The sequence below is a fragment of the Loxodonta africana genome, chromosome 22 (genome assembly GCF_030014295.1).
Source record: "Loxodonta africana isolate mLoxAfr1 chromosome 22, mLoxAfr1.hap2, whole genome shotgun sequence".
NCBI lineage: Eukaryota > Metazoa > Chordata > Mammalia > Proboscidea > Elephantidae > Loxodonta > Loxodonta africana.
The window spans coordinates 57,207,472-57,351,650 of record NC_087363.1 but is presented as its reverse complement, the minus strand read 5'-3'; the positions used below and the strand labels follow the sequence as shown (position 1 = coordinate 57,351,650).

The window sequence follows — 144,179 nt, the reverse complement described above, 5'->3', positions numbered from 1 at the left end:
AGCTCCTCCAGGACCTGCCCACCAACTTGTCAGCCAGTCCCAACTTCTCAGAGTCTCAGTTTGTGCTCCAGCGGGACCACCCCCTCTATAAGGGGATTGTAGCGGGGGGAGCTGGAGAAAGCTGCCACTAGGAGGAAGGTACGCCCAAGACCAGACAAGAGTTCTATGGCAGCAAGGTGGACCCTTCAGAAAGCAGAGGAAGGTGGAGGGCCACAGGGAGACTGCTTTCAGAATACCGTTTTGCCTTTGAAGGACATCCAGAGTCAGGGAGTCTGCACAGCCCAAATGGAGTCTGCTGGTGCCCATCTACTCCCTGGGCACTGACTGCTCCTTGACACCAAAGGCTTCTTAGGCAAGCCCCTGCAACCCCTGGCCACAGAGGCATGCTTGGCCACACAGAGAACACGGAGTTAATGCCCCCAGGAGCAGCCTCACCCAGTGACAGATCGGAGCTGGTAGTTAAATACCCAGCTGCTTTCAGCCTCGATTCTAAGGCATGTTCCACACTGTCTCCCAGGGTGCCCCAGTGGGACTGAGCCTCAGTTACCCACAGCAGTACCCTGCTCAATAATGTGTCCTGTATTGGCTGCCTTCCCTCCCCTGTCTCCTTGCTCCAGACCCCCGTCAGTGTTTCCTGGAGTCACTTCCCATGTAAACTACTAGTGTTCAAATCTTTGACTCAGTCCGTGTTATGAATTGAATTGTGTCCCCCCAAAACGTGTATCAACTTGGCTAGGCCATGTCCCAGTATTGCATGGTTGTCTACCATTTTGTGATCTGATGTGATTATCCTACATCTTGTAAACCCTACCTCTATGATGTTAATGAGGCTGGATTAGAGGCAGTTATGTTAATGAGACAGGACTCAACCTACAGGATTAAGTTATATCTTGAGTCAATCTCTTTTGAGATATAAAAGAGAATCAAGCAGAGAGGAGCGGTCCCTCATTACCACCAAGCAAGAAGAGCCAGGAGCAGGGTGCATACTTTGGACTGGGGTCCATGCAATGAGAAGCTCCTGGACCAGGGGAGTATTGATGACAAGCACCTTCCCCCAGAGGTGACAGAGAGAAAGCTGTTCCCTGGAGCCAGTGCCCTGAATTTGGACTTCTAGCCTCCTAGACATAAAACAATAAATTTTTTGTTTGTTAAAACCACCTACAAGTGGCATTTCTGTTATAGCAGCACTAGATAACTAAGACAGTGTGCCTCTGAAGGAACCCAGACTAACTCAGAGAGCATTCACTCATTCTTTCGTGCTACAGGTCCTCCTTGCATTTCTGTCATTGTATGAGCATTAAGGTTAGTTCCCTTGGGCCTCAGGTTCCATCTGGGAATCACCATTCAGGCAACCAACATTTACAGAGCACCTCCATGGGTCAAGCCTCTGATGCTGGCTCCATCTCGGGCATCTAGGAGACGATGGATAGGAATAAAAATAGACACTCTTTACGGAGTATGTAGCATGTGCCAGACCCTGTGCAAAGCCATCCACAGGCATTCTCTTGTTTCGTATCCACAGTGACCCAGTAAAGTTGCTATTATTAGCCTCCTTTTACAGACAGGGAACGAACCCTCAGGGAGGTTAAGTGTTTTTCAAGGTGACACAGCAAGGAAGCAGCAAAGCCAGAATCCTAAGCCAGGTATCTGGAAGTCTTGAGTCCTCTGAACCTTGAGCTAGCCACCAGGCTACATGACTGGTCATTCTCCTGTCTGCTCACCAGCTGGTGCAGAGCCCAGAGGGACCCAGGCTCCTCTCACCAGCCAAACAATCGTTGTCAGTGTTTTATTCAACAGCTATTCACAGACTCAGCTGTAAGTGGAACAGCTCACAGGCAAAGGGCTAGGGTTCCTTCCTTTACTTGCTCTGTGACCTCAAGCAAGTCAACACCCCTCTCTAAGCCTTAGCCTTCTCATCTGTAAAATGGGGTGGTGGTGAAAGTCAGCTCTTTGTACTCTGATTATGAGCTGATGCCCTGTCAGTGCCAGAATCAGGACTCAGACCCAGTTTGTCAGAATCTGAACCCTGTTTCTAAAGATACCCCACCACCATACACACATATTTATCCACCCAGCTGAAGCTGTTGGTAGAGTTAGATTCCACCTGTGTTTCCAGAAATTTCCAGATGTATCTAAAAAGAAGTGGGATTAACCCAGGATGACTTTCCCATGAAAACAATGCTCCCAGGCCATGAGAGCCTATTTAAGCCACCATGTGCCTAAAGACTGGTTCAGAGGACCATGCTGCCTCACCCTACCACCAGCTAGCCCACTCCCCCCCTTGCATGAGAAGAGACTGGCATAAAAGACAGACTCCACAAGGCATAGAACATGGTAAGCCCAAGGTTAGGGGCAACCCAACCAGAGATGGGGAACAGGCCAGGATGGGAGCTTCTGGACAGCAGTGACCAGTGATGCCCATCTGAGTAACAGGAGGCTTTGGAGGCAAACAGATTCTGACTCTGTCACTCTCCAGCTGGGTGACCTTGGGCAAGTCACCTCTCTGAACCTCAATTTCCTCATCTGTGAAATGAGTTGTTGACATTCCTCCTGTCTACAGGTGAAGTCTATGTTGCCTCCCCTGGATCTGAGCAGGCTTAGGACTAGGATGGAAGCGACATACGCAACTTCCAAGGCTGGGTCATAAAAGGCAACACAACTTCCACCTGGTTCTCTTGGGCACTTGCTCTTGGAACCCAGCCTCCATAACATGAGGAAACCCAAGTGTCCCCGTGGAGAGACTCACTGGAGAAGAACCAAGGTCCCGGCCCACAGCCCTGGCTGAACTCCCAGCTGGCAGCCAGCACCTGCTTGCGAACCATGTGACAGAACCATCTTGAAAGTGCATCCCTCAGCCCCAGGAAAGCACCTCAGCTTTTGTCAGGTGGAGCTGAGAAGAGTTGTCCCCACCGAGTCCTGCCCAAATCGCAGATTTATGAGCAAAATATGTGATTGTTGTTATTTTAGGCCACTAAGCTTGAGGGTGGCGCAATGGCTAAGAGCTATGTTGCTAACCAAAAGTCGGCAGTTCAAATCCACCAGCTGCTCACTGGAAACCCTATGGGGCAGTTCTATTCCATCCTGTAGGGTTGCTATGAGTCGGAATTGACAGTTTTAAGCTTGAGGGACTGTTTATTTGCAGCAATAGATAACTGACATAGACAGGTTAGGGACTTGTCCAAGGTCACACAGCTGGTCAATGGAATGAAGCCTTGGATCAAAGTTCTCAGTATCCTGGACCAATCCTCATTTAACAGATTAGGAGGAGAGAGCTCAGAGAAGTTCAGTAAATCATGAAGCTTGAGTCTGACTTAAGTCTTCTAACAATTATGCCCTCCTGCCTCTACTCTGAGGCATTCTCGGAAGGCTTCCTGGAATAAGTGACATCTAAGTCTTGAAGGATGCAAAGGAGTTAGCTAAAAGATGATGGAGAAGGAGGGACACTTGTTTCCTGTAGAGAGGGCAGGTTGGGGTGGTAGGAGACCTGCTCCCAGGACTGCAGAAGTTTGGAGTGCCAGGAGTGGCGTGTGGCAAGGGCACAGACTAGAGCAGTGCCCCAGCCAGGACGTGGATGGCCTTTGTTAATCCAGCAGGCCAGCATTTGGATGTCATCCTGAGGGCATTGGGGAGCCATCTGCCTTTTTCTTAGGAGCCTTGTCACCTCAGCAGGATTCCTCTAAGAGCATTTCACACTGTAGCCTGGCCCTCCTCCTTGGAGCCTGGAAGCCAGGGAAATGGTGGGTTTGTGCTCAGCAGGAGAGGAAATGTCTTTGCAAAGCCCCCTCCTCCAGTCTGGGAATTAAGGGCTTCTGCTGATGACTTTCACTCTGCAGCCCCTCAGAAAGCCTCATCACTGCCAAGTGTGATTCCAAATAAAGAAAGGCCTTCTCAGAGCTGCTGGGGGCTGGGGGTGCCGAGAGGCCCTCAGAGGGTCCGTTACAGGAATCTCTCCATCTCAAGAGGCACGGAGTCACTGGCCAATGAAGAAGATTTGTAGGTGAAGGTGCGCCCCTCCCTCGCTTCCTGTGGAGCCGGTGTAAGTAAGGAGTTGTTGTAAAGACTCTTGTCAGAAGCAAGGCCCCATACGATACGGAGATTTGGATGCCTTTTCCCTACCACCCTCCCCACCCCCCAACAAGATAGCATCTATGTGGCTCCTAAAGCCTTTGCCTATATTCCTTTCAGATCCAGATTCTTCAGGCAAACCAGTTTCTGAAGTGTCCCGGGGGGTCTCCCCAGACTGAGGCACCACCCCTCACACCAGCCTAGGGCACTGCCCCCTGCCTCCACTGACACCCCCTCAACTACTCATCAATCCCAAATCACTAACTTTGTCAACAAACATCGTGTCAGGTACTGGCTATTAGACAGAGCAGAGACGGGTGCCAGGGGTTACTGGGATGAGGAAAAACACCACACCCGCCTCCTTCCTAAAAGCCCTAGCAGTCTTTTCTGGAAACCTAAGTTCTCTTTAAGCACTAAGATATGCCAAGTGCAGACACTCCAAGTTGTGGGAAGAGCTGGGGGCAGGAAGCCTCCAAGATAGGGTGGTTGTCCTGACAGGAACCAGCCAGGGTGCCTCCACTGAGTGGGCGCTCCCTGGTGGGCCTGCTGTGGCCTGCTCCCTGACCCCCCATGACAGGAGCGTGGCTTAGAAGAGACCAAGGACATGAAGAAGGAGGGCTCGGGGCACAGAGAAGGGAGGTGGAGGGAGAATGTGTAACTGTGTGTTTGTGTTCTCCTTGCTGCCAGGGCAAGAATCAGAAAGGAGAGGAGCTATTTGTGGCTTGTTCAGAATGGGCTTCAGGGGGTAGCCAGGCCCTGTGGGGTTACCACAGGGCTTGGAGCCGCCTCTCTTCTGGCTTCAGTGAAATCTAAAAGATTAGGCTGCGTTCCCAGAAGGAAGAGCGGGGGATGGAGTAGGAAGATGTTCACAGCACCCCGAGGGACGTGGCCAGGGCTAGGGTGGGGGAGATGGCCATGTGGTACCTCTAAGGAGGCTGGACCCCTGGGCTCTGATACTGACAGTCAACCCCTCTGTGGCTTAGAAGGAGGAATTTGGGTGAATCCAAAGGATGGGCCCCCAGCAGTTTGGAGGCAGCCAGGGCAGGGAAATTTCTCTTCTGCCTAAGATCCTTGTGGGAACATGGCAGGAAGGCTCCCTGGGAACTGAGGTGGAATGTCCCACCAGCACGGTAGGCTGGAGCTAGGGGTCAGATTTAGGTGATCTTTAAGAAAATGCAGAAATGTGGCAGCTCTTGCAAACCTGAGTTTGTGGCTGCAGATTCACCAGAGAAGGAAGAAAGGGAATAGGAGCAGGGAGAGGGAGCAAGGAAGATAAGGAGACACTGGCGAAGACAGACACACTGACGTGAAGGAGGGGGAGAGAAGGGAAGCATGAGGGAGAGAGACAGGGAAGGAGATGAAGGACAGACAGGTAGACCTACAGAGAGAGAGACTCAGGAAAGGAGAGGAGGAAATGGGAGGAGGTAGGGGAGGGGAGAGGAGGGCAGGAGAGAGGAAGAGGCTCCGAATTAAGGAGAGAAAGAAGGGAAGAGGGGAGCAGCAAGAAGGGAGAGAGAAACTGGGAGAAAGAGGAGAAAGAAAAAGAGTTGAGGGGAGGAAAAGAGGGAAGAAGGAGAAGGGGAGGGAAGTTCACTAAGGACAGTCACCAACCCCAAGACAGCTCTGGGATCCCCAGGCCACATAGCTCATGAGAAAAATTCTCCACCCAACCCACCAGGTGCACTGCCCACCACCTGTGGATGGGGGCACAGACTGAGGGCAAAGCCATGGGAACTGGCAGCCCTGAGCACTGAGTCCTGAATTCTCCCCAGCCCCAGAACAGGTTTCAGTGCAGGTAGATGGAGGCTAAAACCCCCGTCCGAACTCCACTGGGGATCTGTGTGCCCTGGCCCTGGGCTGCATCACCTGGAGGAAAGACTCCATTTTCTAATTGACATAGATATACCATCCACTTGCCAAGCCCTGGACCATGGAGCTACATCTACTCAGAAGGGGCAGCTTTTTCTAATTCACAGAAAGAGGGCCTTAAAGGCGAGAGGTTGCCCTCTTCTTATCTCTCACTGGCCAAAGTCCACAGCAACAAGGAAGGCTGGGCATATCATCTTTTTTCCAGGGGGCCATGTACATACCTAACATTTGTAAGTCCAGTTTCTAAAGAAGGAAGGACACTATTGAGGACCATCAAGCAGACAGCAGAATTCCAGAGAGCCAGAGCAAGAAGCAACAACGGTCACAGAGAGACAGGTAAAAGGCAAGCTAAAGGCACAAGGCCTCTCCTGAGAGCAAAGTCCGGAAGGAATTGCTGGGGTGCAGGGCCTGAGGGTGCAGGGACAGGATGCACACTTGGCCTTCAGCACAGAGGTGGGCACTATATGTCACTCCGTGGACATTAGGAGTCAGCCATTTCTGCCTCTGGCAGTCAATACGTGTGGCTTCAGGCAAATTACAATTGCTGGAACCTCAGTTTCCTCATTTGTGAAATGGGAATGCAAGAGCACTGACTTCAGGGGTTACTGTGAGGATGAAGGGTAATGGCGTTGACAGCACACCTAGCAGGCTGCTTGGCAAATAGGAAGCCCTCAATGGCTAGAAGCTACCATAGGGTAGGAGTTGTGTGGAACCAGACTGAGCAAGGGGGCATGGAAAGAGGCCCCCAGGGGCCTCTTTTGCCTGGGCCACCAATTTACCTGGTTGGAAAAAATTAGCTTCAAGTCTGCAGTCATGGGAGCTAACCAGACGCTGCCCTAAGGATTTGTGTGTGTTCTTTATTTCCTCCTCACTCAGACCTGTCATCGTCTCCACTTTAAAGAGAAGGCGGAGGCTCCAAAACCTAGTGAACCTGCCCGGTGTTGTGACAGGGCTAGTAAGTAGTTGACTGAGCCCAGGTGCTAGAAGGGGGTCCGGAGAGTTCCCTCACCAAGAGTATGCCCCATTCCAGCAGAAAGCAGCCCCAGTCTCTCAGAGATGGACAGTTCTCCCTTCAGGCTTAGAAATCCTGGCTGACTCTCTGAGCTGGACCTGAGCCAGCATTTGCAGGTAATGAGAACGCAGTGGGGAGCCCTGCCTGGCTCCAGGGAAAGCCCTGGGCCCCAGGCACAGGAATTAAGTGAGCAAACACCTCCCTTCCCTCAGCTTTCCCTTGTCTTCCCTCTCCACCTTAGGAGCTTAGAGGAGGAAGAGTGATGGCAGGAAAAACATACAACCTGGGTGCCAGCCGGACAAGCGAGGGGCAGACAAGGGGCCTGGGGCCACTGGGGAGAGGGTGGCTGAGTGTTTTCTCTCAGGCTGCATGGAACAGGATGTTCTGAAATGAGGAGGCAAGCCAAGAAACAAGGTTTATGTGTGGGTGGGTGTGCATGTATGCATGTGTGTATGTGTGCGTGTGTGTGTGTGTGTGTGTGGAGAGTTGAATGGCAGCATTATGAGATGTCAGGGTCAGGATCTGAGTAAATGGGGAGGGTAAGCCATTTATCTAGGCAGAGCAGGTGGGAGGTAGTGACAAAGGGGAGAATGGAGGAACTAAAGGAAGAGGAGGAAGTAGAAGGCAGGAAGGGAGGGAAAAGGAAGGAGATGCAAGAGGGTGCCTTTGCCAGGGGCTTCAGGGGCATTTCATACTCTCACTGTCCCCTACCTCTTTGGCTGGGAAGGGCACTGGGAAGGGTTCCTGCTTCAAGAAAGCACTCCATGGAGCATCCAGGAGTGGGGCCAGAAAGCTGGCCCAAGGGTCATGGCCATCAGCCTATGGCCTCTCTGACTGACAAGTGGGTCCCATTGAACTCATATGTCAGCCTTCTTGTCCTTCCCCCGTCCTTCCTGATAAATCAGGAGCAGGAGGCTGGTTCAGACCACTGACTTGGGACATTGCTGAAAGGGCTTAAAGTAGGTGTTCGGTTTGGCTTGGGGCTTCCTTCAGTGATTTGCTGATGATCTCATTTGGTACTATAAGATGGTGGGCTGCACCCTTGGTGTTGTCAAGGTTAGATAAGCGAGTAACAGACTGACTGATGGTGGCTGAATGGGTGCTTCTCTGTGGCAGGCTGACTGGGACTGGGACTGACGAGGCCACAAACTGTGGAGGCCTATGACTAACTATGACTGACCAGGCCAACTGCAGTGGGGCTGATAGACTGAGACCAAGTGGCTAGGTGACTGGTTGAACAGGTGACTGACTCACTGGCTACTTGACTGACTGGCGGTTTGGTTAAAGACAATGGGTTTGGTGGGTGGTTGACTGGTTGATTGCCTGACTGAATCAGACTGGGTAACAAGGCAACCGACTGTGACTAGCTAGCCGTTCTGCCTGCTTGTCTACCTGGCTGCCTGAATGACTAATTCAGTATGACTGGCTGGCTGACTGATTCAGACTGAATGGATGACCACGTTGACCAAATGTGACTTACTATTTTGACTGCCTGCCTGCCTCACTAATTTGGTGTGGCTATCTGGCTGACTGATTCAGATTGCAAGGATGATTGGGTGACTATGACCTTCTAACTGATAGCTTTGAGTGATGACTCTGACCGACTGACTTGAACTGGCTGGGTCATTGGCTTACTGTTTCAGACTGACAGGATGATTGACTGGGACCTGAGATCCTTGATGGTATGCTTGACTCTTTGAGATTGATTGGCTGGCTGGCTAGCTAGTGTTGTCCTGTGTCTGTGACTGACCAGGCCACTGACTGCCCTGTGACTAACTGTGACCAGGCCTGTGACGAACTGTGACTTACTGTTCAACTGACAGAAACTGACTGTGCCCCACTGACTAGACTGGCTGGTGGACTGATTGAGATGGACTGACTGGCCATGTGACTGACTGATAACTGACAGATTGACTGGCTGACAGAGATCAGCTAGGCAGCTAGGTGACTCATAGTGTGAATAGCTGTGTCTGACTGGCCGTGAGAGTGTAACTGAGTCTGACTGTTAGGCAAGGTTTTACTGACTGATTGAAATGTGCCGATTGGCTGACTAATTTTGTTTGGCTGTCTGGGTGACTGATGACCACTAGGTGACTGGCTGGCTGACAGACTAAGGTTGATGTGAGACCTGCTGGCCATGACTGTAACTCACCATGTGAGTGGCCATGTCTGACTGTATAATAGAGTCTGACTGTGAGACAATGACTAATGAACTTACTGGCTGACTGAGATTGGCTGGGCATCTGAGTGACCAGCTGATGCCAACTATGATTCCCAGTGTGAACGGCTGTGACTGGGTGGCCCTGACTGTATGGCTAAGACTGACTGTGAGACAACGGCTAACTGCCTGACTAGCTGGATGTGTTAACTAGCTGACTGATGAGATTGGCTAGGTAGTGTTAGGCCTGCTGACAGTGACTGTGGCTCATGCCTCACTGTGTGGCCCTGGCTTTGTAGCAGAGTCTGGCGGTGAGATAATGAAGACTGACTTTCTTGGCTGACTGCCTCCAGGTCAGCCTATAAACGAAGACTCTACCCTTCCCAGAACCATTAGAGTGCCCTAGCCGGAAGCTATCCCTACTCCCCACCCCAAGGGAACAGCAGTTTCTATGCAGCAGTTGGGACAGGAAGGGGGAGGCAGGAGCTGCCAGAAGGAGAACAGGAGTAGGCCCTGCTCCACCTCACCCTCATAGGGGCTGGGTCACTAGCACGCATTTTCTGAGTTGTGTTTTTGGCTCGAGTCTTATAGCTCCTTTGTTTGGGAGGAAAGGCGGGGAGGGAAGCCCGGGAAACCTATAAAAATATTGAGTCAATAACTCAACGACAGGACTCCAATTATAGGTGTTTGGGTGGGGGATGGGAGAAAGGGAGGCTGGATGGGGATGGAGCGGGGCCTGCTGACTGACTTTTATGGCACCTGAATTGGAGCCAGACGCTGCCCTAGAAAATCTAGCCCTTGATAAGGCAGGGCTGGGGAAGCCTTAGGAAGGAGCAATGTGTTTCTTAGTCACAGCTCTGTTACCTTCACTGTTTTATAGCTGAAGAAACAGAGACCCACGGCCCTCACGGGCCCAGGGCACTTTCCAAGCCCAGTCTTCCTGGGGCTGCCCCACCAGAGCCCAAGAAAATGGTGAACTCCAGTTCTCTCTCTCTCCTGAAAGCCATTGGGTAGCAGGTTGTCAGGGACAGGGTGGATAGCCTTGGACAAGTCACTCCACGTCCCTGAGCTTCAGTTTCCTCATCTGTTAAACAGAAATCTCTAACAGGAGGCTGTTTGGCAGAACTCTGACAGTGTTCACAGCCGCCTCTGCATCTTTCTTACCGTGGGATTTCCAGCAGGGAACTGTAACTTATATGCCTCAACTTCCCCATCTACAAATGGGAATAACGTCAATGACACCACTTACTCTGCCCATCCCTCCATAAGCTTATCAGGAGGAGAGAAAAAAAAAAAAAAAAAACACAATCCAGGTAAAGACTTCAGCCCAGTGCCTGGCACCCCATAAACAACCAAGAAATGTGACCTTTCCTGATTATTAATGCTCGTCTCACAGGAGATGTATTAGGATTAATCGAGATCTTTAATGCAAATATACTCAGGAAGCCATGAAGCTCAGCCCCAAAACGAAGGCAGCTAGAGCTCCCTCGATGAGCCCAGCTGGGCCCTCCCCAGCCACCCTGAACTGCCACCTGCTCCCCCAATGGGACTTACAGACTCTCTAGGGGCACCAGCTGCTCGATACCACAGTCACTGTGGCCTGTGTCGCCCTGGGGACAGAGAGGAGAAAAAAAGGAGAAAATTCTCCGGGTTTCCCCAGGAAGGGACAAGGGCCCAGGTATGACAATTAGGCCTGGTGGGGACAGAGGGCCTCTTCCAGGAAAACCCAGGGTCTCAGGGCCCTCCAGGGCCAGGAGAGAAGCTGGGCTCCCCTCTGAGGCTGAGGGAGCCAGGGCTGGTCTTGCGGTGGAATTTCCCCCCGTGTCCGAGAGCCTCGAGTCTTGTTGGCTGCTGTAGCGTGGATTCTGACTCATAGGAAATGGGTGTCAGTCCAGGAAAATCCCTCCTACTCCAGTGCTGCTTCCCTGTTCACAAAGGGCTGCTGCAGGTGTGAGCTCATTTGACCTTCACAGCCATCCATAGCTAGGAATTACAGCAAACCAGGTACTGAAACATCCCGTGAGTCATCCTTACAGCCCAGGAGCAGCAAGGATGCCTCCCGACTCCTTCCTTTCTCATTCTCTCTTCTGCGCAGCGAGCTTTTATTGAGGGTTATTCTCCTGCACCAGTCAGGTACCTAGTGAAGGAAGCCCGGGCTCTGCCCTCAAAGGGTGTCTGGTTTAGAGGACAGCACAGCAGAGACTTATGGGTTCAGACTCAGGAGCCAGGCAGACCTGGGTTCCAATTCTCCCAGCCCAGCAGTTTACTAGATCTGTAACCTTGGGCCAGTGGCTTTGCCTCTCTGTGCCTCAGCTTTCCCATCTGTAAAATTATAGCACCAATTGCACAGGGTCACGGTGAGGATTTGACAAAATGCTCAATAAATGCTTAAAAAATACAAGTCTCAAGAAACTGAGACTGTGCCCCTGTGCCCCACACTGCTTCCTCGCCTGTAAGACTGGTGGAATACCGAAACCTGCTCCACAGGGTCACTGTGAAAAGGCCCTGGGTGGTACAAACGATTAACAAACTCGGCTGCTAATTGAAAGGTTGGAGGTTCAAGTCCACCCAGAGTTGCCTTAGAAGAAAGGCCTGGTGATCTAAATGAGCCATTGAATGCAGCACCCCCGGACACACTGTTAACCCAGAGCTGAAACCATTCTCAAAGCCCACTCTTCGGACAAAGATCAGACAGGACCATAACACAAAAAATAATACACATGAGGAATGTGCTTCTTAGTTCAATCAGGTATAGAAGGCCAAATGGGCAGCTCCCGTCCAAAAGCAGGATGAGATGGCAGGAAGGAACAGGAACTGGTCGTAAGGACACAGGGAACCTGGGGGTGGGGGGGTAGATTGTGCTGTCACATTGTGGGCATTGCAACTAATGTCACAAAACCATCAGCGTATATACATTTTTATATGAGAAGTTAGCTTAAGCTGTGAACTTTCACCTAAAGAACCATTAAAAAAAAAAGAAGGAAAACCTTAAGGAGCACAGTTCTCTTCTGACACACATGAGGTTGCCATGAGTCGTTATCGACTCGACAGCAACTGGTTAGCACTTAGCATACTGCTAAGGAGCCCTGGTTGCACAGCAGTTAAGCGCTCAGCTGCTACCCAAAAGGTTGGTGGTTTGAACCCACAAGCTGCTCCATGGGATAAAGATACGGCAGTCTGCTTCCATAAAGATTACAGCTTTGGAAACCCTATGGGGGCAGTTCTACTCTGTCCTATAGGGCCGCTGTCAGTCAGAATCAACAGTGACAGGTTTGGTTTTGGTTTATCTATCTACCTATCATCTATCATTTATCTATCTACTCATCTTTCATCTCTTTATCATTGATCTATCTATCTGTCTGTCTGTCTATCATCTCTCTCTCTGCCTGCCTGTCTGTTGTATAGCAGCTCGTACACTCACGGTGGTTACACAGTCCTGGAACATCCCGCAGCAGAGAGAATTCTGGCCGGGTTCCTCCTCCTCTCGAACTGTGCCTCTCGTTGCTCTGGGGGAGCAGGCCTAGGAGGAGGTGAGCTTCGGGGGTCCTCTTTTTCTGCCTTGAGATCCTCAACACATCCCTGTCGCCTCTGACACCCTAGGTTTCCCGACAGGGTCACACCAGCTGTGCCTCTCTACTGTCTCCAAAAAGACCCACCCCGTACCTACTTTCAGAGGTCCGTGCCCAGGAAGGACAGTGATGGCAACAACTTGGTAGAGAAGGAAGGCCCTACGTTAGCCTCCCTGCCTCCCAGCCTAAGCTGCACACTCAGGGTTGGCCAAACTGAAGCCACGTGGGCCCCAAACCCTTGTTCTCTGTACCCACCACCCCCTTTCCCAGCCCCTGTGTGCAAGAAAAAAAGACCCTTGACTTTTCTGCACAGTTTTTTCCTAACAAGCTATCAGAAAGAGAAGTCTTAAAACCTCCCATGTTGGGAGACGGGCTGGCTGGGGGTGGTGGAGGGGCGTGGGGAAGCAACAGGAAAGTGTAAACAAGGATTAATTAAACCCCATATTCAGCCCAGAGGGCCAGCATAGAGGCAGCTGCAAAGACTTCCCCCCAAACTGGAGAAGGGATGACAGGAGGGCCGTTTGGGCTGGCCGCAGCAGGAGGGGACTCATGGCCCACGGAACAAAGGGTGTGAAGAAAGAGAACCTTATGAGAAAGACTTGCTAGGAATGCTGCCCGGACAGAAGGAGGAGGAGAGTCTAATTGCTGACTCTGCAGCATTCATTCAATTCCATACGCAAACATTTTAATCAGCCACTGAAGTACTCCGAAGACCAACAATTAGTTAACCGTACTGACTCCGTGTTTTAAGGCCTTTCTTTACAGATGTGCTAATTCTGGCTCACTGTGGCAATAATTAGAGTAGCCACTATTGCTGCTGCAGCCTCCCTGCGCAGAGTGCTTACCCTGGACGAAGGCTCTGTACTGGTCACTTTGTCTCCATTAACTCTCAGAATTTCCATAACATTTTCGGGAAAGAAGGAGGATTTTTATGCCCATCCTACAGGTGAGAAAACTGAGGCCCAGAGGCGCAGAGAAGTTAAATCACTTGCTCACAGTACTCTTCTCATTGCCACTTTTGTTCTCCTACAACCACCGTCAGTTGCCACTGAGTCAACTCCGTTTCATGGCGACCCCCATGTGTTCGAAGCAGAACTGTGCTCCACAGGGTTTTTAATGACTGCTTTTTCAGAAGCAGGTCACCAGGTCTTTCCTCTGAGGCTGGCTTGTGTGAACTCAAACCTCCAACCTTTCAGTTAGCAGTCAAGCATGTTAACAGTTTACACCACCCAGGGGCTGCCTGCAGGCCAGTCCAGCCACTGGATTAATTTTATTATTTATTTTTACAAAAGAAGTTTTATTGGAACACCAAAACCAAAAACCAAACCCACGGCCATTGAGTCTATTCCAACTCATAGCTACCCTATAGGATAGAGTAGAACTGCCCTCATAGGGTTTCCAAGGAACAGCTGGTAGATTCAAACTGCCGACCTTTGGGTTAGCAGGCAAGCTCTTAACCATTACACCACCAGGGCTCCTTATTGGGACATAGTGACGCCCATTTACTTACACAGTGCCTCTAGATACTTTTCTGCTACCACAACAAAGCTGAGTCATTACAACACTGAGGCTGTATGGCCCACAAAGTCCATAATATTTACTATCTGGGCCTTTACAAGAGAAAGTTTGTGGACTCCTGCCCTATAATCTATTCTCTGCCTGGCCCCCAAAGGAATTCTTTAAAAGTTAACTCAAGTCATGACACCACCTATTTAAAGTCTTCTGAATAAAAGCAGATTCCTTCACACGGCCCTTGTAGGCTGGCTGGATTTGGTACCTGCTGACCTGTCATTCTCACCCCCATTAACTACATTCCAGAACACTGGATGTTTTTCCATTTATCCAATATGATGCACTCTTTCTAACCTCAGGGCCTTTGCACATGCTGTTACCTCCATCTGGCATGCTCTTCCCCCAGCTTTAGGTCTTAGCTCGAATATCACTTCATCCAAGAGGCCATCCCTGTTATTCTCCAACCCCACACCCAGCCTATTTCCTTTTTAGCAAGGATCACGATTTGTGATTGTTTTATGTATAGGCTCATTTGCTTTTAGTCTCTCTTCTGCCCTAAACTACAAATTCCGTGGTGGGTGGGGACCGGCTCTGTCAACCACTGCTGTACACCAGCATCTAGTCCACTGCCTGGCACACAGTAGGTGATCTGTGCATATTTCCTGAGTGACCGTGAGGCTCAGGCGGGCTGGCATCCAGGCCTGTGGGACTCCTCAACACATTCCTCACGCAGGCCCTTCTTGCCCTTCCCATGTGCAATAAACACGACAGTCTGTAGAGGAACTAGCGACTAAGTGACTCCAGGGAGGTGGACAGCCAGGTCCCTGCCTTCAAGGAATTCACCATGGACCAGATCCCCTCCCCACCCCACCTCATTTTTTTCTACTTCACAAATGGGTGATCAGAAAACAGAGGTCAGCTCACGAGGGACCCTGCTGCTCCTCACGCAGGTCCTACCCACCATCCCCCAGGAGGATTTGGAGCATAGCTGGGGTGCCTTGGAGAAGGCAGTGTAGTAGGGCTGGGGTTGTTGCTGAAGAGGAAATAGTTCCCAGGGTTAGTGGGTGGAATGGAGACCCCCTCCCTCAGCAAAAGACAAGCTCACGTCCCCTGAACCGTGAACATGACCTTATTTGGAGAAAGGGTATTTGCAATGTAATTAAGTAAAGGATCTTGAGATGAGGTCACCCTGGGTTATCTGGCTAGGGGGTAAATCCAATGACAAGTGTCCCTAAAACAGTCAGAAGAGAAGACACAGACACGGAGGAGAAGGCCATGTGAAGAGGGAGGCAGAGGCTGGAGTGATGCAGCCACAAGCCAAGGAACACCTGGGGCCTCCAGAAGCTGGAAGAGGCAAGGAAGGACCCTCCCCTTGAGCATCAAGAGGGAGTTCAACCCTACCACTCCTTGATTTCAGATCTTTGGCCTCCAAAACTGTGAAAGAATACATATCTTTTTTTTTTTTTTTAAACTTTACAGTAATTTAGATGAGAGTTTACAGAGAAAATTAGTTTCTCATTAAAAATTAATGCACATATTGTTTTGTGATACTGGTTACCAACCACACGACATGCCATCACTCTCCCCTTCTTGACCTTGGGTTCCCATTTCCAGCTTTCCTGTCTCCTCCTGCCTTCTCATCATCCTTGCCCCTGGGCTGGTGTGCCCATTTAGTCTCGTTTTGTTTTATGGGCCTGTCTAATCTTTGGCTGAAGGGTGAACCTCATGAGTGACTATCGTAGTGAGTTAAAATGGTGTCCAGGCGCCATACTCTTGGGGCTTCTCTGGTCTTTTTTTGTGGATTAGAATTTTGTTCTACGTTTTGCTCCAGCTCTGTCCGAGCCCGTCTATTGTGATCCCTGTCAGAACTGTCAGTGGTGGTAGCCGGGTACGATTGACTTGTGCTGGACTCAGTCTGGTGGAGGCTGTGGTACTTGTGGTCCATTAGTCCTTTGGACTAATCTTTCACTTGTGTGTTTGGTTTTCTTCATTCTCCCTTGCTCCAGACACGGTGGGACCAGTGTTGTACCCTAGATGGCCACTCACAGGCTTTTAAGACCCCAGATGCTACTCACCAAAGTAGGAAATAGAACATTTTCTTTATAAACTATGTTATGCCAATTGAGCTAGATGTCCCCTGAGACCATGGTCCTCAGCCCAGTAACTCTGTCCCTCATGGAGTTTGGATGAGAGAATATATTTCTGTTGTGCAAGCCACCCAGTTAGTGGTGATTTGTTACAACGGCCACAGGAAACAAATACACCAGGAAAAACTCTCGCTCCAGCCCACAGAGAATGTGCTACAGGAGAACTCAGAGAATCATAGCGTTTCCTGCTGGAAGCACTCCAGGGCTGGCTTAGTTGATGTTTCCCAAACTCCAGGCCATCACTGCCGTTCTCACTTCCACACACCACCTTACTGTTATTCCCTTAGTAGTTTTCCTCAAACTGACTTAACTTTTTCTTACTTAAATAAATTTATTTACAGATAACTTTATATCACTATTATTAGGGAGAACCAGCATCGCTTCCCATTCATTGATCCCACGTCTCTGTTCATTTATTCCTTCAAGGGACATTCCAGAAGCACCAACTGCATATAGGGCATCGCTGGAGGCTCTGGAAATGCAGCAGGAACAAAGCAGACAAAAATCCCTGCCCTCCAGGAGCTGACATTCTTATGCAGAAGGGAGAGAGGGATAGCTGCCAAAATTAATATATAGCTGTGAAAACATAAAATGTCCTCTAAAGTTTCTGTAACTCTGCTGGAGGAAGGTGCTGACATGCTCCTACCCCTTCCCTCACAGGGAGGGAGTTGAGGGTGGGGAGCGGAGGAGAGGCAGAGATCAGGGTTTGAATTCTGGGTGTGCCACTTCCTGGTTCTATGCCCCTGAGAGTTTGTCTGCCCTTCACTAAAGCAAGAGTGTCTGGGGTTCGTGGTCTCCTCATCTCTAAGAGTCTCAGGGCGGTGCCTTCCTTTCCCATGGGCAGGGCCAGGGCTGATCTGTGGGGCCAGGACGGCTGCAGTTCCAAGGCGGGGAGATCAGTCAAGAGGGAGGTTCCGGGAGAGAAGGTGCAGGCTGCCAGAGCTCAGGGCCGTGCCACCGCCACAGTCCCGCAGGCGATAGGAAGGGGTGTCGTGACTTGCGGAATCTGTGGACAAACAAACTGTGTGGCTGGTCGAATCCGTGGACAAACAAACTGTGTGGCTGGTCGCACGCCCAGGGAGAACAGGAAGCCTGCTTCTGCCTCCTTTGCTTACAATAAACATCAACCACTTATTGAGTATCTATAATTTACCCAGCCCAGACAGCCTGCTTTGCATGGTTCATCCTCACAGCAATCCTCAAGGGACATGCTAGTACTCTCGTTTTACAGATGAGGAGACTGAGGCTCAACAAGGCCACACAGATCTAAGTGGCAGGGCCAGGATTTGAACCAAGGTCTGATCTTAAGCATCTCACTCTAATGCCTTTAGCTCTGTTTCTGAATTAGTAAGGGGCTTTTTGGTTGCAAGGCACACACTTCCAATCCAAACTGACTTAAGCCCACCCACACTCTCTCAAAAGGAATTTATTACAGAGTTAAGGGCTTTCAGTCAAGGCTGAACCCAGATGCCAAAACACTGTTCTCACACATCTGTCTCATCCTTTGGTTCCATTTTCCTCTGTGTTATTTTCACGTAATGTTAGCAAAGATGGTGACCAGAGGCTCCAGGCTTTTACTCTGCAAAATTCACAGACTCAATGGACATATACACCTCTATTCTAATAGTTCCAGCACAAGTCCTGGGAATCACCTTCACTGGCCCAGCTTGGGTCATGGGACCAGGGTGGAGCCGATCGTTTGGTCAAGGAGATGCCGTTTGTCCATTGGCCAGGAATGATCAGCTGTTCACCCCTGAATCTAGCAGTGGAGTGGCGCCCCGACCATTGATTGGATGGAGAACGCGAGAGGTGATTCACCAAAAGGAAACTGGGGGTCATTTACCAGCAGAATGGATGCTGGGCAAACAGAAATAGTGCATGCCCACTACAGCCTCTGTTTCTCCTTCCGTCTTGAAAGGTCTCCAACCTCACCCTCCTGGAAAGAAGAGGCAAAGACTTTGCCTGCTGTGGTAAGGCAAGCTGGCCTTGGGCGAGTTGCCTTTGTGTGGTAGATCGGATTGCAGAGGAAGTGAACTGTACTCCGCACTGATGTTAGGCTTGCCCATTCGACTTCCTTTGGCCAATGGAATGTAAGCAAATATGATACAGGCAGAGGCTTTGAATGTGCTTGCTTAGTTTGGCTTGGTCTTTTGAGCCTCTGCCATTAGCCTGAAGACATCTTCTGGGCAGCCACTGATTCCGGAATGAAGAAATGCATGGAACACACCTTATTATAGACCCACAATCTAAAGCAGAGCTACCTCAGACACCCTCACAGACCCGTAGGCAAGACAAATAGACGTGTGTTGCTTTAAACCCCCCTGAGGCGGCAAAACTTGGCTGACACACTTTGAAGGTTTAGGAGTTCTTATCTCGAGGGAGACTACTACTCATTGAAGTAAACAGCCTGTCAGGGAGTTAGAATTCTGAGTTGTGGACCCTGTATTCTTTCCAAGATGCCTTGAGGGCCCAGATAGGCACAGCCATTGTATTTTAACACAGCAGCCATATCTCAACTCCCACCAAAGGAAGTCTCCACAGGCCAGAAGGAGTTTCAGCATCTTTGCAGAAGCCCTCAATTTGCCCCATCCTCCATCCAGAGCCCCTTGGGACCTTACCAGCTGTGCAACCTCTCTTGGCCTCCGTTTCCTCATCTGCAAAAGGGAAATAGTATGAGTCTTCAGCTCTCTGGGGAACTAATTAAAAGATGCCTGCAAAGCTCACAGCACAGTGCCCGGTGTGGTGTAAAAGCTCAGTAAACCTTAGCTTTGTATTTATTTTGTAAACTACTGAGGCAGTAAAGATGCATCCATTTGAATGTTTAGCCTGTTCCTTTGAGCCTTGGGAACATTGTGCAATGAGCCCATCTACACCCCAGAGAAAAAAGCCCCCAGATGTCTGAACCTGGAAGAAAGGGGATCTGCTACATTGATGAGGTAGATACGTTTTTTTTTGGGGGGGGGGGGTGGAGAAGGGATTGATTTCTGTTTTAGTTGCTTGAAATCACACAGCCGATTTTGATTGTTCATCACAAAAGCGAAAATAAAACAAAGGCAGGTGAGCAACAGCAGTATTTGTTACAACTTAAACTCAGGAGGAAAGAACCCTGGTTAGAGGAAAAGTGGCCACAATTCCATTAAATGGGAAAACATTGAGCTCTGACACTTCATTTCCATCAGAAATTTACTGTGAGGTGGCATTTTAATGCCAACTGACAAACCAGCGCAGCTCTTTGAGGCATCCCTATCCCCCCCCACTCACCAACTTCCTTGCCGTGTGTGTAGACCATGGAATGACATAATAAACCCAGTGCCGTCGAGTCAACTCCAACTCATAGCGACCCTATAGGTCAGAGTAGAACTGCTCCATAGAGTTTCCAAGGAGCACCTGGTGGATTCAAACTGCCCACCCTTTGGTTAGCAGCTGTAGCATGTAACCACGACGCCACCAGGGTTTGCAGAATGGCCTAATAGTCACTGTTAAATCATAGTACCAGAGCAACAGCTCATGGGGCACTTTCCAGGGCCCAGGCGCCGTGCTAAGCGCGTAATGGGTAAACATCCCATTTAATCCTCACCACATTCCTATGAGACTGCTATGAATGTTGGGCCATTTCACAAATGAGAAAACTGAGACTCGGAGACCTTAAGGAGCACACCCACATCCCACAGCCAGGCAAGGAGAGATTCAGGATTAGAACTCAGCTCCGATTCCAAAGCTTACGCCCCAAGTTCCTATTTTAGGCTACACCACATAGTCCTGGGAACTGCTAGCTCCAGGAGAGGCAGGATCAGTGAAAGTCATGATCAGCGAGAGTCGTCTTATCTTAGGCAGAATCTCAGCTTCAGGGCCTTTCTTCTTTTTCTGCGCCTACTGTCTCAGCGGGTCTCAGCAGGTGAACCTGGCCCTTGCGGAGGTGGCTTTCTTGTGCGGAAAAGGGTAGAGGATAGTTGCTGAAATAAATATAGATTCTGGGAAGAATGATCTCAAAGCTGCAGCTAGTTCAGGCCCCTCCCTGACCACAACCAATAAGGGCATTCTCGGGACTCGAACCTTCTGCCCTCACAGTAACCTCCCCAGCCCAGGCTTTGGGGGCAGGTAAACTGCTCCACTGCAAACAGCACCGGAAGAAGGGGCTGCAGACCTGTGTCCCACCCCTGCCATGACCTCTTCCCAGCTGTGTGGCCTTAGGTAATCACTAACCTCCCTGGGCTCATTTTCCCCATCTATATAGGAGTGGCACAAACTTAGCTTGTTGATCGCCAAACATTTTTGACCAAGGAAACAGTTAGGGAAAGAATCTGTAGAACCTCTAAGAGTAAAGCCTGAGAAAGAGCAGCTGTTTCAGATAAGAGACGCCTGGGTCTTAGCGCCCCTCAGTCTCCATGAGGGGTAGTTGGAACACTGCTAACCTAACTTATCCCCGCCTGCTCTAACATCCTGTGATTCTTGGAAAAGTTTTCCTCTCCAAATGTGTTAATCAAGACTCTTGAGATGCAAGAGACAGAAACCCAATTCAAACTAAGTTGAGGAAATAAGAATGTATGGGCTCTTGTCTGGGGGAAATTCAGGAGCTGGAAATTCAGGCCTATGCCTTCAAGAGGGCAGTGGCGATTCAGTCGTATAGAATTCTCTCCTTCCATGCTGGAGACCTAGGTTCGATTCACCGCATGCATAGCCAACATGTCTGTCAGTGGAGGCTTGCATGTTGCTATGATGCTGAGCAGTTTTGGCAGAACTTCCAGACTAAGACAGACTAGGAAGAAAGACCTGGCAATCTACTTCTGAAAATCACCACTGAAAACCCCATTGATCACAATGATCCCATTTGCCACCAATCATGGGGATGGTGCAGGACCAGGCAGCGTTTCCTTTCAACGTCAATGGGGTTGCCCTGAGTTGGAGTCGACTCGACGGCAGAGAACAACAGCCTATACATTTAGATGCAGACGGAACCAGGAGCTCAGACAAGATCGTAAGAAATTTCTCTGTCTCTCAACTCCGCTTACTTCTTGTTTGATTCCCAAGTAGGCTGTGTCCGCGATGGGCAAAGATGGCCTCTCGCAGCTCCAGATTTTGATGGCCTTTAGAGCTCATAACTTCCAAGAGAGGGAGACACTTCCTCTTCCGGGGTCCTTGCCAGGCCCTTCAATGGTCTCTGGACTTGTCATGTGCCCACTCAGGACCAATCACTGTGTCCAGGGAATGGGGAACTTGATCAGCGTCGGTCACATGTTGACATGAGAAGGCAGAATCTCTTGACATTTCCTTCAGAACCACATGAGGTGGAAGCAGGATGGTTCTCAAAGAATGGGTTGGGTAAAAAGACCAGACTTACTGGCCTGACAGTGACTGGTGGAACCCCCGAGACTATGGCCCCCGGACACCCAGCTAACCGAAGCCACTCCTGAAGTCCACCCTCCAGCCAAAGATTAGCAGGTCTTTAGAGCAAACAGTAACACACGTGAGGAATGTGCTTCTTAGTTCATTCAAGTAGACAAGACCAAATGGGCAAAACCTGCCCAAAAGCAAAGATGAGAAGGCAGGAAGGGACAGGAAAACTGAATGAAAGGACACCAAAAACCCAGGGTGAAAAGGGAAAAGGGGAGAGTGCTGACACACTGTGGGGATTGCAACTAATGTCATAAAACAATTTATGTATAAAACTTTTTAATGAAAACTAATTTATGCTGTAAACTTTCACCTAAAACACAGTAAAATTAAAAAAAAAGGGGGGGAACTAAATTGTCACCCCAACTATTATCTTTATTGAGGGATGATTTTCATACAATTAGAGAAAAAAAAGAATGGGTTGTGGGGACACCAAACTGCCAGTGCCCAGTCCACTGACTAAGCCGTTGTGGGCAATTGTCCCATCACTTACAGCCAGCCAGAAGTAGAAGACTCGTGAGTCAGATTTGGCCTTTTCATACCCTTTCTTCCTTAAAACCAATCTCTGACCCAGCCCAGCCACATCTATGGGAGGTACCTTCTCCTTTATCTCCACTGCCCACTGACAGCCCTGTATCCAGGGCATCCCCCCGACCTGGGGGCCATCAAAGAGCCTCAAAACTGGGCTGATCTGTACGACATGGGAAGTGGCCTGCCGCTCCTCTGCTTAAGACCTGTTTCGTGGTTTCCATAGTCAGTGCTCCTAAATAGTCCACCACCTGTCTGCTAGTTTGTCTTACTGTGGTGGCTTGTATGTTGCTCTGATGCTAGAAGCTATGTCACCAGTATTTCAAATACCAGCAGGGTCACCCAGGTGGACAAGTTTCAGTGGAGCTTTGAGACTAAGACAGGCTAGCAAGTAAGTCCTGGAATAAAATGTGAACACCTTATTTTATTAGCCTATGAGCCTCTGTGTGACCTGGCCCTGGATCTTGCTCCAACCTCATTTTGAAACTTTCCCTCCCTGCCTACTATACACCTGCCACACTGGGGTCCTTTCCTGCCTCTGGGCCTTTGCACGTGCTGTTCCCTCTGCCTGGAATGCTCTTTCCCCAGCTCTTCCTGCAGCTCATTCTTACCATTCAGGTTTCAGCTCAAATGTTACCTCTTCAGCGAGGCCTTTCTTGTCCACTCCAACTGCAGTAGTCTACCCCTGTCATTCCCGATCACTCTCCATCACTTCAGTTGGCCTAGTTTCCTTACCACAGTCTGTATCAGTCTTATTTATGTGCTCACTTGTTTATTGTCTATCTCCCCACTGCAAGTCCAGCCATCCCTGGCACCTTCCACTCCCTCCTGTCCTCAACCAGCCAGTCCCTAAAACCAAAAAACCAGTTGCCGTCGAGTCAGTTCCAACTCATGGCAACCCCATGTGTGTCACAGTAGAACTGTGCTCCACAGGGTTTCCAATAGCTGATCTTTGAGAAGTAGCTCACCAGACATTTCTTTCAAGGAGCCTCTAGGTGGACTCAAACCTCCAACCTTTCATTTTGCGCCACCCAGGGACTCCATCCCCATGTCCTGCCCATTCTAGCCCCTTTGAGAGACTACTGCCCCCACCAAGCCAAGTTTTCATGGCTCTCCTCTGGGCACCTGCCACAGCCTCCTAGGGATCTCCCAGAATCAGTTCTTGCCCCACGCCAACTTGCTTCCCTCAGTACAACTTTGATCATGTCACCCTCTGCTGAAAAGCTTTCAGTAGCATCGTCTGGAACATTCAGAGGACTAGCAGATGCCTTCCTATGGGCCACAGGGCTCTGCATGGCCTGGCCTCCCAGCCCTGTGAAGCCCGTCTTATGCCTTGCTGCCCCTCTCTTTCTGCTCTAGGCTTGTGTGCACCAGGCTCCAACCCGCAGCTTAACAGCTGGTTACACATTCACGCTGTGGATATTTGACCAGGTCTGTCTCCTCTACCTCCCCGTATGCTCTATGAAGACAAAGACCTCGTCTAGCTTTGCTCACCAATGCCAAGCTCTGCTCCTGGCATTAGTGCATGCTTGCTAAATATTTCACCACTCATCTGTCAGTTGGCACTGTGGTGGCTTGTGTGGTGCTCTGATGCTGGAAGCTACGCCAGCAGCATTTCAAATACCAGCAGGGTCACCCATGGTGGACAGTTTTCAGGGAGAGCTTCCAGACTAAGACAGACCAGGGAGAAAAATCTGATCTGCTCCTAAAAATCAGCCAACGAAAACCCTATGGATCACAATGGAACATTGTCCTACTTGCTTGCTTTGGACATGTCATCAGGAGGGATCAGTAGCTGGAAGAGGACACCGTGTTTGGTGAAGCAGAGGGCTAATGAGGGTGAGGGAGGCCCTCGGTGAGATGGATTGGCACAATAACCTCAATGATGGACTCGAACATGTTGGCGATTGTGAGGATGATGCAAGACTGGGCAACGCTTCATTCTGCTGTGCATAGAAGGTCTCCAAGAGTTGGCGTTGACTCAGCGGCAGCTATCTATGCTAAATATTGGTAAATGAATGAAGGAATACATGGTGCTGAATACCTACTATATGCCAGACATTAAGCTAAAAATGTACATAGGTAATATCATTTCATTTTCACAATATTGTCAAGTAGGTACTATTGTGAGAGGCTGATTAAATGAGTGGATGACCGAACTTCTAAACAAGAAGGAGTCACAGTCTAAAATGATACAGAGACCAGGAGGACATGTAAAGATGAGAAGGCGTAAGGCCCCAGAGAATAGAGCCCCAGGGTCAGAAGGCATTCCCATGCAAAAACATCCTTCAACTCCTAGTGGGCCAAATAAGACTTGTCCTAGGCCCAGAGGGCACAGGGGGCACCCCCTGCAGCCCGCGAGTTCCCAGAGCTCGCTCTATCCACCGGAGAATTGTGTCTGTGGGAAGCTGAGGTCAAACAGATCAAACGGGAATTCAATTATGGTTTGGAGATGAGTCCGTGAGGTCACAGATGAAATGAGAGCAGGGACGGGAGCCAGAAACTCGCTGTGGCGCTAGTGCCCCAGGCTCGAGAAGTTGTGCGGCCGCCTCCATACAGAGCCGATCAAAGCCTGGCTGTTTATGCAGTTCAGGAAAAAACTGGAATTAACAAAAATACATGGGTCAGCTCGGTGTATCCACGCGGTGGACTAACACCTCCACTGATGGTAATCAATACTGGTAGAGCACACTGGAACTGCTGTATACCAGTATCAGCTCATTCCCAAAAATGAATCTATTTTTCCCCCTCCATTGAGTTGAGAAATCTCACGTTACACATAAAGGTTAATTACAAACTGACTTCCAAGGAGCCTTTGTTGGAAGCTTCTGTTTCATTTTCTCCAAGATGATTCCTCTAACTCCATATTTGGGAATGCAGACTAAGGCTGGCTTAGCTGAATCGTTTCCTCATTTTAGCAGACCCCAGATACAGCAAGTCTCTCAGATGGCTGGATAGAACTGGGATCAGCTAGAAACCACTTCAAACCATCCCCAACTGTCTAAAATGTGGTTTTGTTCCTTTTTCCATTGAGACCAAAGACCACCATCTTTTCAGCATGTTGCTCTGGTTGCAAAAGTAAGAGGGTCTCAAGTTCTGAGACCACAATGAGAGACACACAATATTCCAGTGGCCACACCAATTAGATCTGTTTGCTCCCGGCTTTGAGGAAGGTAAATGGCCTATTACTTGGTGGGTAATGCATACCACATGGCAGTCCTCAGCTTGAAGGAAGACTGACCCAAAAAAACCCCACCGCCATCAAGTCAATGCCAACTCATAGCTCATAGTGACCCTCTATGACAGAATAGAACTGCCGCACAGGGTTTCCAAGGCTGTCATCTTTACGGAAGCAGTCTGCCACATCTTTCTCCCTTGGAGCTGCTGTTTGGTTCAAATGGCTGGCCTTTCGGTTAGTAGTCAGAAGCTTAACCACTGTGCCACCGGGGCTCCTTTGAAGGAAGCCTGAGAGGTCTTGTATTTCTAGTGATAACTGGGATGGCAGGGTGCAGAGCAGACTCCCGGCACTAAGGGTAAGTACCACCCCCCTACACCTCCATTAGCTCTGTCAAGGAGCTTCCCTGCTTGCCCTGACCCCATGACAGCTTTCCCAGAATTCAGCTCTCCTAAGCAATGCTTGGACACCCTGGTGGCTTAGTGGTTAAGTGCTATGGCTGTTAACCAAAAAGTTGGCAGTTCAAATCCACCAGGCACTCCTTGGAAACTCTATGGGGCAGTTCTCCTCTGTCCTATAGAGTTGCTATGAGTTGAGATCGACTCGACACCAATGGGTTTTAAGCAATGCTTGGAAACTTCTTCGTAGTAGATGGAAGAAGCAATGGTTTTTGTCTGCCTGGCCACTTTCTGCTTTCTCTGGTCTCTTTAATGCCATGTGGGCTCACCAGGCTGTCATTATGGTACCCAGCCACTGGGCATCAGGGTACAAAGCCCAAGGAGGTTAAGTCATTCAGCTAATAAGCAGCAGGTGGGTCAGTGTCCACTCAGGTCTTCCTGACCCAGTGTCCAGGACCTCAACTGCCTCCATCCAAACCCTTGGGGTCAGTGTGCTGATTTGTAATGAACAGCCCAGCTATTTCCAAAATTAGCATAAGGGGGTCAGAGCAGGAACACAGAAGCCAGGACAGTTAAAATTAGTTTGTTTTTTAAATAATAGCTTTAATGGGATATAATTCACATGCCATACAATTCACCCACTTAAAGTCTACAAATCAATGTTTTTTAGGATATTCACAGAGTTGTGTAATCAGCATGACAATCAATTCTAGAACATTTTCATCTTGCCTCATAAAGAAACCCATACATGCCCTTTAGCAGGTACTCCTCCTGTTTTTCTTCACCCTGTTCCCCCAGCCCTGTTGTTAGCTGCCATCCAGACAGCCGCAACTCATGGTGACCCCATGCACAACAGAACAAAGCACTACCTGATCCTGTGCCATCCCCATCCCCACGATTGGTTGTGGATTGGACCACTGTGATCCATAGGGTTTTCAGAGGTTGGTTTTTGGAAATAGATCGCCAGGCCTTTCTTCCTAGTCTGCCTTAGTCTGGAAGCTCTGCTGAACCCTGTTCAGCATCATAGCAACACACGAGCCTCTACTGACAGGTGGCTGGTGGCTGTGCATGAGGTGTACTGTCTAAAAACTGAACCCAGAGCTCCCTGGTGGAGGGTGAGAATTCTACCACTGAACCACACTGCCCCCTCCCCTAGCCCTAGGCAACCACTCATCTACTTTCTGTCTCTATAGATGCTGCATATTTCATATCAGTGGAACTCATACAGTATGTGGCCGTTTGTGTCTTGCTTGTTTCACTTAGCGTATGTTTTCAAGGTTCATCGGTCTTGTAGCATGCATCGGTACTTTGTTTTATTTTAAGGCCAAAGTCCCTGAGTGCCCCACCATCTTTGCCCACAGCTCTCTGTAGAGTCCCTTCACTAAAGTCCCTTTTGTTGAAATCTCTAACTGCAATGCTATACCTCGCCAGGACTCTGACTAAGCCTGTGTGTGTTGGTAGTTGAACTGGTGATAAGTGCATAGAAAACGGAGCAAACGAAGGTAGTTATCAACTCCAGGAAAATAAAACATTTTGCAGTCAAGGAAAAGCCATAGTTTTACCAGAAAACTCCACGGTGAAGCACATTTATATGATCAAAATAATCTAAATGATGAATAGTGATCCCCAACTTAGGAGCATTTCTCAATGTTTTGCTTTAGGGGAGTCTTGGTGACTACAGGGGAGCATTGGTGATTCCCTGGTAGAATTTTGCCCTCCAAGCAGGAGACCGAGGCTCAATTCCTGGCCAAGGCACTCATGCACAGCCACCACCCATCTGTCAGTGTTGCTATGATGCTACACAGGTTTCAGTGGACTTTCCAGACTAAGACAGACTATGAAGAAAGACCTGGCAACCCTCTTCCAAAAACCAGCCAATGGAAGCACTTTGTGTCACCGTGGTCCAATATGCAACTGATCATGGGGATCGCACCGGACTGGGTAGCATTTTGTTCTATCACATGTGGGGTTGGCATGAGTCAGGGCTGGCTCAAAGGCAGCTAACAACAACTACAAGAAGGTGACTCGAAGCACGAAGGTGCCTGGAATTGTGAAGCCAGGTAGATCTTCAGCCTGGCTCTCCTAAAGCACCAAGCACTTGGCTTGCCTTCACCTAGCTTTACTTTTCTTCCAACTGTAACAATTCAACAAGAATTGAAAGCCAGGTTTTTTCTGTATGTGGGTTTGAGGAGGTAAGGAGAGTAGGATGGAGAAAGCTAAAATAAAACAACCAAACCCATTGCCATCAAGTCTATTTCAACACATAGGGACTCTGTAGGACAGAGTAGAAATGCCTCTAGGATTTCCAAGGCTGTAATCTTTATGGAAGCAGACTTCTCCCGTGGAGTGGCCAGTGGTTTCCAACTGCCGACCTTTCAATTAACACCCAGGTGCTTAACCACTGCACCAGCCCAGCTTCTTGGAGGAAGCTAGGTTAGGTTTAATTCTTGCTGGTTCTTGCTCAACTTCTGTTAGTATTCTTTTTTTTTTTTTTTAAATTAATTTTTATTAAGCTTCAAGTGAACATTTACCATTCCAATCAGTCTGTCTCATGTAAGTTTACATACATCTTACTCCCTTCTCCCACTTGCTCTCCCCCTATTGAGTCAGCCCTTTCAGTCTCTCATTTGTTAGTATTATTGTATCCCAATAAAGTTCTGTGATAGACTGATTAATTCTCAAAGATTTGCTGCCCCTCCCTTGGTGCCTGCCCTATGGGATGCTTATACATCCCTATCTTGTGTGGTCAAATGTGGTCATGTGACTTTCTTTGCCTTATAATATGTGAGCAGAAGTGACAAGTATCAGTTCTAAGCAGAAGTCTGAAGAACTGCTGCATGGTTTTCCACCCTTCTGCCTCAAGGCTGCTCTACCAGCCTGGGTCCCAGAGTAAAGATGACAGGGAGCAGAGCTATGATGGACACAGACCATGAGTGAGAAACAAACCTTTGTTGTTGTAAGCTTTGGAGATGTAGGTCATTTGTTACAGCGGCAAACCATAGTCTGAGCTGACTGATTCTAGTAGAAATGTCTTCAGTTTGAAGCTGCCAAACAGCGCCCCATTCAACTTCTGTGCCCGTCATATTGCCTGCATAAGAAAGATTCTTTACTGTTGGGGGAGGAAGCCATAGAGGGGAAGAGAAGTGAGAACCATACCAAGATTACCTGGATATTTCTTAGCCTGTAGCAATGCTTCAATATGTGGTCGTGGAACCATTCCAGAATCTAACAAAAACTATGACCGCTGCTCCCAAAGAAAATGCACATTTGAGCATGCACGCGCACACACACACACACACAGGGATACATTTTTTTTTTTTTTTAATAATCTCAAGGCATTCACGTCACTGACCTTCTGAAGCCCATTCACGAAACCCTGAGTTAAAAATCTAGCTTTGGTCTCGCATTCTTCAAAAGCTTCCAACAGCAGAGACTAAGTCTGCTATATAAAACTTGACATACCAAAAAAAAAAAAAAAAAAACTGCCATCAAGTCAATTCTGACTCATAGAAACCCTATAGGACAGAGTAGAACTGCCCCATAGGGTTTCCAAGGAGCACCTGGTGGATTCAAACTGCCAGCCTTTTAGTTTGCAGCCATAGCTCTTAACCGCTACACCACCAGGGCTTCCAAAACTTAACATACCACTTCAGAAATTTTGCACTAAAGGACAGGGACCTATATGATTCAGCTTTGCATCATTACATTATTTAGCACAACGTAGGCAATCAAGAAATGTGTGTTGGACTAAATGCAGCAGCCCTGTGAGGACAGCACTATTATGACCCCAAGGTCATTCTTCCCACTTGTCTGTCAGTTTGTTGTACTGTGGGGGCTTGTGTGCTGCTGTGATGCTGGAAGCTATGCCACTGGTATTCAAATACCAGCACGGTCACCCATGGCAGACAGGTTTCAGCTGAGCTTCCAAACTAAGACAGTCTATGAAGAAGGACTCGATGGTCTACTTCTGGAAAAAAATTAGCCTGTGAAAACCTTATGAATAGCAACGGAACATTGTCTGACATAGTGCCGGAAGATAAGCACCTCATGTCGGAAGGCACTCAAAATATGTCTGGGGAAGAGCTGCCTTCTCAAAGTAGACTCAACCTTAATGACCTGGATAGAGTCAAGCTTTTGGAGCCTTCGTTTGCTGATGTGGTATGACTCAAAATGAGAAGAAACAGTTGCAAATATCCATTAATAATCGGAACCTGGAATGTATGAAGTATGAATCTAAGAAAATTGGAAATTGTCAGAAATGAAATGGAATGCATAAAGATCGATATCCTAGGCATTGGTGAGCTGAAATGAACGGATGTTGGTCATCTTGAATCAGGCAATCACATGGCCTACTATGCCAGGAATGACAACTTGAAGAGGAAAGACGTTGCATTCATCATCAAAAAGAACATTTCAAGATGCATCCTGAAGTACAACACTGTCAGTGATAGGATAATATCCATATGCCTACAAGGAAGACCAGTTAATATGACCATTATTGAAATTTATGCACCAACCACTAAGGCCAAAGACGAAGAAATTGAAGATTTTTACCAACTTTTGCAGTCTGAAATTGATTAAACATGCAATCAGAATGCACTGATAATTACTGGTGATAGGAATGAGAAACTTGGAAACAAAGAAGAAGGATCAGTAGTTGGAAAATATGGCCTTGGTGATAGAAACTATACCAGAGATCGCATGACATGATTTTGCAAGACCAAGGACTTCTTCATTGCAAATATTTTTTTCACCAACATAAATGGTGACTATGCACACATGGACCCCACCAGATGGAATACACAGGAATCAAATCGACTACATCTGTGGAAAGACACAGTGGAAAAGCTCAATATCATCAGTCAGAACAAGGCCAGGGGGCCAAATGTGGATCAGACCAGTAATCACTCATATGCAAATTCAAGTTGAAACTGAAGAAAATTAGAACAGGTCCACAAGAGCCAAAGTATGACCTTGAGTATATCCCACCCGAATTTTGAGACCATCTCAAGAATACATTTGATGCGTTGAACGCTGATGACCAAAGACCAGACAAGTTGTGGAATGACATCATGGACATCATACTGGAAGAAAGCAAGAGGTCATTAAAAAGACAGAAAAGAAAGAAAAGACCTAAGTGGATGTCAGAGGAGACTCTGAAACTTATTCTTGAATGTTGAGTAGCTAAAGCAAAAGGAACAAATGATGAAGTAAAATAGCTGAACAGAAGATTTCAAAGGGCGATCGAGAAGACAAAATAAAGTATTATGATGACATGCGCAAAGACCTGTAGATAGGAAACCAAAAGGGAAGAACATGCTTAGCATTTCTCAAGCTGAAAGAACTGAAGAAAAAATTCAAGTCTCGAATTGCGATACTGAAGGATTCTATGGGAAAAATATTAAACAACACAGGAAGCATCAAAAGCAGATAGAAGGAATATACAAAGTCACTATACCAAAAAGAACTGGCTGATGTTCAACCATTTCAGGAGGTAACATATGATCAGGAACCGATGGTACGGAAGGAAGAAGTCCAAGCTGCACTGAAGGCACTGGAGAAAAACAAGGCTCCATGAATTGAAGGAATACCAACTGAGATGTTTCAACAAATGGATACAGTGCTGGAAGTGCTCACTTGTCTATGCCAAGAAATTTGGAAGACAGCTACCTGGCCAACTGACTGGAAGAGATCCATATTTATGCCTATTCCCAAGAAAGGTGTTCCAGCTGAATGTGGAAATTACCAAACAGTATCGTTAATACCACATGCAAGCAAAATTTTCTAAAGATCATTCAAAGGCGGCTACAGCAGTACATTGACAGCTGGATTTAGAAGAGGACATGGAACCAGGGATATCATTGCTGCTGTCAGATGGATCTTGGCTGAGAGCAGAGAATACCAGAAAGATGTTTACCTGTGTTTTATTGACTATGCTAAGGCATTCGACTATGTGGATCATAACAAATTATGGATAACATTGCGGACAATGAGAATTTCAGAACACTTAATTGCATCTGTGAAGAATCTGTACGTGGATCAAGAGATAGTCATTCGAACAGAACGAGGGGATACTGCATGGCTTAAAGTCAAGAAAGGTGTGCACCAGGGTTGTATTCTTTCACCATATCTATTCATTCTGTATGCTGAGCAAATAATCCAAGAAACTGGACTATATGAAGTAGAATGGGGCATCAGGATTGGGGGAAGACTCATTAAGAACCTTCGATATGCAGATGACACAACCTTCCTTGCTGAAAGTGAAGAAGACTTGAAGCACTTACTGAAGAAGATCAAAGACCACAGCCTTCAGTATGGATTACACCTAAACATAAAGAAAACAAAAATCCTCACAGCTGGACCAATAAAAAGTATCATGATAAACCAAAAAAAGACTGAGGTTGTCAAGGATTTTATTTTACTTGGATCCACAATCAACACCCATGGAAGCAGCAGTCAAGAAATCAAACGATGCACTGCATTGGGCACATCGGCTGCAAAAGTCGTCTTTCAAGTGTTCAAAAGCAAAGATGTCACCTTGAGGACTAAGGTGTGCCTGATCCAAGCCATGGTGTTTTCAATCACCTTATATGCATGTGAAAGCTGGACAATGCATAAGACAGACTGAAGAAGAACTGACACCTTTGAATCGGTGTTGGAGAAGAATATTGAATACACCATGGACTGCCAAGAGAACGAACAAATTTGTCTTGGAAGAAATACAACCAGAATGCTCCTTAGAAGCAAGGATGGTGAGACTATGTCTCACGTACTTTGGACATGTTACCAGTCCCTGGAGAAGGACATCATGCTTGGTAAAGTAGAGGGTCAGCGAAAAAGAGGAAGACCCTCAGCAAGATGGATTGACACCGTGGCTGCAAAAAATGGGCTCAAGCATAGCAACAATTGTGAGGATGGTGCAGGACTGGGCAGTGTCTCGTTCTGTTGTGCACAGGGTTGCTATGAGCTGGAACTGACTTGATGCCACCTAACAACAACAACAACAAGGTCGTCCAGTTATTAAATGGTGGGTGGATCTGGATCCCAAATCTGTGGGCTTTGTACTCTGGCATTGTTCATGGTCCCAACTTACTCAAACCCAGGGCTACAAGAGACTGCAGGAGAAAAACGGCACGTTTTTCAAGGGCATCAGTTTTACCTGGAATTTTTTTTTTTTATCAGTTAAAATTAAGTTCATCTACATGTAACTGCAAAACCCAAAATAAATAGTAGCTTAAATAAAATACAAATTTATTTATGTCTCACCTGTAAGAGGTCAGGGGCTAGACAGGGATGGCAGGTCTATGAGGTCATTGGGGACCCAGGCTTCTATCTTTCTAATCTGCCATCCTTAGCATGTGGCTTCCATCCTTAAGGTGACCTCAGGTCCAAGAGTTCCAGCCATCTTGTTCAAGTTCCTAGCAGGAAGTTTGAGAAAGCAACACACGCACATACAATTCAAGGATATTTCCCAGGCATGACAGATGACATTTCAGCTTGCTTTCTATTGGCTAGTATGTAATCACATGGTCCCATTTAGCTGCAAGGAAGGCTGAGAACAGTCACCTTAATTCCAGAGGCAGTGTGCCGTGCTAACAAGTGGGATTCTACTACTGAAAAAGAAGGGAAGGATGGAGATTGAGAGGCAATTAAGAGTCTCTATCACGTAACTGGGAGATATTGTTATTTTTCTATTCAAATATAGCCCTTCTAATCAGATAAACCAGTCTGGTTGTGCCATACTGTAACACTGGGCAAGGGCTGTCAATATGTGAGGATCTTCTGTGTTGGTTCATGGTTTAGGATGGTCATTTAATGAAGATCAGGTCAGACTCTCATTTCCAGTGTGGTCTCCTTTCAGGCAAAGATTGAAACATGGGCAGAAGGGAAGGTAAACATCCTGACAAAAATGAAGAGAAATCAGCTGAAATGGAGGTTACAGAGTTGAGGGAATAAAATGTTAAGCCTTTCAACACAACAGCGGAAGGCTGACCACCATCTTGGCTCCTCCCCAAGGGCCTGCCGCCTCTTGGGCTGACAAACGTCCAGCAAGATCGGCTGCCTTGGAATGGAAGTGCCTGTTCTCCAGGGGAATTTCAAGGTAAGGCAGGTAAACTTCTTTGCAGGGAGGATGCAGGGGATGGGGGTGAGAGTGTTGCATAGGTTACTGTCTTGGAAAGGCCTTTGAATATCCCACAGCCATAGAGTCAATGCTGGCCTTCATGAAGGGAGAGTTGGCGGCAATGTGGAAGGAGAGACAAGGTAAGAAGAAAAGGAAGGTTAGAGGCCAACACAGTTGATCCTCACTGTTTTTAGAAGGCTGCTGGCTCTGTCTGCCAACTGCCAGAAAGTAGGAAATGCACACAGTAGAGCCTTTGAACTCACGCCTTGTTAAATATATATTTAACTCCTCCTCCATATCCTCCCCAGACTTAGGCCCCAGGCAGGTAGAGGGGCAGGAAAGTGGCAGACATTCTCAAACTTTTCAATGGAAATACCCACTGAGACAGAAGAGAGTACTTAGAATGTGAAATTTCCTTGGGGACTTGCATTTTATGCTTGTGCATACATGTTGAATTTGCATTTCACTATGCTCCATGATCCTGGCAATGATCTTGTGTATTGCTCTCCTACGGGGTGCCAGGTGGCATGCCGCCTCCCCGATCTGTGGAGTGCCAGACTCTCCAGGGAGGCAAAAGGAGAGGCCACTGAGGAGGGAATGACCTCCCGCTCAGGCTGAGCATGTTCTCACCGCCGGGGTGGCTGAGCCCCACTTACCTCCTTCCGGCAGCGAACTCGATTAAGCAAAATCTTCAGATGCCTGGGTTGTGAGGCGGCTGGGGATTTCTGCAGGCACTGAAGTGGATGGTCACGTCAAGAGGTTGCCAGCGTCTCACCTGCTGTCAAGAAGAAAGGCTTCTGGTGTCCAGGGAGTCAAGAGCTACTCACTTAAGCAGGAGCATGACTAAGATGAGAGTATATTCAAGAGTACTGCTGACAGCCCGAGTATGCTGTTAGATATCTCCCAGAAAACGCCGGAGGAGAATCCCACACAGCGAGAGCGAGGCTCCCTGCCACGGCGCCGAGTCACGGCCAGGCTGTTGGCACACAGGCACTCTGTCAGTATTCTCCTCCCAGACCTTTCCTTTCCTGCAAATGGGCTTGTGTTCTATGGCTCTGATTGGCCACATCTGTAACTACTAAGCACCTGAAGGTGAAGTGAGCTGTCATTTTGCAAAGCTATAGTGGTTCCCAATGTGGCCTCCGTGGTGGGAAATGGCAGGCACGTGGGTGTCTGGCTCACTCAGAAAGGACTGAGACGGGGAACTAACATCATATGAGTATCTATCAGGTGCCAGAAATTCATCAGCTCACTACACGCTGACAACCAGCTTACCATTTCACAGAGAAAGAAACTGACATTCAGAGAGACTGAATGACCTGCTGAGTGAGGTTCACTGACATGCAATGTGTACCTGGTGTCTTAATCACAGTGTCCCTGGGTGGTGCAAATTTAAGCTCTTGACTACCAACAGAAAGGTTGGAGGTTTAAGTTCACCCAGAGGGTACCTTGGAAGAAAGACCTGGCGATCTGTTTCCAAAAGGTCACAGCCTTGAAAACCCTATGGAGCAGTTCTACTTTGCGCACGTGGGGTCACCATGAGTTGGAACCAACTCGACAGCACCTGGTTTGGTTTTGTGGCCTTGGGTGATGCAAACAGTTCAATGCACTTGGCGGCCAACCAAAAGAGTGGAGGTTTGAATTCAGCCAGAGGCACTTCGGAAGAAAGGCCTGGCAATCTAATTCTGAAAAATCAGCCATTGAAAACCCTGTGGAGCACAGTTCTACACTGACACACATGGGGTCACCATGAGTTGGAACTGGATGGCAACTGTTTTTTTTTTCAATCCTATTTACAAGGTCCTTCATCTTTTCACTAAAGCTTTCCCCACATTTATATTAGTTGATGGAATGTAGGTCAAATAAGTTAAAAAAAAACCATCAGATTAAAGAAAGTTAAACAGGTTTCTTTCCTACAAGAATTCTCAGAGCCTTTGATATGTTAATGATCACTCTGAAACTCCAAGAAGACATGCATATTAAACAATATTTACCCAACTTATGACTTATTTGGCCACAAGCTAGGCATCTGCCTTGAATCAACTCGGCAGCACCTAGCAACAAAAGGCATCTGGCCCAGGTGATGTTCCACAGTACAGGCTTTGGGGCAAGCTACCTAGTCAGCCTCTTCAGAGGAATCCTGGCTCCTCCACTTATTAGCTGGGGGACCTTGGCAAGTCTCTTAACCTCTCTGTGCCTGAGTTTTCTCATTTGTAAAACAAGATATTATTGAATGAATTATGTCCTCTCAAACTATGTGCTGGCATCCTAACCCCTATACCTGGGGATGTAATACCATTTGGAAACAGGGTTTTCCTAGTTACGTTGATGAGGCCATCAAAGCGTAGGGTTGGTCCTAAACCTAATCATTTCTGAGTTATAAAAAGAGCAGATTAGACACAGATGCAAGCACAAATGGGGGTGGGGGAAGACAGATGCCACATGAAGATAGACAAGGAACCTAAGGAATGACGAGGCTGCAGAAGCTGATGGAGACAAGGCTCTTCCCTCAGGGGCAACAGAGAGAGACAGAGCCTTCCTCTAGAGCGGAGGCTCTGAGTTTGGATTTCTAGCCTTCTAAGCTGTGAGAGGCGCCCTGGTGGCCAAGTGGTTAAGAGGTCAGCTGTTAACCAAAAAGTCAGCAGTTCGAATCTACCAGGCACTCCTTGGAAACCCTAGGGGGCAGTTCTACTGTGTCCTGTAGGAGTCAGAATTGACTCAATGGCAGTGGAATAAACTGTGAGAAAATAAATTTCTGTTCTTTAAAGCCACACATTTTAAAGTGCAGAGTATGTGTTACAGCAGCACCAGGAAACTAACACACAGGGTAATTCCATACCTTCACTCCACAACTACTTATTGAAGGCCAACTTTGTGCCAGTAACTGTTCCAGACACCGGGGGTTGTATCCAGTACCTACCTCACAGAAGGTGACTAAGATGAGACTGTTATTTGGTGGTCAGCATACTTTTTCTGTAACAGGCCAGATAAACCTAATCAGTTCAGGTTGAGTCAGTTCAGACTCATGATGACCCCAGGTGTGTCAGAGCAGAACTGTGCTCTATAGGTTTTTCAGCGGCTGGTTTTTCAGAAGTAGATTACTAGGTCTTTCTTCCAAGGCACCTCTGCATGGATTCCAACCACCAACCAGCCTTTCGGTTAGTAGCAGAGCGCCTAACTGTTCGCACCACCCAGGGACTCCAAAGAGTCAGATAGTAAATGTTTTAGGTTTTGTGGGCCGTGTGGTCTCTGTGGTAACTACTCCACTCCGTCTTATAATGGAAAAGCAGCTATGGACAATACATGAACAAAAGGGCATGGCTGTGCCCCAATAAAACTTTATTTACAGAAACTGAAATTTGAATTTCCTACAATTTTTACATGTTACAAAAATATTTTAATTTTTTTCAATCACTTAAAAATGTAAAAGCCATTCGTAGCTCATGGGCCCTATGGAAACAGGCAGCTGCCTGGATTTGGTTCACAGACTAGTTTGCTTACCCCTAATGTACTCAAGGAGCCCTGGTGGTGAAGTGGTTAAGAGCTTGGCTGCTAATCAAGAGGCTCGAAGTTCAAATACACCAGCTGGTCCTTGGAAACCCTAAGGGGCAGCTCTACTCTGAGTCAGAACTGACTCAACAGCAATGGCTTTGGTTTTGGTAATGGATTCAATGGACTCCCTGGCTGGTGGGCGGTACAAATAGTTAAGTGCTCGCTACTGACCAAAAGTTGGCAGTTTGAATCCAACTAGAGACCTTTTGGAAGAAAGATCTGGAGATCTGCCCCCCAAAAGTCACGGCCATGAAAACCCTATGGAGCACATTCTACGCAGCAACACATGAGGTTGCCATGACTTAGAATCAACTTGATGGCAATTGCTTTGTTCATACAGTCAATAGAGGTAGTGCAAGGATTGAGTTAATACTTTTCTAGGACATAAACCAGTGCCAATGAAATGTGCTGTTTGTATTATTTAAATATATTTTGCCACAACGATGCCCATCCATGTGGAGGAGAACTGGTTCACAGAGTCAGAATGAAACGAGGAACTGCCATATGGCTGGGAACATAAAAAACGTCAACTCACATACGTGTCTCCCTTGCCAGTTCACTCAGTCTCCTTGGGCAGAAGTTCCCACTTGGGTGATAAAGGAGAGTGGTGAGCTTGGCAGGGGCACTGGAGTCCTGTCTCTGCTCAACAGCCCACCAAAGCAGTCCCCACCTCTTGCCGGCTGCACAGGCGAGCTGGCCCATCTATCCACAGCACCATGATTAACAGCGGTGGCGGCTGCTGATTGTTCCCAGATGAATGTGAGACGCTTGCAATTCTCCCTCTTATTACCCTATTTGTTTGCTGCCTTCCTCTGCATCCTCAGGATGGTCCGCAAGCAGGAGTCACTGGGAACTTTACAGTATAATTTATTAGAGAGGCTTGCCCCCTGGGGATGCCTCAAATTCACACATTTTCCAGTCTGGCAGGTTGTTATAACTCCAGCCAATGAGATAACTCAACTGTAGATGTCTTCAAACGGGTACAAATTCCTTTAAACATAAAGAGGCAATGAATACAATTTATATATCCGCCTCACTCCCATGCACGGTGCTCCCCTCATTCTGGGGCTGTTGGGATGGCTGAATTACTCAGGCTGGAAAAACAGTTCTCATCTGGAATTCCCTCTCCAAGAGTGTGTTCACGGCTGATGTAGTGGTTTGTTGCTCGAGCTTCTGTGCTAGAAGCTTGTGAAGTTTATTCATGAATGGAGAACTCCCACTCCCAATTAATAAAAAATACATATATTCTGTATTTAATGTATCAGCATTCCATATACATATATATATATTTACATAGTCCAACAACCAGCACTTATTAAGCTCCTACTGTATGATGCGGTGCCAGGTGCTGATTCTAAACGTTTTTTTTCTTTTTAATAACAAGACAGTGAACATCATTTAAAAACCAATCCTTTAATGATGAAAAGCCAGAAGCATGATAACACTGTTAGTAGACACAGAAACACGAAGCAGCTGTCCAGAACACCACCGGACTTTATTTATACGTGCCCTTCAATCAGCTGTTCTTTCCTTTCCGGCCAGGAAAAAAAGAAAAAAAAAGTAAAACTTAAAAACAAGATTAAATGAACAAATGGACAAACCTTCTCATTCCTGGCATTGCAATCAGTGAAGCAGCAGAAATTCAGAAGAAAATTCTGCTCTGTGTTATTAAAACCACGGTAGAACACACCCGGCCTCTGGGATGTGGTCCTGTGACTCCTAGGAGCACACGACGGGCCAGCAGGGGGTACGCTTCTCGTTTCCGTTTCACAGATGAGAAGAACAAGCCTGAGGAGGCTGATTTGTCCAAGGTCCCCAAGGCAGGTGGAGGTGGGAGTCTCCCCCCGTCCTGACTCCAAAGGTGCATCCTGTTGTTTCCAGGAATCACATCCGTTTGGTATCCTGCCCAGTCATTCGAGAGGCCCTGAGGTAGGCAGAACCGGTAGGACAGCCTGGGTAGGTCCACGTTGGCCTACATGGCAAGACACCCATCATGCTTGGCAGGCCCTGGGGCCTGGGGTTTAAAGCTGCTTTAAAGTCACAGCACTCAACACTGACCTCCCTGAAGATCCTCCTGTCTGGCCCTGTTTGGAATGGAAAGCTGAACTCTTTGAAGAGTTGTGTGTTGGACATTCATTTCTCTCCTTTCTTGACTCCTCCAAGCCTCTAAGCTGGCACCCTCCTTGGGATTGCTGTGGTTCCAGGGAATGCCCCACAATTGAAGAGTTGATTAAAAACTGCCTTGTACGGCTCCCCAATTGCTTTGGGTGGTTTTGTCCAGATCCGGAACGGCAAACAGGTTTTGCCTCACGTGACCATGTGGTAGTGGCACCTGTAAAGCTGTGCTAAGGACCGATTCCAGATTTAGCTGAAAAGAGCACTGTGACTGACTAGTGATGTCTGACATAGCTCAAGGTGGCCGGGAACAGTTGCAGGTGGTGTCACTTACTTGCTGGTCTAGGTTAAAAACACCTGAAGGGCTGGGTTGCTTTTGGTCTGTCCCCTCCCCTCCACACACTCCTCGGTCACTGTTTCTTTAGCACATCACTGGATGTATAATCAGGGACTATATAAACGCTCAGAGCCTGGATGTGCGATAGCGATAGCGAACTCCCACCACCAGGCTGTGGTTAATGCCTGGAGAGAGGGCAGGGTTCCCAGGCAGAACACACACCTGGAAATCTATTTCACTCCAGGGTCGGCTCAGATCTGAGCTCTTCTCCACCTGACCAGACACATCCTTCGATCCTGCCTAGAAAATGCAGAACCTTCTCTGCAACATCCAGTGGTCTATTTCCATTGGGCATATGCCGGTGGGGAAAAGGCTGCGCCTTCCTGACAAGTCTTTTAGAGGACAGCCAGATTAGACTCTGGTGTCCTTAGATGACTGGAGGCCTAAGCGATGTAAATAGCTAATGCCTTTGGCTGCTAACAAAAAGGCACCTTGGAAGAAAGGCCTGGTGATCTATTTCTGAAATATTAGCTTTGAAAACCCTATAGATCAGTTCTTCTTTGACACACATGGGGCCACCATAAGTCATAGTCATCAACTCAACAGCAACTGGTGCCTTTAGCTGTTTAGCAAACAAGACCTTGATCGAGAGCTTTTGATCCTAACATAGGGTGGCTCTGACCTTCACGTGCTGTGATTTTACGGTTTATGATGTTTCTTCGGAAACCCTGGTGGCATAGTGGTTAAGCGCTACAGCTGCTAACCAAAAGGTTGGCAGTTTGAATCCACACCAGACGCTCCTTGGAAACTCTATGGGGCACTTCTACTCTGTCCTTTGGTTTGACGGCTCTTCAGAACTGTTGGGAAGACAGGGCCTCCATGACGTACTCATGCTGTCCTTTTGGTTGTCCACGGCAGGGGCCTGTTGACTGTGTGATCTCTGGTTTCCATGCCATATGATGATGGAAGCGCCAGAAAACATATGGCTGGCACTTTGTGGCTTAAGACATCATGCTACCCTACTTTGATCAAGACTAATTCGGCGAGAGCATCTCACCATGTGGTGTCCCTAGGCATGCTTATTCCTCAGTAAGATGGTCTGATGTCAGCTCTGGGGCTTAGCTGAACACTAGAGGAAAGAAGACTTCAACTCTCTTCCCATTTGGAATACCGGAAATGATCTCTTTTCTAAGATAGCCTCGCACTTCCGTGCAGGGATCACCTGCCGCAAGCCTACTAGTGTGGGAGGCAGCTTCCATCCTTCCAAAAAGGGTGGTACCAGTGCCACCAGCAGTCACAATTGCACCTTGGGTACCAGAGAAAGCAGCAGATGGCCTATTAATATCCATTCATGCCAATGTAGAGAACACCACACCATCTGATCCCAGCTCTTCAACCCTTTTAGACGAGCCTTCCTGACGCTTTTTAAGACTTCTGAGGAGCCAAACGGGAAAATAAGTCCAGAGCAAAATGGAGCTTGCTAAGTTTTCTTTCACCCATTTTCCTATCAGGGTGCTGCACTTATAACAATGAGGGATGGACCTTTAAGTGTTTCAAGCGGTCTCCTTGTTCTTCCGCAGGTTCCGGTGACCGCTGTGGCCCGCCCGGGGGCAAGCAGCACTCCTGAGCAGCGGGCAATAAGCCCGCTTCGCTGGCATGACTTCCGGGTTTGATGCCACATTTTGTTTACACCATCAACTGCAGTTGGCCAGAACCAGGGGTTGTCTTTTGAGGGTTTTCAGTCATATGCTTCCTCAGTCCACTGAGGTTACCATTTCAGGCATTATCACCATTTCCTTTCTTTAAATCAATGAAACCTATCTCAAAGGATACACTGAGACAGCTGATGAAGGTGGAGCAAAAGCGTATTCTTGTTTTTCTGGTGGAAATAAAAAAATTTGCTTCCAGAATTTTAAAATTAAAATGTATTTCTGGTAGATTTCATTAGTTCAGTTTCTTCCAAGATTTGGCCATTCTTTGGCTCAATCATGCCTTCTGCTGCACCTCTAAGACATGGACTGAGACCCCCAAATCCAGCTCGTTAAACTGAAGTCCTGAAAATGAAGTGAGCCTCCTGTTCACACTGGAAATACTCCACAGGTTAAAAAGTGGAGTACAAAAAGTAATTTTTTTTTTTAAAGGCTAAAATCTACACACACAAAAATAAAGATTTCCAATGTAAATTTTACTATTTTATTTGTGAAAAAACTACAAGCAGAATTCATAAATAGACATTTCTATTTAAAGCAAGAAAATGATAAAGTGGCTTCTAATAACATAGTCGTGCACATGCCAGGAACAGGAATATATTAACATCTTTTTATTTGCTAGACAAAGAGCAGTGTCCAATATAAATCTCCCCCAAACATTTAAGACCTGTGAATTTCTGACCAGTTCACAAAACCACCAACTGACACTTTTAGCATGAAGAAAAAAACAAACCTAACAGACTGTCAGCTCTAAAGACGTTACAGAGCAGAAACTTCCAAAAAGCGTTATACAAGCTGTCTTTCTGGGCAAATGAAAAATATAGCTCGTATAATAACATGAACAAAAATTCACAAGATTATGTTTTGACATACTTAACAAGCATTCTCTATTTGTCTCCAACAAACAAAGCTAAGGAAATAATGTAACCATCTTTACACAGTAAATTAAGGTTACAAGTCATACACAAGAACAGAACTGCTTGCGCATTAAAAACTGTTCAGCTCCATTGTCATACTCTAAATGTTGGCTCTTAAACCATTTTCGGTTACATACAAGCAAAGGTTATTATATATTCAGCAATTAATAAATTTTCAATAATTTAAGATACGGTAGCTTAAAAAAGTAGACTGAGAATGGTCTTGATAAGGCAGGTGAAACATCTTAGTGGAACTAAACTCACAGAAGCTTCTGCCGATGTTTTTAAATATCCAAATTGAAACTGAAAGGTTTTGATTAAAGTACTTTGTGGGTGTCAAGACGTCTTTATCTTTTTTTTTTTTTTTTTAAACTGAATGACTCAAGCAGACCAAGTCAGGTAAGCTCTGTGCGCGCACGCACGCACAAGTGTGAAAGGTCTTGCGGCATTAAAACAAATGGAAACTTGCAAGCGTAACACTGTGCTTTGTTTTGTTTTTAACCTGCTGTCTGTGCCACTGAATACCAAGTATTTCTGGTCCTCTCTGAATATAAATCTTTATCATCTACACTAGTGTTTTTACGTGCTGCCTACTATTGTAGGGCAAACTGCAAACGCAGGAAGTTACAGGAATTCCATTTCCAGAATACATGCCTGAGGGATGTCATCAACTTTAGAAGAGTCTAAAGTACCTACCGCCTCACTGCCTCAACAGAATACACAACAGCAGCTAACGGGCTGGCCCAGTAACATCTGATTGCTTAGGTAACTTCTACCGTTAGCTGCAGGTTCTACCAAAATGGCAGTTTCCTTCCATTTGTTCTAGAGCAATCCTTCCTTCCTTCACCCCTCCCCCGCTCTTTACTCTTTTTAATTTTTAATGGAGGCAAAACTGAAAAACCAAGACACGGGCAATGAATTAATTAGCAGCCTATGAGTAGCTGGTTGTCAGCATTTCCCACTAAACTAGGGGTCCAATCACTTTACATGAAACTAATTTTGAAAAAGTACACAGTGTTTCTGAACAAGGTGCATACCAACACTTACTGATTTAAAAAGCAGTGCAACCCACATGAATTTGGTGGCATTTAAAATTTTTTTTTTAGAAAAGTTAATTAAAAAACAGCAATTCCTTATACCTCTGGAAAATAAATATGGCTGACTAATTTACCGTCCCTGAGACCCTTAATAAACGGAATATTAAAACTTTAGAAGGAATGTCTTTGCAATATCCCACTAATATTAAAATGTGGATTTAAAATTCATAGTCAAATCACTATGTATTATATATTCTGATGCTTATAGAAAGCATTTGATTTCCTTTGGTTCATTAATAAATACTTTAAAAATGTATTTAAAAAAGGTAAGCACAGCTTGCATCCCAGACACAAGCACTCTTTTAAAAAGAGGGGAACATTGTCCATGCATGTGAGAACAGGACCACAGCAACAAACGGCACTGCTTTGTCATCTATACCTTTTGAGAAGAGAATTTAAATTATGGTGTATCAGTGACTACAGAATAGTTTTAATGTAAATGTGAAAGGAACCTTTCCTGTTGGCTACTCAAGTCAAGCTGTTAATTTTTTTACTTGTTGCCTCCACAGACAGAAGTTGCTTCTATTTTTACCTGAACCAGGTTTTTAACACCAAAATGTGGTGCTTTATTACAAACCTGCTATGCTCCTGAAGGATGTCAAATTAAAGATTAGTATCAAATCCCGATGCTTGAAATAACTGAAGTACTTTGAACTCTGTGGGTATATGAATGTAAAAGTCAAATGAGACCCCTAAATGCAAAACAAAACAGAAATTAAAAATGGGGAGGAGTGGAATCACAATAGTGGTCTTTGTTTTTTGCAAGACAGTAAAAAAGAATGAAAAGAAACTTCAGAGTTTAGTCATCTTCATGTCAAGGAAGAAAAACATCACACAGTCGCCATCAGCATGTGCTTTCTCCGCAAAGCTGGCTGCTGGCGCTTAAGCCTTCACAACTTGAGTTTCTTCCCACAGCAGGGAACTGAGAAATGTCTCCCAACACTGAAAAGCTCCATGTCGGCACTGGATGTGTGGTAGATAACCTTTCTTCAGTAAAACAAACAACGGTCGATTTCAAGAAAGGAAAGAACTAATTCTCACCACTGAATTGGCAGGGTAAGGGGTGAGACAAGAGGACATGAGGGGAACAAATTTTAATTACCAAAAACCACCTCTGCAATGCCACATAGAAAGTGGAAACAAGGAACTGCTTCCTGTGTGGACCAAAAACACACAGTTGAGACTGCTGTAACCCTAAAACTAAGACAGAGTTTGCAGATTCACCTCAGACATGAGTAGAGGTCTGGAAAATGGATGGAATTCGAGTTACAGAATACCGTATTTTCATGAATGCTTATGTAAGAACAGCAATGTTAACATGGAACCGTAATTTACATGAATACTTGGCATTCTGGAGCTAGTTATTTTTGAATGATCAAAGCCCTCCCTAAACCACTTACGATTTGTCAGTTATTCCATTGCAAATGCAGGCTATCTGGAGCAGTCTTTAAATTTGAGATCACATTGTTTAAAAAATATATTTACTTTTATATCATCCAGTACTCTTCAGACAGATGAGAGAGGTCAAGTTCCCAAGTGGGTTGGAACATACTTCATGTAAGACTGACTTTAATTTAATTTCAGCACTTTCATAGAAGGGACTGTCCCAGATCTGTAACTGTTCAATGTTGTGTTCACTTCACAGTGTATCAAGCACCAGCGTTGCCATGGATTGGTTTCAAATAACCCTTTATATATAATTTTATATTTATATATATATATAGTTATATCAAAACTGATAGTACATAGTATAACTGGAAGAAAGAACTAAACTTAAAAGGATATGCTGAAAAGATGGAGTTTGTGAACACAATAAATAAAAGTTCCCTCCCCCCCCAGCCCACCCCCCAACAAAACAAAAACAAAAAACCAGTTGTAATGTACATGGAAAATTGTGCACAGCAGATTTTTTTTTTTTTTTTTTTATAAAAAGTAGATTCAGGAGCACATCCAATTATAAATGATTGTTAGGAAAATCATATAAAACAATGGAATACATAAAAGTGTCAAGAGTAATCGTCAGGGTGCGAAATTCCTTGGTGGCCAGGTGCCCATGGCGAGCAGCACTTATCCTGGCAGCGTCACTAAGAGGCCGACGTCCACAGAAGAATCTCCAGGGGTGCAAGCAGCATGGGCAGGTGGAGGATTTGAATTTCATACCCTGATTCATAGTTTTCACAATTCCATGTGCAATTTCAGAAAGATTCATCATTTACGGCTGACATGTCGCCCTTGGGTGTTGAGGAGCGGGAGGAGCCCTTGTCTGTGCTCTCCGAGCCCGAGCTGCTCTGGTTCTGCTGTTCTGACCCCGCACTGGAGGTCACTGTGGAGGAGGATGTCGACGAGGAACGAGTCTTTTCCTTAAAGTCTGTGATAATGACGGTGACGTTGCCCACAGTTACTGCCAACTGCTGTGCAGTGCTCCTGTCGACGTTTTTCAGCCTGGGCCTGAAAGGAACACCACAGGGGGACAGGCTATTAGATAGGCTACGGATTGGAAATGACTTCCGGCAGAAGACCATCAGTACACACAAACACCTCGTGATGCTGCCGCAAGGAAGCTAGCGCACACACCAAACTCATTACAAAGCGTCCTGTGTGGCTTCAGCGGTGACAGAAACCAACCATTAGCTGGCAAAGCTTGGGACTGTGAAAAATTACTAGTCACCAGGCTTTCTCTTTTATCCTGTTTTGGCCACGGTTACATGAAAAGTAGCTTTTATTTAAAAAAAAGAAAAAAGGAAAAAGTTAATAGTCCCACACCAAGTTCTTCACCCCACCCTTCTCAGCCTACAAACTCACAACTACAAAGCCACACTGGTCCCTGGTTATGATTATGTAAATCAGGGCAGCAATTATTTTATTCTTATTTCAAAGTACCTTGAGGTGTGATTGGTTTCACTGGTCTTTGTCGTAGCATTTGCAGACTGTATGCTGTTTGCTTCGCTAGGAGGGTCTTTCAGAATATCAGACTTTGGTCTAAAAGAGGAGGATTTAAAAGAGACACTTAAAAGGTATCTTTTATTCACCGGCAAAATAATATACTTAGTTAGCCAGGAACTTACTTTGTTTTCTTGTTGGTGTTCTTCTTGGTAACACTAGGGCTAATTTCTTTATCTTTCTCAGGCTTCTCTTTGTCTTGCTTTTCAACTTTCTCTTTCTTCTCCTTTTTGGGAGGTGGGGGAGTGGCGTACTGCTGTGCCACTTGTTGTGCAACCAGCTGAGAATTTATCCGGGGTTTTCTAAAAGTTCAAGAAAAGATACATCATTATTTGCTTTGTAAATATTGCTTTAAATCCTTTATTCAGGTCTTATACTTTCTTAGACTGGTACCTGGCAGCAAATCAGAGCTCCACTGCATGGTAAGCATTGTTTTTCGATGACTATTTCTATGTAGCCTGGATAAATCCATAGATTGCTGTCTTTTTCACAGCCACCTTCTGTGTATCTCCGTGACACACACGTGGTCACACAGCATGCCTACTCCTCTGCAGAGTGAGTACTTCAGCCAGTACAGCCTGACACTGTCTCTTGAGAGTGCTGAGACTTCCTCTGAGCTGTCAAGATTATACTGACAGCTTTCAAATACTCCTGCTTCACAGGGCTAATCTCATTTTATTAAACGGACACTGGTAATCCCTTGAAAAGAATGAAATTAGAAGTGTGACATTCACTCCTCAATCTAATTATTCCAACATGGTCTGCTCCCCTGCAGTGCTGTGATTGGCAAGGACAACACACACAGAGCAGTAAAAGGTAACTGTGGCTCACACTAACTCCCAAGGGGGGGAAGACTGAAAGTCACTAGAAAAAATCTTCGACAAGTAAGACATTCATTGTGCCATCAACAATTACGTCCGTGCCAATCTCCAACTGACACTGATTCTTCACACTATTGTTTACAATCCTAAGTGGTGCCAAACACTTTTCAACAATGCATGGCCATTCAGAGGTCCAAAAAGGAAAGGGAGAATGGAATGCCTATGGACTTTTCTATACAACATGAATTTTCAACGACATTCGCATCTAGACAGACATTTGCAATATAATAAACTCTCCAAGCACAAGGTAGAAAAACAAACATCCAATCGGGTCATTAACGAGGTGAAGCAACTGGTGTCATCAAAGGGTCACTTTCAGATGCTTTAGTTTTTTCCATTCCCCAGGAAGGGGGCGATGGCCCAACTACATCTGGCCTATCAAGGGGAGCACGTGGCGTGGAAGACTGGAAAAAACAACAAACCTAGGGAAAATAAAACAAAGCTTCCCCCTGAAATATTTCTGCTATTCTTTGCAAGAAATCAAAGACACAAATAAAACAGCCACGTTGCTAGGTGCACATATGGGAGAACCTTTGCCAGTGGATGTGATGTGGCTGACTAGGGATGCAGGAGAGGGAGGGGACGGGTGCTGTTAGGCTAGGGAGGCCTCCAGTTACAAATCTAGACCCTACCACCAGTGACCTAATAAGGCCGTACAGTCTACTCTCATTTCCTAGTCATCAAAGCCAGCAAGTTATGTCTCATTCCGTGCCAAATCCCATACAGTTATGTAAGAGAGAGAAGGCAGGATGGGGTCTAGAATCCAGATAATTTTTCAAGCCAGCACTTACTCCCTGACACCATCAAGGTTAGCATAAGTGCTGAAAGCACTGGGTTTGTTTTGGGCGTTTTCAGTGCTCGTTCAGTGGTAGCGTGGCTTTGCAAGAAAACATACAAGCAAAGGTGCCATCTCTGAGCAAGTTTCCTATTGGTCTCCAGCAACACAGACCACACCCTGAAACTCAGACACCTGCAAGTACATCTCAGCCCAGGTCACATGTGGTGTCACTTGTCACTGAGCAAGGGAGTCAAAGACATGGGGAAGCGCCCGTCAAGGGAGAATGCACTTACTCTAAGCATTCTCCCACCCCCCAAAAACACATGCAACCTCCGTGGAAATATAACTTTCTCTTCTCACAGGTTCTAAGAGAAATTATGGCTGTATTAATACTTAGGAAGGAGATAATCCCCACCACACTCACGAGCACTCACTGGGGACACAGGTATCAGCTATTCACAGGGGTTACCAAGTGCCATACATTAACCAATACAAAGGTATCGCAATGGAATAACTCAGCCCCAAAGCTAATAATGTGACTAAACCATTGAAACTTCATGGAAAACTACACCTTGTAGTAGAATTTCAATGAAGTCAATATATGTACTTTACTCCAGAGAAATCTGACCCAGAAGAGAAGACATCTGGACACCAATTTAAAACCAAAAAACACAAACAAAAAAAAACAACCCCCCTGCCATCAAGTCTATAATGACTCAACAGCCACCCTGTAAGACAAAAGCTAAACTGCCCCATAGGGCTCCCAAGGAGCAGCTGGTGGATTCGAACTGCCAACCTTTAGGTTAGCAGCTGAAAGCTTAACCACTGTGCCATCGAGGCTCCACAGGCGCCAATTTAAGTATACCTTAAACACTGAGGGCAACTCTGCTGACATAGTCAAGAGCTAGAGCTATGGCTGCTAACCAAAAGGTCAGCAGTTCAAATCTACCAGGCACTCCCTGGGAATTCTATGGGGCAGTTCTACTTTGTCCTATAGGGGCGCCTTAAGTCAGAATCAACTCGACGGCAGTGGGTTTGTTTTTTGTAATGGGTTTAAACACTGAGAGAATCAAAGTACGCCAGATGCCCAGCCCCAGAAAATGCACAGCCTCATCACCACAGCCCCACCCAATGCGAGTTAGAGGAGGTGCCTCTCTCATTCTAAGACACCTATGGAATTCTATGATGTCACCTACACTATACTTACCAATTCGCCAGAGGTGTACTCCAATGGCACAGACACATGTCAATCACCTTTGTCACCATGGCATTCAGCACAGTGCCAGGTACTCCATCATTTTATTTACTGGATGAATAAATGAACATTGCAGAGAAAGACAAAGTAGGATGACTGAGAAGAGGACACATGATTTTTAATTAGGAGGTCACTGCTGACTTTTTAGGGGACCAGATCAGATGTCATCAGGGCTGCCAATACCAAGGGATTGAAGAAGGCTGACGGGGTGTTAACACAGAAGTGGTAAACAGAGCTCCCTTTTTGAGAGCTGTGGTGCTGAGGTAAGGGGTGGTCTGTTCGTCACCTGAAGGGGTGAGCAGGGTCTGAAGAGGATTGCTAGAGATAAAGGACTCTGGAATCATGATAAACACTGGAAGAGGAAGAAAGACTATGGGTAGGCGAGAAAAAGGGTTAAACTCATAGAGCAAAGACCCAGAGGAAAGAGAGAAAGAATGCAATCAAAAAGTCATGGTCCAGAAGTGAAGACAAGAAAGAGATGTTAGGTAAAGATAACTCATCATTTTTATGAGGTTCTCTCACAGCTGGCCTCTCCATTCCCAAGGATATAGGAGCCAGGACTGTGAGCTGAGGCAAGTCTGTGGGCACAGTTTAGAAATGAGAAATCAGAGAAGAATGTCAACACTCGTGCAGATTAGAGGCGGTGTCTGGTTAAATGAGTAGCAGGCACTAACAAAAAGAGAGCTAGTGATGACCAGAGAGAAAAGGAAGTTACTTTTGTCTCTCAACGGCATGAGTGTGGTATACCTACAAGCAGCAGGTCTCTGCCACCCAGAGAGCATGACTGTAACAGACTGACTACTTCCTAACAAGGCCACCTTGCCAAGGCTCTCAGGCTACTGCAGACAAAAGATGAGATGCCGTCTGAATGTTTCTGCCAATGGCAAGTATCCTCAACGCTTTGACAAACCGACCCTCAGAATTCTTCTTCAGCGCATGCAACAAAAGCTACACATACAAAAGGTACACCTTAGCCGCAATTCCTCCTAATACGCAGTGTGTGTGCACAGAGGTGTGAATGTCTGTGTGTGTTCCTAAGCAAAAAAATGCTTCACTATAACAGTGAAACAAGTCTTCCTCTCTTCTGTGGACATCAAAGTTTGCAAATGGAAAGGGCTATCTGAGACCTGATTATTACCAAGATAAATGGAGCATCTGCTAAAAATGCCTATATTGTTTCAGAAATGCTGCCGTGTTCTAAATTCCATATAATGCCTATAAGCAACAACTTAACTCTTCAACCATCCCTCACTCTTCCCCCACAAAAAACCTTCAGTAACAGATAAGCATTTATTACTTCAGTTATTAAAACTGCTTTTTCCAACTATTGTTGTTAGGTGCTGTTCAGTTGGTTCTGACTCATACTGATCCTATGTGCAACAGAACAAAACACTGCTCAGTCCTGTGCCATTCTCACAATCATTGCTATATTTGAGCCCACTGTTGCAGCCATGGTGTCCATCTATCTCCTTGGGGGTCTTCTTCTCTTTTGCTGATCCTCTACTTTGTCAAGCATGATATCCTTCTTCAGGGACTGGTCCCTCCTGGCAACATGTCCTATGTACGTAAGATGCAGTCTTGCCACCCCCGTTTCTAAGGAGCATTCTGTCTTCTTCCAAGACAGATTTGTTCGTTCCCCTGGCAGTCCTTGGTATATTCAATATTCTTTGCCAATACCATAATTCAACGGCATCAATTCTTCTCCAGTCTTCCTTATCCCATGAATATGAGATGACTGGAAATATGAGATGACTGGAAATTGCATGGCTTTAGTCAGGTGCACCTTAGTCCTCAAAGTGTATCTTTGTTGCAAACACTTTCAAGAGGTCTTTTGCAGCAGATTTGTGGCAGAGTGGTTAAGCACGTAGCTGTTAACCAAACGGTTGGCAGTTCGAATCTACCAGTTGCTCCTTGGAAATCCTACGGAGCAGTTCCACTCTGTCCTGTAGGGTCGCTATGGGTCAGAATCAACTCGATGGCAATGAGTTGTGGGTTTTTTTTTGCCCAGTGCAATACACTGTCTGATTTCTTGACTGCTGTTTCCGTGGGTGCTGATTGTGGATCCAAGTAAAATGAAATCCTTGACCACTTCAATCTTTTCTTCGTTTATCATGATGTTGCTTACTGGTCCAGTTTGTGAGGACTTGTTTTCCAACTAGCTCCCCAAATATTCCCACGCGGGAGCGGAGGAGGGGTTCACCTGAGAGGGTATGAGGGGAGAAGGTAAAGAAAACTAGAAGGGCCACCAACGGGAAACCTCCCAAATAAAGCTGCCACAATGTCAAAACCATTCTGGCTGCTTTTGCCATCTGTCTCCTCCTTATTTCTAGATGAATACTCTCCTGTCATGTGTAAAAATGTGAATATCCCACCCCAGTGAGAAACAGAAACTTTTGTGAAGCTAGGCCTGGTTCTTCAGGTCAGAAAATACAACTTGTACCTGCAGCAAGACAGGCAGAACAATTTCATAGCCATAAGACAGGAATACCATGAAGCCAGATTTAGCACTGCATTTTTGAGAAGAGGAATTATTGACTTCATTTTACGAATGAGGAAGGCTGAGAAGTAGAAGGATTGAGAAACTTGTCCAAGGTTCACAGTGCCTGGGATTTTAACCTAGCTCCATCTGGACACTTTCCACGGATCCCTATTACAAAAGTTATCTTCAAACCTTTGAAGAGTCCAGATATAATTTTTGGTGTGTGCACGCATGAGAGTGGGGGAAGGAGAGAGGGTGATGTGACTTGAGCACAAGGGACTAGGAATGAAAAGCCCGGGTCAACCCAGGTCGAGTTTAGCTAGATACTTCCCCAAGAATCACAATGCCCTCATTACCCCTGCCACACTCTTCACTCAGACAAGAAGCTGGTTATCCTTAAGTGAAGAGAAAAAGGAAAGGGAAGCTGGCAAGAATATTCCTCTTGGCTTTTCACTGCCTTCGGAAGATTCCCTGTAAGACATTTACCACTACTAATCAGTGAGAAATAATTACTTCCTATAAAACTACACTGCTTACTGAAATCTTCTTAGTGTCATACAACACAATGTCAACAGCTCTTGTTTAATGGACAGACCTCTTTCAATATAGTGCTGGACAGGCTGGTCTCCTGAGAAACCTGAGAGTCTGGGTCTGTAAGATCATTCAGGTTTCCCAATTAACAGAGACCTTAAATAGGAAATTAACAGTCTTCATAGTAAAGTGGAAAACATTAGATCAACGCACATGGTAGGTATAGCTTTTGGCATCTAAGCCTCAAATTAAAAACCAACCAACTAACCAAAATAAGCAAAAAAAAAAAACCCCAAATTACTTGACCAGAGATTCAATATGGTAAACAGAATAGCCAGGTTTCCTCACGAGTAAGAACAGCACAAAAGAGTTTTTGGTATCTTCTTTGAGACTATTATTTTTTATGAAAAAAATCTGGTCTCCTTAAAATATACTGTTTTATAGGTTTATTGTTACTATTACAATAGAGTTCACAAGTAAAAAAATCTGCATAACTTCAATAATAGACATCATCAGGAAAACATGTTTACTTGCATTTAAACAGCTAGTATTTCAGAAAAGAGATCTATTTCATAAAAAGTGAAGCAAATCTTTATCTGAGGATAGCCTTAATTTTTGAAGATGAAAAATTTCAGAGTGCGATCGCATGTGAACAAATGAGCATGATGAAAACACAAAACAAGATACTTCTCTGTGTTGTTCTGATGTGTGTACTTGTGCCACTTTTGGGGCCACAAGCAAAACCATATTTTTAAAGAGGCACTTCCCCCATATGTTTTCCTTTTCCTCTCATTTACTCAGGGGACCCCGACATCTTACGTTCTCGTTTACTTCCCTATCGCCCAGCTACCACAAAACAAAGTCATCTTCTTGTAGTTCAGGCAACAAAGAGCAATAGGAATCTCTAATAACTTATCTCTCTTCCTTGATTACTTCCAGTTTTCATCAACACTCATTTATGCATTTTGCCCCCTGAAGGAATTCCACCTGGTGTTTCAATTAAAACACCCAAAAGACAAAGGCTTTAGAATAAATCAACTCATCCTCTCCCCCACCCCCACTAAGATACTTGAAATTAATATAGTTCTTTATAACTTGGAAAATGTCTTCATCAGAGCAGGTTCTTTGCAGACTGTAAAGAGCAATTCCCCCAACTCCTTCCTTACCCTGATAATCTGTTAGTTGAAGAATTAGCAACTTGAAAAGATTTAACAACTCTGAACAGGTCCTTCTATTGGGTTAGTCTTTTCTCAGGAGCCCATGACTCTTTATGATAGATCACATCATGGTGCTGTAATTAAAAGGAGTCTTCTCCACGTAGCTTGTCATCCTATGTATGTGCATTGAGCCAGCTAGGATGAATTTTACCTTCCCCCCCCCGCCCCCAAGAATGACTGAATTTCTATACTACGGATGCCCTAAAACATATCCTTCCTAGCTGGAAAAAGAGCACAAAACTCTGTACACAGCCATTATTCTGTAACACCTGCCATCTAAAGTTTTAAAAATGAAATGGGAACGATACACATTTCAGCCTTGAGAAATAGGTAGGCCAAACGTATAAAAGCGTTTTATAAACAGCAAAAAATTAAAAAAATTTTTTTTCTTTGCAAAGGTACCTTGTTAAAACCACATTTAGGCTAAATAAGTATGATTTTTAGATTAGTCTGTATAAGATGTACCCAAGTTGTAAACAAGCAACCTGCAAACAAATACATTTTTAGAATATAACCTATTTTTAAATTGAGCAACGCATAGACTTACCTGTAAGGCAATGTAAGTGTTAAGCATCAGAGTCTGTCTATCCCAACAGCATCGTCCACTAAACACTAATGGCCCCTGTTTTGGTAACTAGTACAGAAAAGTGGTCCTAAAGAACAACTAGTTTTCTGTTCATTTTTATCAATCTGCTTCTGACCCACTGTGTTTTTCAAAAGGCCAAAGATAGAAGACAGTCAGGATTCTAGTTCTAACACCACTGACCATGAAGCCTTAAAGATGATATCAGAGAATTAAAAAAAAAAAAAAAAAATCTAGAAACTCATAAAACCAACTTAAAGTAACAACCCAACACCTCACAGGATTTGGTGTTTTAGCTTGAAGGTTCAGGGTTTATGGTTTCATGGGACATCCAATTAACTGGCCTAATAAAGTGTTTCATGCTTCTGTTCTACTTCCAAGTTCACTTAGTAGTGTCTGGGGTCTTAAATGTTTGCAAGTGGCCATCTAAGGTCCGACAACTGGTCTCTACTCACCTGGAATAGAAGAAGGAGAGTCAGGAATAGGAAGATGGAATGGAATGTGAGGCTACTGCCTTCATGAACAAGTGCTTCCTTTGCCATGAGACCAGAAGAAGTGGATGGTGCCCAGTTACCACTACTGAACGTTTTAATCAAAGAGTCTATAGAAGAATCCTGATCAAAAGTGAGGAAACGCAGAATAGGATTTCAAATTCCTATAGAATCTAGCAGTTCTGGAGCCATGAAGCCTGGAAGAACCCCTGAAACTACTGCCCTAAGATAATCTTTAAACCTTAAACCAAAGAATGGTCTGCCTTGAACACTGTGCTCTTTTGGGAACTATCTATATGGGATCAAACTGACAACAGCAACTCGAAAGATCAGATAGGATATTTAGGGGGCAATGAGTTGATGCTATGGGGGAGGAACGATTCAGAAAAGGAGGGTGAGAATGGTTGCACAACTTGAAGAACATAATCAACGTCACTGAATTGTACATGTAGAAATTAATGAACTGGTGTATGGTCTCAATATCAAAAAATAAACTATTTTAAAAACAGATTTATTTAAAGTAAGCAGGCTATCTTTAGGGCTCTTTTTCCTTCCCATACTTATTTTTAAACAACTTCTTATCTCACTTTATCTTCAACAATTCTAAAGGTAAACTGGGCAACCTCTAATAGTACCACTTTAAAAAAAAAGAGAGAGAGGGTTAACAACTGTGGCAAAGTGAATTGGAATCTCCAGACTGGCATTTTTTCAGCTACACCAAGCTGGGCTGCGTGCTTTTTAAGAAGTGATTTTAATCTCTTAAAATGTTCTAGTACCCTTTAAGTTTTGCTATAGTGTGATAGTACAGTGTTACTAAAAACCAGCAATGTGATCATCTAGCCCACGGAAGAAGAACAGATGAGAATATATGGCAGATGATCTGGTTTAGAAGTAAATTCCCAGGTAGTTTCTAGGTAAATGCTTTCTTTGCCACTATTTTTAAAGGGCTGGTTATCTTGACAGACCACTAGACAACCATTCACCTGTTCAGCTGTGGGAAGATGAAGCCACACAACAGCTCCAACTAACTCTACCCTGATGCAGAAACATGAGGCGCTGCTGTACTGTGTTTTTATTCCCAGTGACGAGGTAACCCCGTCAGTATTACCCAGAGCTAGCTGGCTTTGGCATACAAAAATCAGTACTCACAGCCTTCCCGAGCTGCTCTTGTCACAACATCAGGCCAAGCTACACCAGAGTAAAAAGCTACCTGGTATGACCCCGTGGCTTTCAATGAAGCCAATCGTGGGTATGATATGGACAATTAAAACTCATCTGTCACTTAACTTTGCTACGATCATACACTGCTGGGTAGGAGTCAATGTCGACCCTAAGGACCCTATAGGACAGAGCAGAGCAGCCCCATGGGGTTTCCAAAGTCGTAATCTTTACTGAAGCAGACTGCCACATCCTCCTCTGGTAGCAAATGACTTACAAGTGAAAGAAGTGGGGTGTGCTTTGCTCTGGAAAAAAGTTGGAGTGACATAAATCCTTTGCAATGTTGGTATCCTAAAGTTAATTATGATGTGTAGCAGCAACGGCAGCACTGACTGAGGAGCCTCATCAACACAGATGCCAATTTTTCTATGTATTTCAGAGAAAATTTTGGTTTTGCAGATATTGCTTTTAAAAGAGGATGGTATCTTTAGGGGAGAGGCCAAAAAACTTCAGTTGTACCACATACGTGATATTACACAAACTCTCACCAGATACAGCTTGGTGGGGAATAAATGGCTCCAATAGAAAATAGCACCTTAACTTAAAATAAACAGCAGATTCTGAAATGTTCTACTCTAGATTCAAAAATGTCATTTTGAATATTCAAATGTTTTGTATGCCCTGAAAGCACCATTAATAAACACCTGAGCACCAGTAAGTGTCAGCAACTCAGGAACATATACTCAGTAAATAAAACGAATTACAAGTGGCTTAGACTCTTGAAAACACACATCTACTTCACAAACCGACCTAGCAGTAAAAGAAAGATGCGTTAGCCAAACAGCTCTCAAACTGTGATCCAAAGACCCCTAGGAGTCTCCAATACCCTTTTTCAAGAGGGTCTATGAGATCAAAACTCTTTTCAGGATAATTCTAAGTCATTATTTGCCTTTTTCACTTTCATTCTCTGAGTTTACAGTGGAATTTTCCAAAGATTACACAACATGTGAAGGCCGCTAATGAAATGTGTGCCTATGTGTTCTTGTGTTTTAAACATACCTGTTTTATTTTCTGATATGACAACTACAGATATAACACAATCATTTCTTGGAATCCTTAATAACCATGCCAAATATTCAGTGGGAGAATTCTCACCTGCCACTTGACAGGATCCTGGTTTGATTCTTGGCCAATGCACCTCAAAAGCAGCAGCTACCGCTCAATGGAGGCCTGGGTGTTGGCATGATGCCCAACAAGTTTCAGCGGCGCTTCCAGACTAAGACAGACTAGACAGGAAAGGCCTGGCGATCTACTTCTGAAACTCAGCCAATGAAAACCCTATGGAACACAATGTTCCAATCCCATTGTGCCTGGGGTTGCATGAGTTGGGGCCAACATCAACAATAAGATTACTTTAACTGAGATACTTGTTTCAATATTTATTAAAGACAACTAAATAAAGTAGCTGTTCTGTAGGTGTTGGCCAAGTGTGCAGTTTATCCTCGGTTGTAACTTTAGTTTTTTTTTTTTTTAATACAGTCAGCAATAAATATTAGATACATTCTACAAACTATACAGACAGCTTAGTGAATTGGACACGACCTCTTCCTTCCCCCTCAAAAAGGCACACCAAATTCCTTATAATTAATGTCAATGATTAAAATAAATCATTGAAATTAAAAATCTCTAAGCAAACCATATTTTCAGACGCAAATAAACTTGATGAAGCCAAGTATCTCTCTCCAAGACACACTACACTAAAACAATCCAATGTGCTCTACAAATTATAGCTGTCAAAGATGCTATTTAAAATGCATTTAACCAACGTGAAATTACCATTCGTGTCACAAAACTGGACACTTGCAAAGCACAAAACAATTGGTAATTCATTAAAAAAAGGGGGGGGGGAAGAAAAGCTATTAACCCACTGCCACTGAGTCAATTCCCACTCATAGCAAGCCTATAGGACACAGCAGAACTGCCCCATAGGGTTTCCAAGGTTGTAAATCTTTATGGAAGCAGACTACCACATCTTTACCCTGTGGAGTGGTTTGGGGTTTGAATCGCTAACCTTTTGGTTAGCAGGCAAGTGCTTAACCACTGCACCACCAGGGCACTTTGAAAAGCTATTAGGTACTTCAAAAAAAAAAAAAAAAAAGCAAGTTCTAACAAATATTTAATCACTTGCCCTCTTCAGGTCTTGGTTTTCCTCGTCTGTAAATTAAAGGGTTGGACTAAGTAAATAAGGTTTCCTTCAACTCTAACCTTTCAACACAAAACAAAAACTGTCAGGTACTACATGCAAATACAGTAGGATCTGTGAAATCTGGAATGTAAGAGGGAAAACCGTCAGAGAAGGAATACTCCCATACAGTCATGCATTGCACAATGTCCGCCAACGTCCAACTGCATGAATATACCTCCATGGTCTCATACGGGTTCCCCCCATCTTCTTTTTTTAAAAGGAAAAGCAGCCCTCCTTTTATTATTTCCCCTAATGGTTTTAAAGACCCCCCAACTCCCAGAGTGAACAAGCAGTGGGGCTCCAGGGCACATCGTAATTCCCTTAGTGCCGCCTCCTCCTCCTTCCTGTCCTCCAGGTTTCGTTCACCAGCCCAGCAACTGTGCAGCCACTCACTCCCGGGGGCACCTGCATGCTGCACATGATCAGGACGTGGCCACATCAACAGGGTGGTGGCATCCAGGGCCACCACTGCCAGCCATGCTCCCGGCACTTGCATGCCTGCTCCCCACCTAGTCTCCACAGCCATCTCTCCCCCACCCGAAGTGTGTCCCCCACCTGGTGCCCAGGCAAGCATGAGGTCCTGATCCGGCTGCCAGGACAGCCTCTGCCCGGCCTGCAGCCGTGCACCTGCCAAGGCTGGCCTTCTGTATCCAGTGCATATAGCTCTTGGGCTTTGTCTGGAGGGCTCCTATAAGGTTTTATTATAATAGGCTTTACAACAGTTGCTTGGTAACTATGGACTGTATGGGGACTGCCTGTATCTACTACTTGCACAACGTCCAAATAGTGTTAACATCCTATTTCACGGAATGTATTGTGGACATTAAGCGATGTGTGACTGTATTTTCCACTAAAAGTAGTAAGACTGCACCCTATTAAAGGCTGAAAACTTTCAGAGACCCAGAAAAATAAGGCAGTCCCGTTGAGTTCTGGCTCTCAAAGGTTTCACCGTGTGTAGTTCTGATAAACAAGTTAATTCATGGTCAAATTACCAGGTTATAATGAGTTTCCTAAATCACATTCTTGAAGCCCGTTATCAGTTCAGAAGGACCTCAACCTCACTGTCTACTGCAGGGTTTCTCAACTTTGCACTAATGATACTTCGGGCCTGGTTAACACTTTGCTGTGGGGCTGTCGTGTGCACATAGGATGTTTCGCAGCATCCTGGCCAGTTCTCATTAGATGCCAAAAGCACCCATCTCCCAAGCTGTGACAACCAAACATGTCCTCAGGTAGTGCCAGATGTTACCTGGGAGGCAAAAATCATCCTCTGGTAAAAAACCACTAGTTCATACTGTAGAAATATTTACAAATATGGGAAGGCAATCCAGAACAAGTAACACCTCTCTCATTACAAGTTTTATCAAAAGATACCCATCAAAAACATCTGTAAAGAGTTAATCATTCTAGCTGGTGGGGTTGTAAGAGAACCGGGCCAAGGAAGATGATCTCTAAGGCCTTTAAATGATGTTGTCTCTATGAAATTGTGTGATCATTCTTCTCAAATGTTTTGCAGTTTTACAAAATAAAGTTCTGTGCTGTATTATGTAGATATACTCATCCTAAAATATATCATTTATATTGATTAAACATGTCTTCAGGCATTTTATATACACCTAACATCACACATTTGGTCAGGAACGTATTAACTACTCAGATTAAAGTAACATTATTTTAATGTGTAGCACCTTTTCTATGGGAGAAAATCAAAGGTAAACGTAAAGCTCCTTCTGATTAGACCATGAGACCAGTCCAACCAATCACCAGACTGACCCTTTGGGGAAGACTATTTGATGGTCTCTACACAATTACAACTCTGGTAACTAATACTATCTATACTTCAGGCATTTCAGGTTATCATGGTTCCCATTTTCTTTGGTTTTCCAGGAAAGGAAGGAAAATTTTAGGTTATCTTTATCACTTAAAGTAGTTTAAAAAATTAAATAGTACAGTAAGTTACTGAATTAAGTTTTAGTCATATTTATCCACACTGATAAGACATTTTCCAGAAGAAATAACCAGAAAATCGTTAGTTTTGGATAAAATTACTGAAAAGCCAGACCAAAACCGTTGTCACTGAGTTGATTCCAAGTCACGGTGACCCTACAGGATGGAGGAGAACTGCCCCATAGAGTTTCCAAAGAGTGGCTAGCGGATTCTAACTACCAAGCTTTCGGTTAGCAGCAAAGCTCTTCTTAACCACTGCACCACCAGGGCTGGATAAGAATAGAAACTTGAAAAAGACAAGAATATTTTCAGATACAGTCAATAGTCATCCACTGTATCTTAACATGCCCAAGCACACATCTTATCAGCATCTAAGAAATTAATCATGCCTATTTTTTTTATATACAAGTATCAAAATTCACTATAGCTGAAGGAAGTCAGAAAACCTTTAATTCTTTCTAGAATATACCATTTTAATTTCGAAGGAAGTACTGCTGAAGACATCATATTAACAAATATTTCTATACATAAAGTTAATTCTGTGAGCCTCCCACCCCAGGACTACTTTTCTTGCCTAACAGAAAGTCTCAAAAGGAACTTTCCTAGCAGTGAGTGTGATGAAATGATGCGAAATGAACGTATCAGATTAGGTGCTGTCTAATGTTTTCAGCATCAAACATTTATTACTACCATGTCTACAACACTCTGCTGGGGATACTCTGGTATAAATACTCTCACTCACCCTCCGTCCTCATTCTTCACATGCCAAAGGGACCTCAGAACATTGTTATTTACCTCAAGAAGACTCTCAAATCTATCCTGTCCTCTCTTCTACCTCTTCATTGCCTTCCTCAGTCCTAGTTGTGAAGCTAAACACGTTTCTCCACAATATCCTATCTGGGCTTTTTTAGTCTTCTCTCTACCTATCCTATGAGGCTATGAGACCACCGGTCCCAAAAAATCAAGTTTAACTGGCTATTTCTGTCACTTAAGAATTAAATCTTAACTCCCTAGCTTGACATATAGGTTCTTCACAATTCAGCTCGTCTTTGCTCCACACTCACTAATCCCCCCCCCTCCCCGGCCCCCAAGACACTGATACCAGAATCAAGCCACACAGGAGTTTATCTTACCTTTTCAGATGATACGTCTTACCACTTGCTATATTTGTTTATCTGCTAATCCCTTAGCTTCTGAAATGTCTGTCCTCATACTTCATCTGCAAAATTCATCCATACTTTAAGACCTAGCTCAAATGCCCCATCTTTCCCAATTTCTTTCACAGCAAGTTTGTGGCCTGGTCTTCAAGGTTCCCAACTACCTTGGTATGTGCCCCTAATATTCTGTTATAGTTTATCACCCTAGTTTTCTCTCTCTCCCTACTAGATTATGAGCATCTCTGGGGCTGTACTGACATTTTTAATGTGATACTCCCCAAACCTGCTTCAAAATAATTACTTGTTTCCTGACAGCAGCTCAGTAAATGTCCTCTGTATAATGTGTAAAGACAGCAGACGCTATACTACTATGTAGCACAACATGTGTTGTAATGCTGTACTTACATGTCTCTTCTGGGTCTCCTAACTGAGCTCCTCAGGGACGCCGTGTAACTCATCTTTTATACCACCATTTCCTAGCAAAAAGCCTAGTGCCCGGTAGGTTCTCAACGGATGAGTAAAAAAGTCTACCCCAGAAATAGGGCAGAGCTCCTAGTTTAAAAGAAATGAAGAAGAAAAAGGTGCTTTGTATGCTTCCTGTGAGGTGGCACACTGTTGACTGTTCCACACACATCACCCTTCATGATCCTCAGAAACTTTTTGCGGTTACAGGAACCAAACCACAAAGGTCCAACAGTAAATACAAGGCAGAGTGGGCAGAGTTTAACCCAAACTTTAACTCGAAGTGAAACCACACTGCCCATACAATGAATCTTGGGCTTTCTCTATTTATGAGAAGAAAGAGAGATGAACTGAATCCACTTAAAGTGAAGAAAACAAAGATGAAAGGTATACAACTAAAAAAAAAAAAAAAAACCACACACACACAAATAAAAGCAGACTTTAACATTCTGTTCTACACTGCCTGTATTTAAGATCTAGGACTAAGGAACTAGGACAAAATTCTTAGGAGATGGCTTAGTTATCTACTGCTGCTGTAACAGAAATACCACAAGTGGGTGGCTTTAACAAACAGAATCTTATTTTCTCACAGTTCAGGAGGCTCAAAGTCTGAACTCATGGTGCTGGCTCTAGGGGAAGGCTTTCTCTCTCTGGTGGCCCTTGTCTCTTCTGAGCTTCTGCTCCTGGGCAATCTTCATGTAGCTTGGCAGCTCTCTTCCACCATCTCTGCTCTGCTTGTTTAATCTCTTCATATCTCAAAAGAGATTGACTCACAACACACCTTACACTAATCCTGCCTCATTAATGTAACAAAGATAACCCATTCCCAAATAGGATTATAACCACAGGTTAGGATCCTATATTGAGGTTAGTATTCACAACATATCATTTTGGGGGGACCTAATTCAATCCATAACAGAGGGTACGTCTAAATCCTTCAGGAATGCTCTTGGTCTTTTCTGTTTCTCTTTCAAAGTAAAAAAAAAAAGACCTACAGGTATTAACAACCAAATCCCAAAGGCATGGCCCAAGAAAGAGCAGGCTTATTTAACCTTAGAGAAGCCATATGATCACAAGAGTAACTACTGTGTGGCAGCAAAGTGGGATTCCCATACTCCTAGCAAGATCTCAGATTACCCAGATTTATGTAAATCCCAAGTGTATAAAAAGGGATATTTAGATAAAACTGGAATGATTTTATATCGCATGCATACAAGTATTTGCATGGGTCTAAGAATTCTGGTACAAAGCCTTTCAATTTGGTATTCTACTCTGAATATCTGCCTTTTGGCATCAAAATAATCCAATTTTCATGTCATGTAAGTTTCCAAAAACATTAGGACTCTGTAAGTTCCATAAATGACTCTGAAATGCCACTGCCTGAAATGGACTTTTCCCTCTTAAACTAAATTGCTGCAGGTGTACTTTCTTCAAAGATTTGCTGAAAATTTGATTTGTACAAAGACAAAACAGAAGATTCTCAAATGCCTTTTTACAAGTTTGAAAAAATTTTAATGTTTTAAACTATATTTTAAGCTTATGAAAAAGTTGCAAAAAAAAAAAAAAAGTACAAAGTTCCCATATACCCAGTTCCCGTTAACATCTTAAATAAACACAGTACTATTATCAAAACCAGTACAATTATTGAACGGATAAACAAGCTATGGTACATATACACAATGGAGTACTTACACAACGATAAAGAACAATGATGAAGACTGTGAAGGATCTCATAACATGGATGAAACTGGAGGACATTATGCTGAGTGAAATTAGTCAATCACAAAAGGGCAAATATTGTGTGAGACCACTACTATAAAAACTCATGAAAAGGTTAACACACAATCTTTGATCGTTACGACAGAGGGGAGGGGTGGAGATGGAAAAACACTAAATAGACAATAGATAAGTCGTAACTTTGGTGAAGGGTAAGACAGTACACAGTACTGGGGAAGCCAGCACAACTTGTACAAGGCAAGGTTATGGAAACTCCACAGACACATTCAAACTTGCTGACGGACCGGATCAAGGAGCTGAGGGCTGTGAGGGCCACGGTCCTGGGGAATACTTAGCTCAACTGGCATAACATAATTAAAAAAAAAAAAAAAGCTCTACATTCTACTTTGGTGAGTAGCATCTGGGGCCATCTAAGATACTCCACTGGTCTCACCCCTTCGGGAGCAAGGGAGAAAGAAGAAATTACAGACACAAGGGAAAGATTAGTCTAAAGGACTGATGGATTACAACTACCACGGCCTCCACCAGGCTGAGTCCAGCACAACTAGATGGTACCCAGCTACCACCACTGACTGTTCTGACAGGGATCACAATAGAGGGTCCCGGACAGAGCTGGAGAAAAACGTAGAACAAAATTCTAACTCACAAAAAAAGACCAGACTCACTGGCCTGACGGAGACTGGAGAAACCCTGAGATTATGGCCCTGGACACCATTTTAGCTCAGTAACGAAGTTACTCCTAAGGTTCACCTTTTAGCCAAAGATTAGACAGGCCCACAATACAAAACGAAACTAAAGGGGCACATCAGCACAGGGGCAAGGACTAAAAGGCAGGAGGGCACAGGAAAGCTGATAACAGGGAACTGAAGGTCGAGAAGCGGGAGTGTTGACATGTCGCAGGGCTGTTAAACAATGTCATAAAACAATATGTGTGCTGTTTAATGAGAAGATGAAGGTTCTGTAAACCTTTATCTAAAGTACAAACAAACAAAAAAAAACCCCTACAGTTATCCATTATTATTAATACTAATATAATAGTATTAACTCAACTGTAGACCGTTCTCAAATTTCACCAATTCCCCCATTACTGCCCCTTTTCTATTTCAGGACCCTATCCAGGCTCCTGTGTTGCATTGTTATTATTTCTCATTTCCAGTCCCCTCCAATGTAGGACAGTTCCTCAGTCTTTCCCTGTCATGACCTTGACGCTTTTAGCCCTAGTCAGTTATTTTGTGGAATGTTTCAGAGTTTGGGATGCCCGATGTTGTCTTAGGACTAGAGTAAGGTTACCATTTTGACAATACTACAAAAACAATGCTGTGCCCTCCTCAGTGCATCACAGCAAGAGGTTCATGATGTTACGTCTTACACGTTGTTACCTGCTGTCGAGTTGGCCCCCGACTCATGGGAACCCATAAGCAACACGATTAAACCGCTGTGATCCATAGGATTTCTACTGTCTGCTTTTTGGACACTGACTGCCAGGCCTTTCTTCCTAGTCTGTCTCATGTCTTATTATTAGTGTTACTGGTGGTACCAATTGTGATCATTTGGTTAAGGTGGTGTCTGCTGGACTTCTTTTTTAAAGTTACTGTCTTTTTAATAAATGTCTTGAAGGTGATACTTTGAGACAATTCAAATATGCTGTTTCTGCTCAAACTTTTACCCACTAAATCAGCATCCAAGGATTATTGTCTGCAAAAACTATTACTTTTTTTGGGGGGTGGGGGAAAGGTTTATGATGTTTTTCTAGTTCATTCCTCTCTACATTTACTAATTGGAATTCTGTAAGAGCAGTCTCTCCTTCCCCATTTATTTATTCAATTATTATACCAGTACAGACTCATGAATTTTTATCCTATGGGTTAAAATCCAACAGTATCATTACTTTGTTGCTCAAATTGTTTCAGCTTTGGTCATCAGGAACTCCTCCTCTGTGTTGGCTTTTGAAAAGTTATCTTTTGATAAGCTCCCATTCTTTTCTGAGCCCTTAAAAATCTAGAAATCTACACACTATATCAAAAGAAAATCACACAGACCAGCTATAGAGGGAATAAAATATTCCAATCAGTCATATGAAATGATAAATCACTCACATCCTATCCCAATTAGTCTTATATTCCAGACTGCATAATCCATTAACAAAAGCTGGGTGATACCTAGTCAAGTAGAGGCTCTGGATATCATAATGAGTACACATTTTCTCAGAGTTTTAAATAAGATTAATTTACATTACTAATCTAATGCCTCTACTAACAGTAAAATGATGTGTTCTAAAGACATGCTTGATCATCAAACATTCTGTAGCCACAAGTTGAACTTTCAAGAAGAATAATGATACATTCCCATTAATTAGACAATGTGTTCTCTAAAACAGAAAATACACATTTTTGGGATCCTGGACAGGGAAAAGGAAAAGATTTCAAGCTCTGGAAGAAACCAGAGATACTTCGTCCAGGAATAAAAGTACAAGAGCCAAAGATGAGTGAGTACATGTTCCAAAACAGAGCAAGCAGCCAGAGCCTGCAGGGAGGAAAGCAACAAAGAAACCATTCCTTCTGACTTTATCTTAGCAGCTCTAAAAGAACAGAAGACTTGTGGTACACCTTCAAAATTACTCGCGGCTAGCTCACAGATGCATGGTCACCTCCTACCCTGAATACCCCCGCCCCCCCAACAAAAAAAACGAGGGCTAGGAAGAATAACAGGTGATGAACTTTGCTCACTTGGCCAATTTTTGCCAAGAATAAATTTTAACAAGACACAACTTACATACAAGAAAATGCACCTTTTTCAGACGTACGGTTTAAAAACATTCAAGAAAAGTATACGGTAATATAATCCTAGACAATCCTCACTCCAGCTCCAGGTGGCCACTGATCTGTTTTCTGTCACTACGGATTAGATCTGTCTTTCCCTGAGTTTCACATAAATGGAGTTATATGGCATATACTCTTTTTCTTTATAGCTACTGTCTCTTAGCATGTTTCTGAGATTCCGCCGTGTTCTTGGTATTTTGTTTATCCATTCCCCGGTTGATGGATATCCGCATTGTTTCCAGTTTTCGGCTGTCATGAATAAAGCTGCAAGAGTCTGTGTGGACATATGTTTTCATTTCTGCTGGGCAAAGTATCTATGGCAGGTGTATATTTAACTTTATAAGAAACTGCCAAACTGACGGCACACCTTACACTCCCCTGGAATGTATGAGCGTCCCAACTGCTCCATACCCTCAGCCACACTTGGTACTGTCGGTCTCTTTAATTTAAGCCATTCCAATGGGGGTACAGTGTTATCTCCAAATGCTTTTTCATTTGCAATTCTCTGATGATGTAGAGCCAAACTTTCTGCAGCTGATGCACTTTCATACGAGCGCAGTGCACAGCATTAAAAAACAACAAGCCTTTACGGTATTTCTGAGGATAAAAAAATCTGCCAATATGATGATACTTGTTGAAGTTGAGTGATGGGCAGACAGGAATTCATTAGTTTGTTGTCTCTACTGTTCTGTTTAGAATTATATTAATTAAAAAAAAGGGAGAGAGAGAGAAATGACTATCAGAAGCCTGCTGAGTTTCAGGCTCAAAGAATGTCTTAATTGGGGTACAGAAACTCAGAAAGATGGGAATGAAAGTACAAAGGTAACGACCTGTCTAATCTGTTGTTGCTGTTGGGTGCCACTGAGTCGATTCCGACTCACAGCAACCTTCCGTCCGATAGAACTAAAGGCTGTCCAGTCCTGCGCTGTCCTCACAACTGTTGCTGTTTGAGCCCACTGCTGCAACCGCTGTGTCAATCCATCTCACTGAGGGTCTTCCTCTTTTGCACTGACGCTCTACTTCACTAAGCATGATGTCCTGTCCACAGACTGGTCCCTCCTGACAACATGTCCAAAGTACATGAGACAAAATCTCACCATTTTTGCTTCTAAGGAGCATACTGGCTGTGCTTTTTCCAAGACAGATTTATTCCTTCTTCTGGTAGTTCATGGTGTATTCAATATTCTTCACCAATACCATTAATGCAAAGGCGCAGGAGAGTATTTTTTACACTGAGCTAAACATCTTTCCAAGAACCTAACTCTTAAAAATAAACCAACTGATCCAGATGAGTAACAGTACATGTGCTATATGAAGGTTTGTAAAATCAGTGACTTGGATGGCGACACAACAGACAGGTGACAAGACCGGAAAGGGCAGCTAGAGAACAGCAAGCACTTTGGATGATAGAATAAAAATCTGAAAGGGTTCGGCTAACTGGAATAACATATTTGAGATCAGACAGTAAGATTTTCAAAGGATTCCAACATTTATGGAGATGATCTGCTTGCTGTATTTCTTAATCTGAATGTAACTGGCCTAGTAAAGAGTAATAAGTGTCAAGAAAATGGAATTCTAACCCTGGTTCTTGTATCAACTTGCGGAATAACAAGGAGCCTCAGTTTTCCTACCTAGGAACATGCGATAATACATGTTTCTACATTCTTCTCGGTATGGCTGAAGATAAAATATTGGAACCAGTAAAATAAACACTTGGAGGAAAGTACAAAGAAGGGGCATTGTGTGTGTGTGTCTCACACACACACTTCTGTATACGTATTCATATAACAAATTCAAATTTTAAAAACTTTGGTTTTGGTGAAACCAGAATAATGTTTTCTGGTGTTTCAGACAAACATGCCTCACAGAGCTTGTTAGACACAGATTGAATTGTTTCCCCGAAAAGATATGATGAGGTTCTAACGTGTATCTGTAAATATGAACCTGTTTTAAAAAAAAAGGGTGGGTTTCAAATATAATCCCTTCTGAGTGGTATCTTATTAATGATGCAGCCATACATGGGGAAAGAGAGGTCGTGTGAAGACACAGTTACAAACAGCCAAGGAATGTCAAGGAATGCCTGGAGCTACTGACAGGGAAAGTGCCTCCCCTGGATGCCCTGATTTGAACTTCCAGCCTCCAAAACTATGAGACAATGAATTCCTGCTCTTCAAAGCCACCCATGTGTGATGTCTCTTGTTAAGGTACTACTAGGAAACATTAAGACAGCCTTCATGCTATACATGAAATAATCCAAAAGGACATGGCACTGCATTTATCGTGCAGCACCGGTGACCACTGAGTGATTTTCCAGATAAGTAAACCTGCCCAGTGTCAAGTACTAAAAAAAACTCTAGTTTTCAAAAACTGTATTCACTGCTCCCCTATTATTAAACATTACATGGGAAATAACTGAGTCTTCTGATTATGTTACGCCACGCCACTACTGCTGTGAGATGCCGTGAAGTACTCAGAGCTGCCCTGCTCTGTACATATATTTCACAGAATATATCAATTACAGTGTCTTACAGTTAAGCGCCCCCACCCCCGCGCCCCCCCCACCCCGTCAGTCTGTCGCACTGCACTGCAGTGTCTTGTGTGTTGCTATGATCCTGGAAGCTCTACCATCAGTATTTCAAACACCAGCAGGGTCATCCATGGTAGCCAGGTTTCAGGGAGCTTGCAGACTTAACACTAAGAAGAAAAGGCCTGGTGATCTACTCCTGAAAACCCTACGGATCACAGCAGAAAACCGTCCGATAGTACTAGAAAATGAGCCCCGTAATTTGGAAGGCACTATATAACAGCCACAACAGTGGGCTCAAGCATACCAACAATTGTGACGATGGCACAGAACCAGGACCGCACAACATTTCATTCTGTTACATGTAAGGTTGCCATGAGCTGGAGCTGACTCAGCGGCAACTAACAAAAATCGTAATTCCGCCAAGTCTGTTGTTACGCTAGCAGCTGTCCATTGTTCCTGCCGCCTTCTACACCCACACCCCAGCCCCTAACCTGGGAGACTGGAATGCATTTATAACAACATGCTAGAATTAAGAATACAACTTCAACAGCAGACTACAGTGTATTGAATTTCTGACCACTAATTTAACATCTTGAGTGTCTTTTTAGAGACTTGTTCCCTTAAATGAAGAATTACTAAATAAAATCTATCAGTCATTAAAAAAAATTTTTAAAACACCCTTGCATACTTAACTATTGTTAATAAATATGCCACAGCAATGTTATTTTAGTTGTATCTGCACCCAAAATTAAAAATCTAGTTAGAAAAGTTTTAAGAAGATACAAAGAGCCAAATTCATTTGTAAGTATAAAGTACTATATCTCATGGGAACAACAAACAGCAAAATGCTGTAAAAAGCCTCCCTTCAAACGAAAGCTAGGAAATATGTGTTTGGTTGGTAGGGATGTGGCTGAGGACATATCAAGACCAACCATTAAAATCTTAACCATAAAAGATGTATTGCCTACCCAACAAATTAAAGAATTATCAAGTTCAATGCCTAATTTTTCTAAATGCACAAAACTCAAAATAAGCCTTTACAAAGAAAAAAAATCATTATCAATTTGTTGTGTATACTAATAACAGGAAACCCTGGTGACATAGTGGTTAAGTGCTACGGCTGCTAACCAAAGGACTGGCAGTTTAAATCCGCCAGGCGCTCCTTGGAAACTCTATGGGGCAGTTCTACTCTGTCCTATAGAATTGCTATGAGTTGGAATCAACTCGACAGGACTGGGTTTGGTTTTTATACTAATTACAAAGATAGCTCTACTCTACCTTACCAAGGACTAAAGAATATAACGAACCCCCTTACTGACACGTTTTTAGCAACACTGAATAAACTGTCCCACAGAGTTAAGTTTGAGTATGTTCTAAAATAGAGGAAGTGATAAGGAGAGCAAGTGGTTCAAACTGGGAGTGGGGGAGGTGACAGTATACAACACTCTTCCTCTCTGAGGTTCTGAGTTACAAGTAGTAGCCACATTCCAAGGCTCACAAGCTGCTAGAACTCCTTTCAGCATACACGACACATGCACCGTCTCCTGAAAAGCACACCTCTTGATCAACTCACCGTCTCCTGAAAAGCACATCTCTTGATCAACTGGAGCCTGCCTAAAGCCCCCATCTGCCTGTGCACAGCTGTACCCACTGAGCGAGGAAATCAGGAAAAACAGAAGCTTCTTTCTCACTTCTGCTCCTCACCAGGGAGGATGCTGGGCTCAAGTCTATACATATTTAAGGATCTTAAATGCAAAGTGCACCCCGTACTAAATGTTAAAAGGAAACTGAAGGCAAATAAGACAGGGAACCTATTATAAGGTAGAGTAGGATAAGTACCAAGAAAATACAAAGCATAGCAGAATTTTATTCAAAGGAGAAAATATTTCTAGTTGGTGGGAAGAAAAAATCTTGAAGGATGCGGGAGTTTCAAGGGACTGTTATGAACACGCAGGATTTTCAAACTTGATCTACCTCAGACTTTCAGTCCTAGTGTTACTTTACATAAACTAGAGCACTTCCCAAAGAGTGTCTGGGGAGGTGTAAATAGATGTTTCTTGAAGGAAAAAAAAAAGGTTTGAGAAACGTATGTAAAAGCATCCCCTCTGAGGTTCACAACAGATAGTAAAGCAAAGACTCTAAACAAACCTACATGAGATCTGAGCACACGCAATGACCGCCACATTTACTTAATCACAGAACCATCCCTGCACGAGGAACAACTCTCAGAGATGTTGATTTCTACTTTAGTTGTTTTGAGGACAAAAATCTTCATACCAATCGGATGGGCTTCACTAGACCATCAGTAATACTGACTCCAACCACAGCACCGGCACCTACAATGGCTTTGGTTCTGCTTGCTTTCTCCTTTTACAGTCCCCGAAATCCTAACTTTCAAAGGATTTCCTTTGTCCATCAAACTGAAAAAGATATGAGCGTGGGGGTGGGTGGGTGGGTGGGTGCACGGGGGTGCGGGGTGGACACAAACTGAGTTAGTAGCCAATAGGGCAATGAGCGTATACAACCTTACTGTGCTTGCATGATTCTAAATGCCACTCGGGAATGCTGTCACAGAGGTAGGGAAGTACCTGCAGCGGCTACTGGAGCACACCAGATACTTTTACTTTCTGATACTGACTGAGATGTCAACAATCTTAATATACACCCCAACTCCAGAACGGTTAAACAGGCAAAACAGGATATGATTCAATTGACTATGGATCACTTAACACTTGCCAATAAACCATTCCAATAAAAAGATAACGTGCTTAAAAACAAAACTGAATTAATTTTTAAAATATTCAAGCTTTGAAGTCAGACTGGATTTCTTCCCCCACCCCAACCAGCCCCAAATAATTAGCTTTTATTAATCCTTAGCCTAAAGCTCCAGAGAGGTAACTAAAGTTACCTCATGTCTATTGACCGCCTTAAAAAACATGGCAATTATTGTTTACAAAACAAAAATTTTCAAACTGATTCAGGAAACATATGCCAAAACCCACTGCCATTGGTAGATTCTGACCCATAGCGATGCTACAGGACAGAAGAGAACTGCCCCACAGTGTTTCCAAAGCTGTAATGTTTATGGAAGCAGACTGCCACTGGTGGTTTCAAACCACTGACCTTTCACAGTTAGCAGCTGAGCACTAAACCACTGCACCACCAAGGCTCCTCAAAGAACATAATCTATATTCAAATCCTCAATAGTTCATAACTTGGAGGACGGGTCTTTCTTGTGAGCCTCTGTCAATGTGATGAGAACGATTACTCTATTCAGGAAAAAAGCATATGCACACCTACACGCACTTTCAGAAGATTCATGGATCCCGAGTTTCGAAGTCTGGTCTAGCACAAACCAGTTTACATAGAAACAAACAAGCACACAGATGACTAGCTAAGATTCCAACTGGGACCTGAGGACTCTCTTAAGGTGCTGCTGTTCAAGCTGTCTGAGTTTTCTCTTAATTTATCAACTGCGAGAATTGCAAAACAATAGCATTTAGGTTAGATTAAGCCTTCAACATTCTCTAAAATCTTGGCCAAATTATAATGACTGAAAATGGCCACACATAAATGCCTTCCTATGTCTTTTCTGTAGATACGCTCATCTCTATTACTTCCATTAAAGTCAAATTTAGTATCCACACCCAAGAAGCTTTCCCACTTCCCCCTCCCCTGGTCCCATCATTGCTCTTTATTAAAGAGAACGTAATACAGAATTTTTTAATACAGACTTTATATATATTTTTAACTTGCTTACACCTTCTTAAATTGAGCTTTTGATCGTGTACTTAATTTCCCTAACTAAATCTTAACTCCTGTGGATCAGGAAGTATAGTTTCCATGTTTTTCTTTTAAAACCTCTGAGCCTCTGTAAAATAATCTTGCAGAAATATTATCAATGCCTAGAATTACAAGATCCGAAAGATGTATTTTTCTTGTGACACCTTAAATAAGAGCCCTGAATTCAAAATCTGCACTTGAAAGTCTCAGAATTGAGATGTTTTGGGATACTTTTCAAAGAGACAATTTTTCACTGTATATCAATCTATCTCCTTCATAGCTGAATCTATTTGGAACCAATCTGAAAAGGTGAAAATAAGAGTTAGGAGCTATCCTGAGCAGACCCTTGGCTAAGCTGATGGAGGCAGGCTAAAATGGGGTGGCTTAGAAGAGATGAATCCACAGGCTTGTGTAGCAAAATCATCCATATAAAATTCACATATGTATGTGTGTATGTTGTATGGGTGTGTGTGTAATGAAGTAATTTCAGTTCAGGGCAAAGGCAGCCCAAACAGTAGAGATGTGAGGTCTCCCAGGAGCCTCCAAATGAAATCCCAGCCTACCCGATGAGAGTGGGGAGTCTACTCTTTCCCACCAAAAAGTCTCCCAGATGAAACAGCATCCAGTGTTTCCCTCTCCCGACATCACTTCAGACACACTAGCACACTTTCAGGCAGACAGTTGCAGGCACACATACACACCTGCCCATCCTTCTCAAACATCCCCCCAAATCCACCCCACACAAGCACACACAACCTTTAAATACATATGCACATGTAGGTCCCTCAAATGCACATGGCCTTCAAACACACAATATTGCACATGAACAAAATACACCACTCAAATACACCAGTGCCCCAATTTCCCCCTTACACATTCATCCACCCCCCCTTTCCATCACTTACCTAGAAAATACACCAACACCAAATATATGCAATCCAGCCACAGCTTTTAAATATACAAAAGGCACAATCCCATCATACCTCCCAGTGCACATCTCTTCCCCCTCCCACTCTGTGGACACCGCTTAAACAGATTGTAGTGGTTTTAAAATATGTCCGCAAATTCTTTGATACTCCTCCTTTCAAAAGGTGGACTCCAATTCCTTTCTCGTTCAGTGGGTTGGACTTAGTGACTAAAACCCAAACCAAACCCATTGCTGTCCATTCCACTCATAGCGACTCTACAGGACATAGCAGAACTGCCCCATTCAGTTTCCAAGGAGCACCTGGTGGATTCGAACTGCCAACCTTTTGGTTAGCAGCCATAGCTCTTAACCACTATGCCACCAGGGTTTCCACATCTAGCAAATAGATTATGACTATGAAGGTAACTTCCAAGATTAGAATATAAAAGCCACTGCGGCTTCCTCCTTACTCTCTCTGCTCTCTGTCTTGACTCATTCACTCTGGGGAAATCAGCAGTCATGTCATGAGGATACTCATGCAACCTTATGGAGGTTCATGTGGTGACCAACTAAGACCTTGTGCCTGCCAAGAGCCAGCAAGGAACTGTCATCTTCAGCTAAGTCATTGTTACAGATTGAATTGTGTCCCCCGCACCCCCACCAAAATACATCTTGTAAATCCTAACCTTTATGCATGTGGTTATAATCCCATTTGTGTATGGGTTGTCTTTGTTATGCTAATAAGCAAGATTAGTGTAGGGTGAGTTTCAAGTCAATCTCTTTTGAGATATAAGAGATGAAACACAAGCTAGCAAGCAGACACTGGGGAAGAGAGATGCCAAGTTACATGAAGATCTAGGAACAGAAGCTAAAACAGACAAGGACCTTCCTCTAGAGCTAAAGTCTTCCCCTAGAGCCAGCACCCTGAATTCAGCCTTCTAGTACCCAAAACTGTAAGAAAATAAATTTGTTAAAGCCACCCAATTGTGGTATCTCTGTTGTAGCAGTGCTAGATAACTAAGAATTTGATACCAGAAGAGTGGAATGCTGTTGTAACAGATACCTAAAACCTGGGAAAGGTTTTGAAATTGGGTAATGCGTAGACACTGGAAGAGTTTTAAGCGTCACTATGAGTTGCAACAGACTAGCCGGCAACGGTTTTTTTTTTTTTTTTTTTTTTTTAAGGAAACCCTGGTGGTGTAGTGATTAAGGGCTATGGCTGCTAACCAAAGGGTCAGTATTTCAAGTCCACCAGGTGTTCCTTGAAAACTGTATGGGGCAGTTCTACTCTGTCCTATAGGGTTGCTACGAGTCAGATCGACTCGACGGCAATAGGTTTGGTTTTCTGGTTAATCGTAAAAGTCTAGATTGGGTTGCTCTGAAGAGACTGCTGGTAGAATTATGGGCGTCAAAGTGTGCACAAGGAAGTAAGGAGAGCTACAGAGAAAGTATCATCTCAGAGAATACATATGGCACCAGCAACAGAATGTTGCTAGGAAAGTGGACAGTAAATGTGTTTCTGGTGAGGCTTTAAAAGAAAATGATGAACGTATGATTGGACAATGGAGAAAAGGCTATGCTTTTTATGCAGTGGCAAAGAACTTGTCTGAATTACATTCAAATATTTGGTGGAAGATACAACTTGTAAGTGATGAACTTGGGTATTTGGCTGAGGAGATTTCTAAGCAAAATCTAAAAGGAGCAGTGTGCTTTCTCCTTGTCACTTATAATAAAACGCAAACGGAAAGAGACTTAAAAATGAAAACAAAACTTAAAGATTTGGAAAATTCAAAGGAAATGTGTCCTAGAATTTTCACCACGGACAAATGTGGCTACACACACTTTTGTTAAAGAGATTAAGGCTGTAACTAATGGATCTAATCAACTACCCAAAGGAGAAAACCCATCAGCTTAGACTGAAGGGGCAGAGAAAGAAGGAAAGCTGAGAATGCTGTTTGCCCCTTGAAATTCTACAGGCAAGAAACAGGCCAAAGAGCTACACATGTTGTCCTCCCAGAAAAGAACCATCCCTGGAACAGCTTGAAAATCAGCAGAACTGTTGAAAGGAGCATGGGAAGCAGGTACTTCTCGGTTTCAAAGTCTGGGGTCACAGTCTCCCAGATCTCAGAAGGTAGGGTGTCAGCCTCCTAGATTTCAAAGAGTTTGATCTTCGTCAGCTCAGCTCTAAAGCGTGAGACTACCATCAAGGTGTGCCAGAAGGATGGGGCCACCACCCAAAGCTCAGGGGGCAGGGCTGCTATGCCCACGGGGCAGAAGAATGGGGCCTGTGGGGTCACCACTCAAGAGGGACTAGGAATGGGGCCTCCCAAAGCCGAAGAAGCAGTACTGCCATTTCACTGGGCCTGGAAAGCAGAGCTGAAGCCCAGAAATGAGTTACCTATGTCCAGAATCCAGGAAAAAAAAAAAAAAAGAATCCAGAGAGCGTGGCCAAAACCCAAAGTCTAGAGGGCAGGGCCACTGCCCAGATGGTCTCAGAGAAGAGAGGATTATTTTCAACCCTTAAGAGCTAATGTAATTTGTTCTGCTGGGTTTTGGACTTGCTTGGTGCCTGTTATTTCTTCTTACCTGCCAATTTCTCCTGTTTGTGATGGCAATGTCTACCTTATGCCTACTCCACCACTGCACTTTGGAAACAGATAATTTGTCGGCTAAATTTCACAGGTTCACAGCTGAAAGAAGAATTTTGCCCCAGGACTGAATACGCCTGAAGTCCCACCCATACTTGATCCAGATGATTCAGAAGATGAGATTTTGGACTTGGTGTTAAGACTTCTGAGCTGATGTGATGGGGTGAAATGTGTTTAGCATGTGGCAAGGACATGAATTTTGGGGCACCAAAGGGTGGAGTGCTACAGACTGAACTAGGTCCCCCCAAAACACATTTTGTAAATCCTAATCTCTATGCCTATGGTTATTATCCTACTTGGGAGAAGACTGTCTTAATGGGACAGGATTAGTATAGGGGGTACCCTGAGTCAATTTCTTTTGAGATACCAAAAAAAAACCAAACCCAGTGCCATCGAGTCGATTCCGACTCATGGCGGCCCTACAGGACAGAGTAGAACTGCCCCACAGAGTTTCCAAGGAGCACCTGGTGGATTCAAACTGCCAACCCTTTGGTTAGCAGCTGTAGCACTTAACTACTACGCCACCAGGGTTTCCCTCTTTTGAGATATAAAAGATTAAATGCAAATTAGCAAGCAGAGAGGAGGAAGAGAAATGCCAAGCCACATGAAGATCACCCAGGAGCAAAAGCTCAGAGAGGCAAGGATGTTCCCTCAGAGCCGACTGAAAGGAGGCCTTCCTATACAGCCTACACCCTGAAATCGGACTTCTCGTTGCCCCTAAACTGTGAAAAAAATTTTTTGCTTGTTCTTTAAAGCCACCCACTTGTGGTATTTATGTTACAGCAGCACTAGATAACTAAGACAATCTTTTAGGTGAATTATCTTGAAAAGCACATCCTCCAACCCTACTTAAGCTTTCAGATTAACTGCAGCCCTAGCCAACATCTTGCTACATCATTAGGGATGTTGAGCTAAGTGCTCCCTGATTCCTGGCTCTCATAAAAGGTGAGATAATAAATGTCTGTTGTTTTAAGTTGCTAAGTTTGGGGGTAATTTGTTAGCAATAGACAACTAATAAACACACATCTACCACATTCCTCAAATACATACCAATTTTTTAAAAAAAAATAAAGAAAGAAATGCCTGGAAAAAAAAAGGATGCATGCTCTAGGTTATGATGTTTATTTTTGTCTACAAAATCTTAAAGACTTTACATTCTGCTCACATCTACTCCAGAGAGAATAATGGTTAATTTTAAGACACCAGAAGTGAATCTTTTCTAACATAAAAAACCCACCTTTGAGCTCATATCCCACAAAAGCATGTCCAAACGGTGATTTCTTCTCATTATCCACTCTTACTCTGAAGGAGGTGGCCCCTGATAATCCAGCAGACCAACAGACTGTATCATCCACAATTACAAACTACACAAGATGTTTGGGACCAAATGAAAACAGGATATATTAAGAAAACGGCTTATATGTATTTCTTAAAAAACTATACAGCTCTTTAGATATTCTACTGAATAACTGCCAATTACTCAATGTTTACTAAATGCATTATATACACTAAGATGACGACTGTCATGGATTGAATTGGGTCCCCCCAAAATATCTGTCAACTTGGCTAGGTCATGATTCCCTTGTATGACTGTATGACTGTCTACCATTTTATCATCTGATGTGATTTCCCTATATGTTGTAAATGCTGTCACTATGATGTAATGAGGTGGATTAGCGGCAGTTATATTGATGAGATCTACAAGATTAGCCAATCTCTTTTGAGATATAAAAGAGAGAAGCGAGCAGAGAAATATGGGGATCCACGCCACGAAGAAAGCAGTGCCGGGAGCCGAGTGCATCCTTTAGACCTGAGGTTCTTGCACTGAGATGCTCTCAGACCAAGGGAAGACTGATGCATCAGAAGGACTCCTCCAGAGCCGACAGAGAGAGAAAGCCTTCCCGCTGGAGCTGAGACCCTGAATTCGGACTTCTAGCCTACTGGACTGTGGAAGAATACACTTCTCTTTGTTAAAGCCATCCACTTGTGGTATTTCTGTTACAGCAGCACTAGATGGCTAAGACAATGACCTGATATATTAATTCCAAGGCACAAATAATTTTTTCAGACATATTAGTTATATTTGAATGAGTTTTGCCTTGTGTCTTAGGACTTCACTCCAGGTGGTATTAAGAAAGCCACACTATTAAAAACCTCCAAGTCTTAATGAAGAAATGGATAAACAACCTTCTTTTTTTTTTTTTTTTTAAACAGTCTGTTCCTCCAAACTCAACATCTTCTTTAGACCAGAGGTCAGCAAACATTTTCTGCAAAGGGCCAGAGAGTAATACTTTAGGATTTGTAGGCCAAGCGGCAAAATCAAGATTATATAGGCACTTACATAACAACCACTTAAAAATGCAAAAATCACTTTTATATTCATAGTTTCCAGGATTGCACGTGGTGAGCCTACTCCAGAGTGCAGACTACAGAAAGTATGAGGTCTCCCTTACGAAGATAAATCCACCCTGACAGGGAACACAAGGAGCAGGAGAACAGTGGGATGCAGACCTCAAATTCTTGTAAAAAGACCAGACTTAATGATCTGACTGAGACTAAAAGGACCCCGGAGGTCATGGTCCCAGACCTTCTGTTAGCCCACGACAAGGACCATTCCCAAGGCCAGCTCTTCAGACAGGGACTGGACTGGACTATAAGATAGAAAATGATACCGATGAGGAGTGGGTTTCTTAGATCAAATAGACACATGAGATTATGTGGGCAGCTCTTGTTTGGAGGGGAGATGAGAAGGCAGAGGGGGACAGAAGCTGACTGAATGGACACGGAAATAGAGGGTGGAGAGAAGGAACATGCTGTCTCATTAGGGGGAGAGAAACTAGGAGTATATAGCAAGGTGTATATAAATTTTTGTATGAAACTGACTTGATTTGTAAACATTCACTTGAAGCATAATAAAAAATTAAAATAAAACCAAAACGTTCAGTGTTTGCTTTTCAAACTTTCCTACAAGTTGCATATAATGTAAATTTTAATAGAACAGCCACAGAACTAGTAACTAACTAGAAGTTACATTTTTCAAATGAAAGGTTCGCCACTACAAAATTAACACTATCTGGTGTACATTGCAACACCACAGTCAAAACAACAAAAACACACAATCCTGTAAAACTGGAAAAAATGCGAAGTCGTTTTGGTTAGGATATTGGAAGCAAGGGGTGGCGGTGATAATGTCCCCAGCAAACACATCTACTATTAGGCAAGTAAGTGGTCTGAGTCGCAAAGCTGGGAAAGTGGCTACCCAGTGTAGCAGGCTATCACACAACTGACCTTCACCCGTTGCCATTATCACATCCTCTGCCTTTAAAATGCTTCAAATTACAGGCTTCCTATTTTACAAAACAAATGAGTACATAGCTCTGTAAACTGGTTGTATTTGGACCAATGGATGCCTGGAATGAGGTTAATCAGATTAAATTAACCCTAACAATATAACAGTCAGGAGACCTCCAACTTGTAGCTCTCAGGCTGACTAGCTGTGTGTGACCTCTGCCCAATCATTTGTTTTCTCTGGAATTCAAATTTCTCATGACAGAGCTGAAATTTATTACATCTGAAATCATTTGAATGATAAAAATCCATGACTTTAATATGTATTTAAAACAATATGAAAGAGCGTAGAACAATTTAATTCTGTCCACTGAACAAATACTAGATGGCAAGCAGGTATTACACTAAAATGAGGCAAGAAAGAGAAAAGGACATATCAGGGTCTGAAAAATCTCCATTAGGTTCTCCTTTTAAGAAAATCCTCCTTCCAAGAAGCCAATGAACTGTTTTCTAAAGGGAATGCCTGTCTCCTTGTTAAACTTGCTTTAAGACAGTCTCTAAAATTATAGACCCATTAATCTTCTCAGTAGAATTCTTTTTTCCCCAATAAAAGCTTCCTGTTAAATGTCCTCTCTCAAGCGAAAATATCACTGAAAGCACGTGAAATCAGTCTGGTGGGCCAATCAATGACCCTGAATACCCCCGCAGGACAAAAAACAGGATCAAACTACCTATGCCACAAATGGAGATCCGGGCGCTCACTGTGAAATTATATATATACATAAAGCCCTGCATTCTCACTTGGCTGCAGGTCTCCTGACTGGTGGCTGGGAGCATTTAGGAAAGACCTGCTTATTCTATCTTTGGCATCTGCTAACAGACAAGGATCCGGTTTCAAACTAAGTACGCTATGCACTGAGAATTTTTTAAGTCTTTACACAATATTTTAGACATATTTAGCACAAAGTTATGAACGTCCCTAATGTAGTATCCAATACTTATAAAAACGTCTTTAAAAACTGAAACGTTAAGTACCTTAGGAAAACCCAATGTTATAAGAACACTGACATCTCCCAGGTAAGTTTAGTACTGCACCATGGTTAATCACCTCCCCTCCAATAAATATATTCCATATATTACTTTAACAGGGGCTGAGGAGAGAGAGAATGTCTACATGTTTCAAAGTAAGAGTGGAAATAAAATTCAACATTATTTCCCTTCATTTTGTTCCACAAAGTATGACGTACCTTACAAAATCACAAATAATAAATGGGATTAACTATTTCCAAAAATTATTACCAATGAAAAATGAAAGCAGAAAATCAGGACCAGAAAAAAAACCAAATATACAATACTGTTTTGCTAGTTTAGCTGAACTTCACATTTTAGCTCTAAAGCTTCACGGTGGCTCAGATGTAAAAGAAGACAATAAGAGAAGGGGAATGAATGGGGGGAAGGGAGCAACTGTGTTTCTCAGAATAAGATAGGGCCCCAGGGTACATTTGAAAACCACTGGGTAGAACAGTCTCTTGGGCCCTGGTAGCACAGTGGTTAAACATTTGGTTGCTAACCAAAAGGTCAGCAGTTTCAATTCACCAGCCATTCCTAGGAGACCATATGGGGCAGTTCTACTCTGTCCTATAGGGGTCACTATGAGTCAGAATCGACCTGAAAGCAACTGGATTGATTTGGTTTTGGTTTAAACACTCTCTGGTTAGTGCCATTTAAGGAAAGAGAGCCTGGGGCAAATGGACTATATAATCTGTTGTTAGCTGCCCAAAGATTTGGGCTCAAGGCAAGTCTTCCTTAGGTATCACTTTTTTGGGACAATTTTTAAGATGAGCTGATCAGAAAGCAGTTGGAGGAGGCAGTTTCTGATGAGGGCTTAGGCGCTAAGAAATGAAACAGAGGTACATGCTGACATACGACAAAAATTAAGGTACTTAACTAACCTGGCCATCCCACTCCATTTGGGGATGAACAGCAGAGGTGGCTGTAGGCAAAGCCATGTTGTTTTGTTAGAAAGCCCACCTCAGCACATGTACAAGTACTAAACTGACCTCCCAAAGTTCTGTATCACAGGCCACCGGGTAAGGTGATCTTTGCATGCAGATTTTTCAGAGCAGGTACTGCTGCTAGTCACCCACCAGGATCACAGAAAAACCTTCAAGATACTGCCCTATAGTACCATTCTGACAATGCTCTCCAGGGAGCTTACCCACTAAAGTCATTTAGGCTTCCTGCAAGGCTAGTCATTAGTAAAGAACACTGATAACCCCCATGCCTTTTATTTCGTGGATAATAAAAACAGGAACAATTATTGGGAATAAAAAAGCCAACGTTTCCCCCCCCCCTTCCAATCCCGGCAGTTTATGTATTATGTTGTCTTTTAAGCTGTGTGATAAAGAATAGTAGGTAACCATGTTCAGTTGGTTCTTCCTAGTTAGAATACATTTAGTCCAATTTCTTCTATTATACAGATGACAAAAGTAAAATGTAGATACGAAGTGACTTGCCAAAAGTTTTGCAGCTATTTCATGTCCCTTAATCCCTGGGAAAGGAACCCTGGTGGCTCAACGGTTATGCACTCAACTGCTAACTGAAAGGCTGATGGTTTAAACCTATCAGCTGCTCCATGGGAGAAATGACCTGGCAATCTGCTCTCATAAAGATTTTAGCCTAGGAAACCCTATGGGGTAGGTTCTACTCTGTCCTATAGGGTTGCTATGAGTTGGAATTGACTCAACAGCACACAACAATAACAGGAACAATCCCTGAGATAAAATCCATCTTCTCACAACTATCATTTCTACTTTTTTCTTATCCTTCCACTTTAGCCTCTATCTGCTTTGATCCCTTCTCTAAGACTACTACTGATGTCTTTCAAATATCTGTAAAGCCTAAACCCCACAATCTGACATTGATCTAATGCCTGCCCTTTCCAAGCAGGACCCCTACACCCCAGACAAATAGGTCTAGCTACTTACTCCTTTTCCCACTACCCCCACCCCTAAACCTAACAACCATTCTTCTTCCTTCCTCATTCTACCTGTGACTCAAAACCTTCCCTGACTGCTCCTGTCCAGGACAATTTCTCCAGCTACAGAAGCCTTTAAGTTTCTATTAAGTCTCCTATTTATTTTTTGTTCTACAGGCACATACAGCTAACTGGATTTTTGTTCAGTTACTTTGCACTATCATTTATTCATTCATTCAACACACACGGTATAAGTACTGTATTAACGCTGCTACTATGCCATCAAGTCGATTCCGACTCATGGCAACCCCTATGTACAGAATAAAACACTGCTTGGTCCTGGCACCATCCTCACAGTTGTTGCTATATTTGAGCCCAGTGTTGTAGCCACTGTGTCAATCCATCTTGTTGAGGGTCTTCCTCTTTTTTGCTGATCCTCTACTTTACCAAGCATGATGTCATGTATTCAGCTACTATGAATCCCCTATACTGCCTACTATAGTGTTATAGTTGGAACCTTAACATTCACTTGCTGAATGAATGCATTATATGCTTCGAAAGGAATGTGCTCAAAGATTAAATGAAAATACAAGTTGCTAAAGAAAACAGGCAGCCTGGCAGGCAACCTTACTGATTCTCAACCACCCGTGCTCTTAGATCAGTGGTTCTCAAATGTGACTGCATATTAGAATCAACTGGGGAGCCTTTAACCAATATGGAGACTCTGTTCCCCATCAACGGAGATGCCAACTTAGTGAGTGTGACATGGGGTGAACCTAAGCAAAGGTATTTTAAATAGCTCCCTGTTGTTGTCGTTTGAGTCAGCACCTGACTTAAGCCTACCACATGCACAAATGAAATGCTGCCTGATTCTGCACCATCCCCATGACTGGTTGCGGACTGGACATTGTGGTTCATAGGATTTTCACTGTCTGATTTTTGAAAATAGTTATCACTGGGTCTTTCTTCCTACTCCGTCTTATTTAGTCCGGAAACTCTGCTGAAAGCTGTTCAGCATCATAGCAATAAGCAAGGTCTAATGACATTCATTCATTCAACACACACCGTGTAAGTACCGTAAGGCACAGGTAAGTTGTGCCTGAGGTGCACTAGCCGGGAATTGAACCTGGAGGCCAGAATTCTATCACTGAACTACCGATGTATCCTTAAATAGCTCCCCAGGAGAATCAAATGTGATGTCAGGGTAGAGAACCACTTGCCTTTGGGGTAGCTCTCCCAGAAACAGCCCTCTGTTTCTCACAGTCCTTCCCGAACACTATACATTCCCCACTTGGATTCCTCCTTGATTTAACACAACTGCTGGGGTCTCCAGACACTGAGTTCCTAAATCCCAGGAACCATCCACCCTTCCCCCTCTCCCCACACCCTTTCAAACAAGCAAGCTTGTATGAAATGGTGGTGGGTTAGAATAATAAAGCTACCCTGAAGTAAGCAGCTTAGTCATCAATACAGTCAAAACTCTAGTTTGTAGGAAAAAAAAAATCTACATACTGGCAGACAGAAGCAGAAGATGAGTGACTCTGTTTGCCCTGCCTAACCAGAAAGAAAGACAGACAGAAAAAGAAGAAAAGAGCAGGGAAGTGAAAACCTTGTGATGTGTGTTTGCTTATTATGTCCCAGGCAAAAACCTCAGACAGCGGGGACCCAAAAAAACTGGAGGAGGGAAGTATGCATAAAATTGTTCCTGAAACTGCAGGCACATTACAGTTCTAAGAGCTCAAATGCCTCAAAAACAGGTCAATTCTTAATTAAAATGGCCTGAATTTAAGCAGACAGACCTTGGCAAAGCTTGTGTTTTGCTATGTAGTAAAACCGATAGCCAGTATTATCTGTAATACCAGGATTCCACACCTAATACTGGTCATATACACACAATTCAAAAGGTTTACAGGAAGGGCAATGTTTATAATAATTTAAAATTAAATGCATCTTATGAGTGATTTTAGATTTCACTGGCTCCTTTGAATTACCTGGGCATCTGTTCACTATTAAGCTGCTGCATATCCTTGAAAACAAATGTTTAAATTAAAGCATAAGGAGACTTTAGCCATTAAAACAAAACAAAAAAAAAACCCAAACCCACAGCAGTCAAGTCCATTTCGACTCACAGTGACCCTATAGGACAGAGTAGGGCTGTCCCATAAGAGTTTCCAAGGAGCATCTGGTGGATTCGAACTGCTGACCTTTTGGTTAGCAGCCACAATTCTTAAGCACTATGCCATCAGGGTTTCCTTTAACCATTAAAGTGGTAGTCAATTTCCAGTATGAAAAAAAAAAAATCAGGATTTACCACCATTTATCTCAAAAGTAAAAGATGCAATGCAATTTTTATCTGTATTTTAAAACTAAACCTATTCTAAGAACCATTACAAGTGACACAATCAGGAAAATTAGTTCTCTCCAAGTATTTCCCATTCAAAGTGAACCTGGGCCAATTTTAAATCACTCCATCCTGGCACCATTATTTGAAGTCATTTTCCATTAAAGAGTCTACCCATCAGCGCCACCTTCCATGACCCACCCTACCTAATGCCTACAGTCCCTCCTCCCCAGCTCCATCTGCACCGTCTGTGCTGACCAGTTTACAGAGACTGATTTGAGAACGGATTTACTGGGCTTCCTAATGCTTGTGCCCCGCTGGCAAAACCCTGAACACTTGGCATTGTGCCTGAACTATGCAGGTAGCACATGTGGAATTGTCGGCCTAATAGAGGCGTCATATGGGGTGTCTCTGAATGACAAGTCTTTGAATGACAATGCCTTCTCAGCAAATGCCTTTGGCCTCCAAAACTTTTATTTCAAACATAAGTGAAAAAAATTTCTTTAATCCATGAACAAGAACATTCCACGTCACCTTTTGATAACATAACTTAGAACATATTACATTTGTGTTTTTATTTCCTTCCTAAAACATGCAGTTACACTTCAAAAAATGGGTGATTTAAAAATGTCTTCCAACAGAAACTCTTTTCTTACAATGGGTGCATTCTTAGAAATGTGTCCTCCTCTACCACTAAGGCAGTAGTATGTCTTTGTGCCTAATGTATTAACTTATAAATCTTAGGGTTGGCTTAATTAATACAAGATTACTTTATCATACAGCAGGCATTTTTTTCAAATATACTTGTCTCCATGTGGTACTAAAAGTTACTTTTATAAACTCAGCAATTTAAAACTTCCCAAACCATTTCTTCTACTTTTAGTATTTCATCCAGTTGATGTAGCTTAACACACACACACAACACTAATCTACCATTTCTTACTATAACTTTTTAAAAGCAATGAGCCTCTTTACATTGAGCTAAGCTTAATTGTTAAGATGCTACAATCACCTTTTTGGACAAGGTTATGATCCAAGCCTATAAACTCCACAAAATATTCAGAGCCTACAAAATAAAATATGTTACGCAAGCTAAATAGTACATTCAGTGGACTGGTGAATGAACAGGTCAGAGGCTAACTGTATGCTGCAATAAACCATTATGACTTCTCACAGAACAGCTGAAGGCTTCTTAACAGTATAGGAACCTACTGGACTCAAATCTCTAGAGGCAAGGAGGAGAGGACCAACAAGCTGATGTAAAGCGGTTTGGAAATTAACAAAATTAAAAAGGAGGCCCACATGAAGGAAGAGAAAAATGAAGTATTACGTATAAAAGGGCTCTGGTGGTGCAGCGGTTAAGTGCTCAGCTGTGAACCAAAAGGTCAGCGGTTTGATCCTACCAGCAGTTCTGAGGGAAAAAGATGTGGCAGGTTGCTTCCATAAAGATTTACAGCCTTGGAAACCCTATGGGGGCACTTCTGTTCTGCCCTATACTGTCTCTATGAATCAGAATGAACTCAATGGCAACGGGTTTGGTTTGGTTTTTGTTGTTGTTATATAAGGAGCCTTGGTGGCACAGTGGTAAAGGGCTAGGCTGCTAACCAAAAAGTCAACAGTTTGAACCCAACAGCTGCTCTGTGGGAGAAAGATGTAGCAGTCTACTTCCGTAAAGAATTACAGCCTTAGAAACCCTATGGGGCAGTTCTACTCTGTCTCTATGGGGTTGCTATGAGTTGGAATCCACTCAGTGGCAAAGAGTTATAAATCTATGTGATCTACGAAAGGTAAAGAAACATGAAGACAAGAGAGAAAGAAAAAATCTGTTCAAGAAAAAGGTCTTTGAAATGTGAAACAACAGATACAATGTGTGCAGCCAAATACTTAAATAATAAAAATTTTATTTTCATTTCTTCTTTTGGTGGTTAATATGGTTAAGTTATTCTACTGAATAGGGTTCTAAGTTTTTCTTTAAAAAGTATGTATATGTTTTCTTCCACTAATTCTGAGTTTTCACAATACACCACCACCATTCGGTCACCAGCTCTTTTTAAAATAGGTAATATGCCTTTTCAAAGGAAATAATTACCCTTCCTCATGGTAAGACCAGTCTTAAATGTATCAGAACGAATTTACAGGTTTGACTTACTACTTCAATAAATAAATGACCAGAACAAAAACACCTAACTAGTTTCCAAAGGAAGCAAAAAAAAAAAAAAAGGTTTCAGCCTAGTTGTCCACCGTATTTCCAAGTGCAAGGCCTTGATGAGATCCTGTTAGGGTAATTCTTCACAAGGACACAACTAACACCATCACCACCCCACCACCTCTTCTTCTCTCAATGTCACTCCTTCCTTTGCAACTCAAGTTGGCGTATCAGCACATCCTTTGGACCCGGAGTCCCTGCGCAGAGAAGCTCCTAGACCAGGGGAAGCTTGAGGACAAGGATCTTCCTCCAGAGTGGAAAGAGAGAGAAAGCCTTCTCCTAGAGCTGATGCCCTGAATTTGGACTCCTAGCCTACTGGACTGTGAGAAAATAAATTTCTCTTGGTTAAGGCCATCCATTTGTGGTATTTCTGTTATAGCATATATTTTCTGGATGAGTTATGTCTACTCTCATCTTTAAAATGGGCATAACAAGTGCCTTCATAGCTGCTGTACAGATTAAACTCATTTATAAAATGCCTTGTCCAGAAAAGGAAAGTGTACGTGTGTGTATGTATGCATACAAGTGTATAAGGATGCATATGTGTATAAATAGGTAGACATACGTCATGAATTGAATCGTGTCCCCCGAAAATACCAATTTGGCTAGGCCATGATTCCCATTATCGTGTGGTTGTCCACCATTCTGTCATCTGATGTAATTTTCCTATGTGCTGTAAATCCTATCTCTATCATGTTGATGAGATGGGATTAGCGGCAGTTATGTTAATGAGGCAGGACTCAATCTACAAGATCAGATGGTGCCTGGAGCCAATCTCTTTTGAGATATAAAAGAGAGAAGTCAGCAGAGAGACAGGGATACCTCAAACCACCCAGAAAGAAGCACCAGGAGCACAGCACGTCCTTTGGACATAGAGTCCCTGAGTGGCGAAGCTCCTAGACCAGGGGAAGATTGATGACAAGTGCCTTCCCCCAAAACTGACAGAGACAGAAAGCCTTCCCCTGGAGCTGAAGCCCTGAATTTGGACTTCAAGCCTACAAGACTGTGAGAAAATAAATTTCTCTTTGTTAAGGCCATCCATTTGTGTATTTCTGTTATGGCAGCACTAGATGGCTACGACAGGGTATACAGATGCACCGATATGCAAGTGTATATATATGTATGTATGTAAGCTTACGCATTCATATATATTCATCCAAAAAAAGAAACCAAACCCAGGGCCGTTGAGTCGATTCCGACTCATAGCGACCCTATAGGACAGAGTAGAACTGCCCCACGGAGTTTCCAAGGAGCGCCTGGCGGATTTGAACTGCCGGCCCTTTGGTTAGCAGCTGTAGCCCTTAACCACTACACCACCAGGGTATAAAACACATAGGGGGCACAACCATGGATACTTATTAAATATCTCGTGTGACTGCTTTACAGAGTCTGAAGGTTTAGGACCACAGTCTCGTGGGACAACTAGCATAATACAGCAGGTGAAGTTTATATTCTACATCACTCGATGGCACTGGGTTGGGTTAGTTTGATAAGTAGCATCTGGAGTCTTAAACGCTTGCCAATGGCCATCTAAGATCCAACTATTTGTCTCTATGCACCTGAAGTAAAAGAGACTGGAGGAAATCAAAGACTCAGAAGAAACTAGTCCACAGGCCGGCCTATAAGTCTGCATGAACCACAACTTCATCTACCCTGAGACCAAGAAGAACTAGATGGTGCCTAACTACCACTACTGACAGTTCCGTCAGTAACACAATAGGTGATGGATCCTGATAGAATGGGAGCAAAATGTGGAAAAGAACTCAAATTCTTAATAAGTCAAGACTTACTGGACCAGTTGAGATTGGAAGACTCCCCAAGACTACTGACCTGAGACACTCTTTAAACCCTGAACCAAAATTATTCCATGAGGTCATCTTTTGGCTAAGTAACAGACTGGCTCATAAAATAAAAAATATTAAAAAAAAAAAAGCCTTGTCTGGGACCATTATAATGATCACTCAACAAATGGTTATTATCCTACCTTCCTGCTGTAGATCAAAGCACAGCTCACCCGAACTAGTTACCTCAAACCTCCTGTAGTGTCACACTTGTTAATTATATCCTGAAGTCTCACTTCTTTCACTGACTCAACAGTTACTGAACGTTCACTATACACTAGGTCTGACCGACAAGAGAAGTGATAGCTAGAAACCTCTCAACAGTTCAAATTTAGAATTTGTTAGGTTTGCTACACTTCACACCTCTATTTTGTTCCTTTCTCACTTTCAACACACTTGCTCATACATTCTTCTCTAGTAATTCCCTCAAAACAATAATTTTACAAACTGGAAAACTGAGGCCCAGAAATGTCATTGTTCCTAGCTACCGAGTCAGTTCTGACTCATAGTGTCCCTATGTACAGAAGGAAACACTGCCAAGTTCTGCGCCATCCTCACAATCATTGCTATGTTTGAGCCCACAGTTGCGGCCACTGTGTCAGTTTACCTCCTTGAAGCTCTTCCTCTTTTTTGCTAACCCTCTACTTTACCAAGCATGATGTCCTTCTCCAGGGACTGGTTCTTCCTGACAACATGTCCAAAGTACCTGAGACGAAGTCTAGCCATTCTCACTTCTAATGAGCACGCCGGCTGTACTTCTCCCAAGACACATTTTTTCATTCTTCTGGCAGTCCGTGTAATACATTCAATACACTTCAACAACACCATAACTCAAAGGCATCAATTCTTCTTCAGTCTTCCTTACTCACTGTCCAGCTTTCCCATGCATATGAGGTGACTGAAAATAGCATGGCTTGAATCAGGCATACCTTAGACCTCAAAGTGATGTCTTTGCTTTTCAACACTTCAAAGAAATCTTTTGCAGCAGATTTGCCCAATGCAATACATCATTTGATTTCTTGATGGCTGCTTTCACGGGCATTGATCATGGATCCAAATAAAATGAAATCCCTGCCAACTTCAATACTTCTGACCTTTTCAGACCTTTTAGCTAATGACAATGCAGGCAACCTAATTAAGTCTTCTAGGTATATACCACCTCTGAAGCTCTATTTACTTTTAAATACTATGCTGGCTCTTTCTTTGTAACTAACTACATACCTTTATTTGATGTACAATTGTCTTACATGGTTTAGAACACGCTTTAACGTTTTTATGCCCCTGTCAGGCTGCAGTATGGTCACGGGTTCAGCTGGTTTGAGTGTGGTGGTAATGAAACCAAGAGTGTGTATCTATCTCCACGTGGGCCGAAGTGTCCCGCTGCTTGGTGCCCACATGAACTGCTGCTGTTACTACCGGCAAAACCTTACCGCAAATGTCTCTATTACATGCAAGAGAGTGTGAATCAATCATCCAACAGTCGACCAACGTACACTTGTTGTTGACAAATCTAATGCTTTCCGCTATCAGATGGACAGGGTGGGGGAACAATTCTTTAAATTATTTTTTACAAAACATATGAAAGGTAACTCATACAAGGCCAGGCTCAACTCTGCCCTAAAGAGATGAACAAAGAATTCATAAAGGAAACGACCTGGGGGTCTTCAAGTTCAGGGCACCAAGTGAACAAGGGATCGCTGAACAGAGCATTATCTCTGACAGAAAGGAAAAGATAGTTAAAGGGAGAGACAGACAAGTAGGCCGGGAGAGCTTCAGAAGCACGGCATCACACACCACTAGGGAGACTGCGGGTGCGTTCAGGAAGTGTGTGGGTTACTGAAACACCGAGCGCACACGCCAGGCGGTGATGTCAAGTACAGAGAACAACTCTGCTACCAGCTCTATTCTGTACTTCTGCGTTCACATGAGAACTGATTACATTACGGTGCACTCTTACAGGCACACGGTCTTTTCCAACCTGAACTCCCAGTAAGACCCACAAAACACAAAAAATTATCTGAGTGATGATTTTCTCAATTCTCTCAAGGATGGTACATAACTAGCATGATTCTGAAAGCACAGGGACAAGGCAATTCACGACGTACACTGGAAGTCTTAAGGCAGTAGAGCTTAGTTTCTCTAGAACCCCAGTGAGCGAGACTGGTGCACATAAGACCTCTTGTCTTCACAGTCCTCTTAGCAATGAAGATGTACAACTCAACCTGAGGTTTGTCCTCTTATCGGAAAGCTAACCAGCGGTAAAGGATTTGCATTGTTTTATTTTTGTCTCAGAGGTGAGAGGGTGTAAGTATTGAGATCATATCCTATTTTCCCCATTCTGTAAAATATTTGCAAATAATTGCTAAGCATCTCAGGTAACATATTTATTTAAAGCAAAGCTTAAAAAAAAAAATAACAACCTACAAATTAAGAGGATTTAGAGCAGAAAGCACTGCTGAGACCTAATGAGTTTAAGTCTTTCATTTTACAGATTAGAAAACAAAGCCAGGGAAGGCCTGGGTGACTTGCCAAGGTGCTTCCTCTGAGCTCAAGGTTTCTAGGCATTCTTCACTTCAGTTCACTACTCATCCTCTCTTCAACCCATAGTACCCCACTTCAAAAAAGGCGGGGGGCCTTATAATGTGGAAAATGAATGTCTTGAGTAATGATTATCCATACAGCAAAGATGGGGAAGAAAAAGCATTACTTTATAATGTTTCCCAAACTCATCATTTATGACAATGATATTATTGTATTATCTGGTCGTATTTTAATGGCAACTTTTCAAAGGTTTGAAAATATTTTTAAATTTAGGTACTGTATTATTGACATTGTTGTTGTTCTAGTCAGTGAGAAACTGGTTACTACCAGGAAAAATGTTCTCTAATGTGCTAAAAACATCTAATGATATCCGATTTCATAAATTTTTTTTTTAAAAAATTAAAGTTAAAAAGAAAATACAAATTCCATCTTCAATGCTTCCATAAGTATATATTTTATAAATTTTAGTCCCTCTTATGGCTCATTGGCACCATCACTTCGCCAGAGGGAATAAGCGAGACTGGGATTCACTTGGCTCCAACTGGAGGAACAGCAGCAGCAGGAGTCATTTTAGCAGCTACACAGGTATAGCTACGAAATTCCACTTTTTAGTAGTTATTATTTATCTTTTGCAGTGATTTACTTGGGAATTTTTGAAACATATTCCAAACTTCATATACCACTCAGAACACAAACCTAAGTACGTTTTGCACATAGCAAAGAGAATGAGCAATCAGCTTGAGTCCAGGTAACAGTTTCTAGACCCAAAGTAGCAGAGATTACGGACGATTCAGCCAATTTGTAAATCTGTGATGCAGAGTCATCTTAACGTCTACCTCTGGAAACTTAACATAAAGTGGGACACTCCAACGGAACTTTTCATAGGCCAGCAGTAACATCGACAGTGAACCTGGGCACCAAACAACAAAGGTGCACCTTAGCAGCTGTGAAGGCTGAATCTGTAGGGGTGGGAATGTGAGGTTGATTCACTCAGTTCTCCCAAGAGTCAGAGGCGTCCTCATCGATCCTTATACATCTAAACCAAGAGTGGGAATATGAAAAAACAGAAAATCCAAAATTTTTTTCCATCTTGCACCAAATGGGCTTCCATTACTTAATAGCAGATTTGCCTTTTACGCCCATTATGCTTAGGTGGAGTAGAGCAGCCTAGAGATCTGGTAGCTGGACAAGTTTTCTACACTAATTGGAATTCCAAAGCGACTCATGGCCTCCCAAAACACCTTCCCTTTGTCACTCTCAAAGACACTGACTGGCAAACAAGTGTATCAGAGAATACGCTTCAAAAACAGAAAAATAAAAGGCCATCACTAGCTCTAAATGCTGTGAAGAAAACATAATTAAACCATACAATGACAAAAATAAACCTATTGCCACTGAGTTGATTCCAACTCATAGCAACCGTAGAACTGCCCCATAGGGTCTGCCAGGATGTAAATCTTTAAGAAAGCAGACTGCCACCATCTTCCTTCCTCAGAGCAGCTGGTGGGTTTGAACCGCTGACCTTCTGGTTAGCAGCCAAGCACTTTAACCAATGCACCACCAGGGCTCCTCACCATACAGTGAAAACACAGCTGAAAGATATATCCAGTCACCTGCTGGCTAGCTGTTCACATTTTGTCAACAGTCTACAAAACATGCTTCCTTGTTTGTAATAAGCAAAAACATTAAGAACTGCTTGGGGCACATCCAAAACAGCTTGGGGGGCCCATCCACACAGTTTATTAGACTATGTTTGGTAAGAGGGCAGGCTCAGACTACCTATGTAGCTCCATGCTGCTTTGCTAACTGTAGCCTAACCAAAAGCCTGTGGCTATCTCAGCAGGACCTATCACCATAAAAAAAACCCAGTGCCCTCGAGTCGATTCCGACTCATAGTGACCCTATAGGACAGGGCAGAACTGCCCCACAGAGTTTCCAAGAAGCGCCTGGCAGATTCGAACTGTCGACTCGTTGGTTAGGAGCCGTTGCACTTAACCACTACGCCACCAGGGTTTCCAACCCATCACCATAAAAAAAAAAGGCTTTAAACAGGTACTCAAAACCCAACATTTCAGGCAAATTCCAAAATGGGAGAGGTTTAAGACATTATAGCATGCTTATTAAAGCCTTTTTCCATATTAGCACTTACAAGCAACAACTATGTTGGAAAAAACTGCGTTTAAGTTAAATGTCTGCAGAAGCAGGCACTCCATGCCTACAAGATGTACCGCCACGTAATTATGCGTAATTTGAAACAACAAAAGAAGAGAGCTCCCAAAAAGGCACAGCAAATTCCCTAGTGGGAATGATCTTGCACAAGAGCTTAACACATCACGCCACCAACACTCCAAATACCACACACACTTTCTCCCTCATAAAATCTCTTCGTTCAAGAAGGTCCTCAGTGAAAGAACAACGAAATTCCTATTAAACTTTTTTTTTCCTATTTTACCACTAGGTTTAGATAAATCATTTTACCTTTTAGCAAGAGTAATTCGTAGTTCCTTCTACAGGCAGAAATGTGCATATTAATTAAAGAATGTACACTCCTTAGTCCACACTGCTGTGTCCTATCTTAGAGGTGATATCAGGTCCCTGTAGTTTCTGCCCTTCAGTATCACTGTCACTTACATAGCCACAGGCGTGTCTACACAGTGCCCAAAAGCCAGAGAACTTCTGCAAAGGTGAGATGCAGAAACTATGGCTGATGCACAGAAGTGCTAAGGATACGGAAAGCTACTGCGCTCAGGTCGACTCCACTCATAGCAACCCTACCGGACAGAGGAGAACTGCCCCAGAGGGCTTCCAAGAAGCAGCTGGTGGATTCAAACTGCCAAGCTTTTGGTTTGCAGCTGTACCTCTTACCAATGCACCACCAGCGCTCCAAAGCCATAACTAGCTGTGTATTTTTTATTCTCTCCTTTAACAGGTTTTTTGTCTTCTCCATTTTTTTGTTTTTCAAAAATCAAAACCTACCTGGCATTTTGGTAATTTATTACTGGCCAGCTACTGGCAAACTAAGGTCCCTAGGTAGTGCGAACAGTCAACACGCTTGACTACTGTTACAGACTGAAATGTATCCCCCCAAAATATCTGTCAACTTGTCTAGGCCATGACTCTCAGCATTGTGTGACTGCCCACCATTCTATCTTCTGATGTGATTTTCCTGTGTGTTATAAATCCTACCACTATGATGTTAATAAAATGGGATTAGTGGTTGTTGCTGTTGTTGTTAGGTGCTGTCCAGTCAGTTCCGACTCATAGCGACCCTATGCACAACAAAACGAAACACTGCCCGGTCCTGCGCCATCCTTACGATCGTTGTTATGCTTGACCTCATTGTTGCAGCCACTGTGTCAAATCCACCTCGTTGAGGGTCTTCCTCTTCTCGCTGACCCTGTACTCTGCCAAGCATGATGTCCTTCTCCAGGGACTGATCCCTCCCGACAACATGTCCAAAGTATGTAAGACGCAGCCTCGCCATCCTTGCCGCTAAGGAGCATTCTGGCCGCACTTCTTCCAAGACAGATTTGTTCGTTCTTTTGGCAGTCCATGGTATATTCAATATCCTTCGCCAACACAATTCAAAGGCGTCAACTCTTCTTCAGTCTTATTCACTGTTCAGCTTTCACATGCATATGATGCGACTGAAAATACCATGGCTTGGGTCAGGCGCACCTTAGTCTTCAGGGTGACTTTGAAGAGGTCCTTTGCAGCAGATTTACCCAATGCAATGCGTCTTTTGATTTCTTGACTGCTGCTTCCGTAGTTGTTGATTGTGGATCCAAGTAAAAGGAAATCCTTGACAACTTCAATCTTTTCTCTGTTTATCATGATGTTGCTCATTGGTCCAGTTGTGAGAATTTTTGTTTTCTTTATGTTGAGGTGTAATCCATACTGAAGGCTGTGGTCTTTGATCTTCATTAGTGAGTGCTTCAAGTCCTCCTGACTTTCAGCAAGCAAGGTTGTGTCATCTGTGCAACGCAGGTTGTTAATGAGTCTTCCTTCAATCCTGATGCCCCGTTCTTCTTCATATAGTCAAGCTTCTCGGATTATTTGTTCAGCATACAGATTAAACAGGTATGGTAAAAGAATACAATCCTGACGCACACCTTTCCTGACTTTAAACCAATCAGTGTCCCCTTGTTCTGTCGAACAACTGCCTCTTGATCTATGTAAAAGTTCCTCATGAGCACAATTAAGTGTTCTGGAATTCCCATTCTTCGCAGTGTTATCCATAGTTTGTTACGATCCACACAGTCAAATGCCTTTGCATAGTCAATAAAACACAGGTAGACATCCTTCTGGTATCCTCTGCTTTCAGCCAGGGTCCATCTGACATCAGCAATGATATCCCTGGTTCCACATCCTCTTCTGAATCCAGCCTGAATTTCTGGCAGTTCCCTGTCGATATACTGCTGCAGCCATTTTTGAATGATCTTCAGCAGAATTTTGCTTGCATGTGATATTAATGATATTGTTCTGTAATTTCCACGTTCAGCTGGATCACCTTTCTTGGGAATAGGCATAAATATGGATCTCTTCCAGTCAGTTGGCCAGGAAGCTGTCTTCCATGTTTCTTGGCATAAACGAGTGAGCACCTCCAGCGCTGCATCTGTTTGTTGAAACATCTCAACTGATATTCCATCAATTCCTGAAGCCTTGTTTTTCGCCAGTGCCTCCAGAGCAGCTTGGACTTCTCCCTTCAAGTACCATTGGTTCCTGATCATATACCACCTCTTGAAATGGTTGAATTATCGACTAATTCTTTTTGGTATGTATTCCTTCCATTTTCTTTTGATGCTTCCTGCATTGTTTAATATTTTCCCCATGGAATCCTTCGATATTGCAACTTGAGGCTTGAATTTTTTCTTCGGTTCTTTCAGCTTGAGAAACGCTGACCGTGTTCTTCCCTTTTGGTTGTCCATCTCCAGCTCTTTGCACATGTCGTTATAATACTCTGTCTTCTCGAGAGGCCCTTTGAAATCTTCTGTTCAGTTCTTTTCCTTCATCAATTCTTCCTTTTGCTTTAGCTGCTCGATGCTTAAGAGCAACTTTCAGAGTCTCCTCTGACATCCATCTTGGTCTTTTCTTTCTTTCCTGTCTTTTTAGTGACCTCTTGCTTTCTTCATGGATGATGTCCTTGATGTCATTCCATAACTCGTCTGGTCTGCAGTCACTAGTGTTCAATGCGTCAAATCTATTCTTCAGATGGTCTCTAAATTCAGGTGGGATATACTCAAGGTCATATTTTGGCTCTCGTGGACTTGCTCTGATTTCCTTCAGTTTCAGCTTGAACTTGCATATGAGCGTTGATGGTCTGTTCCAGTCAACCCCTGGCCTTGTTCTGACTGATGATATTGAGGTTTCCCATCGTCTCCTTCCACAGATGTAGTCCATTTGATTTCTGTGTGTTCCATCTGGCGAGGTCCATGTGTATAGTCGCCGTTTATGGTGGTGAAAGAAGGTATTTGCAATGAAGAAGTCATTGGTCTTGCAAAATTCTATCATTCGATCTCTGGCATTGTTTCTATGACCAAGGCCATATTTTCCAACTACTGATCCTTCTTCTTTGTTTCCAACTTTTGCATTCCAATCGCCAGTAATTATCAATGCATCTTGACTGCACGTTCGATCAATTTCAGACTGCAGCAGCTGATAAAAATCTTCCATTTCTTTATCTTTGGCCCTAGTGGTTGGTGCATAAATTTGAATAACAGTCGTATTAACTGGTCTTCCTTGTAGGCGTATGGATATTATCCTATCACTGACAGCACTGTCCTTCAGGATAGATCTTGAAATGTTCTTTTTGACAACGAATGCAACACCATTCCTCTTTGAGTTGTCATTCCCAGCACGGTAGACTATATGATTGTCCGATTCAAAATGGCCAATACCCGTCCATTTCAGCTCACTAATGCCTGGGCTATCGATGCTTATGCGTTCCATTTCATTTTTGATGATTTTTAATTTTCCTAGATTCATACTTCATACATTCCAGGTTCCGATTATTAACGGATGTTTGCAGCTGTTTCTTCTCATTTCGAGTTGTGCCACATCAGCAAATGAAAGTCCTGAAAGCTTTACTCCATGCATGTCATTAAGGTCGACTCTACTTTGAGGAGGCAGCTTTTCCCCAGTCAACTTTTGAGTGCCTTCCAACCTGGGGGGCTCATCTTCCAGCACTATATCAATGTTCCCCTGCTATTCATAAGGTTTTCACTGGCCAATGCTTTTCAGACGTAGACTGCGGGGTCCTTCTTCCTAGTCCATCTTAGTCTGGAAGCTCAGCTGAAACCTGTCCTCCATGGGTGCCCCTGCTGGTATCTGAATACCGGCGGCATAGTTTCCAGCATCACAGCAACACGCAAGCCCCCACAGTACGAGAAACTGACAGATCCGTGGCGGGAGGCGGGGGGAGGTAGTGGTAGTTATGTTAATGAGGCAGGACACAATCTATAAGATTAGGTTATGTCTTGATCCAATCTCTTTTGAGATGTGAGAGACTCAAGCAGAGAGACAGGGGGACCTCAAACCACCAAGAAAGCAGCACCCTGAGCAGAGCATGTCCTTTGGACCCACGATCCCTGTACCTGAGAAGCTCCTAGACCAGGGGAAAATTGATGACAAGGACCTTCCCCCAACGCTGACAGAGAAAGCCTTCCCTTGAGCTGATGCCCTGAATTTGGGCTTCAAACCTACTAGACTGTGAGGGAATAAACTTCTCTTTGTTAAAGCCATCCCTTTGTGGCATTTCTGTTACAGCAGTATTAGATTAACTAAAGACAGCTACTAACTGAAAGGTTGGTAGTTTGAAGGGAAGAAAGGCCTGGCCAAAGAAATTAGAAAGGCCTGATGATTTCCTTCCATTAGATCACAGTCACTGAATCCTAGGGAGTGCAGTTCTACTGACACACATGGGGTTGCCATGGAGTCAGAACTGACTAGACAGCAAACGGTTGGTTTGGGATTTTTTCTTTTTTAGTGGCAAAGGCAAACTAAGGCAAAACTGAGATATGTTTAAGTATGAAGGAAGAAAAAAAGAAGACAAATTTCTGGCAACTCTGGCCAGAATTATACTTTTGTACTTGATTCCCAGCTGGCAATTTTAAAAAGCTCAAGTTGCAACAATAAACAAACTATACTCTAAAAAGTTGCAAAAGCAGAAATTAAAAAACCTCTTATTTCTGCTATTAGCTCCTATACAGAATTAAGATTACAACAGACCTCAAAACACAGATACTGGCCCTTGGCCCTAGTAATCCGATAGTATCTGGCACTGGTTGTACTACATATATATCAAGCATCTCAATCAAACATAATTACCAGTTCCTCAAGAAAATGTCCCTTAACACAGCTGGGTGGAGACTACTGACTGCTTTTCCACTATTTAGCAATATGAAGAAAAACAAAATTTCCCACACAACATTTATAATACATCCAGAAGCTTCTAGAGTTAACATAAAGATTCTATAAGCTGTCTTTTCATTTTTTGGTAATAACTAAAAACCAAGAAAAGTAACAAGGCTATAAAGTTCAATATGGCGTTAGACTAAAAAAGACTCAAGAGAAAGAAAACTGATACACTGGACTTCGTCAACGTCAAAATTAGAAACTTTTGCTCTTCAAAAGACATCAGTAAGAAAATGAAAAAAATATATATATATCTGATAAGATAGTACTTATCTCAGAATACAAAAAGAACTGTTACAACTAAATAAAAAGACAACCCAGTTTTTTTAAATGATCAGTACATCTGAATAGATAATTAACCAAAGAAGATACATAAATGGCTAATAAACACACGAAAAAGATCTCAACATTAGTCTTTTGAGGAGTGAAAACTAAAACCACAAATGAGATTCCACAACATGCCCACTAGAACTGCTATTATCAGAAAGATGGACAACACCAAGTGTTTGTGAGGAACCTAGAGAAATTAAAAAAAAATTAGAACCCTCAAATGTTGGTGGGAATGTAAAATGGTACAACCACTCTGGAAAACAGTCAGGGCTGTTACAGCTCAGCAATCCCACTCATAAGTACCTACCCAAGAGAAACAAATACAGGCCTACGCAAAGATTTCTACGTAAGTGTTCAGAGAAACATTATTCATAACAGCAAAAACTTGTAAACAATGTAATGTCCATTAACCGGTAAATAAAAAAAAAGTGGTTTATCCATGCAACACAGTACTATACGCCAACAAAAAAATGTACTACTAATACATGCAACATGGACAAACCCTACAAACATTATGCTAAATAGAAGAGGCCAGACACAAAGGACCACACATTGTATGAGTCCATCTACATGACATTTCTACAGAGATGAAAAGCAGATCACTGGTCACTGAGAGTAGGGATTTACTGCAAACAGGCACAAGAGAACTTTTTCGGGGTGATGTTAAGTACCCTAAAACTGGATTGTGGTGATGGTTACACAAGTGTATAAATTCACTAAAACAAACTGTTCAATTCCAATAGGTGGATTGTGTGGTATGTAAATTACACTGTGAAAAGTAAAAAACTAACAATCCGATCTTCTAAGATTTTTAAGATACAGGCTAATTTTATTTTCAGAATGTTCTCACATTGTACTCTTTATTTGCAAACAGACAATAGTTATGTTTTCAGGCATAAACTATATGTAGGATTAAAGGACTGACAACTGATTTTAAGACTTATTATGAAGTTACAGTAATCAAGACAGTCTGGTATTGGAAAAAAAAAAAAAAAAAACAGAACACAGAATCAATGAAACTAAACAGCGAGTCCAGAAATAGACCCACACAGATCAACTCATTTTCAGCAAAGATACCAATGCAATTCAATGGTAAAAGTCTTTTGAACAAATGATGCTGAAAAAAGCTGAGACATCCATATTTAAAAATTAACATAGGCCCACACCTTTCTCCACATAAAAATTTTAACTCAAAATGGATCACAGACCTAAATGTAAAAAACCTCAACTTATAAAACTTCAAAGAAAAACGTAGGAGAGAATCTTTGTGACGTTGGTTTAGACAAAGACTTACTGGATGAAACATAAAAAACCATAAAAGAAAAAAATTAATACACTGGATTTAATAAAAATTAAAACCGTCCATTCTTTGCAAGATACTATTAAGAAAATGAAAAGCCCCTGACCAGGAGAAACAGCTGCACTTAGAAACTGCTATCGGAAATAAAACTCTAAACACTCAGTAATAAGTAAACAACCCAATTTAAAAATGGGCAAAAAAAACTGAACTCACTTCACCAACCAGACATAGCAACAGCTTACATAAGCACATGAAAAGATGTTCGACACTATTAGTCATTAAGGAAATGTAAATTAAAACCACAATGACATACCACCACACACGTACTCTGATGACTAAAATTTTAAAAAACTGACAATACCAAGTACTGGGGAGGATGCATGTTGTTGTTGTTGCCTGCTGTCAAGTCCGCTTGGACTTAACGCTGACTTCGTGTATAACAGAACGAAACACTGCACAGTCCTGCACCATCTACTCCATGATCACTGGTATGTTAGACTCCATTTTTACATCTAGTATGTGAATCTATCTCATTGAGGGCCTTCCTCATTTTCATTGACTCTCTAACTTCACCAAACATAAAGTCCTTTTGGTCTTTTCCTGATGAGGAGGATGCATATGATTTGAAATTCATACACTGCTGGTGAGAACGGAAAACGGTACTGCCACTTTTGAGAATGGTTTGGCAGTCTTACAAACTTCAAACTTACTACTAAAAAAAACAACAACAACCATTGCCATGGAGTCAATTGTGACTCATAGCAACCCTATGGGACAGAACAGAACTACCCCATAGGGTTTCCAAGGAGGAGCTGGCAGATTTGAACTGCTGACCTTTTGGTTAGCAGGCCAACACTTAACCATTGTGCTATCAGGGCTCCTTACTTACTTTAAGGGTCAGTAAACCCACTCTTAGGTATTTCTCAAGAGAAACAAATATCAACGTCTATACAAAAGTTGTATGTGAATGTTTATAGCACCGTTATTCATAATCACCCAAAACTGGGGAAAATCTGAAAGTCCATCAACTGGTAAATGGGTAAATTGTGGTACACCTGTTGCTGTTGTGTGCTGTCAAGTCGATCCCGACTCAGAGCAACCCTGTATAACAGAGTAGAACTGCCCCACAAGGTTTCCTAAGCCGTAATCTTTATGGGAGCAGACCGAAAGGTCTTTTCTCTCACAGAGCAGCTGGTGGGTTCTAATCGATGACCTTTCAGTCAGCAGCCAAGCCCTTAATCACTGTACTACCGGGGCTCCTTCGTGGTATATCTAAACAACGGAATTCAATTTCCAAAACTATGAGAAAATGGACTGGTGGTTGTTAGGGGCTGGGGGTTAAGGGAGGGGACTACCTAACTACAAAGGGCCATGAGAGAAATTCTCGGGATGATGGGAAATATTCTTTTTCTTGATTATGGTTACAAGACTGAATACATTTATCAAAATTCACAGACATGCACACCTAAAAAGGATGAATTTTACTATCTCAAATACACTCAACTTTTCAAAAAATTCTCAAATTTTAGGTTATTTCCTCTAAAATATTTAAAGATTCCAGTTTTCCACCTGAAAACTCCTATCATCATGTACTTCTAAAAAGCATTCTTAGAGCCTCATACAACCAAGCTTTATTAAACCTGAACTCTGCACGACAAGGTAGGGGGGTGTTCTATATTACTAGACAATCTGTTTCTACTGCATGGAATATACAACCAGTCAGATAAACTTCAAAAAGCATAAAGACAGGTAAAGCATTCTACCTCTGTTAAAGTGCTTTAGGTGCTTCATAATTATCTACAAAGAAAGTCATTAAGAAGAATAACCAATATGGAAGGTTTCTAAAAGCAAAGGAAACCTTACAAACGAAAAGGAAGTTCCACGGATATGATACAGATGGGTAACTTTAAAAACAAAACAAAAACCTCATCAATCCTCACTCCTATATACCAAACCCAAACCTGCTACTGCTGAGACGATTCCGACTTATGGCAGCCCTCCAGGACAGAGTAGAACTGCCCCCATAAAGTTTCCATGGAGTGACTGGTAGATCTGAACTGCTGATCTTTTGGTTAGCAGCTGTAGCTCTTCACCACTGTGCCACCAGGGCTCCACACACTCCCATATAGCACTTCCCAACAGAGGAAATTAGGTGAGCAACAGAACAGAAACCTATGTCAAGGGAAAGCAAGCTTACACCCTGGGGTCCCTTATACCAAATAAAAAGTTCACCTGTCAAGCTAGCTGCTGTTTGAGAACAGCGAGTCAAATGGAACCACAGACATCTAAGATAATATAAGTCTGTAACGGTTATCATTGTTTATGTACTGTTAACAGAGAATATTTCATAAATATGTTTGTATGGGGAAATAGGAGAGCTGGAAATTGAGAAGACACCATTCTCATTTCATTAGGAAATATACATGTGTCTACCATGCTTCTGAAAGGTAGTGAAACCTGAATGCAGGGGGGAATGAAAAACACCCCTTCTTTCTCTACATTAGAGGTAATGGAATCCTAAAATACAAAGCACAGAAGCAGCCATACTACAAAGACTCAGGGCAATAACCCCAGTCATCTTCCCACTGTCTGGTTTGTCAGAGAGGTGGTAAAATTTGATGGGAAAAGTACAAGGCAAGACCAAGAGTCCAGTTCAGGATCTATCACAATAAACCTGCCCTATGATCTTGGGGCAGTCACTTAACCTCACGAAATGTTCTTTTTCTCAGCTATAATAATTGGATAAAATGGTCTCTAAGGCTCATCTCTAAAGAGGTATTTCACCCACAAAACAAGGTGGGTTAGGGCATGGTTAGCATACATGGGTGGCTGACATGTGACCATTACACCTCTATCTGACAAATTAAGATATCTGACTTTAAATATCTTCTATTTTGAATCTGTTCTAACGTTGAAGCAAAAAGGAACAAATCAACTATTTGAGATTATCAGGGCTACAGAAACCAAAGAGCCCTATGACAGACAGTGTGTAACACACTGCCACCACCACCACTTAGGAATTTCTTAAAAAATTGGATTGTAATGTTCCTGTCTATAAAAACTACTAATTTGCTGGAAAATGCAACAATGGACTCTGTAACGAAGTTGTGCTTGGGTGGAAACGGCAGCCACTGGTTTTATAGTGTGTGTATAGAAATGGACGTGCTTATCTACTGAGGATGGAAGGCAAATATGTAGTATCTTTCTGAGGGGCTCCTCTCATGTCTGTAAAATAAGAAGACCTTCACACAAAGATGCAGGTGGACATGCACAGGATCACAGCACTGTTTATAATAATCAAAAATTATTTTTACAAATTACAGCTTAGTAAAATATTTATTTAATACAATATAGATAGGACTAAGCCCATCTATTAAGGGATTAAATTATTCCACATCTGAATCAAACGAATGCTATGTAGCCATGAACACTGATGACATAAACCAGTATGTAAAGTTATCTATTATAGTAAGTGGAAACATCTGTAACAATAAACACAAGGGTCCTATTTATGTAAAACTGTAAGTACATGGAAAATCTGATATGCGTATATGCATACGGAAATCTGGAAAGATGTTCATAAAACATCAAAGTAAACAGTGGGGATTCCTACAGTTTTAAAAACCACTTATATTTCATTGAGGGAAACTATGCTTTCCATACATATTTATTATACACAAATATCGCGGCTACTATAGAAGTGAATGTATACTGACAACCACACATAGGCCAGGGAAAGTTTACTCCCTTTTATATAGGGTAATTCTTGTTGAGATATGGAAGTGTATTTCTGTAAGGTTCTTATGCCATCTGTGCCATGATTAAGAGTAGGATTACACAGCCAATTAACGTAACTGTCGTCTGTAAGTAGTACACCAGTAAAAAGTTAAACTGGCAAAGTTGTGTGACAGCTGCATTTACAACAACAAAAGAAAAAGAGCAGATGAGGCTGCTTCTGTACAACCAAATACGTCATGGGTTTTGGTTTCTTGGTTTGGAGGTTTAGGGTCATGGTGTCATGGGGCATCCCAGCTAACCAGTCTACTATCATTGTTCAGTGCTTCTGTTCTATTTCCTAGTTCACTGCATAGTGCCTGGGGTCTTAGAAGCTTGCAAGTGGCCATCCAAGATACAGTTGGTCTCTATTTGCCTGGCTCAACAGATGAAGGATAGTCAGGAATAGGAGGATATGCAACATGTGGCTAATTGCCTCCATGAACAACTGCCTTCTTTGCCATGGGACCAGAAGACCAGCAGAGTGCCCTGCTACCATTACTGAATGTTTTGATCAAAGACTCTATAGAAGAGTCAGTCTTTTTTCTATACAATCTTTTTATTCCTTATCAAAAGGGGGAAAAATGCAGAACAGAATTTCAAATGCTCATGGAATCCAGCATTTCTGGAGCCATGGAGTCTGGTTTAGCCCATGAAACTATTACCCTGAGATAACTTTAAACCAAAAATATCCCCTAAAGTCTTCTTCATAGCCATCCGACTCATAGCGACCTTAAGGACAGAGCAGAACTGCGTCATAGGGTTTCCAAGAAGCAGCTGGTGGGTTCAAACTGCCAACCTTTTGGTTAACAGCCTGAGCTCTTAACGGTTGCTATGAGTCGGAATTGACTTGACGGCACGCAACTGCAACAACAAAGTCTTCCTAAAGTCAAACAATAGTTTAGCCTAACTAGTAAAGAATGTCTGTCTTGAGCATTACACTCTTTTAAGAACTACGGGATCAAACTGACAATAGCAACTTGAAAGATAGTAAACTTAGGGGACAATGAGTTTGTGTTAACAGGGGAGGAAAATTTCAGGAGAAAAGGGTGAGAATAGCTGCACGACATGAAGGATATAAGCACTGTCGCTGAATTGTACATGTAGAGATCGCTGGCGTATGTTCTGCTGTGTATATTCTCAACAAAAAATAAATCATATATAGAGAGAAGTCCAGGCCCAAATAAGCGCCCCGGTGAATTTTACCAGATATTTAAGAAAGTAATGCCAATTCTATATAAACTCATCCAGAATACTGAAGATGAGGGAACACTGCCCAACTCATTCTCTGAATTACCCTGATTACAAATTAGATAAGCACATTACAAGGTAAGAAACCTAATAAACAACAGCCTTCATGAACATAAGTGCAAGCATTCTTAACAAAACAATTCAACATAGATTACTGCCAAGATAACACATCAGGACAAACTGCCCCATAGGATTTCCAAAGAGTGCCCGGTGGATTCGAACTGCTGACCTTTCGGTTAGCAGCCGTAGCTCTTAACCATTACACCACCAGGGTTTCCAAAAAGTAAAAGGCATCCAAATTCAAAGGGAAGATGCAAAACAGGCTTAATTTGCAAACAAGATAGCCCATGGGGAAAATCCCACAGAGTCTACAAAAGAGTCACCAGAACTAATACGTGACTTTTGCAGGGTTGCTGGACACAAGATATACAAAAATAAATTGTATTTCTAAAAATTAGCCACAATCATAAACTGAATTTGAGAAACAATAATATATATAGCATCAAAAATACAAAATACAGTAAAACTTGGGAAAACCAGAACCTGTGTATGGTGCAAACCTGTCAGAGAAGGAAAACTAAAATATTATCCACTGAAACCAGTGACAGAAAAGTGATAAAAACTGCACGCGGTCAAAGGGGGAAAACTTGCAAGACCTGGAAAAACAAGGCACTCTGTCAAGTTCCGGCTCTCACAGTTTTCACTGTACTTAACAATAAATTTGACAAAAGATACGCAAGGCTTGTACACTGAAAACCACAAAACACAACTAAGAAAAGACCTTAATAAATGGAGATACTGTGTTCAAGGACTGGACTGTTGAATCCCATGTTGTTAAAATGTCAGTTTTTCACAAATTTATCTACAGATTCAATGTATTCCAATAAAAATCTCAGTAGGCTTTTGTGTAGAAATGGACAAGCTGAGCCTAAGATTTACATGGAAATGCAAAAGACCGAGTATAACCAAAATAACTTTGAAGAACAAAGTTGAAGGGCTTGCTTGCCCTTATTTTTCTTTTAAGTTTTATATGTATATATATTTTTTAACTTTTTAATTCATTTATTTTTTTAATCGTGCTTTAGGTGAATGTTTACAGCTCAAGTTAATTTCTCATACAAAAACTGATATACTGTTATGACACTAGTTGCAATCCCTACACAAAGTGACAGCACACTCCTGCTTTCTAAAACCGCTGGTTTCCCGTGTCCGTCGAACCAGCTCCCGTCCCGTCCTGCCTTCTCCTCCTGCCTCCAGACAGGAGCCGCCCATCTGATCTTGAACAAAGAAGCACACTCTTCACGACTATTATTTTATGTCTTATAGCCCAGTTTAATCTTTGTCTGAGAGTAGGTTTCAGGAATGGTTTTAAGTTCTGGGTTACCAGAGCGTCCAGGGGCCATGGCTTCAAGGGTTCCTCCAGTCTCAGTCAGACCATTAACAGATTTTTTACACGTAAGGCTAGGAGAAAATCTTAGTGATCTTGGGCTTGGCAATGATTTCTTAAAAACGAAACAAAATGAAGTTATAAAATATGAATAAATTAAACTTTATTAAAATTTAAAACGGCTGCTCTTCAAAAGACACTCCTATGAAAATGAAAACAAAAGACACAGAATGGGAGAAAATATTTACAAAACATGTATCTGAATTTAGAATAAAGAACTCCTGCAAATGAATAATACTAAGTTGAACAACTCAGTTAAAAAATGGGTAAAAGGTTATGAACAGAGAAAGAAAATATGCAAATGCAAAATAAGCTCTAGCTCATTAGTTATTAGGGAAACGCAAAGTGAAACCGCAACGAGATGCCACTACACGCCCACCAGGATGGCCACAATTACAAAGACTGACCACATGTCCGTCTTAGTGAGGATGTGGACGAGCTGCAACTCTCACACACTGCTGGTGGGAATTTAACATGATACGGATACTTTAGTGAACAGTTTGGCAGTTTCTTCAAAAAATTAAACATAAAACCCACTGCCATCAAGTCGATTCCAACTCCTAGCAACCTTACAGGACAGAGTAGAACTGCCTGATAGGATTTCCAAGACTGTAAACCTTTAAAGAAGCAGACTGCAACATCTTTCTTCCGTGGAGCAGCTGGTGGGTTCGAACCGCCAACCTTTCAGTCAGCAGCCACGTGCGTTAGCCACTGCACAGCCACTCCATTTCTAGGTGTTTATCTAAGAGAAGTGAAAGCACACAAAGACTAGTTCACCAGTGGATACAGAAGCTTTATTTCTAATAGCCCAAAATGGAAAAAAATCCAAATATCCATCAACAGGAAAGTGGATCAACAAATTGTTGAGTGCCCATACAATGGAACACTATTCAACAGAAATAACCAAACATAAATGAATCTCAAAATAAGCATGCTGATTTAAAGAAGCCAGACTAAAAAAAGAATATACACTACATGGTTACATTCACATAAAATTGTAGAAAATGCCAACTAATCTATAGTGACAGCAGATTAGTGGCTGCCTGGAGACAGAAAGGGATGGAGGGCAGTGAATTACTTCATATGGTCGTTCTAGACAGTCTTGGAAACCCTGGTTGCATAGTGGTTAAGACCTCCGGCTGCTAACCAAAATGCTGACAGTTCGAATTCACCAGGTGCTCCTCAGAAATTCTATGGGGCAGTTCTCTGACCTATAGGGTCATTATGAGTCAGAATCGACTCGACCAACAGCAATGGGCAGCCATAGTCTTTGCAACTCCCACCAAATGACTAGAACTATGCAAGTTAGGCACTTGTGGTCCACCAAAGGGATTCGACAGCTTGCTAATAATGTAAATTAGGTGCATGGCACCCTTGTAGGGGCCGGACCATGCAAATAAGCAGTATGGAACCCTAATGAGGGGGTTGGTCAGTTTTGCCATTCCGCTAGGCTGAAAGGGAAATGGAGACGTGTAGAGAGAGACAGACGAGCTGTAACACAGAAGACGGCCTGAGTCTGCGGCGCAGCAGGAGCAAGAGCGTGAAGCAGCAGCAGCAGCAGCAGAGGCAACAGCCGGCTTCCGGGCACATGGAGCAAGAGCTGAGCGCCTTCATGCAGGGCACCTTCTGGTGGAGCGGGGTGACCCCGGGCACTTGCTGGCTGAGCTAAAGAACTTCGTTAACACTTGCCTGAGCAGGGCAGAGGCCAGGCCAAGGGGCACAGGGCCAGAGAGATAGGCCTTTGATCACTGCTGAGAAGGGGCTGTCCTGATCTAAGAACTGTATCCTGAGTATTTCCTGAACCTGAATTGTAACCTATTACTTCCCTAACAAACCCCATAATCTTGAGCATGGTCTATGAGTTCTGGGTGGCCACTCTAATGAATTAAACCCAGACGAGGAGAGTGCCATGGGAGGGACAGGCTGTGTCAGAATTGGTAAAGAAGTTGGAGAGAGGAGGTATGCCTGACCTCAGCCTCATGGCAATCGGCCTTGGGCTGTTGATGTTGGTGACTCTTCTCTTCTCCTTCCCCTCCACCATGCCGTTTTTATACCAAGGGCCAAGAGGAAACTTTTAGGGGTGACAAATACATCCATTATCTTGACTGTGGTAGTGGCCTCCCAGGTTACACTTTAAATGTGAAGTTTATTATACACCAATTATACTTTAATGAAGTTGAAAGCAATTTTTAAACAAAGTAGGCCAAATGCTATTCTTTTCCTCCTGATAGCAGAGCAATACTTTATTTTTCTTAATACAGATTAATTAATGTAGAAATGATACATTTGCTTACAAAATTTACTTTAGACAGGTTTACTCTTTATCATCTTTTTACATCAGTAGATAAAATCTGTTTTTTTTTTTTTTGCTACTATTTGAGGATGTATTCCAGAAAGGCTACGAGTAAATCACATTTGTGTACAGAAAAGTATTTTCCCACTAGCTTATAAGTATTTTGAAAGTGCTTTATCTTCATTCCTGTGTAATTAAAATTGGCATCAGATTCTAACATTTTAGCTGTAAATTTGCTATCAATGCCATCATCACCATTACACACACACAGCATGTTCCATAAATCATAACGTGCATCTCTTCAGAAACAATCCACACAGCCAGGGTTTCACCAAGGCACAAAGTGGTTTTCCTGATGACTGGAAGAGATCATAAATCTGATTTCTGTTTACACTGGAATACAACTACAGCTTCCCATAATTTTTCAGTCACTATGCTATAGGAAGCCCTGGTGGCATAGTGGTTAAGAGCTATGGCTGCTGACCAAAAGGTCGGCATTTCGAATCCACCAGGCGCTCCTTGGAAACTCTATAGGGCAGTTCTACTCTGTCCCATAGGGTCGCTGTGAGTCAGGATCCACTTGATGACAAAGGTTTTATGCTACTGGTTATCAGTACAGTATTGGTAACCCTACTCTTCTTATCTTCACACCATGTATGATCCTGAAGTTTTTATGTTAGCCCAAGAAAAGGTAAGAAAGGAAAGAAACACAGCCACACTGTTTACACAAAGGTCAATTTATATGTAGTTAGTTCTTTCTTGCTTCGTGTCATCCATGTTTCATTGTGGTGGGGGGAACACAAGGAGAAGTGGGACTTCTTTCACTGCTTTTGAGTCCCTGGGTCTTAAAAGGCCAGGGCTAAGAAAAAAAGTCAATTAACTTTCATTTGCCAGAGCCTTTGCTTATTTTTAATCTAGAGTTTGGGGGTTTTGGGCGGCTTTTGGGGGCAAGGAGGAGAAGAATGATGAGAAGGTGGGAGCTAATGATTAAAAGGAATTCTGAGTTAGATGAGGAAATCCTAAATCATATAAGACAACTGGAAATTGGCTGCTAATTGTTCTGCATTCATCACTCTTATGCTGCTTTCTGCGGTAAAGCGAAAGCAGAGCAGGCCCACAAGCGCTGCTTTCTCTGATTTTAAATACAGGCAGCACCAAGAATTAAACATTTGTTCACTCATACAATAAAAGTTACTCCACAACTTAATGCAAATATTCTGCTAAACCAAGGGTCATGTTATATTCACAGAAACACAACTACGGAAAAAGTGATTACCTACGATACAGATATTCTCTCAACAGCAGCCCATCAGTTCAAACAGCCTATTCTTTAAGGGAAAGAAAACACAAAGTACACAAGAGCACGTATCATACTTTCTTAAAAACTAAATCTACAACCCAGATAGGTTCACGCCATTAAATAGAGATCAGGGTTTTAAAATGAAAGACTGAGTAGCAGCAAACAACACCATAAAGTCATTACAAGGTTAGCTCTTAACACTTTCATTAGCATTAGGATTGGAAAAGGTAAAACGACAAGAGAGCTACATAAAAAAGCCCAAGATGTATTTGTCTGCCAAAATGTTAAGAGTTTGAAGGCTCTCTCCACTTCACCACACTGCCTATAACTAAGAAGTCAAAGAATAAGAATTACTGTAAATTTGAATTTCACTTTATAGACTGTACAGTGGAATAAGAGTTACAAACAGAACTTTCACCTTTAGAGCACTTTTTTATATATAACTCTGTAGATCCTGGATAAACAATAACAGAACAGGAAAAAGTAATTTGGATCTGCTTACTCGAGAAGATCACTGAACTGAAAACGGAAACTTCCAGTGACAGCAAATCAAAACTAAAAAACACACTAAGGATTATATTGGTCTGTGTGATAGATATATTTACAACAATAACAACAACAAAAAAAAGAGTAGCTGCTGAGGCTGATTACAACCAAAAACTTCATGGGATTTGGTTTCTTGGTTTGGAGGTTTAGGGTCATGGTTTCATGGGACACTCCAGTTAACTGGCCTAATAACCTCCACTAGATGTGTTGTGCCTGGGGTCTTAAAAGCTTGCAAGCAGCCATCCAAGGCACAATAATTGATCTCTACGCACCTAGAACAAGAGAGGAAGAAGGAGAGTCAGGAATAGGAGAAGGATACGCAATGTGTGGCTAATTGCCTCCATGAACAACTGCCTCCTTTGCCGTAAGATTGGAAGAAATAGATGGTGCTCAGCTACCATTAACTGAACATTTTGATCAAAGATTCCATGTAAGAATCCTGATGAAAAGGGGGAAAATACAGGACAGTTTCAAATTCTCATGGACTCCAGACTTCCTGGAGCCATGGAGGCTGCATGAATCCCTGAAATTACTGCCCTGAGATAATCTTTAAATCTTAAACCTGAAATATTCTTAAAATCAAACAATAGTTTAGCTTCACTAGTAAAAAACATGTGTCCTTTGAGCATTATGCTCTCTTAATAACTAACTATCTATATGGGATCAAACTGACAACAGCAACTCGAAAGATTAGATAGGAACCTTAGAGGGCAGTGAGTTAAATTACATGGGGGAGGAACGACTCAGAAAAGGAGGGTGAGAATAGTTATACAACTCAAAGAATGTAATCAACGTCACTAAATGGCACATGTAGAAACTGTTGGTGTAGTGTATACTCCCAACAACAAAATAAATTTTAAAAAAATATATGAAAATTATATTGGTCACCAAGAGAAACAAAGCAATATCCTCATACCAATTTTCCAAGAATGTTGGGGATAATAAAATCAATTCTTAAAATACACTTTCAAAACCACAAGATAACAACAATGATTTATTAAGTTATAATCACTTGGTCTAACCATTAGGATTAAATCTGACATTAAATTTTGCACAAGTGTCCCATCTAGGGATCAGCCTGGTCACTGTGTACCAAGTTTACTCACTTTTGTATAGAACATTTTCTGCTGAGCTTACAAAAGTGGCCACGTGACATTTACTTAAAAACCAATTTTGTAGTTCACCATTAATCTCTATTTTCATCAAGAGTATTTCTTCTAAAGTTCATGCTCCATAATTAAATGCTTATTAAAGGCTAGTAAATTAATTTAAAATGCAACAAAATATTCCAATTCATTAGGATGTCTTCTCTCATGAAACTCATTATTAGGTCAGGGTTCAGGAAATACTAATAAACAATTCGGACCAGCTGAAAGGGAAATATCTAAGACTTCACTCTAGAAAACGAATAAAATCCCAATACCTAAATTATGAATCAGTTCAAAATATTCTCTAGGCGTCTTCTTAGAAATCTTTTAGTAAAAGAATTACAACCTTCATGCACTTGTCGATTTTAATCCACCTTTTGCTCCTTAAACTATATTCTGAATTCAGACTACTCTATTCCCTCTATTTGACAACCCTTTCAAGATACCTGTTTCTAAAATCTTACACTAGCAAGCACAGGGCAGAACAGAGCTCCAAAGGAAGGCATTCTTTAGGAGCCTCCTAAGAGGGATTGCTTTTTTTAAAACAGACACTGCTTCAGAAGAATTCTATTTTGCAATCAATTGTTGTCTCAGCTGTGAGTAGAAAAGCAGGTAGGAACTTGAAAGGGAGATAATCAAAGGAACACCTAAAGAGTAACAACAGAGGCTATGCAAAGAGCAAAATTACAAACTAAAGATGAGGAATAAACTAGTGTGGCAGTATTTCTAGTATCATTTAGCAAATGGTTTCTTTGAATGGAATACCCATTTGCAAAGAGGGATAACCAATATACAACACAATTATTTCAAGGAAAAAAAAAACAGATTTTACACGACAGAGAGGGAAAGCGAATTGCACTGTGTATTGAAGAATACAAAGGCAGCGCAGTAAGATTCTGCCCTCTGATGATTTAACAATAAATGTCACTGTCCCTGTCCCTAGGAGCCCTGGTGGCACAGTGGTTAAAGCGCTTGGCTGCTAACCAAAAGGCCAGTGGTTCAAAGCCACCAGCCACTCCATGGAAGCCAAGATATGGCAGTCTGCTTCTGCAGAGATTTACAGCCTTGGAAACCCTATGAAGTGTTCCACTCTGTCCTACAGGGTCGCTGTGAGTCAGAATCGACTCAAGGGCAGTAGGTTTGGTTTGGTCCCTGTACCTAAGGGCTTCACAGTCTAGTTGGGGCAACAAACTTCAACAAAAAATTCCAACATTAAGTGATTAAGTGCTATGCTAGAGTGATGCACAGGATGCTTCAATGACCACAGGAGAATCTAGGAAGTCTTCCTAAAGGAACTGATATAAGCCAGGTCTTGAAGTGAAAGTTGGAGTTTACCAGGCAGCAATGAGAAAGATTCTTCAGGCAATTCAAGTAGTGTTATGTGGCAGGCAGCATGGTTACCTGGAAGAACACGTTCAGGGAACACTAAGCAGTTTTACCATGATAAGACGTGGCAGAGATGGGGCTGGTAAGACAGGACAGAGCCAGACTACGGAGACTCTTGTATATCATGTTAAAGAAACACTGCAATATTTCCTTGGGCAATTAGGCTGCAACCAAGGTTTTTAAGCCTACAAGCTGAACCATCAATTTGTCTTCTAGAGGTATCTCTATGCAGCACAAGAGAGACTAGAACCTGGGACACCAGTTGCAAGGCTACTGCAATGATTCAGGTACAGGTCTGGGCTACAGAGACTGCAATTAGGTCCGTACTGAAATACAAAAATGATATAATGAGAACCCCCAGGTTAAGGTGGTAGCCTCGGGAATACAAAAAGAATAAATAGGATTTGGTACCCGACTAAGTGCTATGGACAGGTGTCTAAACTGACGTAGGCTACTGCAATGATTCAGGTACAGGTCTGGGCTACAGAGACTGCAATTAGGTCCGTACTGAAATACAAAAATGATATAATGAGAACCCCCAGGTTAAGGTGGTAGCCTCGGGAATACAAAAAGAATAAATAGGATTTGGTACCCGACTAAGTGCTATGGACAGGTGTCTAAACTGACGTCCACTGACTGGAAGGTTGTATAGATGACAATGCCATTATCAGAGAAAAAGATGGATGAATAAGAACAATAACCAATCCTGGGAAGTTGGAAAAGATCACAATTCAAGTGCAACTCTGCTATATGAACTTGGGTTAAGAACGTAACCTCTAAACTTGAAGCCTCATTTCCTTATTTGTCAAATGAAGATTTATCTAGGTATATACATCATAACCTTGCAAGGATTACATGATACAACGCATGGAATGGATTTAACACAGTGCTTATTACATGCTAAATGCCCATTAAATGTTGGCCCTTGTCAGCATTATTACTAGGTTGACAGCAGGGAGATCACTGATGAAACCTGTGATGAACTGTGCCTTGCTATTCTTGTGTTTCCTAGTGGCATAGTGGTTAAGACCTTGGCTGCTAACTAAAAGGCCAGCAGTTCAAATCCACTGGAAATCCTATAGGGCAGCTGCACTCTGCCCTACAGGGTTGCTATGAGTCAGAATTGACTGGATGGCAACACGTTTGGTTTTTTTTCTGGTTTATTGTGTTCCCTTTGGGGTCTGAGTTATATTTACAGCACCTAGCATACTTGATATTAACAGTTGTTCAATAAATGCTAAGCAGGAAAGTTGTCCAAGGTACACCTGTTCTATTCGAACCAAGCTTTGCCTTAGGGCATGAGTCAAATACTGACTATTTCAGTAATAAAATACTTTCTTTAAAAAAGATGCATCAGAATCATTCTTTTAATGAAAGGATATATGGAACAAAGGTCTACCAAGTAAGAATGCTTATAGGTCTGTACCACACCTATTTGTACTTAAAAACTTGTCTTCCACACCACCAGGTGTTGTGATGTGAAGCCCTCATCTCAGAGATTCGGTACAGGAAAGTTAGCAGAATGTAGTTTTTTGGTCAGCCTACATTCAATTTTATCTCTTTGATTGGGAAAACTAGGGATTAAACATTTGTTAACATATATATAAAGGATTTCAAAATAAAAACATTAACTATAAAACTTCTGCTACACATAAACTCAACATTGCCAAAAAAATTTAGCAGAAAAAACGTTTACTATTTAGAGATCTCAAAATGTATAAATATCTACTTAAACATCATGGAGGAAGAGGAGGCGTTACATATGTTATTTTCTATGTATTTTTAGACAAGTAATTTAACACTGTAATATTTAACCGTCATCTAATTATACTATATACTGCCAAAACTGACATAAACCAGTCCTGCAGGACTACAAGAGTCAAAAATCATGTAGTTCTATGAATTCTAAATTTTAATCGCAACCCAGTTTTAAATCCCAACCCAGCATAAGCAGCTATAAATCATGCCTTACTATAATGTGGAAACCCTGGTGGTGTAGTGGCTAAGAACTACAGCTGCTAACCAAGAGGTTGGCAGTTCGAATCCACCAGGTGCTCCTTGGAAACCGTATGGGGCAGTTCTGCTCTGTCCTATAGGGTCGCTATGAGTCGTGATCTACTCGAAGGCAACATGTTTGGTTTTTTGGTTACTATAACGTGGTTATCTTTTATTATTCAAAACATAATTGTAGTAGCAAAAATTGTGTACAGCGAAACTTGTAAGAAATCCTAGGCATTAAGGCAGCCCCTCCCCCTGGCCCCACTTTCAAACATTACTGTGTAACATCGAATCATCCCAGAAGTGTCAACCCAGAAGTGTCCACAATCCTCACAACTCTTCAATAAAGAAATAACGCAAAATTTCATGTTGCTGAGATTGTCCAAGATCAGAAATGACAGATTTTCTTATATAAAGATTCTGATGGATTCTTCATATAAGATTTATAGTCCTCAATCTCTAAAGGGTGGGTAGACAGAGGCACTGCCAGACAAATAAATCATGCTGGCCCAAAGGGAAAAAAAAATTCAACTCAGAGAAGATCAAGAGAAAGAAGTTTCTACCTTCCCACCTCCCCCATCCCATCCTGAGCACCAAAATTTAAATCCCTTTCCTACAAATACACTTCAATGATGCACACTAAAAGTACTTGCTGAGACGAGCTGATAATGCACAGTTACATATTTTGTCCCAGTTTCCAAGAACAAACTGGATGTCTCGTGACTTGCTCAGTATTTTCTTAATCAGAGAAGAAACCAGAAATGAAGCCAGCAATGCATACAATGAAAGCAGAATCTACATACCAGAACACAGGCTGAACAGCTAATGATACATGCTCCATTTGATGCTGCCCGAGAGACAAGTGCCTTCGACTGCACCACTACCTTGTGAAAGTCAATCACTCATAAACTCACTGCCTCTCACCACAGTGATTTTAATGGTGGCATGCAATATCCTTTCCAAGAATTGTCTAATTTTCTAAGTAAGTCAAACAATGAACAGCAATTCAAAGATTTTGATTTTAAGGCAGTCAGCATATATTGCATATCCTCAACCCATTTTTATGGACATATTTAACCAAGAGACAGGATGAGAAACACTCAACTTTATAAAAGAGATGCATGCCATTAACAGGCAAAAGAAATCACTTGGTCTATGAAGGCTTATGTTAACTTACTGCATTATAGGGTATCTGATTAGGCTAATAATAACAGGATAATTCTGAGCAAAGCAGCTACTCAACTGGCATTATATTATTACCCTCCTCTAACTAAAATGGCCCTGGAAGAGAGTGATGTGCTCTACCCTGAGATGGCAAAGGTGAATGGGGAAAGAATCAAAAGAAAAGGATACAATTAAAACATCTTACCCATTGCTGGCTAGTCAGTTTCAACTCATAATGACCCTGTAGGACAGAGCAGAGCTGCCCCATAGGGTATCCAAGGAGAGGCTGGTGGATTCCAACTGCTGACCTGCCGACCTTTTGGTTAGCAGTCTGAACTCTTAACCACTGCACCACGAGGGCTCCTAAAACATCTTGCTACCATATAAATGTCTATTTAATTAAGTCACCTTTCCATTTCTTCTATTCTACTAACTGGGTTTATGAAATCAAACAAATTACTTAACTTTTCTGAGCCTCAACCTCAACTGTGAAAGCTGTAATAACAACTACCTCTTCTCAGGACTGCTTTGAGTATTACACTGAGAAAATGGATATAAAACGGCATGTAAAACGTCAAGCACTATGCAAATATGTAATATTAGAGGTTATCATCTTAAGACCTACAGTCAAAATGTTCAAGCACCTGGTACAATATTTTGCACATGAATGCTCAAATATTTGTTCATTCATTCAGTCATACTTTAAAAGTCAGGCCCCAAACTTCAATTCTAGAAAATGAGGATTGTTTCATGTACCATTTATATATTTATTCACAACTAATATTAAGAAATCACTCACGCCTTTAGAACTAGTCATTCAATCCAAAACACAAATACAGTAGAAGAAGAACATTAACAGCACTTATATAGTTTACGGTATGCATCCTGTGCATACAGGCCCTGTGAAAGTATTCTACACACATTCACTCATTTAAGCCTTGCAATACCCGAAGGAGGAGTTATTATTCACAGTTTTCAAATGAAATCCCAAGCAAAAGTTCAAGTAACATGCTCAAGTTCAAAGGCTAGCAAATGGCAGAGCTGGTGGTACTCTAATCTTGGGCAACACTAAAGCCCTAGCTCTTTAGCTACTAGTCTCCAACAGAACAGCCACACGCGGCTAGTGAGCACTTCCAATGAGGTCCATCTGAGTCGAGATGTTCTCGTAGTGTGAAATACACACCAGATTTCAAACTTAGTTTAAAAAAAAAAAAAAAAGGCAAACGATCTCACAATAATTTTATATTGACTACATGTTGAATTGGTAATATTTTGGATACAGTGGGCTAAGGAAAATATATTCTGAAAATTATTTTCACCTGTTTCTTTTTACTTTCTTACTGTGGCCACTCAGAATTTAAAAATTATACATGGCTTGCAATATTTGTATCCGGCAGTGTCATACAAGATATCTTGCAATATAACTAAGAGCGTAAAACAACTTTAAATTCACAAACGCAACAAATGTAGAGAATACAGATATTTTCCTATCTTTACAAATTTCTGTATTAATACTAAGTATTGCCAATAAACCCAAAATTTTGAACTCCCATAAGGTAAAAACATAGTTTCACTTATTCTGGAAACCCTGGGGGCGTAGTGGTTAAGTGCTACAGCTGCTAACCAAGAGGTCGGCAGTTCCAATCTACCAGGCGCCCCTTGGAAACTCTATGGGGCAGTTCTTCTCTGTCCTATAGGGTCGCTATGAGTTGGAATCGACTCAACGGCAGTGGGTTTGGTTTGGTTGGTCCATTTATTTAAATTTTAATTATCCAGAATTAGACCATTTTTTATAAAAAACTCTGTTAAGAAAATTGCTTTGGTCCAACTACAAACGTGATACACGTTCACGCACCCACACAGATACTATAGAAATTACAGAAAAGTACAAAAAAGAATACATGACACTGCCAGTGAGGGCTCACATCTTGATCAGTCATTCCTTCTAGGCATGTACATTAGGTTAAATTATGTGAAATATTAAAGTGGGATTATATAGCTTATCAATTAATGATTTGCTTTTTTCCAATGATTGTATTATGAGCACTTTCCTTTATCATTACATATTCTTCTGAAGGTTTAACTTTTTATTTTGAAATAGTTACAGAGTCACAGGAAGTTGCGAAGATTATACATAGGGGTCCCATGTAACCCAGTGAGCCCACAATGGTTGCACCTTCTTGATCACAGTACAATATCAAAACCAGGAAATGTAACATTAGCACAATGTGTGTGTACAGTTCTTTACCATTTTACGACACATTAGATTCCTATAACCATCACCGCAATCAAGACACAGATGTATCTCACCCCCACAAAGATCTCCCTCAAGCACATCTCCACTCCCCCACCCCTAACCCCTGGCAACCACTAATCTGTTCTCAATCTCTATAATGTTGTCATTTCAAGAATGTTAATGGAATTCTACAGTGTGACCTTTTGAGACTGGCTCTTTTTTTACTCAGCACAATGCCCTTGAGATTCATCCAAGTTGCTTTATGTATCAATGGTTTGTTCCTTTTTATTGCTGAGTAGTATTCCATGGTATGGATATACCATTTACGTACTGAAGGATACTTTAGTTGCTTTCAATTTGCAATTATTACAGACAAAGCTGCCATGAACATTTCTGAATAGGTTTTGTGTGAACACAAGTTTTCATTTCTCTGGGATAAATGCCCAGGGGTGCAACTGCTGGGTTGTATGTCAAGTGTATGTTTAGTTTTGTAAGGTACTGCCAAACTATTTTCCAGGATGGTTGTACCACTTACAGCCCATTTAAATTTCCAGCAGCAAGATATGAGAACTCTCAAAACATTTAATAGCTACAAAATATTCCACCATGGCCATTCCATAATTTTTAACAATTCCCTCCTGATTCCTACATAGGTATTTTTCAATTTTTTGTTATAAGTAATAATTAATGAACTTAAACAGAAATTTTTACATGCAGGTCATACAAACTATTAGAAGTTAAACTGTTGGGTGACAGGGTACAAATACTTCAATGGCATTAGATACCAATGTCTACCAGCCTCAAGAAAATTGAAATCAACTTATGCAACCACTAAGGGTCTATGAGAATGCCACTTTCTAAGCCTCACTGAATTTCTTTTTAATCTTTCTTAAAATTTGATTTTCAAAAAAATGTTATCTTCTTATTCTATATGTCTCATGTTTATTCACTTAACTTGTAGTTCTTTTATGAATTACTTGTTCATGTTCTCTGACAACTTTTTACTAGAGTGTTGGTTTGCTGATTATAAGAGCTCTTTATATAAGTTAAAAATACTGGTTTGTCTCTCTAACCCTTGTTGCAAAGAAATAGATTTTTTTAATACAGTATGTCTCAAATTCAATCCAAAATGTTAGTAATGCAAAATAATAGTTGATTTCAGAATGTGGAAAGATACAGGTTTAGCTGACACACTACCCTCCTAATTTATAAATATTCCTATACTTTGCACCATGTACACACTGATTACGGAGTTCCCTCCATTGCCAAATCTATATTAAAAATATGGTTCCTAGAATATGGATCGCTCCCTTCTCTTAAGTTCACTCTGAAATGCCAAGACTAAATGTTCCCCTAACATCAAAATCCATCTTTAACTTCATTAGAAGGCCTGGCTGGCTTCTCCTGAGGAGCATTTCAGGGCATCTAAAGCAGCAGTTCTCAAACTGTGCTCCCCAGACCAGCAGCATCAACAGCACCCGGGAAGTGGCTCAGAAATGCAGATTCTCATGCCTTATTCAGAACTATTGAATCAGAAACTCTAAGAGTGGGACCAGCAATTTTGTTTTAACATGAGTTCCAGGTGATTCTGGAATACTACAGTTAGAGAACTATCACTCTAAACAAATTTAGTATAAAAACAAAGCCTGGGCTTCCTTGTATGCTTAACTGTTCTTCAATGGAGGTGGTCTTAAGCATATTAAGTATTCAATGACATACCCACTGCCGTCGAGTCGATTCCAACTCATAGCGACCCTATAGGACAGAGTACCACCCCACAGAGTTTCCAAGGAACGCCTGGTGGATTTGAACTGCCAACCCCTTGGTTTACAGCTGGAGCACTTAACCACTGTGCCACCAGGGTTTCCTATTCAATGACATATTCTGGTTCTTTCCCAAGTGAAAGCAATAAAGGAAGCAAACTGGATTTTAACTTTATTTTCTACCGATCAGAATTCAGAAATTAAGTGTTCACAAAAACTTTGCCTTAGAAGATGAATTCAAAATGAACCAATAGGCCAGGATATGTCTTTGAAGTCAGAAACTTGGTTTGTTTCGTATCACACACACAGCCTATCTCATTTCCCACCCCCACATGAACTATCCCTACACCGTTTTCAAACATTCGATTAAATTGCATATTAAAGCGCAACACCTGGATGACTGTTGTTACTCACATGTTTGTGGTCCAATGAATAAGTAAATTGCTCAATAAGGAAAAAACTAATTCTGGGTGCAGGGCTATGGGTGACCTCTGGTTATTTGTTTTTGTTTTGTCCCCAAATTTTCTGTAATAAGCCTGTAATACCTTCATAACTAAAATAAAGGACAAAAAAAGCAGTGATCAAATATAACCGTAAAGAAAACACAACCTACAGAATGTATTTTTAGATTTCATCAATCTTTGCTGAAAATCTCCCATCTTCAAGGACCTTATTATAGTTGAAAATTAGAAATGAACTATCAGTATTCACCCAGTAACAAAGCTGGTGTATTAAACTAAAGTAGCTGTTTGCTTATCCACCTAGTAAGCATCCCATTTCCCCCCCAAGTAACAGACCCTGCAGATGACTTAGGCTGGGCTAATGGCAGTATTGCATCCTCCAGTTAACAAAGAATGTTCCAGAGGTTGGGCGAGTGACTGCGGACCAGATTCCTACAGTTCTTTTGATTCTCAACGTCAGGTGGTATGTGGACCAATTATTATTTTCCCTTTGCTTAAGGCAGTTTGAGTTGGATTTCTAATTCTTACAAGCTTGACTATTCGTGTAGGCACGCAGAATGATACTAACAGCTTTTAGCTTTGTAAAAGAAATGAAGGAAAAAGTGAATAAACTTCACAGCCTGCCATATTATGAAATCTGATCTGTTCTTAGAAAGCACAGGTTTGTCTTCTCCCTTTGACTACTGCCATGCACTTTGGTACTACCCTATACACTGATGAATCTGACATCCTATACCACCCCTTAATTTCTTGTCCTTCCCAAAGGCTATCAAAAGTTTCACCCTCAAGTTGTAATGCTAATGCTCTTAAACTGCAGAGGAAAATGTCTTGAACAAGTTTTAAGATTTTTTTTTTAACAGATCCCTTCCACTACTAGTTGCTTTTCCCAAACAGAGGACAATTTAAACAGGTCTTCTAAATTGGCAGATGGAGGGGAAAAAAGAAGGAGGTAACATCTAATCCTATTTGAAAATAAAGAAATTTCACCTGTTTACCTTGTGATTTCAACTATTCACGACTTCTGTGTAACGCAGTAGTTTATCTGCATTGCCTTTACTGAGAACTCATTTTTGGCACCATAGTCTGTGTCAATCTCTGCACGCAACTGAAATTACAGCTAAATAAATGAATGAAGTGAATGAGTCAAGACTTCAACTACTCTGTTGAGTAATGAATCCAAATTACTCAATAGACTATACACCACATACAAGGTACAACTATCAAGTTATGGGTGTGTAGAACTTATACAATAGCCAGCCTAACATTTCCAACAATACTCAAAATGTTTTGTAACCATTTTAAAACTGACTTTAGGTGCCAGCGTGCAAGTACACACATCTAGTTCTGGTATCTTATTTTTTACTTCTCAAAATTGCTTTTATACAATGTAACTGATCCTCTGCTTTATTCACCATACTTTTCAATGACGTTTGGCTACCGGAATCACCAAATGAGGAAGCAGAACAAGACAAAGAATTGTCACAGTTAATGTCATTCAGGTTGAGTGTACCGAAGGGCTGAAGCTCGATTCTCCACTAAGGACTTCAAGTGCATTGTTCACAGCCTCCAAATTCTGTGTTTAAGTTTTAGTATTTGTTTAGAGAACAAAGCCAGAAGAAAAGGAGTATTACTTTTAAAACCATACTCCATAAAGACAACCTTTTCCCTAATTCAATAACATTAAACACAAAGGAGGCAAAATGAAAGAATATTTTATTAGAACTCTTACTAGAATAGTTTTAAAGAGGACTCCAACTGAAACTCCTTCCAGCCTTCACTTACTCAGCAGACATTTACTGAACCCCTACCAAGTGCCAGGCACTGTAACAGAGACTGGAAAATAAAGCTATGAAAAGACAACCCCTGTTCTTACAAAGCTGACAACATAACAGACAGATTAGAAATCCCGGAAAAGTACAGTGTGTTAAGACAGAGGTATGCCTAACTGGGGGGTGATGGAAAGGCTTCCTGAGGTGTCATGGCCTTTCAGAACTGGCAGTATATACAGCTACCACTTTCTTTTTTTTTTTTTTACCACTGAGGTTCACTGAGAAGTTACTATCTCACTGATGGTATGTGCTGCCGGCAGGCAGGGCCCTATATAATGGTTTGAAACGAAGGGGGAAAAAAAAAGGTATCTGCCACAAATTACAGTTTTTAAGGGTATTGTACGAGGTGGGGCTGAATCATTTAATTTTTGGTAGGAAAAACATGAATTTTGAAAATTTTTATTTGGTACACATATGTAACCTCTGGACTCTAGGGATAGAATTTGCGTTCACAATGGGTACACATACATACCTCTGAACTCTGAGGGTATAATTTGAGGAATGAGGCATAAAACAAAAATCCATTACCTACCAAAAATTCAAACACACTCAATGATTCAGCATGCCTTCCATTACTGAAAACACACAGTATCAACAAAAAACTAAAAGGAAAAAGCAACTGGGTCACAAAAGGGTTAAAGGATAAATAAGAGTCAGCCAGGACACAAAAGGAAGGAAAAAGCATTTCAGAAGAAAACCCAGAGGAAAAGCACACAGAAGGCATAGAAGTGAGATACCACGGTCCACTCTTCGAAAATCCCCGCCAGTTTAATATGAAACACACACACCGTATGTGTGGAGTGCAGATGGCAGTGTGTGGCAGGCTGCTTCTAGATACATCAGAGACGGGAAAGGGCCAAATCAGAAGGCCCTTATGATGTACAGGGATTTGGATTTTATCCTAAAGGCAGTGACAATCATGAGATAATTTTAAGCAGGAAAGGGTCATGATCTGTTTTGCATTTTAGAAAGCACTTTGATATATGAATTCAGGTTTTCAGCCTGTGAAATCTGAACTGCCTTTAAGTTGTTCAAGTGGAGATGCCCAGGAACCAGCTGGATTTGTAGAGTGGATGGGTGGGTGGGTGAGTGAGTGTTTGTGAGAGTGAGCTGACTGAGTGTCTGCATGCGTGCGTCTGCATGCATGGGGTGGTGGTGGGTGGCTGTCTAATATACAGTATCTGGGAATCACCAGTCTATGGGGAGAAATGAAAAGGTGTGAATGACATCATCTGAAGAAAATAAACAGTTAAAACAGGGACGGGGGAGCCCAGGGAGCAAAGAACTAAAAACAACTAAAAAAAAAAAATCCCACATCAGCGTGTACAACAAATCCTAAGACCGGAATCACAAAGGCCCAGTTTAAATCCCAGAGACTCAGTGTGGCCTTCCCTGATGAAACCAGACAGCCTGTCTCTGCCTCCCCTGAACAGTACAGTACTTATCATCTCTACCATGGACTCATCCATTCCACGTCTACCATGAGGCTCACATCACTGGGAGCTTGGCTATTTTTATATGTCTTATCTTTTCAACAAGTTTGTTAAGTTCCTTGAAAACAGGACTCTTTGATTTATTTAACCAATGCCTTGAAATATACACGATTGATCAACAATACTACTGATGAAAGAAAGTTTACTCTTTTTAGGTACTCTACAAAGTTTCACAGACCAGCCTTTCTTCCTTTCACAGAATGATGTAAAGAATTATGCTACTGCTGGGAGAAGACAGCTGTAGACAGGTAAGTTAACTAATGAGCAGAGGCTGAAGTGAAGAGAGGTCCTGTCTCTAGAACGTTTAAGAAAGGGTTCTGCATGCAGAGAGTTGAACTCTAGGATATTCCTGGGATAAAACAGCACTCTTAAAACAAACAAGTACACATAACACCACGGATGACTCTCACAAACATAACATGGAGCGAAAGAAGCCAGACTCAGAAGTGTACATGCTGTACTGCCACACTTACACAAAATGCAAACAAGCAAAACTAATCTCTAGTGTGACAAGTCAGGAGGGTGGCTGCGGGTGGGGGGAAACTGTAGCAGTGACGGGAAGAGTACATAAGGGATTCCGGGGTGCTGGTAATTTGTTTCTTAATCTGGGTGCTGGTTACACGGGTGTGCTCACATTGTGAAAATCCATCAAGCCTTAAACATATGATCTGTACACATCTCCATATATGCGTTATAATTAAAAAGTTTACTTAAAAACAGACTTGCAAATACAGGGGTTGCACAACACGATAAATGTAATTAATGTCACTTAACTTTTTTTTTTTAATGGTACACTATACGGTCACTATGGGTTGGAACTGACTCGACGGCACATAACAGCAATGATACTCTAAAAAAATGTTTAAAATGGCAAACTTCGTGTTACATATGTTTTACCACGGTAAAATTAAAACAAACAGGTTAAAAGAACAAAGGAGGGGACACTAAGTGATGGGGAGCATAAAGTAAGATGCTACAGAGAAAAAGCTTGGTCATGGGGCAAAAGAGAAAATGAGAGCCAGAAAGACTGTAATGTATCAGCTCAAGTCGTGAAGGAAACGTTGAGAGACCCACTATTATCTAAAACAGTAACAGACTGAATTAGTGCTAGTAACTATGTTGGCAAATTACAGCTACTTGAGAGTAGAATCCACATTTTTATTAATCTTGGAATTTCTTTAGCATGTACTGAAGTACACAATAAATCTGCACCAAGTGAATAACGGAACAATCCACTCATAATCTCCCGTCCCAATGACTAGTAGCATACACTGGCAAGTCAGCTGGCCAGGGTTTAGTCTTCAACACACAACTAAGAAAAGTTCAGCAGCCTGCGCACAAAAACTCAAACTCTAAAAATTGTCCCAATCGCATGAATTAAACAGTCATAGATAACCCTACAGATATTAACTATTCCCTTGCACCAAAGGCAAGCAGCATTACCGTACTTCCTGAAAGGCAAATGCGTATCTCAACACTGCCTATGGTCACCCCACCTCGTTCCCATCACCTATAAAAGTTCCTTATCCAGCTCTAATTTCTTCACAGCACTTGTCGCTAGCTGAAGTTGTATTATTTTTCTGTTTACTTGTTTATTTTCTCTTCCTTTCCATACTATTTTAAGCTCCATGAGAGCAGAGAACTTGTGTCTTTACACCACGGTATGCCCAGAGCCCAGGCAGTTGTGTGCTCAATAAAAGCCTGTCAAATGACCACAACTACCAGGTAGTTTACTTGCAGATCACCAGTACACTTAAAATCAAGTCAGTATCAATAAATCAGTTAAGTCCAAATGAAGTAACAAATACAAAATAAATCCTTACCCTGTTTCTAGGTAAGAGTGGTCTTTAAAACCATACTAACTTTTGCACCAGCTTTGAGGTCGCAAAGGTGTGATGAGGTCTGATGATGTGAAAGACAGAGGTAATTTTTCTACGTATTTTGTGGAGAATTTCTATAAAAGCCAAACACTTCAACTAAACCAACGTGACCTATGGGGCAAAACCACAGTTGTGATTACCAGGAAATATGGGTAAAGGGACTGGCCCAGTTTAGGTACCTCCTCTTCTTTCTGGGAGCTTTCCTATTAAAAAGCATGACAGGAAAACATCCTTTTGAATCTTCCAGCAAAGACCAAAACTTTCACATTTAACTAATTATGTTGTGTTTTTCCCTAAAAACAAAGCAAAAACAGTTACTTCTAAAGTACCTCATGGCGACATGCTTTTGAGTTGTCAGAGTACCTAAATTTAAGGGGAGGTGGAGACCAAGGTTACAACTACAAAGAAACGCTACCTAAACAAGGGTAGCATTTTACACACAAAAAACACCTCTTCAATCCTTCCAATTCGATACCGAGTCCCAACTCTGATTTTAAGCTAGGTTTTTTTTTTTTTTTTATGCCTATACGTCATCTTATCACACACCTGAAATAATTTCCTCACTTTTACTTGTCCGCAAAAGCTCTAAGAACAGTTAACTTTTCAGAAGGGTAATGTACAGGTAAACAAGGGTTAAATAAAACATGATTTCAACTGAACCTTGTGATAAAATCTGCAGCTGAAAACTAGAAAATTTCTAAATCTGCTGTAATTATCTAAAGCAAAACAGTTTCCAAGTTTCCAACTATGATTTAAGCAGAAACTGAAGATCAAAATGCTGCACTGTTACCAAAGAAATGCTCATCAATAAGGGTTGCAGCAATATCTTGGTAGTTTGCATTTTACAATAAAGGTATTATTGCATTCAAAGAAGACCACAAAAGTGAAATATGTTTAATCATCGTCAAAACCAGGAAGTCACTGTGCCCATCACTGAAGAACTTCAATTTAATAAAACAATAATCAGGTAAATACATGCATTTGTGGGGTTCTTCTTTCTTCCCCTACCCCCCTTCTTTTAAAGCTGGTATCCTTTCTAGAGACTGGCAAAGCAGGCTGGGAAATACTACATGGGCTATTACCTAAGGAAAGGGATGGCGTTTCTTCCCCACCCACCTGCTACCTTACACACACACACACAGGCTCACGCATATACGCGCACATACATATATCAGTATTTTCTACCTTGAAAGGCTTAGCGTACACGTCAGCAGGCTGGACAGGCAACCTTAGGTTAATCACCAGCTGCAGTGACTCCTCAAAGTGCTAATGTTATAGTCTTAAAAGTATGTCACAAACAGGCTTGAGGAAACCATGTAAAGTGATGGAAATTTTCTAAAACCGGATTGTGGGGATGGTTGCGTAGCTCTTTAAAATTACTAAAAATCACTCACTTAACGGGTGAATTTTATGGTATGTTTTTTTTTAATTAAGCCTCAATGTTGTTAGTTGCCATTGAGTCAATTTTGACTTGTGGCAACCTCAATAACGCTGCAAAAATAATAATAACCAGGAAGGGGTAGGGTGGAAGATACAGTTAGAACAAAAAAAGCATATCGAAGAACCAAAGAGACCCAACACATAACTGATGATACAACCTAAATATAGATCTCTACTGCCCCCTGAGGAGCCCTTGGTGGCACAGTGGTTAAGTGTTCGGCTGCTAACCAAAAGGTTGGCAGTTTGAATCCACCAGCCGCTCCTTGGAAACCCTATGGGGCAGTTCTACCCTGTCCTACAGGGTGGCTATGAATTGGAATCAACTTGATGGCAATGGGTTTGGGTTTTTTCGGTTTACTGCCCTCTGAATCTCCAAGAAAACTATTAAGTGTACCCTCCCTCGCCTAACAGGCTCCTTAGGATCTTCTGACCTTCTTTTCATTCTGCTCTATGCTGCTGCAAAAAGAAAATTACAGATCTCATTCAGAATCACCTTCACGGTTCCACCTGTAGAATTAAACATGTCTCATACACAGGGCAATAGTAGTGAAAAGTCGGCAGATGACTTCGTAGAAAGCAATTCTACTTGTCCAGAAGAAAGGGAGGTGAGAGGATTCTTCTTATTAACTCCGCGAGCCAGTCTGCTCTGACCTCCCATATCACTCTTGAGCCTTTACAACATGGGTTATGGTCATTTTGGTACGTGTCCTAGCTACCCTTCAACCCCCAATGCCTTGAGCAGTATGTTTCACATCCTGGGAATTTAAAAAATGTTCTTTAGACGAATGGCAATATTTTCCTAATCAAATTGAGGAATATCAAATCTGTGTCCCACTGGACTACCATTAATTCAACCTTGGTTGACTAGTAGATGATGGTGATACTAATAACAAGAACGATGAACAAATTCCAAAATGTCCACCGGCCAGTGAACCAGCTAAGGCTATTACATTACAGGCAATACCCAGGTTTTGAGCTAGTTCCTAAGCCTGTCTTCAAGTCGAGTTTGTATGCCAGTCCGAACAGTTAGGTAGGGTTCACATTTAACACCAGTTAGTCAAATGTTTGTCTTAGCATATAGTATATCTTTCCATGCATAAAAAACATTGAAAAAACACCTCCAAATACACTAAAACATTTTTAACAATACAGTAATGATAACGTTTTGATGTGTGGGTCACAAAGCAGCACCCATTTGTTATCAGGAATCACTGTATGTACCCAGAATTTTTAATATAACAGGCTTTATGAAAGTTGGTTCTTAACTGGGGGTTGGTTTGTAACTACAGGTTGTATCCAAGTTCAAGTAGGATGTGTGTAAGCCGGGAGTGCCTGCATAATACAAAACACCAACTCAGAGCACTAAAAAGAGTTTCCATGGCAGTCGACAAGTTAGGAAGCCCTCTGAAATAAGCCCATGGATTTAAAAATCACCAATTTTTGCCCATTACCCGGAAACCCTGGTAGTGTAGCGGTTATCCAGTATCCAAAAATCAAACCAAAACAAGCCTAAGTTGTGCTACACAGCAACAGTTTTCTATTGCCATCAATACCAAGTCTGACTAATGTTATGTGAGCCGTATACATCGCCAAGTTCATATCAAACCTCTGCAGTACCAGAAAATGACAAGGAAAACTGCAGTAACTCGTAGCACAGAGAAATGAGCCAACAGTTAAGACACTGGACCTGTCAAATTCACCTCTTCAAAGCCCCGCAGCAGCACTAATAAAGTCAAAACGTTATTTATGTTCCAATGAATGATTTCTATAATAGATGTAAAACATCGAAGTATTAATTGCGACAATAATCAAGATGAAACAAATTGAGGCTATGTAAGAGTATCACGAACTGATTAAGTCCTCCAACAAACCACTGAAATTTGCGTTCAAATCCTACTTAACGCCAGATATCCAAAACATACACGAAGGCCCTTAAAGACAGTAGATGAGTACCCTGTTCCTGAATAAACTCTACAATTTTTTAGTTACTAGCAACTCAATAATTTGTTTAAAAGATTGAATTTTATTGTCATCTGTGGCCCTGAACAAACTTTAAACACCTGTCCCAGAACCCAGTGCCATCGAGCCTACTGTAAGTTTTTAAAGTCAAAATCTTCCACAAGCTACTGAGAAACTGATTAATCAGATTTTTATACACGTCAAAATTGATATGCATTTCATGATGAGATAATTATTCCCAGCAATAAACCAAATGTAAACTTTTGGGTTTGGTTTAAGTTTCTCTTCACCAGAAAGATTCTCAAGTTCTCAGGAGTTTCCTTGTCATTTACTTGAACATCATCTACGGTAACACTCAAAGCAAAACCACAATAAAGAGGTTTGGCCTCTGAGGGATTCTACATGTAAAAAAACATTACTCATAAATAATATACAATCACTATAGATCTAAATAACAAATCCATTTTTAAGCTTTTACACCATTTGGTGGAATTCCCTATTTTAGATAGCAAGACAATTTTTGATCACTTTTATTCACAGATCTCACTACTTAAAGAGTTAGCATTCACAGGACTGTTCTACAAGTAATTGAACCAATTAACCCCAGAGTTATACTTTTAGTTTGCCCAATCTCCTATTTAACTCCAGATATAAATAAAGCAATGAAACCCAAACAGGGCACTCTTTTAGCCAAAGAACAACGTCCGACTGCAACTCTGGAGAACGACTGCTCCATACTGGAAGGTTACCAGTCGAGAAACAAGCACCTGATGAAATGAGACTTTTGGCAATCAACTTTCAAGTTGTCTTAAAGGATCTACCAGGAACTCACCTTCTCTCTCTCCCTCTCTCATGCACACCCCCACGCCTGTCCACTTAACGACACCCACCAACAACAGTCAGCTTCAGACTCTGACACCACTGAAACCAACTCTAGGTCCAAGTTAAGACAAAAAATGACCAAAAGACTACAAAATCAGTCTTGACATCTTATCCAATTATCTCTAAGTGTTAAATCTAGAGTTGTCCAACTGGTTTTGACACAAGATGCAGCTTAATACCTTCATCTAAAAGAAAACGAATTCTTTCAACATTCTTTTCATAATAATAATGCTTGAAACACAACTTCAGTTGAGCCACTACACCCATCTGCAAAATCGCCCTCCGTCACCACTCTGCATAAGCTCATCAGAAAAAAGACTGACAGCTCAGCCCTCCACGAAAATGCACTTTATCAAACCCCAACTTATTATCAAGCACAAGAAAATAACAGACATCGGCGGCTCAAGACAGGAAAAGCAGAACCAAAGTTACTGTATTATCACCACCAAATTTCTGGGAGTGGGGGGAAAAACAACTCAAGACAGGCAAATTAAAACCATTCTGCACATGGCAAAAACAAAAAAAGGTCTAACTTCCTAACATTCCCTACCAAAAAGCTTTGCATCCTCTCTTTTTGTTCCAATACCAATAAGCCAATGGATACAATTGTCAAATACATCTAATGTCTGTTTAGAATAAGATGAAAACCTGGAAAAATTCCCTCCCATAAATCATTCAGTGAACACGAGGCTTTGCACCCAACACTAAATACACAACCAAAAAAAAAAAAAAAAAAAAGCCACCATTCAGCGCCCCCCCATGCAGAAAAAGCCGTAATCAACAAGTTGGAAAGAGAGCAGAAAGTATGGCTCAATAGTCTCTCCCCACCTTAAAAAAAAGTCACTAAACAAAAGGTAAGGTAGATCTTCAAGTACCTGGTGGAGGTGCCTTTCCTCACATCGCAGATGCTGCATTTAAACGCTTCAGCGCTGTTTCTGAAGGTGCAGACGCTACAATCCCAAAAGCCTTCATCTGCGGCAGGTTTCGCTTGTCTTTTTGGCCTTCGGAGGAGTGGGGAGTGGGGGAAAGGGGAGGGAAGAGACAGGGAGCAGGCAAAAGCGGGGAAAGACAGCAAAACACAGGCGCTGGTGAGCCGTCGTAATTTCGCAGGCACCCAGGGCTGGAAACTTCGCTCGGGCGACCACCCACCCACCCACCCACCCTTCTCGGGGCCGGGAATGAGACCGAGCGAAGGCACCCCGCAGCCCCGGAGCCGAGCGGGATCTGCGCGCACCCCGGCGGCGGTGGCGGCGGCGGTGGCGCCCGGGAAGGGCCGCGGCAGGCGCAGGAAGCAGGCGGACTTGTGGACTTGAGCGTGGGGCTGGGGGGGCCGGATCTGGAGGGGGAGCGCAGGGGCAGCCCGAGGCCGGCGGCGGGGAGTGGGCCAGCTCCTTCCCTCTCCCCTCCCCTGCTCGCGCCCGCCCTCCTCCCCACCTGGTTAAATCTCCCTTTGTCTGGGAGGAGTGGCGGCGGCGGCGGCGGCGGCGGCAGCGGCGGCGGCGGGCGGCTGAGGAGGAGCCGCCATGGCTGCGGCGCGCACGGCCGCCGGCCCCGAGCCCGAGCGACACCGCCTCCCGCCGCCGCCGCCGCCGCCACCGCCCGCCGCCGCCGCCGCCGCCTCCCCCCGCCCCCGGGTCTCCATCTTAGCAGCGCCTCCCCCCGCCCGGGTGGCTCCGGGGCCTAGTCGTCGCCGGCCCCCGCCCGCCCCCAGCCCTCCCGCCCCTTCCGCCCCCTCAGCTCGGAGCAGGTACCTGGTCGGGCTCTTCTTGTCGCCCATGGTCATGGATGGGCTGTACCCCCGCCCCCCCCAAAGCCGAAACTGGCGCTGCTCGGAGGAGAAACGCCGTCCGGGGAGTCGTCGCGGACCGGCCCCTCCCTCCCCCGCGTCCGCCCGCCCGCCCGCCCTCAGCCGCTGGGGCTCGAGCTCCGGCCGCCGCCGCCGCTGCCGCCGCCGCCGCCGCTGCCAGTCTCCGGACGAGACTAGTCCCCGCCAGCGCCGCCTCCGCCGAGTGACTGACGAGGGGCGGGGCCGAGCGCCGCGCGTCACGCGCCGTGCAGCCAATGGGAGGGCCGCGGCCGGCGCCGCGAGGGCGGGGGCGGGGCGCGGGGGAGGGCGGGGCGGGGCGGACGTGGGCCGGGCCGTCGGTGTGCGTGCCCGGGAATGTGTGCGCGCTGGGGGCGCGCGTGCCTGCCGGTGGCCCAGCGGCCCGGCGCGGCGGAGCGTGCGAGCCTGGCGGGGCGCACGTGGCCGCGCTCGGGAGCTGGCAACGGGTTTCGGGCCACGGACGGCTGCCCCTCGGGCTGTCGCCGGGTCCCCAGCCCCGAAGCCGCTCCGGAGAAGTAGTTCCGCGCAGTTTGCGCGCGCCGCAGGGGCTTGCAACAGTCGGGCCGCTCGCAACGCCTCGAGGCTTGCAACGCCCCGGCAGCGGGCAGGGCCACCGTTGGCGCGGGTTTCCTCCGCACACCCCGGCTCGCCTGCCACGCGGGGCTCAGTGTCTGCCTCTCCCAAAGTCCCTCCCTCCAGCCTGTACGCAGGCCAGAAGCCCCCTCCCAGGTCCCTGACTGGAGAGAACTAAGCAGAAAGGGTGTGGCGCTACTAAATGCCCGCAAGGCGGGTCCCTGAGCACCGGTGTGCTAGCTCCCCTTTGGAATTCCCAGAGCCTAAAATGGGGCGTTTCCCTAGGGAGATGGTTGTTTCAAATCCTGGCGGCCACATGCCAGCAATTTGACCTTGGGCCTCAGCTCTTTCATCTCTAAAATGGGGAAAATAACCTTCCTCTTGGTGTACTTTGAGGAAAATTAAGAGATACAAGGCACAAAACGCACGCAGGTCGGTTCCTGGCTCCTAAGGGCCAATACATCGTATTGGGTTGGGCATTATTAAAACTGGACCTGTGTTGTGCACCATTTCCCCTGCGTTAAAAGATTCTTGAAGGCGAGGAACAGGTAGTACCCTTCATTTTCTGCCCTGCTTCAAGAATGCTTGCCAAATTGACTTGAACGTGACTCCAGACCCTTTGCCCTCAGGCACTGGGGAGTCGCGGTAGGGTGAGGACCCCAGATGATGAGGTAAAAGATGTGGCTGGGCTAGGGCCCTGGGCGGGGGAGGGACAGGACCATAGAACAAAGCTAGAAGCTGGGGGGTGGGGATGGGGGTGTCCAGGAAGATAAGACAGGCTTTCAGCTGTACCGAGATAGGCCTGGTTTATAGGCAAACACAAAGTGGGTTGTTATCAGGACTGTCCCTTGGAAGGGAAGCATACTGGAGCATGAAACCAGGGAAACTCACGGAGACTGAGCACCCAGGGAGCAGGAAGTCCTAGGATCAGTCCAGGGATCAGAAGAGAAAGAATAAAAGAGGGAGGGAATGTGTCAACGATAAGCTTGATCAGCACATGCTGTCCTCTCCAGCAGGCACACCCTGGAGGGGCAGGAGGAGGGGTGCTGTTTAGCAAGGGTCAGCAACCTCCCAGGCCTGCTGCAGCATTAGGAGAGGGGAGAGAAAAGGCAAGGGCCGTAGGGTAGAGGGACCGGGACCGGAGAAAACCAAGACCGGTGCACAGGAGCCAAGCCCAGCACCTAAGCCTTGGCCTCTGGTGTCTCCTGGCATGCTCCCAGGACTCTGTCCCTGGTGTGGAGGTACTGAAAGAAAAGGGGCATTAAGAAATCCCAGCTGGAGGGGTGGCCTCTGGGGAGAAACATTAGGTAGCTGGGGTCCACAGGTGGTGGGAAGGAGACTGGCTTTTATTTATTATTGTAATATGCACAGATCTTCAGTGTGCAGCTCAGTGAATTTTACACCCTTGTAAACACCATCCAGATCAAGATATAACCCAAAAAAACCAAGCCCCCTCCCAAAGCGTTCTCCCCACCAGAACAAGTTATCTGTTGTGTTGACTCATGAAGAGCGTATGTGTGCTCCATAGGGTTTTCGATGGCTGATTTTTTTGGAAGTAGATTGGCAGGCCTTTCTTCCAAGATACCTCTGGGTAGACTTGAACCTCCAACCTTTTGGTTAGCAGCCAAACCCGTTAACTGTTTGCACCACCTGGGGACTTCTGCCCTCACCAAAAATCCAAACTAAACCCGTTGCTTTCGAGTCAATTCAGACTCATGGCGAACCTATAGGACAGAGTAGAACTGCCTCATAGGGTTTTCAAGGAGTGGCTGGTAGGTTCGAACTGCCCAACCTTTTGGTTAGCAGCTGAGCTCTTAACCACTTCAGCCACTCCACCGAGTACTAGTTTTGCCTGTTCGTGATCTTCCTATACATGGGTCGTGTAGTATGCACTCTTGTGTCTGGCTGGCTTCTTTTGCACAACATAATATTTTTGCTGTTCATGTTGTTGCCTGTATCACTAGTTCATTTTTGTTTGTTTGCTTAAATGTGTAGAACTGCAAATCCACCACAATTTATCCATAGAAGACTGAGGTTTTTTTTTTAGAATACCGTTTTATATCCTTTGTCTCATATTAGCTCTTCAAAAAAAGAATAGAGCGTAAAAATCTTTTTAAGAGGAAAAAATTTCCAGAATAGGAAACTAATTTCTACGAACTCATCGGGCCCATACATCACCATGTAGTTGTAAGGGCTCTAATTTCGTTCAGATGTTGTAGGTAAATATGTATTGAAAGTCTCCTCATCATTATGGGGGCCAGACAGGACGACTTCTGAAATAGCACGGCTCTAGAGCAAGTATGGTTCTAGGCAGAACATACTGTGTGGTTCTAGAGTGGTGGCATCTTAGTTATCTAAACCAAACCCATTGCCATCGAGTCAGTTCCAACTCATCACGACCCTATAGAACGGAGTAGACCTGCCCCCATAGAGTTTCCAAGGAGCACCAGGTGGATCTGAACTGCTGACCTTCTGGTTAGCAGCAGTACCACTTAACTACTACGCCCCCAGGGTTTAGTGCTGCTACAATAGAAATATCACAAGTGGATGGTTTTAACAAACAGAAATTTATTTTCTCACAGTTTAGGAGGCTAGAAGTCCAAAATCAGGATGCTGGCTCTAGGGGAAGTCTTTCTCTGTCGGTTCTGGGGGAAGGTCCTTGTCTCATTTTTAGCTCCTTTTCCTTGGCTCCATGGCGACCTTTAGGTGGTATGGCATGTATCTTCCCCCATCTCTGCTTTCTTAATCTACTCCTTTTATATCTCAAAAGAGGTTGGAGACTCAAGACACACCCTACACTAATACTGCCTTATTAACGTAACAAAGAAAACCCATCCCAGATGGGCTTATAACCACAGATATAGGGGTTGGGATTTACAACACATAGTTTGGGGAGACACAATTCAATCTATAACAGGTGGTTTCCAATCAGAGCTGTGTAGGGAACTAGTCTTTTTCTGAGGTGTTGTCTTAGACTAGTGTGAGGTGACAGGGAAGGAGTGTTGACAGGGAACTCTTCCTCTGCTCCTCTGTTTCCCATCTTGAACTTCTGTTTCATGTTTCATCTGAAAGAAGGGTTAAAAAACCCACAGTTCTAAAGTAGCTATTGTTTAAAGCGCTCCCCAAGAAACATCTGGTGTAAATGATTTCGTAGATACCTAGGACAAAAGACCGCACCTTGACTCCCTCCTCCTCATTCACTCCACTTCAGTAACACTGGCTTCTTCTCTGTTCCTAGAACATTCATGCTTCTACCTCAGGACCTTTGCATGTACTGTTCCCTCAGCCTGGAATGCTTTTCCCCCAGATAATCACATTGTCAGTTGCCTCACTTTTCTTCTGGGTTTTACTCAAAAGTCACATGCTAGTGAGGTTTTCCCTGGTTGCCTAATCTAAAACCTCATGCCTCATGTCCCCCCTTTCCTGCTTTATTTTTTTTCTCCTTAGCATGTATCATTGTCTAATATACTACGTATTTAAATTTATCTTGTTTAGCAGATTTCTGCCCCAGCAGAATATAAGCTCTGTAACAGCCTTTTTCCCCCCACTGCTAAATGTTCTGGAGCCCTGATGGCACAGTGGTTAAGAGCTCAGCTGCTAACCAAAATGTTAGAAGTTTAAATCCACCAGCTGCTCCTTGGAAACCCTATGGGGCAGTTCTACTCTGTCCTATAGGGTCACTATGAGTTGGAATCTACTCAATGGCAACGGGTTTGGTTTAGCTTTGGTTTGCTTTACATCCAGTGCCTAGAACGGTGCCTCGTATACATGTGTTGAAGATAATTTTTTCATTTAACAATAATTTATTGAGCAGCCACTATGTGCCAAGCCCAGTGTCAGGGACTAGAAAAGCAGATCAATAAGACAGACTTGATCCCTAATCTCGTGGAGTTTATGTTCTAGTTGAGGAGCCAGACATTATACAAGTAATTAATTATAGTTGTGACCAACGCTACAAAGACTAAATACAGGATTCAAGGTGAGCGGGTCCCAAAGGAAGAGAATATTGATGCAGCTGATGATGGAGGGCTTCCCTGAAAAAGTGAAGGTTGCCTAGGAGATAAGAAAGAAGAGTGTTCTGGGGTATGGTGTTTTGGAGAACATGAAGGCAGGCAGCTGTGGCTGGAGCCTTGTGAAAGAGAAGAGGTGAGGCTGGACCTGAGATACTGCCAAGATCCTGTATGGCAGGTAAACCCTTAGGAACCTAACTTAACCCCTTGCCGTCAAGTTGATTTGGACTCACTGGAATCTTTACCCTGAGTGCTATGGGTGCCATCAGTGGGTTCGCCAAGATTATCTGTCTACCTGGGGCTGTCTGTCATCTGCCTTAATGAATGAGATAAGTAGACTCTTTGGGACTGGGGTTAAGTGGGGAGACCTTTAGAATGGCCTGGGAGCTGAACCAGGAAAGGCAGCTTGAGTGGGCTTCCTCCTTTCTTTCACCCAAAAGAGAAGTGAAAGCTACTGATGTGTGCCAAAGGAGGGGCCTGGGAAGTTAACCAACTCAGCCTTTAAATTTGCAAGTGCAAATTTCCAGGTAGAAAACCTGAATACTTGGTAGGATAGGAACTTTGAACCTTAGGAATACTGGATAACAAGTGAGGGAAAAAAGCTTTTCTCCAAATACCTCAGGGCTTAACCCACCCCACCCATGTTATGTCTTCTCACAGTCTAAGTCCCAAACTGACCTAGGGTGAAGTTTTCACCAACCTGCAGTGAAGTGAGAAAAATAATGAAAAAATATATGAGTACTTTCCTATCTCCAGGTAAAGTGCCAATGGTTGATTCTTGGGAAAGACTGTTTTATTATTATTATTCTGGTTTATATCTTTCCAGTTATTTCTTTTCTGGGGGGGTGGGGTAATTTAAATGTCCCTTCTTTAATGAAACAATGGAAATAGTAGATTATAGTTGCCTTTCTTACTATCGACTCGACAGCACTGGGTTTGTTTTTTTGTTTTTGTTTTTTTCTTAATATGTCCTCAATTGGCAAAATCACGAGTTGCCAAACGTTCTCCCCTCACAGATTTTTTTTTTACTGACGTTTTAATGCTCCAAAATCTAAATAACACCTGAATAAAACTTTCAAAACGAGTGTGGTTGAGGGGAAAAGGACGGAGAAAATTGTATCGCTAAAACCAACCAGTTGCTATGGAGTCGATTCCAACTTAGGGCGACCCCATGCGTGTCAGAGTAGAATTGTGCACCATAGGGTTTTCAAGAGCTGATTTTTCAGAAGTAAATCACCAGCCCTTTCTTCCAAGTTACCTCTGGATGGTCTCGAACCTCAATATTTTGATTAGCAGCCAAGCACCTTAACTTTTTGCCCCACCTGGGGATTCAGGATGTCAATAGGTAAATGAAAAAGCCACTCAAGAAGGACCAAAGCTAGGGAGGTTAAGATTTCGACCATAATTGCCAAGATTTAATACCCTACTTTGCACTGAATGTTTCTTCAGTGGTTTAAGAGTGAAAATTGTTTCCCAGAACAACTAACTACCCGGAGTGTCTTAGGAGCTGGGAAGAACCTGGCTCTTAAAGACTTGGGGCTTGTGCTGATATCACTGGGAACATCTGGAGAGTGATGCTGAAGCTAGGATTAACTGCTGAAGAAGCAAGCACAGAGTCAGAGAGAGGTGAGGCTTGGATTGGAGTGATAGTGACAACCTTAACCAGATTTTGCAACCAGTTACAGTGTCATCTGTGCACGTGCTTATCGAAGATGTGAAGTTTTATTGATCTGCTTTTTCTAGAGTTGGAAATAGCACAAGTCAAAATTGGCCTGGGTTATACCTCACACCATTTACAAAAATTAACTCAAAATGGATCATAGACCTAAATGTAAAACCCAGAGCTATAAAACTTCCAGAAGAAAACATACGACAAAGTCTTTGTGACCTTGCATAAGGCAAAGATTTTTCAGACGTGATCCAAAGAACGTGAGCCATGTAAGAAAAAGTTGACAAATTGGATTTCATCAATTTAAAACATCTGCTCTTCAAAAGACTGTTAGGAAAATGAAAAGTCAAAGACTGGGAGAAAATGTTTGTAAAACGTACATCTGATGAGGGACTTGTATCCAGAATATATGAAGAACATATTCGGGACGATAATAAGGAGACAAGTAATGTAATAAAAACACGAACACAAGGTGTGAATAGACATCTAACCAGAAAAGATATACGAATGGCTAAGAAGTACCTGAAAAGATGATCAACATCATTATTCATTAGGGAAATGCAAATTAAAACAGCAATGAGATACCACCAAATTTTTTTTTTTTTTTAATTAGAATGGCTTAAGTCAAAAACCCTGACAACCCCAAGTGCTGGGGAGGAGGGGAGCGAATCATACATTGCTGGTGGGACTGCGATTGTTATAGACTTTCTGGAAAACAGTGTGGCAGCTTCTTATAAACCATATGACCCAGCAGTCCCACTCCTAGGGACTTACCAAGAGAAATGAAGACATATGTTCCCAGAAAAACCTGTGCTCACCCCACCCCCCAAAAAACCCTCTAGCTTTATTCATAACCACCAAAACCGGGAAACACCCCAAATGTTCCTCAGCTGGTGAATGGATAAACAAATTGTAGTACATCCATACCGTGAAATACTACTCAGCAATAAAAAGGAAAAAATGACTGACACAGGCAATAAGGTGGATGACTCACAAATGTATTACCCTAAGTGAAAGATGCCAGTTTCAAAAGGTCACATACAGTGTGATTCCATGTATATGACATCCTAGAAAAGGCAAAACTATGGGGATGGAGAACAGATCAATGGCTGCCAGGGGTTTGGAACAGAGCAAAATTTGACTACAAAGGGGCAGCAACAGGAAATTTTGGGGGTGATGCATGTAGTCTATACCTTGTTTGTGCAGAATGTTATCAGACAAAATGCATTTGTTGAAAGTCATAGGCCTGTACACTAAAAAGGGTAAACGTTACTGTACGGTAGTGCCTGCTTATCCGAAGTTTTTCTTTCTGTAGTTTCAGTTACCCATGGTCAACCACAGTCCCCAGTGCTTGTGTTCAAGTAACTTTTATTTCACTTAATAACGGCCCCAAATTGCAAGAGTAGTGATGCTGGCAATTCGAATATGCCAAAGAGAAGTTGTTAAGTGCTTCTATTTTATTATTAGCTATGAGTCGGAATCGACTCAACGGCACTGGGTGGGTGGGTTTATGCCTAATTTATTAATTAAACTTTACCATAGATACATATATACAGGAAAAAACAGTATATGTAGGTTTCGGTACTATTCATGGTTTCAGGCATCCACTGGAGGTCCTGGAATGCATCCCCCGTGGGTAAGCGGGGACTAGAACCAAGCCAAACCCATTGCCATGGATTCCAACTCATAGCGACCCTATAGGGAGAGCTACTGTATGTAAATTATACCTGAATGAATCTGGTTTTTGATCATTCTGGATTGAAATGTTCCCCCAAGCCACTACATTCCATATTATCTGCCCCTTTAATAGCAATGCCCACAAGAGCTAGCTTAGCATTTTGTAGTTTTACTGTGTGCCTGGCACTATGAATAATCCTGTGCTTTCCCCAGTGTTCCTGTGTGCAGTCATTCGCCCAGTTATTAAGGCCGTAATCCTTGGAGTCATCCCTGACTTCTCTCTTTCCTTCATACTCTACATCCGGTGCATCAGCAAATCCTTTTCACTTGACTTACAATATACATTGTGAATCTGACCACTTCTCATGAGCACCTCATTCTTATTGTCACTATCACTCCAATCCAAGCTAGGATCATCTTCCAGCCTCCTAACTGGTTTCCCTGCTTTACCTCTTGCTCCCTGTATATGTTAGGGTATGCTGGTTTTACACTAGCTAAGTAATACAACTCTCAAATCCTAGTGATTTATCCCATCAAAGGTTGAGTTCTCATTAAGCTACGTGTCAGGTTAGCTCAGCTCTGCTCCATGTCTCCTCACTCTGGAACGCAGGCTGACCGAGTGTGACCAAGAGAAAAAGCTCTGCAGGGCTTCGCCCTGGCAATTAAATGCTTTGCCTGGAAGTGACACATGTCACTTAAACTAACAACTCATTGGCAAGAGTCACACTCCTTCACCCAATGACAAAGGACCAGGAAATGCAAGTCGGGAGGTGGAAAACTAGAAATATTTGGGCATCAGCTTAATGAGTACCACAATTCTTTAAATTCTCTTCTCCACACAGCAGCCGGAGGGATCCTCTTAAGACATCCATGATAAAGTCACTCCCTGCTCAAAATCTTCCAATAACCTCTATGGCTGGATTGGCGCAGTGGCTGCAACAATAGGGCTCAAACATACCAAAGATTTGGAGGACGGTGCAGGACCAGACGACATTTCGTTCTGTCGTACATAAGGTCGCCAAGAATCAAAATCGACTCAATGGCATCTAACAACAACTTCCATGACACTTAGATTAAAATCCAGAGTCTTGACCACGGGCTTCAGACCCAACAATTTCATCTCCTTTCAACACCCTCATTCCAAGTCAGCTCCAGTCACACTGGCGTCCTGCTGTTTCCTGGCAGTCCAGTCCCTCAGAGCCTTTCTACTTTTTCTCCTTCATATGTTCCCATGGCTCCTCCTCTCCTATCATCACAGCGACAGCTAAATGTTCCCTCTTCAAAGAGGACTTCCTTGACGAAAATATCTTACATAGCATAATCATCAGGGTCTTGCCATCCCCTTTCCCTACTCTATTTTTCTTTATACCCTTATCACAACCTGTCATCACATGACGTGTTATTAGTTTGTTGCCGGAGTCTTCCATTAGAATTTAATTTCTATTACAGCAGTGACTTTGTTTTGTTCACTTCTGTATCCCAACTGCCTGCATCAGTGCCTTGCACATATAATACCGGTCGCCATCAGGTCAATTCTGACTCATGGCGACCCTATGTGTGTCAGAGTAGAACTGTGCACCACAAGGTATATATATATATATATATGTGTGTGTCTATGTATATAGTCCTGGTGGCATGGTGGTTTTAGCATCATTATGAGTCAGAATCAACTGGACAGCAATGGGTTTAGTTTTTTGGAGGTTATATATATATATACTTTATTATTATTATTATTGTGGTGAGTATATAGATAACAGAAGTCCCTGGGTGGTGCAGATGGTTAAGCACTGGGCTACTAATGGAAAGGTTGGCATTTGAAACGCACCCAGAGGCCCCTCAGAAGTAAGGCCTGGCCACCTGGTTCCAAAAGGTCACAGCTTTGAAAACTCTATGGAGCAGTTCTACTGTGCACGCTTGGGATCGCCATGAGTTGAAATCAACTTAACGGCAACTAACAAAAAAAACAACAATATAGGTAACAGAAAGTTTGCCATTTCTACAATCTTCACATGTACAGTTCAGTGACACTAATTACGTTCATCGTGTTGTTCAACCATCATCATTAATCATCCCCCAATTTTTCCATCGCCCTTAACAGAAGCTCAGTGCCCCCTACGCATTGTATCTTCCTTTCCCCTCCCTCCCAACTACCTCTGGTAACTACTAACAAATGCTGGTCTCTACACACTTGCCTATTATAGGTATTTCATGGAATTGGGATCATACAATATTTGTCATTTTTGACTTAGTTATTTCACTCACCCCATAGGCTTTGTTTTTTCCAATTTTATTAATACGTACATTTATATTTCAATAGAACTCAATTCTTGGCTCCCGATGACCACTTTCTTTTTTCCCCAAAGTAATCCCTAAATAATTATCAATAGTTTGTGTATGTCATGTAAAAAATATTTTTCTTATTGTGCTTTAGGTGAAACTTTACAGCTCAAGTTAATTTCTCATACAAAAATGTATACATGCATTGTTATGTGACCCTAGTTGCTCTCCCTATAATGTGACAGCACACTCCTCCTTTCCACCCTGGACTTCCTATGTCCCTTCAACCAGCTACTATCCCTTTCTGCCTTCTCATCTTGCCTCCGGACAGGAGCTGCCCATTTAGTCTTGTGTAACTGCTTGAACTAAGAAGCACACTCCTCAAAAGGATCATTTTATGTCTTACAGTCCAGTCTCTTCTTTGTCTGAAGAGTTGGCTTTAGGAATGGTTTCAGTTCTGGGTTAACAGAGAGTGTGGGAGCCATATCTTCTGGGGTTCCTCCAGTCTTAGACCATTAAGTCTGGTCTTTTTACTAGAATTTGAGTTCCATACCCCACTTTTCTTCTGCTCTGTCAGAGACTCTCTGTTGTGTTTCCTGTCAGGGCAGTCATTGGTGGTAGCCAGGCACCATCTAGTTCTTCTGATCTCGGGCTAATGGAGACTCTGGCTTGTGTGACCCCTTTTGTCTCTTATTACCCCGTAAGGTTTTTAATGCCTGTTTTTTTTTTTGGAAGTAGATTGTCAGGCCTTTCCTTCAAGGAGCCTCTGGGAGGACTTGAACCTCTAACCTTTTGGTTAGCAGCTGGGTGAGTTAACTGCACCACCCAGGGACTCCTGGCACATAGTAGGAATTCAATAATTATCTGTGGAAGCAGTGAAGCGCTCTGAAACAACCCGATGAGGTAAGAACTGTTATTACTCCATTTGACCTATGAAGAAACAGAGTCAAAGAAAATGACTTGCCCCAAGTCAGGGACAGAGTTAGAATTCAGAGTGAGCATCTGACTCCCCAGCTCCATCCTTTAACCTCTTCCCTGTGCTGATTCCACAGGAAGACTTTTATTGAAGAATGAGGCAGGTTGGAGAGTCCCTGTGGAAGGCAGGCAGAGGCAGAAACTAAAGTGCTTCTTTCTGACAGAGGATACAGGGTCCTCTTAAAGACAAGGAGGGTTTCCAGTCCTAGTTTGCGGGCCCATCTTACTGTAAGTTCTCCCCAAAGCAGACAGGCCACATGTGCCAGAATCCAGGCAATGAATGATGCACCCCAGCACTGTGCAAGTTTGGGCCTTACAAACAGGCAGAGTGAGGGGTTCCTTATCGTGGTGTGAGTCCCTGCATTTATTCAACAATATTTTATTGATTCCTTGGGCCCAGAAAGTGCTTCCCCTTATTCTTTTTTTCCTAAATTTTATTTTGTGGTTGTTGCTGAGAATATACACAGC

At 43.0% G+C, this 144,179-nt stretch overlaps 1 protein-coding gene across 1 annotated transcript; it reads right to left on the bottom strand.

Annotated features, from left to right (window-relative positions):
* Positions 1–42,364: 42,364 nt before the first annotated feature.
* RYBP (RING1 and YY1 binding protein) lies at positions 42,365–132,576 on the bottom strand. The gene is made up of 5 exons (XM_064275013.1): positions 132,457–132,576; positions 131,581–131,706; positions 46,739–46,915; positions 46,554–46,652; positions 42,365–46,121 (listed from the first exon to the last, which is right to left on the bottom strand). Exons 1-5 carry the CDS (start codon positions 132,486–132,488, stop codon positions 45,869–45,871), a joined length of 687 nt encoding a protein of 228 aa, XP_064131083.1. The 5' UTR covers positions 132,489–132,576; the 3' UTR covers positions 42,365–45,868.
* Between the last annotated feature and the right edge of the window lie 11,603 nt (positions 132,577–144,179).

What these genes read in the sequence shown, in the direction of transcription:
- RYBP (XM_064275013.1), bottom strand. Translation starts at nt 132,488, where the DNA reads ATGACCATGGGCGACAAGAAGAGCCCGACCAG. An exon ending in AGGAAAGGCACCTCCACCAG is followed by an intron (nt 46,916 to 131,580) that starts GTACTTGAAGAT and finishes TTGAACTTTTAG; the next exon opens with AAAACCCCGGATAAATTCTC. An exon ending in AACACCAACAAGAAAACAAA is followed by an intron (nt 46,653 to 46,738) that starts GTAAGTTCCTGG and finishes CTCCTCTTTTAG; the next exon opens with ACCAAAGTCTGATATTCTGA.